The sequence below is a fragment of the Pipistrellus hanaki genome, assembly GCF_964339955.1.
Source record: "Pipistrellus hanaki genome assembly, chromosome: 19".
Taxonomy (NCBI): Eukaryota; Metazoa; Chordata; class Mammalia; order Chiroptera; family Vespertilionidae; genus Pipistrellus; species Pipistrellus hanaki.
This window is the reverse complement of record NC_140521.1, coordinates 9,629,125-9,730,512: the sequence shown is the minus strand read 5'-3', so window position 1 is coordinate 9,730,512 and position 101,388 is coordinate 9,629,125. Positions and strand designations below refer to the sequence as shown.

Sequence of the window (101,388 nt, the reverse complement as noted above, 5' to 3'; positions counted from 1 at the left end):
ACCGGTCTCGGCTAAAAGTGTAGTTTTTAAACTATCCTAAACTAACCTAGACCTAGGATTTGTTTTTGTTTTTGACCATTGACCTCTAGTCCTAGAATTTTAAGTAAGTTCTATAAAAGACCTTGGTGTCATCATTCTTCGTTTACAAAGCTCTCTCTTTGAGCTAGATCTGACTTCCTAAAACTAGTAACTTCTTTCCTAGTAAATTATTTAACACATTAGGCAATCAGGATAAGGTTGTGAATGAGCCTGAGAAGAAGACAGATCCAAAAGGAAAGATGACCAGCATCTTCAAAGGCACAGAGGCACGAAAACATGGGGGATGTTCAGTGCACCTAACGTGTTCTAGCTCCTCAATACAGTCAGTTGGTGTTTTCACCAAGAGTCTTGTGTAAACTCAGCTGCAACTCTCTCAGACTACTTACTCTCCCTAAGCCCCTTTTTAAATTTTTTATTTTATATTTATTTTATTGATTGATTTGGATAATCTTCACCCGAGGATATTTTTCCCATTTATTTTTTTTTTTTAATTTTTTGTTGTTGTTGTTGATTTCAGAAAGGAAGGGAGAGGGAGAGATAGAAACATCGATGATGAGAAAGAATCGTTGTTTGGCTGCCTCCTGCACACCCCCTACTGGGGATCGAGCCCGCAACCCAGGCATGTGCTTTTGACTGGAATTGAACCCAGGACCCTTCAGTCCACAGGCCGACGCTCTATCCACTGAACCAAACGAGTTAGGGCATTCCACTAATTTTATAGAGAATGGAAGGCAGGGGAAGAGACAGAGAGAGAAACATCAGTGTGACAGAGCCACATCGATTAGCTGCCTCCCACACATGACATGACCAGGGATCAAGCCTGCAACAGAGGTACACGCCCTTGACCAGAATCAAACCCAGGACCTTTCAGTCTGTGAGCCAATGCTGTAACCACTGAGCACAGGGAACCCTACGGGGATGAGGGGAGGGCCTTCCTGGAGCTTGGCACTGCTCCTGAACCCTGTCAGCCCAGAAAGGCAGGGTGGCCAAGCTGTGCATCTGCCTCCGTTGCAGGACAGGACGCCATGCAGCGCACTGCAGAGTCAGCACGACGATGGCTGAGAAGCTGCTGCAGGGGTTCCCGGAGGAGGGCCAGCAGGAGTGCTCCGCAGCCTCTCCCCGCACCTGCTGCAACCTGCTTCCCCGAAGGTGATGCTGGAGCTGGCCTGGAGGCACCGCCTGGTAGGCCTGGCCGTGACCTGCTTCACCCCGATGATGAGGGAGAACCTTAGCCAAGTAAGTGCCTGCCCTTCCGTGGCTCCTTGGCCCCTGGCTGTGACTGGCTCTGGTCTGCAGCGGCTGGTTCGAGGCCAGCCCAGATTGCCCAACCAGCCCAGGCTGCTGTTGGGAGAAGCCTCTTGCCTTCGCACTTGATGGTTTTTCTTCCCAGTGTTACTATTTCTAGAAAATCGCCGTGGGGCGGTGGGGAGCTGGATAGAACTGAGCACTTGCCCTCCCAGCAGTTCCACACAGTGGAGGGGAGGATCTGAGGGGGATGCAGTGGTTTCACCCACCACCAGAGGGCCCAGGGACAACCGGTGAGGGCCAGCTACCCCTCAGCACCAGCTATTGGCCGTGGGAAGGGCAGTGAATAGGCATGTTAACATGGATGTAAGCCTTTAATGAAGGAAACAGTCATCCCCTCCACAGCTGCAGACACTGGGGCTCGGGCCCAGAGCTGACAGGTGAAGGGGGTGGGGGTTTAGACACAAGTCTTCCGGCCCAGAGGCCACACTCCTGTCCTGGCACATCACTCCTGCCACTCCACGTCTCACTTGGTGTCCCTGGTGTCCCATCTGGCTTTCTTTGCAGGCTGATGAGCTGTTTAACGAGGTGACAGTGTCTAATTTCAGCTTCCTGTGAGTGGAAGCCCTAGGAGTCACTGTCTAGGGCCTAGCTGTAGCCACTCTGCAGAGACACATCATCCGGCCCGATTTGTTTCTAAGTCTGCAGAAAAGCAATCGCTCAGCAGTGCCGACTTGCCCTTCGAGCCACATTCCTAACCTTCCGCCAGCCAGACGGAGGCCCCACAGTGCCAGCAAGCCCCGGGCCGAGGCTTCCTTCAGTGTGCATGGAAGCGGGGAGCCTCCCAGGCTCAGTATGGGGTTAGGGAAAAACAGAGGGGATGGGGTCTGGTGCTCCCGGCTTCGGCCTGCAAGGGCTTCCTCTGGGCCGTCCCAGGGCCACTCAAGGCCATGGCCCTGCTGCAGGAGGAGGGACCCATGAAGTGTGCCTTCTCCCCGGAAGGACCCTGGTCCCTGGCCCAGGGTCCCCAGGCACCTTTCCTAGTCCTGGAAGGCAGGAGCTGCCGTGGTGCCTGCCCTCAGTCCTGCCCCACATGCCTCTGCTAGCCCCCAGCCAGATGGCTTGTCACCTGGTGGGGAGTGGAGGGTGCTCACGAGGGATTCCGCTGGCAGCGGGAGAGTTTAGCTGGTTTCTGGGGGCTGGGGCCCAGCAGACTGGACACTGTTGTGAGGCAGGTAAGAATGCCACAGCCCCTTCCTGACTAGAGATCCTGGTCCCAGGCCTCTTGACTCACCTGAGAAGCTCAATGGCCATCCCTCGCTAAGAACCGTCTGCTCCCCAGCGCGCTCCCAGTACAGCCAGCTGAAGGCAGAGGGGACAGGTTGAGAGGGGACAGTTTTCTTGCTCCTTCCTTAGCGCAGGTCCCATGGAGGGAAGAGGAGAGGGAGTGCACAGGGCTGGCATCAGAGCTGTCTCTGCTGGGTGTCCGGTGCCTTGCCTGAGCTCTCCCAGACCTGAGTGCACCCAGGGCACGTACTGTTGCTTCTTTCTTACCCATGTGCTTGTTTGGGGGGGCCCCAGACACACAGTTGCTGTCACTCCTTCTAGCACAGTACATTTCCCATGGCACCACCTCATTCTATTCCCTCTCCGTCTGTCTGTCTGTCCCAGCCTCAGAGAAAGGCAAAGTGCAGTTGGTCTGCAGATGGCCGTCACAGCCCCTGCCTCTGAGGGAGCATCCTCCTTGCCAGGTGGAGGGTCCCAGGTGTAAGGTGACCAGTATTCTTAGAAGGGGTGAGCAGCCTGCACTCTAGAAGCAGGAGCTACTGCGTTGTCTCAGCAGCGTCCCTGTGTCCAGAGGAGGGCCAGCCCTGAGTCACAGCCCACTCACAGCTCACTGCCCCAGTGCACGTGGTGGTCACGTGGCCACTTGGGAAGCACAGGGATGGAAGAGCACCTGGGGCTCATCGGGGCCCGGTGGGCACTCAGCTCCACCTGGTTAGAGAGGCTTCGCTTTGAGGAATGAAGTGAAGGTCACTGTCACTGCAGCAGGGTTCTGGGTGCCTGTCCTCAGCTCCAGCTCCTGGAGGCTATGTGCTTGCCTCCCAAGTTCACCTCCAGGCCAGGACTGCATGTGGATGTACGGCAGGCACACATGCTCTTGCCTCTTGCTCTGCTTAGCAGGGACAGACCAGACACCTCAGAGAGTCTGCACACGTGAAAGAAGCATGTGGTAGAGCCCGCCCCCTCCTGTTTAGCAGGTGGCATCCCACAGCTCCAGCCCCCTGTCCCTGGCGGGGATTCCCATTGGGGTGAGAGTGGACAGGGCGGGGGATGAGGACCACAATGGCTGCCAGATGTAGAAAAGGCAGAAGGTCAGCGATCCAGGAATGTCAAAGAGGCACCACCACTGTCCTGCCTTCTCTGAGGACAAATACCTTCTGGTGGTGGTGCCCTTGCCTATTCCTTGTGCCTGGCAGTTGTGTCCACCTGTCTGGCCCCTGACACTTAACAACCTGCCTGGATGGCCTGGCCATTCAGCAGACAGTTATTCGGTAGCCACTGCACAGAGAGGCTGTGGTTCCTAGAATGCATTGCTGGACTAACATAGACCTGAGGGTGTAATGCGAACACGCAGCACATGAGTCTTCCACCAACTGTGTGCTCTTGGGGGGTCATGGTGCCCACCTACCATTAATGTCAAAATGTTTTGTTTTGTTTAATCTGTTTTTATTAAATATATTTTATTGATTTTTTTACAGAGAGGAAGAGAGAGGGATAGAGAGCTAGAAACATCGATGAGAGAGGATGATATTTGGCTCTTTTTACTAATGAGTTTCCTGACCATTGCCCTAGCCGATTCGGCTTAGTGGATAAAGCGTCAGCCTGTGTGTGGACTGAAAAGTCCCAGGTTTGATTCCAGTCAAGGGCACATGCCCTGGTTGTGGGCTCCGATCCCCAGTGAGGGGGCATGCAGAAGGCAGCCTATCAATGATTATCTCTCATCATTGATGTTTTTCTCTCTCTCTCTCTCTCCCTCTCCCTCCCTCTCTGAAATCAATAAAAATATATTAAAAAGCAAAAGGTTTCTTACCGTTATATTGGCTGGGCCCAAAAAATATTCGTTGTGGACCTTGAGTTTGACATGCTTGCTCTGGATGCTTAAGACTAGGCTGCAACCCTGCTCCTTGAGGCCCTGGCCACTTGGGGGCAGCAGGAGCCCCGCTCATCTTTAGCTTCTCCCTCTGCAAGCTTGCAGCAAATGCCGACAGCAGGCCCTCCTACTGGAACAGCCCCAGTGGCTCCCCCTCTGGCTGTTCCTGCCATAGCCCAGCCTCCTGTGTATGGCTGCATGGACACTCAGTGGCAACAGTCCCTCTACCAATTTATTAACCTCAAGGAGCACAGAGGACCTGGATACAAGATGGAGACACCTGGATATTATTTATTTTTTAAAAATATTTTATTGCCGAAACCGGTTTGGCTCAGTGGTAGAGCGTCGGTCTGTGGACTGGAGGGTCCCAGGTTCGATTCCGGTCAAGGGCATGTACCTGGGCTGCGGGCACATCCCAGTAGGGGATGTGCAAGAGGCAGCTGGTTGATGTTTCTCTCTCATCGACTTTTCTGGCTCTCTATATCTCTCCCTTCCTCTCTTAAAAAACCAATAAAATATATTTTTAAAAAAAATAAATAAAAATAAAAATAAAAATATTTTATTGATTTTTTACAGAGAGGAAGGGAGAAGGATAGAGATTTAGAAACATATATTATCTGCCTCCTGCACACCTCCTACTGGGTATGAGCCCAAAACTAAGGTACATGCCCTTAACCAGAATCAAACCTGGGACTTTTCAGTCCAAAGGCCAATGCTCTATTCATTGAGCCAAACCGGATAGGGCTGGATGCTATTTATTTTTGCTGAGACCCACTGATGGTAGCCCCTGAGCCATCCCAGAACCTGGGAGTGTGAAGGTAACCCTTGACTACCCAAGAAGACCAGCTCCCGGTGCCAGGCAGGGAGGCCAGCATCCTGAGGAGTTCTTGTCTGCAATGAGGCCCCAGCACTGGGGGAGGGGCGCCTTCTCTTCACTGGCGCTGGCACTGCGAGCTGCCCGCTCCTGGTCACTTTGCAGACACAGCTGATGCAAACCCAGTCCACCCGTCTGATCTGGCCTTGAGCTCCTGCTGATCATGAATATTGAAGTCGGTTTGTCAAGGCAAAGCTTCCCTGCTTGGTGCTGGTGTAGGAAGGAGAGGGCAAGCAATCTGCCGGGCCCTCTGGGGTTGGGGGACCTGCATCCACACAGGGAAGCTGCCCCGGGGGATACAGCCAGGCGTATTTGGGGTCTTTTATGGACCGTGTGCGCTGCTTGGAGTTCTAAATTCCGGAAGGGGAGTGGTAACCGCCGAGCCCGCGGCTGTGGGAAAGCCAGACCCTCAAACTGCAAGGGTGGGGCCGGCCCACGTGTCTCCACCTCCATCCCCGGGGTCCCGGGGGTCCTGCCGCACGCCTCGGGAATGCAGACCCCGAGCCGCTCCTCTGGGCGCCTCGCTGTGCCCAGGGCCCGGCCCGGCTAGGAGGCTGCACTCTGACCCCCCAGCTGCGGTCCGGCAGCGCCTCCCGCCGAGGACCCCGGCCGCCGAGCGGGTGGTCCAGGGGCCGGGCTCGCCCATTGGCTGGTTCCCGTCCCGCCCCGCCCCGGCCTCAGTTTCCCGGCCCACGCGGGGCGGGGCGGGGGCGGGGCCCGGCTCGAACCACGCGGGGCGGAGCCCTGAGCTGACGCGGCCGCCCCGCCCCCGGACATAACCAGCCGCCGCCACCTCCGCAGGCTGGCTCCGCGGAGCACCGGAGGCTCGGACCCGCGGCCAGCGCCGGGCGCCCCGCCTCTCGCCTGCTGCTCCCCGCAATGGCGGCGCCTCGCGACCTGGCGGCCGCCGCGCCCGCGCCCGGAAAGGCCAAACTGACGCACCCGGGGAAGGCCATCCTGGCAGGTGGGCTCCTCGGGGGCGCGAACCCCTGGTCCACCGGCCCCGCCGGCTTCCGGGCGGCCGGGCCGCCGAGGCCCCTCCCCACTTCCGGGTTTGGCGGGGGGCGCGGCGCCGGTCCCCAGCTCACCCTGGTGTCACCCCTGGAGCCTCCTGGGGGGACGGGGGTGGGGCTGGGACCAGCCGGACAAAGTCCGGGGTGGCGGGGGGGGGGGGGGGGCGGCGGGGGCGGGGCGCCCGGGGGGTGGTCTCAGACCACGAGTCCGTTCCTGCAGGCGGCTTGGCCGGAGGCATCGAGATTTGCATCACCTTCCCCACCGAGTACGTGAAGACGCAGCTGCAGCTGGACGAGCGCGCACACCCGCCGCGCTACCGGGGCATCGGTGAGCGGGGGCAGCAGCGGGAGCCCCGAGGGGCGGGCCCCGGGGCCGGAGTCGCTGACCACCCCCTTCCCCAGGGGACTGTGTGCGGCAGACGGTGCGCAGCCATGGCGTCCTGGGCCTGTACCGAGGCCTCAGCTCCCTGGTCTACGGCTCCATCCCCAAGGCGGCCGTTAGGTGAGGCGGGCCCTGCGTGGGGGCGGTCTCTGGAAGGTGGCGAGGGTGGTGGCGGCCGCCCCTCTCACCCCACTGCCTTCCGCCCCAAGGTTCGGGATGTTTGAGTTCCTCAGCAACCACATGCGGGACGCCCAGGGACGGCTGGACAGCACACGGGGGCTGCTGTGTGGCCTGGGCGCGGGAGTGGCCGAGGCCGTGGTGGTCGTGTGTCCAATGGAGACCGTGAAGGTGGGGAGGTTCCCAGTAGGAACAAAGCAGCAGGGGGAGGAGGTGGTGCAGCCCCGGGGTGATGCCCTGGCCCTGTGTCCAATGGAGATGTTGAGGTGGGAGGGTCCAGCAGGAGGGGCAAGGGGTGAATGGGGAGCCGAGTGCAGGAGGCCTGCAGGATGGGCCTCCTGTGGAGGCTGGACTCTGTTCTGAAAGCAGGAGGAAGATGGTAAGTTTTTTTTAAAAAAAAATACTTTTATAAACAAAACAATGCATGTTTGCTGCCTGAGATACAGGCAACACCACCAACACAACTTAGCGAGGCGGGCCCTCTTGTCTCTCTGGCCTTATTGGCCCTGTTTGGATATGTATCTACAACCCTGGCCTGACTGGTGGGCTCTGGACCTGCCAGCCAAGGGGCCAAGTGTGCCTCCCATGGCACCCTGGGAGCCAGCTCCTTTGCTTCCCTCTCTCAGGTGAAGTTCATCCATGACCAGACCTCCCCCAACCCCAAGTACAGAGGATTCTTCCACGGGGTCCGGGAGATTGTGCGGGAACAAGGTGAGCCACTGGGCCTTCCTCCTCGGGTAGGATCAGGGACCTCAGCCAGAATGAAGGGCCCTTCCTCTTTCTGCCTTGGCGCTCCTGTGTGCAGCTTCCCCCGCCCTCCCGGGCCTGTGAGCCAGCGTAACCTCCCTTCCTGCCTGCCCCCAGGGCTGAAGGGGACATACCAGGGCCTCACAGCCACCGTGCTAAAGCAGGGCTCCAACCAGGCCATCCGCTTCTTCGTCATGACCTCCCTGCGCAACTGGTATCGAGGTACGTGTGCCGCCCCAGGACCCCACCTCACGAGCCCTCGTTCACACTCCTCCCAGCCATCAGAGCTGACCCCTTCGCTTCCCATCACTTTCTGATCGCAACCCCACCCACCTCCAGGGGACGACCCCAACAAGCCCATGAACCCACTGATCACCGGGGTTTTTGGAGCTATTGCGGGTGCAGCCAGTGTCTTCGGGAACACGCCTCTGGACGTGATCAAAACCCGGATGCAGGTGGGATAGAGCTGAGAAGGGGAGGGGAGTGTGGGGCAGGGGCTGGCTGCTGAGTCCCCCGGGGTTCTGGTGTCTTGCAGGGCCTGGAGGCACACAAATACCGGAACACGTGGGACTGCGGCATGCAGATTCTGAGGAATGAGGGGCTCAAGGCGTGAGTGACAGACAGGGCTGTTTTCCTCACCCCAGGCCCTCCCTGGCCTCCCTAGGCCTCACCGCAAAACCCCTGCCTGCCCCAGGCCCTCCCCTAGGAAGTCCTTACCTTTAGGTCCCTGTCCCTGCCCCTCCAATGTCCGGACCCGCCCGCCCTGTCTGGGGGCCGTGCCCTTCATCTGCCTCCTCACCGGGGTTTTCCTCCACTAACCCAGGTTCTACAAGGGCACCATTCCCCGATTGGGCCGCGTCTGTGCAGACGTGGCGATCGTGTTCATCATCTACGATGAAGTGGTGAAGCTGCTCAACAAAGTGTGGCCGACAGACTGAGCCCCGAGGGCCCGCAACGGGCTGCCCTCAGGCACCTCCAGACCAACCCCTCCACCCTCTCTCTTCTCATGATTCCAGTGCAGTCGTGCCAAAAGGCCCCCTCTCGTCCCTTGCATTCCATGGCCTGGGCCTGTTCCCCTCAGCCTTTGAGCCCACATGTCCCATAGTCCTGTGTCCCTCGTGGTCCAAATGACACCGCCCTTGTGTTCATGTGTCAGCAGAGGCCGGGTGTCCTCTGACCTGTAGATCTGTGTCCCCTGCCCATGTTCTTACTCGCGCGTCTTGTGCCTGTGTTTCATGTTTTGTGTCCTGTGACCCCGTGTCCCACTTCCCAGGGTGCCCGTGTTGCCTGGGCCCACAGCCCCGTCACCATGGCTTGGTCCCAGCCCGGTGCCTTCCACCCTGGGCAGCAGGTGCACCCACCCCTGCGTACCACAGCTGCCTCCGGGCCTAAGCCTGGCCTCACTGCATTCCAGGGGCTGCATGCCCCCCGCTTCTCCTGCCACTGGCCTTAACTGGCCCTTGGGCCCTCCCTCCGCCTGGGGCAGGGTGGCACCCGCCGCTCTCAGGACCACCCTCCCAGGGCAGAATAAACCGGATACTGTCACAGCCTCCTGTCCCTGTGTGGGCCCATTTGTGGGTGGGCAGTGATGGCCAGGCCTCTGTGAAGGTCAGCCCTTCTGAGGATATTGGCAAGGGGCCAGGGCAGCCAGGCAACTGGCAGGCAGGTGGGCAAGCCAGCTGTAGCCAATGTCAACCCTCAGACCTCACACCAGGCCAGGGAACATCTGGGCTTCATCCAGGCCTTGCCTGTGGCCTGTGGCCAAGATCCTGTGGGGTCACTCTTGCACCGGAATCATGAGTGGGCAGAATGGAGAGCTGCCCCATGCTGCTGGTTGGGCCTGGGGAGACGGTGCTCTCCTGGGCTCTTAGCCTTCAACCTGTGATTAGGCCTCTCCCTCCCTCCTGGCTTCTCTGTGAAATGGTCTGAGGTAAAGGGTTTTGTGGGGCATGTGGTCCCCTGAGGCTCTGGGCACGGGGCCTTTCTCACTCCACTGGGACTGGAGGCCTGGAGCAGGAATAGGCGGAGCTCCCTGACCAGGGCCCTAGGGGCGCCTCACCCTCGAAGGAAGGTGTGCCTCCTGCTGGAATCCCGGGCTTCAGGCACAGGCTGGGGGATACAGAGCTCTGAACTGAAGGATCCCCAGGGCTCTTCCCACCCTCCTCATATCAGGAGTTGCAACCATCACCCATTAGCCACGTGGAGACGACCCAGAGCAGAATGGGGTGAACCAGGCAGAGGTGCCTTCCACAGTGGCTCAGGCTGGGGCTGGACAGTAACTTGCCAGCAGGAGCCTCCCAGTAGGACGGTCCCCTCCCTGGAACTGCTACTGCTGGGGAGAGTGCCCGCTGTAACCTCCCACAGCACCTGCGTTTGGACATTCTGGGGTGGAATTGAGGGCCCAGTGTGGGCTTGGAGAGCAAGGAACAGAGTTTAGAAGGGTTGGGCCTTGTGCTCCTGATGCTCACAGGAGACTTGCCCATCTTTGCCACAACGGAGAAGTTCCAAGCAGCAAAGCTTGCCTACCCACAGGGGTCAAGGGCTGTCCCTCCACACATACATGCACCGGGTGCACGAACTCGGGGAGCACTAGCGCTGTGTGCGGCGCACACTCTCACTGGGACCTCACCCTCAGGCTACCGGCTCAGCCTCAGAAGCTTTACTGTGGGGATCAAAGCAGGTGATGGGCAGCACTGACCCACAGCACAGACTGCTGAGGCCAGAGGGGCACATACCCCTTTGGTATCTGCTGTTCAGGACACAGCATGTGACCCCTGAGGGGGCAGGACCCTGGCTCCTCGTCTGCTCACTGTGTGACCTTAGGCAAGTCACCTAACTTCAATTTCCTAATCTGTAACATGCGGTGACACAGGAACCCACTCCATTGGGCTATGAGAATGAAATTATATCTGTATAAGGTGCTTAGGTCAGTGCTTAATACAGTAAGCCCACACGTGGTAGCTTTTTCTTTGGGTTGCAAGAGGAAGATTGTAGTCTTTCTGGTTCTAAGTAGTTCCTATGGTTGGCAAAGCCCAGCAGCTGGACCCTAATGCCCTTGAACACTGATCTGGGATGGTAGCCACTTACTCACTGCTCACCAGCACCCCAGAGACTTCACAGGGACGAAGGGATTAAGACTGCCCATGGGGACCTGTACTCAGGAGGGACAGGAATTCTGCCATAGCTTCAGGGGCCCCTGCTGAGCCTCACAGCACAGTGTGGACAGAAAGGAGGCAGCCCAGCTAGAAAAGTTGGCTGAGCTGGGTGAGTCTCCCTGGGGCTGTGAGCAGAGTTGCCACCTGCCCTGTTGGAACTCCCTGTTGGGCATTGCCTGAAGTTAGGCAACCTCAGTTCAGGGCTGAGACCGGAGAGAAGTGGGGGTGGGGGAGGGGCAGGAGAAACTTGTGTCTGGGCTGAGGGCCATAAAGGCTGGAGGGAGAGCAGCTGGAAAGGCAGGTAAGGACCTGGAGAAAACCCCAGAGGCTGCGGAGAGGAGGCCGATGGCAGGGACCGTGTAGACATGGGACCACCGGGACTAGAATCATTGCCTGCCCCTGTGACTATAGGGGCAAAGGAGCAGAGATGTGGGCAGACCTTCAAGTTATCAGGAAGCAGAACTAGACTTGCAGTCTGATCACAGGCCAGTGTCAGGGAGGAGACGCTGTGTCTGACTCAGAGATGTGAGCTGAGTGTGAAGACCATATTCCTTCCACACCCAGACCCTCGTGCAAGCCTCAGCCAGCCTCCATCCAGCCTCGGGCAACCTTCACCATCTGGCAGAGTCTCGCCTGGGATCACAGAATGTGCCCAGGAAGGACAATGGCCTCAGAGACAGGGCAAAGGAATGGGGGGGGGGGGGGGTGGCGTCCGCTTCTGGGGCAGGGCTTGGCCAAGCTCCAGCCCTGTCCTCTCTGTGTGGCTAGCCTCTGTAGGCAAAGGCCTTCAGGCAGCTGCCCTCTAGTCCCCACCCCACCTCCCTGAACCCTTCCTTCGCTGGGTGACACTACTGCACCGGTGTGCCCTGGTTTCCCATATCCCCGTGTGGGCGATGAATGGCAATCAGAGCTTAGAATACACACAGTCACTCCTGACAAATGGCCTGTCTGCTCTCAGTCAACAGAGAAGTCTGTTTTTCAGGTTGTGCCCTCAGCCTCCAGGGCAGACACGATCTCACTTGATGCCAGAGTATTTTCTCTTGACTTTCTGTGGGTTCTCACAGATTCCCTGGTAGGGGTGGGGGTGGGGGTTAAGAAGCACAAAATGAGGGGGCCTCAGGAGTTCCTGCCTCCTCCGGATCTGGAAGGGGACTGGGCACACCCGGACAAGCATGGAGATGCAGGCACAGTGGAGAACTGGCTGCAAAGGACCATGAGGATCCATGGCGTAAATCCACTACGTGGGTGATTTTCATAGAAAACAAGGTGGTCCCTCGTGTGGCCTTGCAGCTTCCCTCTTCCCACACCCACCTGGCGAATATCCCAGAGAGCCGCCTCCCCTCTGCTCACATTGGGCCAAGTCCTGACCTCCGACCCTCCCTGATGTCACCTTCGCCTCCGTTGCCAGCCACGCCCACCGCTCACTTGACCCTCCATTGGCCCGAGCCTGACCCGCCAGGCCCCACTGGGCCACAGGAGCGCCCTCTCCTCAGGCGACCTCAGGGGATAACCATGCCACTCCGATGCCCACAGTGGCCTGCCGCCCGCCCCCGGCTGGAAAGCTCGGCCTCGGGAAGCTCCTGAGCCTGGGCACCGGCCGGGTAGGAGCCGCCGAGGCTCTCACGGGCCTGCTGCTGGCTCCCGGAGCCCGCGCCGCCGACCCCCTCCTCCGCGCGGCCGGTGACCCGGCGAGGCGCCCCTGCCCTCGGGGCCTAGGAGACCCCCTGCCCCCCCCAGGGCCGTGATGCGGGGAAGGTAAACCCACTGCCCGCGATCGCGCCCTGCGGCTTATCCCGCGGGCCGGATCAGGTGGCGGGAGAGGGGCTGTGCCCGTCGGGGCGGAGGGGAGGGTCGCCACCCCCCCGCCGGTGCGAGAGGCCACAGGCCGTCAGAGCCTCGCTCAGCCCCCGCTTTTGGGGTCCGTGGGCGCGGGCGGTACCCAGGAGGCTTCCCGGGGCCATTGCTGAGGAAGGAGCCGGGTTTCCATGGCCTTTTCCCCGGGCCGGTGGCGCTCGGGAGGAGCCTGGGGAGCCTCCGCTCGCCCGGAAGTCAGCGCGGCGCGCGCTGATGACGTCACGTAACGGGCGCGCGCTCGGACCCTGGGCTGGGTGGCCGGGTGACGGGCACTGCCTCCAGCCCTGGTCCTCGTTTTTTCACCAACAGAGCCCCCCGCCTCGCCTGCAACCCCCCTACACCCAGCCGTTCTCCGAATCACTGAGGGCGTCTGCCCCGACGACCTACTGCCGGCGCCGGTCTGGCCCCTCTTCTCCGCCAGCCCGAAGGGACCCCTCCGCCCCCGGCCCACCCAGAGGTGCCGGTGTCCCAAGGCCGGCCTTCCCGCTCTTCCCTAGGCCGTTACCCACCGCCGTTGCCCTCCCTCACCATTTCCCTCACCCACCGTCCCTTTACCTGTAATTAATGCCCTCAGGCCCCGCCCCGCCCCCTGTGTCCTCAGACCTGTTCCCAGAGGGCAGAGCCTGCCTGTGGCTCACCTTGTTCCTCCACCTAGTCCTTCCCGGGCTCAGTGTGGGAAGGAAGGACTTCCAGCTGTGTCTTTTCCGCCCCCTGTAGCTTCTGCTCCAGGGTCCCCAGCCTCAGCCATGGGAAAGGAGATGGCGCCAGGGGCCAAGAGGGCCCCCCTCGCCTTCTCTCCGCTGCTGACCCCTCCCCACGCTGCCTGCCTGGCCAGCTCCAGTCCAGACACCCGTTGCCATCCATGGGCTTATGTAGGGCACAGTGACCTTGCCACACCCCCATGGAGGAGGAGGTGCAGGGTCACCCCGTTGAGTCCCCCACTGTGGGAGTCTGTCATTTCCACCCAAGAGGAGTGGGGGCTGGGTGGGGTCCCTACAGGAGGCAACAGTGAGCACAGGCTGCACAACTGGACATGGGACCGCCTGGACAGACCTTGCCTCCTCTCTGCCAGCCCCATTTCTCAGATGGGCAAACCCAGGCACACACAAAGCACCCACCTGGGAGCCCTGGGAGCCCAGGCTTGCACAGGCCCACCCAGTCCCACCTGCTGAGAGGCGGATGGAGGTAAGGGGGGTGCAGGAGAGCAGGAAGCATTCATCAGCTGTCAGCTAGTGGATCAAAGAATGTGCCCCTTCAGGGTCCTCAACAAACATGCCCCTTAGGGAAAGATGGAGAGTCTGCAGGCAGGCGGTGGCTCTGTGCTGGTGTCGGTCATCTTCCCGCACTCACAGTCTCAGACCTGCTTCCTGGCCATGTGTGACGGGGAGGGGAGGGGTGTATGCCTTGCCGAGAAGCCACGCTCCGGGGGTAGGCTGACACCGAGTCACAACGGTGGAGTGGGGAGAGGGTGTCCTTCCTCCTGTGGCCGGGAGAAGGGAGGGGTGCCTGGGCAGAGGGGCAGAGGTACCCCTGATTTCCCGGGACGGCTGGCAGGGTTTGCCAAGGAACCAAGAGCCAGGATTCACTCCCGCCTGCTGGGCTGGGCCCACATATCAGCGCTGGCCTGACCGACCATGGCGTTCATGCCTCCCTCCGGTCCTCAGGACGGCGCTTAGCCTGGTGACAGTGGGGGAAACCGAGGCCAGCCCCAGGGCCTGGACTGCAGAGGCCCGGTGGCTGCTCCGCTGAGGTGTCTACCTCCCATCCCCTGCGGACAATTGAGCGGCCAAAGTAGATTAACCCGGGCGCTAATCCCCTCTAATGGCTTCAGAATCCCCAGCGCCCGGCGGCTAAGCCGGCCTTTCTCAGGCCTTTCTCCCAGGCCTCGGCGGGCCTCCCGGGCGGCTCCAGCCCCGGGCTGAGCGATGCTATCTCGCCCTGAGGGCCTGGCCGCTGGTCCGCGCTAATCTCCAGCGCCCGCTCGCTTTCTTCCCAGTCCCGCTGGAGATCCGGCTGATTGGCGTTTGATTAGGGCCGCCATCGAGGGCCTCTTTGTGAAATAGGTCCTAAATCCCCTAATTCCGTGATAAAGGAGGCATTAGCGGGCGGCCGATGGCTGCAGAGAAAGGCACCGGGATGAAAGAAAGCAATCGGGGATCCTGATGGCATCGCCGGCGGCAGGCCGCAGGGGAAGGTGGGAGAGCCGGCCCCGGTGGGGGTGGGAGAAGGAGAGAGGATGTCTCCGAGCACAGAGGGCATCCCTAGCTCCCCACCTCCATCCCATGTCCTCCTTCCACAGCCCTGAGCTGCACCCAGGACCCCTTCCCCTCCTCCATCCTGGCTGCCATCTCAGCTGGGTGCTGAGGGACCACATGCACCCCACTCTCCTCTAGCATCACTCCTGCATTTGCTGGGACTGAACCCCAAACCCACCTTGGACCTTGCTGGGCCTGCCTTTCTGTCCAAAGCCGGTGATCTTTCAGGACTAATCTGCACACCCATTCCTCCATGGCCCCTGAGGGTCCCCCACCCCACCCCTCACAGGCCCCGCCCCTCCCTTTTGGCACTGACCCGCTCTGACCAGTCCGGGAAGCAGCTGGGCCTGCTCTTCAGTGTGGGAGACAGAAGTGATGGCAGCTAGCGTTGTCGGTGAGGGTGTGCGGGTGGAGGAAGCCTGGGGTTTCCGGTGGAAGGCAGGTGGAGTAAGATGGGGGGGGGGCCTCTCTGGAGGCCACACTGAGCCCCACGGCGGTTGAGAGGACCCAAGCTGGCTGCCAGCTGTGCAGGTTGGAGAAGCTGACTTGGAGCCTGGACAGCTGGGGAGAGGAGGCGGAGGCCCAATGGGGCAGATGGACAGAGGTGGCAGAGTGCTAGCACTGAGGGGCCACGGGGATGGACGGCTGATCCTCTTAGCCTGAGAGTTTGAAGCAGGGAAGCATCCTGATTGGATGTGTCTGCAGAGACCACTGCCTCTGTGGCAGGCTCCCTTGGAAGAGAGTGTCGGGAGGGGAAAGTGGCCAGGAGTGGGTCGGACAGGCCATGGTGGGGGCACAGGTGGCGGGCCTCAGTGGCTGGCACAGAGAAGGGGTCCAGATGTGGACAAGAGAACCAGTGAGACTTGGGGGTGGGACGCAAGGGAAATAGACAGCACTGTTGGAGGGCTGGAGGCTGAAGCAGCTCTGGGGCAGGCGAAGGCTTACCAAGGTGCGCGGGTGAGTGGGCGGACCACTTTCCTGGGTGGACAGCTATGTGTTCACCCAGGTGAACGGGAGTCTGGGTGTGCGTTTACCCAGGCTGGTAGGCGGGAAGGCGGGCCTTCCATGGAAGGGGAGAAGTAGACACTGGTGGGTGTTGCTTGGGGACTTCGTCCAGACCCCTTCAGTGCTCAGTGCATCCGTCTGCTCCTCTGAGTGTTGGCAGCTACTGGCACAGGGCAGCTTCCGTCTTGGAGCACTGTCCTGGGTGATGGAGCCGCTCACACAGGGACCCTCCAAAGCTGGAGGCAGAGCTCAGACAAGGACAGCGGAGCATGGGGCATAAAAGGCTGGTTCCACTCTAGCCGGTTTGGCTCAGTGGATAGAGCATTGGCCCAAGGTTCCAGGTTCAATTCCCGGTCAGAGCACATGCCCAGGTTGAGGGCTTGATCCCCATTTGGGGTTGTGCAAGAGGCAGCTTATTAACAGTTCTCATCATTGATGTTTCTATCTCTCCCTCTCCCTTTCTCTCTGAAATCAATAAACATATACTTAAAAATTCATATGGAAATTCAAGAGAACAAGAACAGTAAAACCAATGTTGAAAAGTAACAAAGTTGGGGAGTGCACACTTCCCTGTCTCCAAACTGACTGCAAGGCTACAGTGATCAAAACTGTAACACTGCCCTGACCGGTTTGGCTCAGTGGATAGAGCGTAGGCCTATGGACTCAAGGGTCCTGGGTTTGATTCCGGTCAAGGGCATGTACCTTGGTTGCAGGCACATCCCCAGTGGGGAGTGTGCAAGAGGGAGCTGATCAATGTTTCTAACTCTCTATCCCTCTCCCTTGCTCTCTGTAAAATATATTTTTTTAAAAAACAAAAAAACTGTAGCACTGCCATAGGGGAGGCATATAGATCAATAATTAAGAATAAAGAAGTCCCTCTCATTTATGGTCAATTGACTTGCAATTCATTTATGGAGTGCAAAAACAATACAACAGGGAAAAGAATAATCTTTTTTTTTTAAATATATTTTATTGATATTTTACAGAGAGGAAGAGAGAGAGAGAGAGCTAGAAATGTCGATGAGAGAGAAACATCAACCAGCTGCCTCTTGCACACCCCCACAACCAATGTACATGCCCTGGACCGGAATCAAACCTGGGACCCTTCAGTCCACAAGCAGACCAACGCTCTATCCACTGAGCCAAACCGGTTTTGCCTCTTTTTTCAGTTGAGTCCCTTGGCCAGGCCTGCGGGATCGGGCTGAAACCAGTTCTCAGGCATCCCCCGAGGGGTCTTGTATTGCTAAAGGGCACAGGCCAGGCTGAGGGACCCCACCAATGCATGAATCAGGGCTGGGGAGGAACACGGGAGGTTGGCCAGCCTGGGAGGGACCGTGGGAGGGCTCCAGGGCGTGTCCAGCCCATCTAGCTCAGTCCTGATCAGTGGACAGATCCCAGCAGCAAGTTCACCTCCTGGTCGGAGCATCTTCCCCCTGGTGGTCAGTGCACAACATAGCAAGCAGTAGAGCAACCTTAGCATATCATTAGCATATTGAGCTTTGATTGGTTGAACAGCCAACTGGACGACCAGACACTTAGCATATTAGGCTTTCATTATATAGGATATATTTTATTGATTTTACAGAGAGGAGAGAGGGATAAAGTTAGAAACATTGATGCGAGAAAAACATCGATCAGCTGCCTCCTGCAAGCCCTCTACTGGGGATTGAGCCCGCAACCAAGGTACATGCCCTTAACCAGAATTGAACCTGGGACCTTTCAATCTGAAGCTCTATCCACTGAGCCAAACCGGCCAGGGGCAAGAATAATACATACATATATATATATATATATATATATATATATATATATATATATATATATATATAAAATTTTTTAAAATATATTTTATTGATTTTTTACAGAGAGGAAGGGAGAGAGATAGAGAGTTAGAAACATTGATAAGAGAGAAACATCCATCAGCTGCCTCCTGCACACCCCCCACTGGGGATGTGCCCGCAACCAAGGCACATGCCCTTGATGGGAATCAAACCTGGGACCCTTCAGTCCACAAGCTGATTGATGCTCTATCACTGAGCCAAACCGGTTAGGGCCATTAATTTTCTATTTCCTGCTCTCCTGCAGGTCACAAGGTTGCTCAATTCTTTTTTTAAAAATATATTTTATTGATTTCTTACAGAGAGGAAGGGAGAGAGATAGAGAGCTAGAAACGTCAATGAGAGAGAAACATCGACCAGCTGCCTCTTGCACACCCCCTACCGGGGATGTGCCCGCAACCAACGTACATGCCCTTGACCAGAATTGAACCTGGGACCTTTCGGTCCGCAGGCTGACGCTCTACCGCTGAGGTTGCTCAATTCTTGCCGCTCTGACAAGGGTCTCCTTCCCTCCATGTTCCAATGGCATTTTCCTCACTTTCCTCTAGGACAGACACACTGTCAGCCTCAGCAGGTTCTCCCAACTCCCACTCACTGCCCAGCCCCCAAACCAACGCCATGTGGTTCAGGGCTTGTATAGGTTCCTCTGACCCAGGAAATTTGGGGACATAGCTAGCTCCTGCCCTCCCCCCCATTTCCTCCGGGAGGCTAAGACTGGGCTCTGAAGCGGGTAGGAAGGTGGGGCCCAAGACTGTGGTTGGGATCTTGGCTTTGCCCATGGTGCCAGGCCCCATTTGAGGTGGAGGCCCAGTAGCGATGGGGCTAGGAGGCTGTGCAGGTGGGGTGGGAACCCCAGCCTCCTTAGCTACAGGAGGAGGGGACCCAGCCCCGCTGGCGTGACTCCAGGGTTGAGCGTAGACCTATGAACCAGGAGGTCCCGGGTTTGATTCCTGGTCAGGGCACATGCCTGGGTTGCAGCTCGATTCCCAGTGGGAGGTGTGCAGGAAGCAGCCCATTAATGATTCTCTCGTGGTGGGTGTTTCTGTCTCTCTCTTCCCCTGCCTTCCTCTCTGAAAACAATAAAAATAAAAATTTTAAAAATAAAATAAAGCCGAAACCGGTTTGGCTCAGTGGATAGAGCGTCAGCTGCAAACTGAAGGGTTCCCGGTTCGATTCTGGTCAAGGGCATGTACCTGGGTTGCGGGCACATACCCAGTAGGAGGTGTGCAGGAGGCGGCTGGTCGATGTTTCTCTCTCATCGATGTTTCTAGCTCTCTATCCCTCTCCCTTCCTCTCTGTAAAAAATTAATAAAATATATATTAAAAAAATAAAATAAAACAAAACCGGTTTGGCTCAGTGGATAGAGCATCGGCCTGCGAACTCAAGGGTCCCGGGTTCGATTCTGGTCAAGGGCATGTACATTGGTTGCAGGCACATCCCCGGTAGAGGGTGTGCAGGAGGTGGCTGGTCGATGTTTCTCTCTCATCGATGTTTCTAGCTCTCTATCCCTCTCCCTTCCTCGGGGATGTAAAATAAAATAAAATAAAAAAGGAAGAGGGGACCCAGCGCCAGACGCCGGGGCGGCGGGAGGCAGAGGCTGCCTGCGGGTCCCATCCCCGAGGCTCGGCGGGCCCCCGCGCGCCGTGGTGGCTGGACAGCATCTCCCGCCGCCGCTGTCGGGGATTAGCGAGCTCCGGCCACGCGGCGGGATTAGCCCGCGTGGACGCGGCGCCCGGCCCGGGGATTACCGCGCTCCCCCCCGCCCCCCGACGGATATATACCCCGAGGCGGCGGCGGCGGGCCGGCGAGATGGCGGCGGCGGGGGGCGCGGCGAGCCGCGGGGGCCCCGGGCGGCCCTGCCCCTTCTCCATCGAGCACATCCTCTCCAGTCTGCCCGAGCGAAGCCCCCCGGCCCGGGCCGCCCGCCCGCCGCCGCCCGCCGGCCGCCCGAGCCCCGCGGAGCCCGGGGAGCCCGGGGCGCCCGAGGCCGCGCCCTGCGCCTGCTGCTGCTGCTGCGGCGCCCGGCGGCCCCCGGAGCCGGCCGCGCGGCTGGGTGAGTGGCCGCGGGGCGCGGGCGCGGGGGGCCGGGGTGACGGCGAGGTCGGTGCAGAGCGCGACGGACCCCGCCTCGGCCCCGCGCCTCACCTCGCCCTCGCCCCGCAGGCGCGCGGCTGCCGTGGCCGCTGAGGCTGGGGCCCCCGGCGCCCTCGCCCTTGGCCGCGCCGCCGGGGAGCTCGGGGGCCCTGCCGGGCGCGGGCGGCCCCGGCCCGCAGCGGCGCACGCGGCGCCACCGCACCATCTTCAGCGAGGAGCAGCTGCAGGCGCTGGAGGCGCTCTTCCTGCGGAACCAGTACCCCGACGTGGGCACGCGGGAGCGCCTGGCCGGCCGCATCCGCCTGCGCGAGGAGCGCGTGGAGGTGGGCCCCCTGCGGGCCGCGGGCGGGTCCCTCCTCCTCCTGGTCCCCGAGAGTCCGCCCGGGTGCAGGGGGCGGGGGCGGGAGGAGGGGCGGGGGCCCGGGACAGCCAGGGATGGGGCAGGGGACGGGGGGAGGAGGGGGGACAGGCTCGGGTGGGGAAATAGTCCGGGAACTAGTTTTCCTTTTCTTTGTTTTAAACTTCGTGTTCCCCTGATGGTGAGTGAGGCGCGCCTTCCAGGTCCAGATTTTGGGAAGCTCGGAAGACCCCCGAGCGGCCAGAGGGGCGCCCTGGGCGCCGCGGGGCGGAGGTGGGGGTGGGAAGGGATTGGGGAGGGATGGCTGGTCCGAGTGGGAAAGGGGCTCGGACCCGGACCGTGTCCGCAGCGGCTACCCCACGCCGGCTCCGCAGCGCTGGTCCGCCCACACGCCCGGCGTGACCCCCACCTGTGGGCTCCTCCTCCCCAGGTTTGGTTCAAGAACCGCCGCGCCAAATGGCGACACCAGAAGCGGGCGTCCGCGGCTGCGAGGCTCCTGCCCGGAGCCAAGAAGCCACCCAAGGAGAGGTGCTGATGCGCCGCGAGCTGCTCCTCGGCTTGGCCTCGGGGCGGCCCGGAGAGACGGCAGTCAGCCCTGCCCGGGGGAGGACCCCTGCCTCTTGCCGCCGGCACAGCGTCCTGCGTCCTGGAGGTAGTGCTCCAGGCGGGAGGATCGAGCCGCCTGGAGAGGACGCCGAGGACCCAGGTGCGATCTGCTGCCCCCTGGCCCGCGGGCTAGAGGCCTGGGGGGCAGGGGCACAGCAGGTCGGCTTCCTCACCCCTCCTCCCAGGTACGAACCCCCCCCTGTGGATAGAGGACCTAAAATCCTCTCTTTCCTGGGCATGCTGGCCCCCCTCCTCTCTGCACCCTGGAGGTGACCCCGAACCTGGAGACAGGGTGGGTGGTGTCTGTGCATCCTGGGGTTGCTGCCAGTTAGCTGGAAGATACTGCACTGGGTTCCATGTTCAGACCTTTCCTGTGAGCCTATTGCAACAACGAAAAACAAACAAGCAACTACAACTCCACAAAACACCCTGGCCAGTTTGGCTCAGTAGCTAGAGCGTTAGCCCTTGGACTGCAGAGGTTCGATGCCGGTGGAGGGCGGTAACCTGGGTTGCAGGCTCCAGACCTGGCCCTGGTCAGGAGGCAACCAGTTGGTGTGTCTCTCTCACACCGATATTTCCCTCTCTCTCTCTCTCTCTCTCTCTCTCTCTCTCTCTCTGTCTGTCTTTCCCCCTCCCTTCCACTCTCTAAAAATCCTCCGGTGAGGATAACCAAACAAACAAACAAACAAAAAGCAGTTGAGTCCAAAGTCTGCTCTGGCTCCACTCCCACACCCGCCGGAACCTGTCCCTTCTCTCTCCTTCCCAGGGAGGGGGTGCCATCTTGTCTTGGGGAGCACAGTGAGTACTCAATCCCTGCACCAGGGTGCCCCTCAGCAGAGCACACTGCCCTAGCAGCACTGGTCTGTCACGCCTCTCCTGCTGCTTCATGGGGAAGGGGCGGCGGGAGGGGGGGGGGTGTCCTTCGCTTCCTCTCTGGGGGGCAGATTTCCATGTTGGGTGTCTGCCTCCCTCGCAGCAATCTCTGCCACCCTGGAGGACAAGAGGAGGCTCAGTGGGGGAGACCTACCACACACACATTGCCTTGAAAACACCTGCTTTCCCTTCCATCATCCTGCCCCTCGCCGAAGGATAGTGTGGAAATGTGACTTCAGCTCCCACATAGACCCAAACAGTGGGCCCAAGGATCCTAACACCCACTCCTCTGGCTTGAGGACCTTGCTCTGCCCCCTCACAGGTCCTGCGGGGAGTTTGGGAGGAATATCTGGCAGGAGACACGGTTTACTTTCCATAAAAGTCACAGAAGGTTTGGCTCAGTGGATAGAGCGTCAGCCTGCGGACTGAAGGGTCCTGAGTTTGATTCCAGTCAAGGGCATGTGCCTTGGTAGCGGGCACATCCCCAGTGGGGGAGGTGAGAGTGTGGGAGGCAGCTGATCGGCGTTTCTCTCGTCATTGATGTTTCTGGCTCTCTATCCCTCTCCCTTCCTCTCTGTAAAAAATCAATAAAAATTTTATTTAAAAAAAAAAAAGTCACAGAAGTCAGGGCTGCAGCTCTTGGGACTGTCCAAGGCTGGCCAGCTCAGACGGCACCCAGCAGGCATGGTGTTCCCAGCCAGGGCTGCCCTCAAACTGCCGGTGCCGCCAAGACAGCAGCTGCTGCCTCACCCCCCAGGATGCACACTCTGGCTGTCACTGGGCTCTTTTCCCTGAGTCCTGGCCTTATGCTTGGCCACTGCACCGTCGGCCCGTGGAGCTCCCCTGCAGGCCGGGACACGCGCATCTCGCTGGGTTCCTGGACCTTTGCCCTCCTTGGCTGCGTGGTTATTTGTCTTTGTGCGGGGCAGCCAGGATGAGAGTTCCAGCTGCAAGGGACGGTGGCTGTGTTGCCCTTTCGGTTTTTCTCCTTTCTCTCTAGTGGCTCTCGGGCAGGCTCACCTCCACAGCTGGCTGTTAACATAGTAGGTATCCTTGAGCTACGTCTCAGGCACCCTCCTCTCATCTCCATTCTCACCCTGGTCTATCTCTCCCATTCTCAGCTGCCCCGTTTACATACCCAGCCCAGGCCTCTTCCCAGAACTAGATATTGATGGCCAAGTGTCCCTTTGACTCCTTTACCGGGAAGCCCACAGGCCCACCTTGTCCTCCGGAGGCGAACTCCGCCCCCCGTACACACCAGGTGCATGAACCAAAGGGCAGGCGATTACCCTGCTCCCGCCTCTGCCTCTCCCTCGCCAACCAGACACAAGCCAACAGCAAGTCAGCATCTCAACTTCCAAAAACAACCCCAGAACCTACCTACCTTCTCCTCAGCATCAGTTGCACCAACCTGATGAAAACCTCCAGCATCTCTCACCTTGACCGATGCAGTCACCTTCAGTCTTGTCACCTCTATCCACGCTGGTTCCTTTTTAATTGATTCTGCATAAATCTGCAAGTCTGAACCTGCCTCTCCCCTGACTACAGCGCTCCAAGGGCTTCCCATTGCCCCATGACCCACAAGGTTCCATCGATTGCAGCCTGGCCTGCCTCTCTGGCATCGGCTCACACCTCACTGCTCCTTGTACTCGGCATGTCCAAAGGTCTTCTCCCTCCTGCTGCTCTCTGCCCAGGCTTTCCCCTCTCCGCCTGATTAAAGCCTGTTCGTCATTTGGATCAACCCCTTCCCCGGGAAAACTTCCCCTGACTTGGAGATTCCTCAACTACAAACTCTTTCCTTGCTCCTTCCTGTCAACTGCAGTTCTAAACTTGTTTGTGGGGTGACCTAACCAGAGTCTGTCTTCTTCATTGGACTGTTAGCTCTGTGAGGGCAGGAACCATCAACATGGAATCCCCAGTGAATGAAGGAATGACTGCTTATTGTACTAAATCATTTTGGGATAACACTTTCTTGACATTAATTCTCAACCTCCTTTTGAGAAGAAGTGATCAGGTCTGCAAAATGCTTAGGCAATTTTCTGGTCCACTTCAGTGAGAATTAACCCTCTTCTGGGGGCCCACTCTGGCATTTAGGGACCTGATATTTTTTTTAAAAATTTCTTTTTTTCTTCCCCCATTGCCCTCTCCCCCCACCACCAAGGACCTGAACACTTTTAACCAGATATTTCTATATTGAACTATCATATTTTGCTTTCTTTTTTCTTTTGTTAGATAGCTATCAGGAAAGAATTGTCTTAGACAAAACCGGTTTGACTCAGAGGATAGAGCGTTAGACTCGGACTGAAAGGTCCCAGGTTCAATTCCGGTCAGGGGCATGTGCCTTGGTTGCGGGTGCATCCCCTGTGGGGGGTGTGCAGGAGGCAGCTGACGGATGATTCTCTCTCATCGATGTTTCTAATTCTCTGTCCCTCTCTCTTCCTCTCTGTAAAAAAATCAATAAAATATATTACAAAAAAGAAAGAATGTCTTGAATAAAAATTTTAATAAAAGCTTTGAAACGTGTATATAATCAAAATTCTTGAAGTATGTATTTTTGTTGATGATATGGAAGCATATGCAGTGATTATTTGCCAAAAATTGGGAAGCCCAAGGCCTTACTTAAATGCAGGAACGTCTCACGATTAGAGTGAATGACACACAAAAAAATAAAAATTAAAAAAAAAAAAGTGACACACCCCTTAACTCCACCACTACCACAGCGCCGCCTAGTGCCCACCGCTCGGGTACATAATATAGCGAGGGGTAAGGAGAAGACTACAATTCCCATAAGGGCGAGGGCTTGTAGTGACGTCATAGCAGAGCGCGGTCGGCCTCCGAAACGCACAGCTCTCCCATTGGCCAACTCTGCAGCCAGTACAGCCCCGCCCCTCTGACGCGGTGACGCGCCTTCTGAGCAGCCCTGGGATAGCGATGGAGACGCCCAGCGCGTCTCCCCGGGCCCTGCTGCTTTCCACCGCGTCGGGGCCCGGGAGAAAGCGGGCGGCTGGGGGGGCCGGGGCTGTGGCGAGGAAGCAGAAGGTCTTGGACGAGGAGGAGTACATCGAGGTAAGACCTCGGTGCGGACGCCAGCGACTTCTGGGTCCTCCCCTGCCACCCCCGCCCCCCTCGCGCGCCTCTGGGGTCCCTCCTCACTGGCTGAGGCACTCTCCTCCCCTCCCAGAGGCGAAGCAGCCCGAGTCCCCTGGCCTTGGGGTTTGGACGGCACGGGAGCCAAATAAACACAGTGCAGAAGGGGCTGGGTGTCCTTGATGGAGGAAGCAGAGTTGTAGGTGAGAGAGGAGGCAGTTCTGCCCGTATGTGTGGCGGATTCGGAAAACAAGGTTTTCTGTTAAAGCACGAGTGAGAGTTTGGAAGGCTAGTGGCAAAGAGGACTTTTTAGAGAGCGGTAATGGCAAGTGCAAAGGCCGGGAGTCCTGCGATTGAGGAGGCAGCATCTTGAAATCCTGCCGCAAACAGGCAGGAGGAGGAGATTGGCGGGTGCCGGTTTGGTGTGGGGTCGGTTCAGTTTGGGAGGCTTCTAGGCTGTACAGACAGGGGGCGTCAGTGGACAGCTGGGTGCACAAATGTGCAGCCGAGGAGCAAGGTCTGGCTGGAGGTGCAGAGTTGGGGGATCACAATTCGTGCTGGTGGTGGTGGGTGAGAGGCTGAAGTCATCCAGGGAAAGGAAGACCCAGAAGCCACTGGCGTCTGCACCGGGGTCTTACATTGGAAATAGGAGTGAAGGTGGCAATCTGCCTTCTCCCCAGCTTCAACTGCACCAACCTGATGAAAACCTCGGTCCAGCAGGTGTGGAAGTGGGGCCAGCAAATGAGAATGAGAAGGACCAGTTAGTAAGGGAGGGAGAGAACGGCTTCATGAAAATCAGAGGAGCGTTTAGTAATGTTAGATGTTACAGCAAGGCCCCATGAGATGTTGTTTAAAATGCTTTTTATATATTATTGGTTTTTTACAAAGAGGAAAGGAGAGGGATAGAGAGTTAGAAATATCCATCAGCTGCCTCCTGCACACCCCCCACTGGGGATGTGCCTGCAACCAAGGTACATGCCCTTGACCGGAATTGAACCTGGGTCCTTTCAGTCCGCAGGCCGATGCTCTATCCGCTGAGCCAAACCGGTTTTGGCTTAAAATGCTTTTTTAAAAAAAAAACTTATTTATTGAGACAGAGATAAGAAAACATGGACTTATTTTTTTTTTTTAATATTTTATTGATATTAAATCAACAAGTAGACTGTCAAATTACAGCGGGGAGGGGAGGAAGATCTGGGGGAGATAATAGATCAACCGAAGGACTTTTATACATGCATATAAGTATAACCAATGGACACAAAACTCTGGGGAGGGAGGGGATGTGTGGGAGGGAGGGTGGGGGGCAAAAAAAAAAAAAAAATCAATAAAATATATTAAAAAAAAAAAAAAAAAAAAAAATAAAGATACCAATGGTTCTGAGTTAAGACCCACTCCAAAAAAAAAAAAAAAAAAAAAAAAAAAAAAAAAAAATATTTTATTGATATTTTACAGAGAAGAAAGGAGAAGGATAGAGAGTTAGAAATATCCATCAGCTGCCTCTTGCACACCCCCTACTGGGGATGTGCCCGCAACCAAGGTATATGCCTTTGACCGGAATCGAACCTGGGACCTTTCAGTCCGCAAGCCGACACTCTATCCACTGAGCCAAACCGATTTCGGCAAAACTTGGACTTATTGTCCCACCCATTTATATATTCATTGGTTGACTCCCTAACTGGGAATCAAACCCACAACCCTGGCACATTGAGAGGATGCGCCAACCAACTGAGCTACCCAACCGTGGCAGGGATGTTGTCCTCATCAGAAAATGCCCCTTGCCGAAACCGGTTTGGCTCAGTGGATAGAGCATCGGCCTGCGGACTGAAGGGTCCCAGGTTCGATTTTGGTCAAGGACATGTACCTTGGTTGTGGGCACATCCCCGATAGGTAGGGAGTGTGCAGGAGACAGCTGATCGATGTTTCTCTATCATCAATGTTTCTAACTTTCTATCCCTCTCTCTTCCTCTTTGTAAAAAGTCAATAAAATATAAAAATAAAAAAATAAAAAGAAAATGCCCCTAAACTCGGGAGCATTGGGCTGGACAGAGGTTGGGGCGGATGGTCAGCAGTGGCCTTAGCATGTGCGGCAGGTGACAGAGGCAGGTGACAGAGGCAGGGGAGCCTGGATGGCAGCTCTGACTCTTGTTTTGATCTCTCCTGACAGGGTCTCCAGACAGTCATCCAGAGGGACTTCTTTCCTGACGTGGAGAAGCTGCAGGCACAGAAGGAATACCTGGAGGCCGAGGAGAATGGGGACCTGGAACGCATGCGCCAGATTGCCATCAAGTTTGGCTCTGCCCTGGGCAAGATGTCCCGAGAGCCCCCGCCGCCCTGTAAGAGGACTCCTGTGGGTGGCGCCGACGGGAACAATCTCTGAATGGTTGCCTCAGGTCCACGCTGATCCCCATTTCCTCCCTTTCCCCAGATGTGACTCCGGCCACATTTGAAACCCCTGAGGTGCACACGGGGACGGGCGTGGTGGGCCACAAGCCCCAGGGCCGGGGCCAGGGCCTGGAGGATGGTGATGGTGAGTGCCCTCTGTCTGTCACATGGTCAGTGACTCCCTGGGAGACTACCCTGGCTCCGCGCTAGGAAGGGGACCTCGCTGACGCAGCCTGGCTCCTCTAGGGGGCGCCCCTCCTCCAAGCTGAGCCGCATGGCTATAGAAGCCTGTGGCTACCTTGGGTGCAGACTGGCCTCATTTCCCTCCCAGAGGTCAGATTCCAGGGTTCCAGAATCCTGGGGAAGGATGGAGGGCCAGCTGCCAGCCTTGGTGCTGGAATGGACACTGGTTTGGAGGGATGGCTGCGGTGGGGGGGAGGGCCTGGGCTCACCTCCACCAGGGTCACTGATGGCACCCCACCCCGAGGGAAGGGACACTCGGGGGCTTCCAGAGCTGCCGTATCTCCCAGGACCCTAGGCAAACCTGTTCTTTCTCTAACATGTGGGTGCTTGCCTTCCGGTCCGAGTCAGATTGCACACTGCACTTGGCATCCAGCCGATGAGGGGAGCCCCTGAAGGCTGCCTGGGCACTGGGGGTGGTTGGTTCTGCCCCCGGGTGGGGAGTTGTCCAGCAGGGTGGGCTCTCACAACCAGGCCCAGGACCAGGTGTGAGCGTTCTAGCCCTGCTTGTCGGTAAGTGCGGTCCGCAGGACCCACAGACTGCAAAGTGGTGTTGGTGCCGTTTATGGTTCTGCGTCACCCCCGCCCCTTACCCTGAGCAGGAGAGGCTGGAGAGGAGGAGGAGGAGAAGGAGCCCCTGCCCAGCCTGGATGTCTTCCTGAGCCGGTACACAAGCGAGGACAATGCCTCCTTCCAGGAGATCATGGAGGTGGCCAAGGAGAAGAGCCGGGCACGCCATGCCTGGCTCTACCAGGCCGAGGAGGAGTTTGAGAAGGTGTGCGTGGGCACAGGGGCAGGAGCGCCCTCTGTGGGGCCAGGGCACGGTGCCCAGGGCGCTCTGACCCTCCCTTTTCCTTGTGTGACGCAGCGGCAGAAAGATAATCTTGCGCTCCCGTCGGCAGAGCACCAAGCCATCGAGAGCAGCCAGGCCGGCGTGGAGACCTGGAAGTACAAGGCCAAGAACTCCCTCATGTACTACCCAGAGGGTGAGCCGGCGGCGTGGGCGGGGCCGGCTGTTTGGATCTGGCCTTCAAAGCGTGTGTCTCTGTCCCCTAGCCTTCCGGGCCTCCGAGGGTCCCGGTCTGCTCGGGGCCGGTGGGCCTGTGCGGGAAGTCAGTGAGGGAGTGAGGCTCTCCCCGCTTCGTTCGGGTTTTGTGACGTGGGGGCTGTGTCTGTTCAGCGGGGAATGACTGGCCTCTCGGGGCCCCGAGCGCCCCTCTGACACCTGCCGCCGCCGTCTCTCCTCGGCCCGCCAGGCGTCCCGGATGAGGAGCAGCTGTTTAAGAAGCCCCGGCAGGTGGTGCATAGGAACACGCGCTTCCTCAGGGACCCCTTCAGCCAGGCCCTGAGCAGGTCGCAGCTGCAGCAGGCCGCTGCCCTCAACGCCCAGGTGAGTGGCGGGAGCCGGCGGCTGCGGGCGGACAGGGCTTCCTTGATCTTGTCTCTTCCTCTTAAATGAGTTCTCGGGCTCGGCAGGGCGCAGCCGTGCAGAAGTGTTTGGGGCCCCTGTGTGGCAGGGTCCTGGGTGTTCTCGACCCACGTGGTCTCCCATGGGGGCTCTGTTTTGTCAGACACGTTCTGTGGGTCCAGATCGGTGCCAGCTCCCATGGGGGGGGGGGGGGCAAGGGCATGAGACAGAGTCAGCTGCTGAGAGCAAGGCCAGTCTGGCCAGACCTGCTTCCCTGCTCCAGGCAGGGCTGGGGCGTGGCAGGGGGGCAGGAGGGGGTGGGTAGGCTGCAGTGGGGGGCTTGGTGGGGCAAACAGCACAGATTTCCAAGCGTGGGAGTCCCGTGTGACGGCGGTTCTGGTGGTGATGGGGCTGAAGGGTGGGAGACAGGAGGTGGGGAGAGTGCTCTGGAGGCTCTTCAGGCACCCAGAGTTAGGGTAGCCCCTGGAAGTATCCCGGGTGGGTGGGGTGTGGCCAAGCCCCCCGCCCCCCTGCATGGAGGGGGAGACTGAGGGAGCGTCCTTCATTGGTGCCTGCTCTGACAGGTCTTCAAGGCCTTTGCAGGGGCCCGGGGCCTCCCCACTTTCCCCCCATGGGGCTGCCAGCCACAGGGACTTGGCTCCGCTCTTCGGGGGGTCGGGAAGGGTTTCCGCTGTGTCCTGTGCACCCGCCCCTCTGCCAGTGGGAGAGAGTGGCTTTGGGCCCCCTGACGCCGGTCTCTCCGCTTGTTCCAGCACAAACAGGGCAAGGTGGGCCCCGACGGCAAGGAGCTGATCCCCCAGGAATCCCCTCGAGTGGGCGGATTTGGATTTGTGGCCACCCCTTCTCCTGCGCCTGGTGAGAAACGCGCCTGCCTCCGAGCCGGCCCACCCGTGGGCGGCCTGGGCAGGGGGAGGTGGGCCGCTCGGTTGGTCCTGGCCACTCGGTGCTCCCCTCGGGTCTGCCCCTCACCCAGTGTGTGAATCAGGGACCCAGTGTCCTGTCCACAAGGACAGGGCTGGACTGCAAGGCAGACCCAACCTGAGATGTGTGGGACCCGGTTTCTTTAGCCGGGTGGTCTGTCCCTCCCCCAAAGCTGGGCAGGACAGACGGAGTTTGTCAGAACCAGGGGTGTTGGGGCTCTGCTGGACAGACAGGTGCGGTGAGCATGCTGAGGGGTGCAGGGGATGCCTGGGGCCTGGCTTGCAGTGAGGGCAGTGCAGTCCAGTGGGCTGCCAGGCAGACATCTTTCTATGTAGATGTGCATGGAAGGCAAGTTATTGTCTGCAAGAGGCTGGTTACACCTGGGGCCTGAGGGGGCCGTGCCTGGCCTGTGGGGGTGGGCAAGATAGGTCTTGGGGAGCTGCAGGAGCCTGTGTCCCTCTCTCAGGCCGCCTACCTCCTGCCACTGGCCTGGGCTGGGGCTGGCTGTCCCCTCCGTCCTGGGGTGACGTTTCTGGGTCCCTCGTTAGCACTGTAAGGAGGGGTCTCTGGGCCCCAGCCCTGCATCTCCTCACACAGAGGCTGTGTGAGCCGTGGGGACGGTCTCGCAGTACACACCCCGTCCCTCTGCCCTCCCACGCACTGGCCCCTGTGCTCTGGGGAGCTGGTGGCCATGACATAGGCACGGGCATGTGGGGGTTTGCCCAGGTTCCTGGGAGAAACGGCACCTCTGGAAGCCCCTGAGTGTGTCTTCCGCTGGGGTGGCCCTGTGCTAGGAAGGGGACCTCACTGACCCAGCCCAGCTTCTCTGGGGAGCGCCCCTCCTCCAAGCTAAGCCCCATGCCTTTAGGGGCTTGAGTCTGCCTTGGGCCCACAGTGGCCTTGTGTCCCTCAGAGGGCAGAGAGGCCAGGGTTCCAGAATCCTGGGGAAGGATAGAGGGTCAGCTGCCAGCCTTGGTGTTTGTTCGCTGGAATGTACGCTGACGGTGGATGGGGGGACTGTATTGGGGGAGGAGGGCCTGGGCTGTGCTCCCACCTGGGCCCCCTAGTCTGAAGTGCCTGTGGGTTCTCCACCTGCAGGTGTGAGCGAGTCTCCGCTGATGACCTGGGGAGAGGTGGAGAACACGCCAGTGAGAGTTGAAGGATCAGAAACCCCCTACGTGGACAGGACACCAGGGCCAGCCTTCAAGGTGAGCTGTGGTGAGGGGAGCGCAGGTGGGACCCCAGGTGGATGTGTGCTCTTCTGAGCACCCACAGCTCAGTGCACAGAGGACGGCCCGGCTGCCGCTGTCAAAGCAGAACTGACCATGGGCCAGGCCACACACCCGCTCAGGCGCTGCCCTTCTCAATGGTGCCGGGGCAGGGAAGACAGGTGTGGCTGGACCGATGGTTTTGCCAAGGAGGAACTGGTGGGTGGGGCCGAGGCATCGAGGCAGGGAACGGCTGTGGCTCCTCTGAGCCTGCGGTCCCAGAGGATGGGGCTGCCCAGAGACGCCTGGGGGTCTCAGAGACAGACCCGGAGCTCAGGCGGTGCTGCAAGCCTTTTGTGGGGTGGGGTGGGTTGTATGTCCTCTGAAGGGCTGTGCGCTTCCACAGAGAGGCCTCTTGCAGAGATGGGGTGGCCCAGGATGATGTGGGCAAATGGGCAGGCAGGTGGGGTCCCAGAGAGGTATTGGGAAGATGAAGTTCTCTGGTCTACACGCAGTTTGGTGGGGAAACTGAGGGACTGGCATTGTGTGAAAGGAGGAAGCGTGCAGCTCTGCTGTCTGGGTGGGGGGCTGCTGCCTGTACCAGCTGTGGGGTGTTGGGAGGTGGAGGGGGACAGAGGCTGGTGTCACAGAGACCAAGAGGGCAGGATTACCCCATCTGCTCTGACACCCCAAAGAGATGGGCTTGGAGTCTGGGATTGATGCAGAAGGCCTACCAAAAGGCTGGGTCAGGCATCTGGAACCAGTCCCTTATGATCAGTTTGAAGTGCAATAAAAAAAAAAAAAATTTGATATCACTCACTGTAGCGGCAGAAATTTAGAATAACCAGGAGAACTTAGCTTCCAAAGAAACCACAGGAGAATACCACTAACTTCCCCCTCCCCAAGAGTGTGGGCTCCCCAGGGTAGTAGCATATGGTAGTTCAGAGAGGTGGTATATCTTTCCTAAAAGATTCTGAGGTTCCTACCCAGCAGTGCTGGCTTTGAGAGCACCGTGCTGGCCGGTGGGCAGCTCGGCCTGGCCGGTTGGAGGCCTTCGGGGGCTCTTAGGAGAGGTGGTGTCGGGTTGTTGAGATCGTGGGGGCCATAGGCAGAGTCCGCCCTTCCAGCCGGGAGGGACTGTCCAGCTCAGTGGGCACCCACACACCCACTTTGTAGATCTTGGAGCCGGGCCGCAGGGAGCGGCTGGGGCTGAAGATGGCCAACGAGGCTGCTGCCAAGAACCGGGCCAAGAAGCAGGAGGCCTTGCGGAGAGTGACGGAGAACCTGGCCAGGTGAGGGCTGTCTGACCCGGAGGGGTTTCTCCCTGTTCCCCCGCGGCCCCACGCCCAACAGTGTGGACATTCGGTCTTCAGGGCAGTCCCAGCTGTCCTCCGATGGGTCCCGTGGCAGCTCCCTGGTCCACAGTGAGGCCCTGTAGGAACCAGGATGTGGGGGCCCCTTCGTTTTCTTCTTCAGCCTCTTAGGCACACCCCCAAAAGGTAGCTTAAGGCCTGTTGTCCCACTGTGAGCCCTTGTCAGACCTGTGACCATGGATGTCATTCCCCTTAAAGAAGAGTGGGGTCCACCCAGCCCCATGGCCAAGGGCAGCACCCGCATTCCACCTCAAGTTCGGCCACACAGCCGCATGCCAGGCCACTGGTGTCCTCGGCCCAGAGTGACCATGAGTCTCCCGTGTGTCTTCCTATGGAGCTGCGGCAAGCCCTACTGCTGGCGGTGCCCCATTCAGCCTCATCTGCCCCCTCTATTCCAGCCTCACTCACCCCCTCTATTCCAGCCTCACCCCCAAAGGCCTGAGTCCCGCCATGTCCCCAGCCCTGCAGCGCCTCGTGAGCAGGACGGCCAGCAAGTACACAGACCGGGCCCTGCGGGCCAGCTACACGCCGTCCCCAGCACGCTCAGCCCACCTCAAGACCCCGGCCGGCGGGCCCCAGACCCCGACGAGCACCCCAGCTCCCGGCTCGGCCACACGCACCCCCCTCAGCCAGGACCCGGCCTCCATCACAGACAACCTGCTGCAGCTCCCCGCCCGGCGCAAAGCCTCGGACTTCTTCTAGGGCCGGGCCCGGGCCGGGCTCGCGGGATATTTGTGGAGCCTGCGGGGCAGCTGTCCGTTCAGCAGAGGACTCCGGCCTTTTGGGGACCCAGGCCCGGGCCAAAAGCAGTGACTGTCCCAGGAGCCACCGAAGAAAGGTGCCTTGTCACGGCCAGGCTGGCACCGGACCCACCCCATGGCCCTTTGGGTGCATCCCAGGGCTTTGCTGGTACTTTTTTCTATGGAACCCCTGCCCGTTTCTATTTAACAGGAATTAAACAACACCTAGCACAGTCTGCAGGGCCGTCCCTTTGCTTGCATGGAGATCTCAGGATTATGGGCGAAATTGCTGTGAGGGGTGATCCTCGGAGGGCTAGGTGTCTTACCTTTCCTGTCGCCGCCGGCATTGCTTCCTGTGGCGCTCCCGGGCTTACAGCCTGAGCTGAGCTCACAGCATATTGGTCCCCTAGGACCCCACCCCAAATTCTGTTCTCTGAGGGAGGGACGCAGCCCTTGGGAATTGAGCCTCTAGGGTTCACCTGGGGCTCTGGCCATACTCCTGTGTGGGGTCCTTCCCAGTGGCCTTACCATGACTTCTAAGCCCCTGGTTTCTAGCTCAGGTGGGGCAGAGCGTCTCTATCTTCCTGTTCCCCCTCCCCCACCTCTTGTGCTCCAGGCACTGCCAGTCTTAGGATGCCGAGTCACCAATCTCACCTCTCACTGCCACCAGTAGTGGCCCCAGGTAACAGTAACCTGGGCCAGTGTCAAGCAATGGGGCCTGGCTCACGCAGCACCATTCATACCACCAGCCAGCGCTTGCTTGCCAGCCTGAGTGTGTTGGTGCCCAAACCCCCAGAAGGCCTAGGGCCAGCTGCTTCACATGGAGTTGGGGGGTCCAAGACCATGGCTGCTTGCCAGATGGGTTCTTCTGCCTCAAGTGGGATCAGATTGTGCCCTTGGGGGCTTGCTGCTCAGGGAGGCAACCTGGAACCCCTCAGACCGGAGTCCTGCTTCGAGCACCCCCAGCCCTCGCACTAGGCCATCATCCCCAGGACTCCTGCACTCATCCTCTTCTGCCCTCCTGAGTGCCAACATCCTCCGGAGGCTGGTGCGGGGCCTGCTGCCTTCTGGACACCACCAGCCTGCACTCCTCAACGGTGAGTTCCTGCAAACTCCAGGGGCCAAGTCCTGGCTGTGCCCTGTGCCCCACCAAAAGGGCTGGGTGGGCTTAGCAGGTGAGCTTGGACCACGGTCTGGGACGCAGAGTGTGGGTTTTGATACTTTTCCCGCATGGGGAAGCGTGGCCTTGGGCTTGAGGGTGCCCCAGGAAATGGGAAAGCAGAGGTCTGAGTGGGCGTGAGTGAGATGCAAAGAGAGATGGTCCAGTCAAGGCCACCTAAGGCCAGGTGCTGACCCCTTCCGGTACGTGGCTGGCCTGCTGGGAGTGTGCCCTGGGTGACAAAATAGGGCTGCTGAGTGGGGTGACCAGGAATGCAGGGAAGAGGGTGCAGGGGATGAAGGGGATCCTCCAAGGGCTGAGGGGAGGGAGCGGGAGGAGAACTCTGAGGAAGAGCTGTCTGAGCAAGTGGGATGGGGTGAGAGCAGCTGTGCTGCACCTGAGGTAGGAGACGCACCCGCCTGGCAGTCCTGGAGGCTCTGGGCACTGGCAAGTCGGGGAGACCGGTGGGAGCCTGGCAGGGTGGTCCATGGCTGAGACCGCCTTGTCCACACCCTCTCATGCCTGAGCCCCGGTCCCTGGATCCCTGTGCTGGAGACGCTGAGTCCTGGAGAGAAAGACTCCTCAGGGGCCACTCTTGACGCTTGTTTACACGTGGTGGTTTATTTGCTGGTTAGTAATGAGCGCCTTTGCTACCAAGTAGAAGAAAGCTAATAGAACGTAATCAAAATAGCGGTTTAATTGACAGATTTTACTTGTTTCTTGCACCTGTGCCTTCTTCAGCTCCTACCTGCCTACTTCGTTTACGTGGGCTCCCCCCCCAGCCGCCCGCCCCCCTAGGCACTTGCCTTCCCCACCTCGGCTCCGGGGACGTGGTGCTCTTTGGCCTTGGAGGTCTCTGCCAGCCTGTCCTCCATCTTGTCCTCGTTCTCGGGCACCACGTGCAGCCGGTGCTGGGTTTTGGCGCCCAGCTTGTGGTCGGGCCGGTGCTCGGGCCGGTGCTCGGGGCACGAGCCCGGCCGCGTGTCCAGTTTGCAGTCCGCCCGGTACTTGCCCTCGCCGTCCTTCTTGAAGGAGGCGGAGGACATGGCTTTGGGCTTGGGGGGCTGCAGCCACGAGTGGCTGAGGATCTCGTCGATGTGCAGCCGCCGGTTGACGTCGGGCTGCAGGATGCGGTAGATGAGGTCCTTGCACTCCCCCGTCAGGTTCTTGGAGCGCGGGAAGTCCACGCGGTGCTCCTTCTGGATGCGCAGCATCTTCTTGATGTCGGAGTCGTCGTAGGGCATGGAGCCGCAGACCATGATGTAGAGGATCACGCCCAGGCTCCAGATGTCGTAGACCTTGGGCTGGTAGGGGATGCCCTGCAGGACCTCGGGGGCCGCGTACGCCGCCGACCCGCAGAAGGTCTTGCTCAGGATGATGCGCCCGCTGCAGTCCCGCAGGCAGCGCTTGGAGAAGCCAAAGTCGGACAGCTTGATGTTGAAGTCCTTGTCGAGGAGAAGGTTCTCGCACTTGAGGTCGCGGTGGACAACGTCCAGGTCGTGGCAGTACTTGACAGCGGAGGAGAGCTGGCGGAACATCTTGCGAGCCACATCCTCATGCAGGGCCCCCCGGCACTTGATGAACTCGAGGAGGTCGCCCTGGACCCCGAGCTCCATGACAATGTAGATCCGCCCATCCGAGGTCTCGAAGATCTCGTAGGTCTTGATGATGGAGCGGTGGTTGACGGTGGCCAGGATGTCCATCTCCCGAGGAAGGAATCTCTCCACAAAGTCGGAGGGCGTTTTCTTGCGGTCAATGATCTTGACCGCCACGTTGAACTTGAGGCGCTCGGAGTAGGCCGATTTGACTTTGGCGTACGAGCCCTTGCCAAGGTTGATGCCCACGATGTAACCCTTTTTCCTTAGGACCGCGGCATCATCCATGGTGCCAGGAGTGGCTGGCGCCGCTGCCCTCTACATCCCCTCCCCACGTGGGCCAGCAGGCCTTGTCCTCATTTACAGCGTGGGGCACCGTCTGGCTGGGCCTCCCCGGACGGGTGGAATGCTCAGCATTATCTCCACGTGACTTCAGCATGTGAAGTCATAAAGCCAGGCGCCCGGGAGTGGGACCTGGGCTGGGGGGGGGGAACTGGGCCCCTGGAACCTTGGAAGCCAGGCTGGCGTGGCAGCAGTGCCTGTTCCCGCCCACGGTCAGGCAGCCGGCACCCAGGACTGCGGTAACCGTCCCTGCCCCTCCTCGCCACAGCTTCCCCGTCACGAGTCAGGCCTAAGGTGGGGCTACCCAGGAGTGCCAGTCCCATGCTAGTTTTCCTTTCCTGGCCGTGGGGACTGACCCTGGGTTAGTTCCTGTCTCATGAGGGTTAGTTTCCTGCAGCTTCTCAGACATGTGGAGGAAACGGCGGGAAACTAACCCTGGCTCCGTCCACGGCTTGTGTCCTCGGAACTGGAGCGACTGCTCTGGTCTGGCCAGGCTGGCAGTGGTTCCAAGCTTCTCGTGGACAAGAGCAGCTTCTGTGTGGGGGAGAGGGCTGGGAGATGAGCGCTGTAGTGAGCAGGACGTGTGGGGGTGGAAGGTCAGGCAGGCTCCGGGGTGCTGCAGGCCCCAGATGCGCTCTGAGGACGGGCAGGCCTGGAGGCTGGGGAGAGAGTCAGATAGAAGGAGGTGACAGGCATCCAGGTAGGGAAGAGTCAGAGAGAGGAAGGGGCTTGTTCTGAGAATGGCTGAGTCCCCCAGACAGGAGGGAGGTGGGGGGAAAACTAAGTGGGGGCTCTTCCCTGAGGGATGGGCAGCCGCTGCAGGGCGCAGGGAAGGAGAGCTGTGGCCCAAGTCCCGTTGTGCGATGGCAGCGTCGAGAATGGGCTTTGAGGCGAGTGGAGGCCGGTACCTTTGACCAGGCAACAGGAGGCCGGACTAGGGTGGGCCTGGGGGTTCTGGGCGACGGAGGGAGACCACGGGCTAGTGTGCTGCTCGGTGATTGGGCAGGGCCCGGGCGGAGCCTGGGAGCTGGCGGTCCTGGGGGTGCTGAGGGCCAGCGTCCTGTTAGGAGCGAGCACCTGGGTGGATTGTGTCAGTGTGGGCCTCTGTGAGGAGTGGCACGTCGAGCTGTTGGGACCCTGGAGAAGCATCCTTTGCGTCACTGAAACCGTCTTTTGCGCCTGGAAGCAATGTGAAAACCTTCCTTCGGGGCCGGTGTGGAGTGCTGCTTTGGAAAACACGGCCTCCTGTATGCACCTTGGGTAGTTCGGAAGCCCCGCTGTTGGTTTGTTTTCTGTCACCGGCATCCCATGCCCACACGTAGCGAGTGGCCAGGACAGGTGTGCCATGTGCTCTGCGTTCCGGGGAGACAAGGAAGGCCTGCTGCGGTGTGGGTGGCCAGCGGCTGGCGTGGCGCTGGCATGCAGAGGCGACACCGCTCCATCCACCAGGTGACAAGGGCAGGGCATGGCAGGCGGAGGTAACACGCTGCCCAGAGCACAGCTCTATGGAGGCACGTGGAGCGTGTGTCTGGAGGTCCGTGTTGAAGATGACAGTGGCCGGACAGCCAGAGCCCAGGTGCCAGGCGGGAGTGACCGGTCCCAGCGGGGTGAGCCCACAGTGGGCGACTGCCCTCCAGCAGCCAGTCCTCCCTGGGGCCTGCTTACCCTCTGAGGCCCGCTCTCTCCTGGGGAGTCTTTTAGGCTTAACGGACCAGTACTCCTTTGTGTCCCAGAAGGGGCTGGTTGTGAGGACCCAGGTTCTATTCCGGTCAAGGGCATGTACCTTGTTTGCGGGCACATCCCCAGTAAGGGGTGTGTGAGAGGCAGCTGATCGATGATTCTCTCTCATCGATGTTTCTAACTCTCTGTAAAAAATCAGTAAAATATATTTAAAAAAAAAAAAAAAAAAGAATTGGGTCCTCCTTGAGGACCCCAGCAGGCTGCAGGGATGGCAGAGAGGTGGGTGCTCAGGAGCCTCTCCTCGGATGTCCCTGTCTCAGTGCCACTCAGTTACTCTGAGATTCCACCCCACCATCAGCCGCGCTGCGTGACTGGGCCCCTGGAGCCTTTAGTCTTCACTCAAAAATTGGGGGACAGCTCCAGTGTTACTCTAGGCCAGTGGTTGGCAAACTCATGATTCAGCAGAGCCAAATATCAACAGGCTAACGATTGAAATTTCTTTTGAGAGTCAGATTTTTAAAAATATATATATTTTATTGCTTTTTTTTACAGAGAGGAAGGGAGAGAGAGAGAGAGCTAGAAACATCGATGAGAGAGAAACATTGACCAGCTGCCTCTTGCACACCCCCTACCGGGGATGTGCCCGCAACCAATGTACATGGCCCTTGACCGGAATCGAACCTGGGACCTTTCAGTCTGCAGACCGACGCTCTACCACTGAGCCAAACCGGCTTCGGCGAGAGCCACATTTTTTTAACTTAAACTTCTTCTAACGCCACTTCTTCCAAATAGACTCGCCCAATGCCCTGGGTGTGTGGCTCAGCTGGGTGGAACATCGTCCCATATACCAAATAGACTGGCCCAGGCCGTGGCATTTTGTGGAAGAGCCACACTCAAGGGGCCAAAAAGAGCCACAGTTTGCCGACCGCGGCTTCAGCCCTGTTCTGTGCCTGGACCGTGGGCACTCACTGGCCTGCTTGGTGGAGCTCACTGGCTGGCTGCTGAGTGCTGTAGGGGCCCCCACGAGGCCATGTGGAGGCCATGCCCCCTCATGAGCCTGGAGACAGAGGCCAGATCTGAAGGGATGATTATAACATGTATGTGGGGGGTGGGTGGCCAGGAAGAGGTCAGACCTGGGAGGACCTCAAAGGTCAAAGGCTAGACACTGGGATCCTTCCCCTCAGCAGAGGGAGCCAGACTGGGTGCTGTGTGAGGCAATAGCAGGGCATATGAGGACACCGTGGGGAAATGTTGGGGAGGGCGGAGCCAGGCAGAGCAGTGGACTAACTGTGGGGAGGGTTGCAGAGGGCAGGTCTGGGACACTCACTGGGTCTCACTTCTCCCAGTGGGCTGGGGTTCAGATTTTCCTAAAATGTAGGTGTTGGGACGGGGTGAGTCTAAAGGCTCTTGCCCTCTCGGTGTGTTAACCCTGCAGGTGCACAAGAAGCTGTCAGTGAGTGCAGAGCGGGAAGAGAGAGGGCCACCACGGCAGAGGTGAGGACTGCATAGACAAGGCCGAGCAGGGCCCTGCAGAGCACGTGGTTGGTGATATTAACATGCAAGCTTGCTCCCGCACCGCAGTGGTCAGGCATGCATTGTGAGGACACCTGTCCTGTCTCTGACCACTATCAGCTTATCTACTCTGGTGGGGAGCATCGTCCCTGGGGACAGACGGGGACCTGAGGGGAACAGGGTGAGGTCAAGGCCACACAGCTGTGGGACATGTGGGCAGGAGTGTGGCTGGGCTGTCCAGCAGAGCCTCCTGCCTCACCTGAGCCGGGCGGATGACCACAGAGTGGGGTGACTCGGCACCATGGAGAACTGGGAGCCTGCTGGACATAAGAGAACCCCTGGCGGACCAAGCAGGAAAACTAAGTTGCCCTTTAAGGAGGGGAGCTCAAGAGAGTCTGAGAAGCCGGTGCATCTGCCCTCAGCAGATCCCTCCTCACCAGTAGGCGTGTAGATCCTCCTCTCCACCCCTCCGTTACAGGCAGCCCTCCTTGGTCCTGTCCCCTCCGTGTCCCGTCTCCCCCAGCACCACACTCATAGCCTCCCTCTTGAAGCAGCATCTTCCTCCCTCAGCGCTCTGCTGTGGTCATGGTCATGGCTGGGTACACTGGGATGTGTTTTCCAAACTTGGGGTGTGGTGGGGTGGATGCTCTCCTTAGACGACCAGCTGGGGCAAAGACATTCACCTTACAATCTGCACTAATATAGTTATTTATTGCTTTTTTTTTTTTTTTTTACCAAGTTCAAAGGGAGGGAAAATAAACTGACGAAAATAATGGCTCATCCCGGATTGTCTTCCTTCAGTGGCTTGTCCCTTGGTTTCTCTGGAGCTCAGGCTCGAAGCTGTGAGCTCTGCCTCATCTCCTGCCAGCCCCTGGGCCATGTGAGAGGCTCACGAGGTGTGCGTGTCTGCAGGCTTCGGGGCTCCCCCTTCCTCTGTGTCCCTGCTTGGCCGGCCCTCCATAGGGTCTGCGTTTCTGGTATCCAACAGCCTCGGCGCCTCTTGCAGAATCTCCTCCTTGGGTTGTGACTCTGGGTTCATCTCAGGCTGGGCCTCCTGGGGCTCCAGCTTGGTGGCAGACTTCTTGTCAGAGCCAGGCTCAGGGGCCCATGGGGGTTCCTGGGCCCCCGAGGCCTCAAAAGTGGGGGTCGCTGAGGTCTCTCCATCCTTGTCGATGGCTGCAGAGAACAGGAGCCGGGCCTTGGGCTGCACCCAGCAGTGGCTGAGGATCTCGTCGATGTGCAGCCGCCGGTTGACGTCGGGCTGCAGGATGCGGTAGATGAGGTCCTTGCACTCACTGGTCAGGTTCTTGAAGCGCGGGAAGTTGACGCGGTGCTCCTTCTGGATGCGCAGCATCTTCTTGATATTGGAGTCGTCGTAGGGCATGGAGCCGCAGACCATGATGTAGAGGATCACGCCCAGGCTCCAGATGTCGTAGACCTTGGGCTGGTAGGGGATGCCCTGCAGGACCTCGGGGGCCGCGTACGCCGCTGACCCGCAGAAGGTCTTGCTCAGGATCAGTCGGCCGCCGTCATCCCGCAGGCAGCGCTTGGCGAAGCCGAAGTCGGACAGCTTGATGTTGTAGTCCTTGTCGAGGAGAAGGTTCTCGCACTTGAGGTCGCGGTGGACAATGTCCATGTCGTGGCAGTACTTGATGGCGGAGGAGAGCTGGTGGAACTTCTTGCGAGCATCATCTTCGTGCAGGGCCCCCCGGGTTTTGATGAACTCAAGGAGGTCGCCCTGGACCCCCAGCTCCATGATGATGTAGACCTTGCCGTCGGACGTCTCGAAGATCTCGTAGGTCTTGACGATGGAGCGGTGGTTCAGCATGGTTAGAATCTCGATTTCCCGGGGAAGGAATTTCTCCAAGAAGTCTGTGGGGGCTTTCTTGCGGTCGATGATCTTGACCGCCACGTTGAACTTTAGGCGCTCAGAGTAAGCGGACTTGACTTTGGCGTAGGAGCCCTCTCCCAAGTTTATCCCCATGATATAGCCTCGTCGCTTGAGGATGGCAGCATCATCCATGGTGCCAGGAGCACCCAGTGCCTCGGAGGCTGCCCTCTACATCCCTGCAAGACATGGGCCAGCCGTGTCCTCATTTACACTGTGGACGGGTAGTCCTCTAGGCTGGCCTGGCCTGCTGTCCATGCCTCCCAGAGAGGCCCAGACTCTGGGGTGGAACGTTCAGCATCGTCTCCCGGACGACTTCAGTGGGTGAAGTCACAAAGGAGGAGTATCTGGGATAATGAGGTTCTGACTGGACCCTTTGGAATCAGAATCCTGGAAGGCTGGCCAGTAGGCTGCAGAGCAAACGGCTACAGAGAGTGACCTCACTCTTGGCTGGGACTCGAGGTAGCAGGGGACTCGGAGGAGAGGGGAGAGGGACATCTTCGTCTACCCATGCCTCCAAACGTGGAACTAGGACTGCTAGGCCAGCGGTGGGGCTGATGATTGCAGTCCTGGAAATTCAGGGCGGGTGGTTGTATCAGTCCAGGCTTCAGCAGAAACCAGGACTTACTCCAGTTGGGGCAGCCTGAGGGTATAACAAGGGCATAATTTACAAAGGTGGGAGCAGAGAGCCAGAAACCCCAACCGAAGTCCCACACTCCTGGAGAAAGGGAGGGATGGTCATTGGAACCTGGGAAGGATGGTATAGAGAGGGTGACCTTGAGAGAGGCAGTGACCTTAGGTAGAGGCAAGGAGCTGGTGAGAAACATCCCTATTCCCCCCCCCCCCCCCTTCAGTCTTGGCAGTCCTTGCCTTTGTCTGTACAGGTGGCCTGCGGGCCATGCAGCCGGGTGAAGAATTGAGGTGAATCAGGTGGGGCAGAGACTCCAGGCCCAGGGTCACTGATTTTAGGAAGTCAGGACTCTGCCCTCTCCTGAATGGTTTAGCTGGGCTCTTCACCTCCCTGTGCTTCCTCATCCAAACCTTAGGCAGCCTGCTTCTCTGATGGTGGCTTTGGCGGGGACCACTGACAGAGGTTTCTGCTCTTGGCTGTGTGTTCCTTCTTGGGGGGGTCTGCCGAGACCATAGCCGGGGCTGGGCTCCTCGCGCAGATCTGGGGCTGGGACAGAAGCTGGACCTTGATCCTGCTTTGAGTGCCATCAGCTGCTCCTGGAATGCTCCCTGAGGATGGTGCAAGGGGAGAGGTCAGCATTGGACAGGGACCAATTTCTGCCTTCAGTGGGGCGTCTCTGCCGTGACAGCCCCTTAGACTCTAGCACCAGCTCGGGGCCACACCCTGAGGAGCAGGAGCAGGAGCAGGAGCAGGCAGGTCTGGCCTAGTCTTGGGTTTAACCTTGGCTACATCCACCCTGAGGAAGTGGGTGCCTCTCTCTCAGACGATCCTGAGTGTCCCAAGATTAAGGGACAGACACTCAGGAGAACCATGCCTTGAGTTAGCTTGAGAGGACTGCTCCTGGAGTGAGTCAGTGGAGCGGAGGTGGGCCAGGTCAGGATGGGTCCTCACTAGCCTTGGTCCTTCCCTCTTTCTCTGCTCTCACCTTCACCCTCTTTTTTATTTTTTATAAATATATTTTTATTGATTTCAGAAAAGAAGGGAGAGGGAGAGATAGAAACATCAAGAATGAGAGAGAATCATTGATTGGCTGCCTCCTGCATGCCCCCTACTAGGGATCGAGCCCACAACCCAGCATGTGCCCTTGACCGGAATCAAACCTTAGACCCTTCAGTCCATGGACTGATGCCCTATCCACTGAGCCAAACCGACTAGGGCCTCTTTTTTATTTTTTAAAAATGTTTTTGTTAATTTTTTATTTTTTTAGGAGAGTTAGGGAGAGGGAGAAAAACATTGATGCGAGAGAGAAACATTGATTGGTCACCTCTGGCACACACCCCAACCAGGGATCGAACCCAAAATCAGGCATGTGCCCTGACTGGGAGTCAAACCAGGGACCGTTTGTTGAAACAACCAACGCTCAGCTGAGTCACACTGGCCCTTCACCCTCTTATCCAGCCCTGACACTCTGTGCCAGGCCTTGTGTGCTTGGCTGTTGGGCCTGCCTTTGGACAGCTTGCTCCTCTCTCCTACTGAGAACACCTTATCTGCTGGGTCCCTCCCATAGTCTCCTTGCTCCAGATACGAGATATGAAGTCAGTACTTAGAGCATTGTCCCCAGTGGCTTTATTCAATGCAGATCTGGTCTTATGTGCCCAGTCTTCCTTCCCCTACTCCCCCATGGTGTAGGCAGGGCCCTTCCTCTAGAGACCAACTTTACTACAGGGTCTCTATAGAATGACTCAAAATGACTCATTTTTTTTTTTTTTTTTACTCCTTATTTTTATTTTTAAATATTACTAGAGGCCCGGTTGTGCATGGGTGGGGTCCAGTCAGCCAGGGGGAGTAGCTGCAGGCGGTTGGTGGGCTGCCTCTGGTCAGTCGAACTCCTGGTGGAGGGGACAATTTGCATATTAGCGTTTTATTATATAGGATAGGATTGATTCCAGAATGGAAGGGAGATAGAAACATTGATGATAGAGAATCATTGATTGGTCACCTCCTGCAAGCCTCCTACGGGGATCCAGCCTGCAACTGGGCGTGTGCCTGACCAGGGATCAAACCATGACCTCCTGGTTCATAGTTCAAAGCTCAATCCCAGAGCCACACCTGGGGGGGGGGAGGCGGGGGGAGCATGATACTCCTTTAGACTTCTTCCTTTTCAGTTGTGTGTGGCAGTGAAGCCACTCCAGCCTGTGCCTGGCAGCATCTTCCTTTCCTATCTTCTCAAACTTGAGTCCTTCCAGTTTTCTTTATCCCTTTTTTGCAGGGTTTTTTTTTTTTTTTTTTTTTTTAACTTTTTAAAATCTTCACTTGATATGTTTATTGATTTTAGAAAAGAAGGGGTGGGGGGAGAGAGAGAGAGAGAGAGAGAGAGAAAAGAGAGAAAGATCCCTAGGCTCTGACCAGGGATGGAAGTGCAACCTATGTGCCCTGACCTGGAATCGAACCTGCAGCCATTTTTAAAAAACAAACAAACATATTTTATTGATTTTTTGTTTTTTTTTTACAGAGAGGAAGGAAAAGGGATAGAGAGCTAGAAACATCAATCAGCTGTCTCCTGCACACCTCCTAATGGGGATGAGCCCGAAACCAAGGTACATGCCCTTGACCAGAATTAAACCTGGGACCCTTCAGTCCGATGCTCTCTATTCACTGAGACAAACCGGTTAGGGCCCTCCAGCCATTCTGATGCACGGCAAGGATGCTCCAACAAACTGAGGCCCTCAGCCAGGGCGAAACCCTTCTGAAAAAGCCACTTTACAGGCCAAGGACCGGACCTCGGCCTGGCAGATGTGCAAGGTGTGCGACCCTTTGTGTCCCAGCCCTCTTTGGCTCCTTCTCATCCTGCCCCTCTTCTTTCACTGGCTGCCCCCACCTCCCACCCCGGGGCCACTCCCCATTTCTCCGGCTTCACTGGGCCCCGCCCTTTTGGTGTCTGGTCCTCTAGATCCGATCGCCCGTCTCTCCGCTGCGCCCTGAGATCCTAGACCTAGGCCCTTCAGCTCAGGTTACACCCCCGAGCCCCACCTCTCTGTCCAGCCAATGGCGCTTCGCTCCTTAAGCCACGCCCCAGCCGGACTGGCCCCTCCCCATCCCGACCTATCGCCTCGCCCCTTCGGGCGCTGCTGCCCAGGCTCCGCCCCCGCTCGGCCGAGGGTCCGCCAGCATTGGGAAAGCGTGGGCCCCGCCCCCATCCTCGACGCTGATTGGTCGACGCCGGCGTCGGGGGCGGGAAGCAGAGGAGTCGCAGAGCCGAACAGGACGGCCGCCATCTTGCGCGGAGCCAAAGTCGGAACCCTAGGTTGCGGCTGAGTGCGCGCGCGAGCCCGCGATCGGAACCTCAGGCTGCGGTCGGAACCTTCAGGCTGCATCTGAGAGGGCGGGAGAACCCCCGGTCCCGTTCAGCCGCGGCCCAGCCGGAGGCCCCCTCCCGCCACCTCTTCACGCCCGGCCCCGGCCCGGCCCCCCGACCCTCAGCCAGGCCCGGTTCGGCCTCCCCGCGGGGTCACGCGGCCGCCCCGGGGACGATGAACGGAGGATAAATGGTGCCCAAGGCAGACAGCGGTGCCTTCCTGCTGCTCTTCCTGCTCGTGCTCACCGTCACCGAGCCGCTGCGACCAGGTGCGCGGGGCGGGGGTGGGGGGGAGGGCGGGGCAGCCGGGGGCGGGGCGCGCAGGGCCGGGGTCGCCCCGGACCTCCCTCCGCTCGGTGGGGCCGTGTCCCGGGCGGACGCCTACGGAGGCCTACCCGCGGTCCGCCGCGTCCCGCTTCCCGGGGCCACGCACCGGCGGGACCGTGCCCTGACTTTACCTGGTGGGCTCGAGCGCCTGGTACATCCAGAAACTTTGTTCTCGCCCTAACCGGTTTGGCTCAGTGGATAGAGCGTCGGCCTGCGGACTTAGGGGTCCCAGGTTCGATTCCGGTCCGGGGCATGTACCTTGGTTGCGGGCACATTCCCGGGCGGGGGGGGTGTGTGTGTGTGTGTGCAGGAGGCAGCTGATTGATGCTCTCTCATCAATGTTTCAAGCTCTCTATCCCTCTCCCTTCCTCTCTGTAAGAAAATCAATAAAATGTATTAAAAAAAGAAGAAACTCTGTGGCCTTTGGGTCCAGGTTTGTGGAGCCACTACATGCTTTGAGGGGGGTGGAAGCGAGAGTGATGGAGTTCCTTCTCTCCAAGGAGCTGCACCCTCATTTCTGGTCCAGCGGCTGGAGTTAGGCTGGGATTAGGTGCAGAGAGCAGCTCGTGGAGGCTCCTGGCTTCCATTGCTTCCTCCCAGCAGTGGGCTGATGCCAGCGTCTCAGGCCGGGAAACCCCTCGGCTGGCAAGCAGTAGCCAGTGTGGCTCCATTGCCTCTCAGTGAGGTTTTACCCTTGAGAGGGACTCAGCTCAGAGACTGGACCGGAGGAAGTGGTAGGAGGCCGCCCAGCATCCCTCGGGTCTGTCCTGGGGCAGAGGCTGACGCTCCCCTCCCCGCAGGTGTGTCCCAGTCGTGGGAGCCTGGACAGTGCTGGGTACTCAGGACTGCTCCTTGTATGTGATGATTAAATGCCTTGAGAACTCCCCTCGGAACTTGTGTTTCTATGAAAAGCCTGTGTGTGTGTGTGTGGGGGGGGGTGTGGGGGTTCCGATCATGCATGGCAGCTAGAAGGTCCCAGACAATTTTTTTTTTTTTTTTTTTAATCTCTACCTGTTTCTGGTGTACCCATCTGAACTGCAGCAAGAAATCCAAACCCCCGAATTCAGGGCTGATTTACCGAATAGGCACGGGAGAGGCAGTGCTGGGGGCCCACAGTGCTTTTAGGAGTTTGTGAAAATGTTTGATTTCTTCTCAAATCAACAGGAAAATTGAACTTTTAGATCAAAGAGAATGTAATGTATACATATAGGCATTCATTTTTTTAAATAACAATGCAGTTAAAAAGTATGATTTCCCTTTAACTATAAAATTGTGTGTGTGTGTGTGTGTGTTTAATTTTTAACCCTCACCCGAGGATATGTTTTCATTGATTTCAGAGAGAGAGAAAGAGAGAGAGAGAGAGAAACAGAAACTTTGATCGGTTGCCTCCCATCCTCACCCCCCCTGGAGATTGAAGCTGCTGTGACCCGGAATCAAACCTGCAACCTTTTGGTGTGTGGGAAGATGTTCCAACCAGCTGAGCCACCCAGCTGGGATGAAAATTATGATTCTTAATTGGGGCCAGGTAGCCAGGAGCAGGAAGGGGGGTCCCATGAAGGTGGGGGCACTTGAGGCTGTCTTCTGTGAGCTGTCAGGCCTCAGTGGGTGAAGCCAGGCTGGGGAGCACAGTGGTATGCGGCTGATCCTCCACCGTGCCCTAGCCAGGCTCCCACCCTAGACACACTGAGCCTCTTGACTATCTTGTGGCCAAGACCCTCCGCTCAGCCTGGAGGCTCTGCTGTGATACTTCTCAGCAGCAGGATGACTGGTCCTGGGACAGCCTTGGTAGGGAAGGAAGCCAGGAAAAGGGCCGCCTATCTAGGCGGGTACTGTATGGCCTCTTGGGGACCAGAGCCAATGGATTGTGGGTTGTGATGAGGTGATTTAGAAAACAAGTCTAGCCCTACCTGGTTTGGCTCAGTGGGTAGAGTGTCGGCCTGCAGACTGAAAGGTCCCGGGTTCGATTCCGATCAAGGACTCATTTCCGGGTTATAGGCTCAATCCCTAATATAGGGGGCGTGCAGGAGGTAGCCAGTCAAATGATTCTCATCATTGATATTTCTTTCTCACACTCTTTCTCTCTGAAACCAATAAAATATGTATTAAAATAACAACAACAAAACACAAGTCTACACCTGTAGAAAGGTGAGGCGTCATCCTGTTCTGGCTTGTGGCTCCCAGTTTTGCACATTAGGTCACTGGACTGAGTGAAGCCATGTACCAACATGACTTCTTCCTTGGGGTGCCTCTGGCTCCAGGTCCAGCATCTCCTACCTGGATGGTGGAGGTGACCAATGTTCCCAACTCCTTCTCTGTCTGTCCACACGTCCTAACTGGCCAGCAGTAATTCAACAAGCGTCTGAGTGTTTGATACCTGCCCGTCTTCCAGGGATGCTCAAATAGAATAAACCCCTTCCTCTGGGAGTGCCCTTTAGGTGTGGAAAGAGAGTCCAGGTGTAAACTGGTCTACTAAGTGTGTTGGCCTAGGCAGGTGTCAGGGATGGCCAACCATTTGTACCTATGAAGCAGAGGCGGGCTTCACAGAAGACATTGCTCTTAGGGCTGAGTTGGGGCAGGGAGGCACCTGTGGCAGAGGGGGCAAAGTTACCTTTTTCATTCCATGACACTCCATATTAGAGCTTTGTGGTGGCCCCCAGTGGTATCTCTACTTGCCTTACAATTGGGGGACTCCAGCTGGCTCCCTGACGGTGTTTGGGCAGCAAGGACAAGTGTCACTCTGGGTCAGATGTTCTGTGTGCTGTGCCTCCTTCCCAGGCAGGGGTCTGTGGCTGGCATGTTCGAGGGGGTTAGTCTGCATTCCTTCTATTGGAATCCTGACTTAGACTCATACTCGGGTGTGAGGAGGGCACCTGTCAGAACCTGTTTCCCAGATGGGAGGGAGGCAGGCAAGTAGGTGTCTTCCAATTTCTGCCAGGGACAGCCCCTGAGGACGGGGACCAAGCCAATATTGGCTCCTCTGATGCAGGCCAGGGCACGAGGCTTTCCACAAACTGGGGCAATGGGCCACACAGGAGTGCTGAACTTGACCTTTGGCCAAGGTTTATTTTAAATGCATGTCTGATGTGGCTTGATTGAGGATTGTGTTACATGCCAGAGGCTTTTGTAGTAAGAACATGTGTTAACTCTCAGGTGGTCCCCGTGAGCTAGATACTCTTATTAGCTCCATTTGCAGATAGGGAAATTGTAATACAGAGAGCTCATCAAGCTAAGTGGCTGAGAAGAGATTCAATCCTAGAAGTCTGGCCTGATTCCACTGTGCACCTTTCCCAGGGGCTTATGAGTGTTCTATCTTTAACCCCCACTGTGGAGCCCTGGGCCGCTTTCCTTCCGAGGACCCAGTGGCTCGCCAGGTGGGGATTCTGAAGCTTTTCCCCTCTGAATACCCTGGTTTGAGGGATAGGACCAGCCCTCCCCCTAATTCCTTCTGTGGTTAACCGTACTGACTTATGAAGATGTGTATTGTCTCCCCGAGATGTTAGAAAGTTTGGGGATCTTTCCTGAGGGGTGACATACATAAATAAAGGGGCATTTAGGGCCACTGACTGCAGTATTGTCTCCCTGACCCTTTATCTGTACAGGGAATGCAACATCAATTGCTGATTTCTAAAACTTTTTTTTTTCCCTAAGCATCAGTTATGAAAGAAAATCATGCCATGGGTTTAGCCATAGCTCCGTCCAGGGTGACTCCACCATACTTAGCTGAGAAAATGTTTACTTTTCCTGAGTGAGCATGGTCTTGGCTGAGTTCCCCGGCCCTAGAGGTGATGTAGCAGGACTGGAACTGTGTGCCTTCAGATAAAGAAAGCTGGCTGGGAGAGGCAGGTGACTTGTATAAAGTCACGTAGCTGGAGAGCAGAGCAGCTGGGATTCAGACCCACTGGAGCTGCCTCCTAGGTCAGGGTTCTTCCCCATGGCCATTAGGGACCTGCTGGATATGCTGAACTAATAAATCCTCAGTGGGCTGAGAAGTGGCCACAGCACTGGAGCAGCATACAGGTTAATGAATAGGAAACGTGGATATTTTATAAGCTGAACTGGCTGAAGCGTATAGTAGTAGCTAGAAAGTTGAGCCTGCACTTAGGCTCGCCAAATGCCTTCTGAGTTTGGAGTTCTTTCCTCCACAGCCTACCACCTTGTAACACTCTAGAACTTGCCGTACTAGCAGACTGGGCTTTGGTTTTTATAATTTAATTCTTTTTAGTTGGAAAGTAGTGTAACACTTTACCAACCTCATTAGCTAATTAATTGTTTTGTTGTTGCTTTTAAAGTAAACATTTGGTAGGAAATGTTTATATAAACTAGGAGTTCTCAGTTGGTGGTTGGCATGTGGAAGCAGCCGGTTGGTGATTCTCAAATTATTGATGTTTCTGTCTTTTTCTCCCTCTCCCTTTTTCTCTGAAATCAATAAAAAAAAATACATTAAGAAATATATACCTTAAAAAAAAAATGTCAAACTTACGGAAAAGTTGCAAGAATACAATTAGTGCAAGAACACTTGCATATCCTGTATTAGATGTACCTATTGTTAGCATTTTATTTTATTTGCCTTATCTCCCCTGGGTGTTTATACTCATGTATAGAAATGTATGCATGCACAAATTTTTTTTTCCTGAACCATTTGACAGTAAGTTGCGTATGGCATGGTCCTTTCCCCTGAACACTTTGATTGCTTCAGAGAGCAGGAGGAGGTGCCTGGTAGTTAGCTTCCTTGAAAGATGAAAAGGTGATGCTCCCCATCCCATTGCTTGCATTCACCCTGTAACCCTCACTGCCACTGCGGTGTGCCAGGCACTGTGTCATCACAGATGGCGTTGCAGGCACAGGATGTGCTGTGGTTAAAGCTCCCGTTTGCCCAGGTGGCAGCTAGGCAAGGTTAATATTTCAGTTAGTGGTTCTAGTCTTAGGAATGAAGAGTGTGCTTTTGTTGCACACTTTGGCCAATGGGTCTGTACATTCTCGCTCTTGTTAGGCTGTTTTTTTTCCTGTTCCTCTTTCTGGCCAGATTGCTCTCGCCTGCAGCCCTCTGGTCCTGCTTCCCAGACCTAGCTCCTTGGCACTGCTTTCCCCCTGCTCTCCTCTGGCAGTTCCGCAGCACTTAATGCATGCATACATCATGGGAGGTGGCCTGGTTTGTGGGCCCTCCCTGTACTGTACCCATGATATCTCACCTCTGTTCCTCTTCCTCTCGTTGGCATAGGGAAATTCGTAGTAGATTCTTGGCCCTGAGTGGAATGTGTCAATGACAACATTTAGAACCTAGTAGATACAACAGACTGATTAAATGTCTTTTCCTTGGTGTGCTGATAGATTGTTCCCTTGTCACATGTGCTTTTGTGTTTGGGTTGCTGAAGAGTTGGTGATCAGTCCTTTCTCCTTCCTGTATGCTGAGCAGGTCAGTAATCCCAAGAGCCTAGTTTTGGGCCAACATTTTGCCAGAGGGAAGGGTGGGATCACAGTGTGGTTTTTATGTAACATCAATATACTTGTTTCTGTGTGATTTACCTATTGACTTGGGATGTTTAGTAAAAGACAGTCCTGCCACTAAAGATGGAATTCCAGGGGAGGGTGAATGGTATGTGGCAGTGGGCAGAGTGCAGCTGGCTGGGGATCTGGGGCTTATGGGCAATGACCTGGGAGGAAGGAAAGCCCAGGCCTGGCATTACTTTATTATTATTTTTAATCCGTACCCAAATATATGTTTATTGATTTTATTTTACTTTTATTTTTTTATTTCAGAGAGGAAAGGAGAGAGAGAGAAATATCAATGATGATAAAATAAAAATAAAATTAAAAAAAAAGAAAAGAAAAGAAAAAAAAAAGAAAAGAAATATCAATGATGAGAGAGAATCATTGACCAGCTGCCTTCTACATGCCCCCTACTGGAGATTGAGCCTGTAACCCGGCATGTGCCCTTGACCTCAATTGAACCCAGGATCCTTCAGTCTGCAGACCATTGCTCTATTCACTGAGCCAAGCCAGCTAGAGCTATTTATTGATTTTAGAGAGGAAGGGAGGGAGGGAGGGAGAGAGAGAGAGAGAGCGAAGCATCGATGTGAGAGAGAGACACCATGTACATGCCATGACCAGAGCGGGGAGCAAACCTGCAACCCAGGTACATGCCCTTGACTGGGAATCAAACACACAACCCTTTGATGTGCGGGCCAACGCTCTAACCCTTGAGCAACAGTGGCAAGGGCATAAGGTCCAAGTTTTCACACCACAACACTGGACTCCCCTTGATCTAACTATAGCTGCTCCTCTACAGATAGCTCATTTAAAGGAATACCAGAGCCTGGCTGGTGTGGCTCAGTGGTTGAGCATCAACCTGTGAATCAGAAGGTCATAGTTCAATTCCCAGTCACAGCATATGCCTGGGATGCAGGCTCTATCCCCAGTGTGAAATGTGCAGGAGGCAGCTGATTGATGATTCAACAACAACAAAAAGGAACTTGGACCCTACAGTCCCACTGCTTAGTGTCAGATCTTGCTCTGCTACCCACTTTGTGACTTCTCTGTGCCTCAGTTTCCTTATCTGTGCCATGGACATAACAGAACTTCATAAAGATGTTGTGAGAATTAAATGGGTTAAGTGTAAAGTTCTAAGAAATGTCTGATACAAAGCAAATGCTTCATAAAGGCCAACAGCAAACGTTATCCATGAATGGACATCGGGGAGTGTAAGTAAGGACCTCACCTTAAACTGTAAGCAGGAGGCCTCACACACACACAAGGGAATATTATCTGGAGAGGGTCTGGTTCGTGTCCTCCCTCCTTCCCCCTCCACCAGGCAGCAGAGCACAGTGGCTTTCCTCAGTGGCTGATACATACAGCTGAATGAGGAGCCATTTTGGTGGTTGGGGGGTGGGGGTATAGTTTTTGAAAGCCCACCAAACAGCCCAGCACTTTGGACAGGGCTAGGATTGTTCACATTGACATGTTTTGCTCTTTGTCACGTTCATGCTGTGTCTCCTGAGTCTGGTCTGGCACAGAGTGGGCACTCAGAAATCAGTTATTGAATAAATGCACAAATGGCTATTTATATTTTGACATAAAGAGCAACAGCTCCCTTAGCCAGCAGGCTTTGCAGCTGTCCCTAGGTGGGGGTGGGGGTGAGGACAAGGACCTTGTGGCCGCCTGCCTATGGAAGACTTGTAGGGGTTGTTGCAGAGCCAGCTGGCCTTGCCTCACACTGGGGGGAGCTTGCTTCTGCAGATACTGGCTGAACTGCGAGGTGAGGGCTTCTCACCTGAAGCTCACCAGCTGGGGTTTAGAGGGGCTGAGGGCTCCTGCAGTTCGCAGCCTCAGGGCCTGGATGCCTCTCTGATGGACTTGCCTGACAGGCTTTAGAACTGGACTGCCCCTGCTGGAGGAAGTGACCTGCCCTTCCGTAGGCCATTGCACAGTACAAGCCTTTCTTGAGAGGTGGTGGTGCAGGGACTGCACACCCACCTCTGGGCCTTCTTCCTCTCCTCTCTGCCTGGTGGCAGCCGCTTCAGTGAACCTGGACTGCATCCGTGAACCTAGACTCGTAGTTATCCTTAGTCAGTGTCTGTGATCCCTTCCAGTCCCTCTCTGTAGGCTGACTTCTGGATCCCTGGCAGCCAACCATCAGTTTGCTCAGCTTCTTGTCTGTCTGGTCTCTGCTGTAGACTGCTCCATGTTGGACAGGACAGAGTGAGAGCAGAGCCCTGTGGGGTATGATGGACCAACATGGCCTCCAGGTCCACCCTCACTCCCACTTGTCTCAGAAGCCTTGTTCCCTGGGGGGCTTTCCTTTGGAGTTCATTTCTGTGAAGGAAATATGATAGCTTGGTGCTGCCCAGGGTGTTGAACAAGGGTTAGGAACCACCCCAGAGGGCAGGCATCCCAGAGGGCCAGTTGAGACGTGATCTTCCAGGACCCCTGGATTGACTTGAGGCCTCCTGTTGCAGTCCTTTTGAGCCCCCGAACCGAGGATTAGAAGTACCTGAGAGGAAGGGGGCTTGCGTGTGGCCCAGGCGGGCTGTTTAGCTCAGTGGTTTGTTGGCCAGCGGTGGGAGGGGAGAGTCTTCAGGTTCCCCTCTCCCCTGCTGGTGTGGAGGATGCAGACCGCGTGGCGACCCACAGGGAAAGCCCAGGACAGTTGGGAAAACATTCATACACAGTATTTTACATAAATGAAATTAGTGCTTTTTACACAGTTTTTTGACATTGTCATTTGACAGTGTTTGGGGATCTTTGTAAGTTGCCTCATTCTTTTTATTTTTTTCGGGGGACACTGTAAAAACTTTATTCATAGTATTTTCTCTATCTTTTCTTTAATAAGACTGAAAACTTTCCTCTGTTGTCTTTTGTTTTGTCTCTGGAGTGTGGTTCTGAGAGAGACCTCTTATGAAAATTGTTCATCCTTCTGGCAAGGTGGCGCGGAAAGGTTGCTGAGCCAGAGAATCCCAAGAACCTGAGAGGATGGGGGTGTTGGGGGGAGTCTGGAGGTGGTGCTCCATCTCATGAAAGGGCAAGTGGCATTTAGAACCCTTAGAGAAGGTGGGGAGTTTGTAATATCATCACAGTTTTTTTCTAGAATGATCTGTGAATTGTTTCAAATGCCTGGTAATGCTTTCCTGCACCTAGTTCTGCCCTCCCAAGTCCATCCTCTGTCCTGCTGCGGTGTTCTGGCGAAGCGGCATCCCTCCCGGAGCTGTAGCCAGTCCTGAAGCCATCTGGTCCTGCGGTACCTTCTGGTTTTAAATCCTGCCGGGCGCCAGCCGAGCAAAGTGCTCCTTTCCTGCTCAGTGGCACTTATCCAGGCCTAGCCCTTGGCCTGCTTATGTTTGCTAGTTCAGGTGCTGCCCATCCTACTTGAATTCAAGCCCCTTATTCTCTCCTTCTTACCTCAGGACACAGGTAACTCTCCTTGAGAAGGCCCTCTGTGGTGTGTTTTTAGTGCTCTGTGTTATCAGTGATCTCTGTTCCGACATCTAGCCCACGTTCTGTGCTGCTGTTCCCATGAGAGCTGTTCTCCTAGAATTGTCATGTCACTTGTACCAGCGGCCCAGCCCGCCTTATTTTCAGAGCCTCTCCCTCTGGTTCAGAGTGTTGTGCTGGATAGCTATCTCTGTCCCAGCACTGCCTGTGTAGTGGGCGGAAGGAGAGCCCATGGGAACATCCTGCCTGCTGGGAAGCAGCTGTTAGCGCTTTCCAAGGAAGAATGTTGCAGCAGTCTGATGGCGGCTGTACTGCCCACTGGGAAGCTGGATCCTTCTGGTCCTGGGCGGGCGCTCCAGCATGGCGCAGGGGCTGCCTTACTGGTGGAGGCCATGGAGTGGGTTGTGGGCAGTGGGAAGAGGTGGGGTAGAATTCTCCCCTGCAGATGTTGGCAGGGAATTTTTTTATTTCCTGAGCAACATGCCTAGATGCTTCTGCTATACTAAGTCTTCCTCTATTTCTTTGTGGGCAAATGTTGTGAAATCAATTCCAAACAATTTAGGCAGCATATTAAGTTTCACACAGTCATTTGAGACAGCTCAGTTTACATAATTCAAAATGAGGCCAAGGCTTGCTGACAAAGAATAAATGGAATGTAGACAAAAATTTTGTTGCAGAGACTTGTACATTTCTACAGGCATGAGTCCCTTAAACTCACACAATGCATAGTTTACAGCAATTCTTTCATTGTGGCCAGGGGTCTAGGGGAAGGGACTCAGGAGGTCAAAACTATTTTCATAATAATACCAAGGTATCGTCTGCCTCTCTTGTTCTCTCACAAATGCACTGTGGCATTTCCAAAGGCTACTTGACATGTATTGCCGGCTAATAGGATGTGTGCTTGGGATTTCTTCTCTCCTTTTTTTTAAAAATAGGATTTTTAAAAAATTGTGTTAAAATACACATAACAAAACTTACCACTCTAACCATAGTTTAGTGTACGTACATTTAAGTGGCAGTAAGTACAGTGACAGTGTTGTACAACTATCACCCAGTGTTTATTCCAGAACTTCTTCCTTTTCCCAAACTGAAACTGTACCTCAAACTGTACCTCTCCCCCAGATGTTCTACTTTCTATTTCTGTGAATTTGACTACTCCAGGGAACTCCTATAAGTGGAAGCATTTGTCCTCTGTCTAGCTTAATTCCCTACCATAATGTCCTTAGGTTCATCCATTTTGTGGCATGTGTCAATTTCCTCCCTTTAAAAATATATATTTTTATTGATTTCAGAGAGGAAGGGAAAGTGGGGGAGAGAGATAGAAACATCAGTGATAAGAGAGAATCACTATGGCTGCCTCCTGCACACCCCACACTAGGGATTGAGCCCACAACCCGGGCATGTGACTTGACAGGGAATCGAACTGGCAACTTTTCGGTGCATTGGACGACACCTAACAAAGCCACACCAGCCAGGGCAAAAAAGTTCTCAATTTTAATGAAGTCCAATTTATCAACTTCTTCTTTTAGGGATTGAACTTCTGGTATATGTATCTAAGAAATCTTTGCCAAGGTCACAAAGATTTTCTCCTTTGTTTTCTAGATATTTATAGTTGTAGATTTTCCTCTCTAAAAATCAGTTTAAAAATTTGATATCCAATTGTCCCAGTACCATTTGTTGAAAGGATGATTCTTTCTCCAGGAAATTGCCTTTGCACCTTTCTCATAAATCAGTTGCTCACATATGTGTGGGCCTATTTTTGGACACGCTGTTCTGGTTCTGTTGGTCTTTAATGTATGTCTTGATGCTTATGCCACGCTGTTTTTGTTGTTGTTTTGTTTTTTAATGCCACGCTGTCTTGATTATTGTAACTTAGTAAGTGCTTATATCCGGTGGTGTGAATCCTCAGCTTTGATCTTACTTTTCAAAGTTGTTTTGAGTATTCTAAGTCTTTTGCATTTCTGTATGAGTTTTAGAATCACTTTGTCAATTTCCACAGAAAGGCCTGCTAGAATATTGATTTGGATTGCATTGACTCTGTAATGAATTTGGGTAGAATTGTTATCTTAACAGTATTGAGCTTACTGATCTATATCACTTCATATATCCCCATAGGTTTAGATCTTTAAAAATTTTCTCTTAGCAATAGTCTGCAATTTTCAGTGTATAGAACTTGTACATCTGTCATTACATTTATCCTTAAGTGTTTCTTGGTCTTGATGCTATTGTTATGGTAATTTTAAATATTTAAATTTCTGAAAGAGTTTGTATGGAATTGGTGTTATTTCTACCTTAAATATTTAGTAGAACTTTCCAGTGAAGCCATCTAGGCCTGGAGTTTTCTTTGTGTGAATTTTTTAAACTAAAAATTCAGTTTCTTTTATAGCTACAAGGTTATTCAGGTTATTGATTCTTTTTTGAGTGAGCTTTAGTATTTGTGACTTTCAAGGAATTTTTTAAATATTTTTATTTGATCCATATTTTTTCATTGATCCATAGGCTCTTTCGAAATGTGTGAGTTATTGCCATATAGTTGGGGGGGTTTTCCAGGTATCTTTCTGCTGTTGATTTTTTTAAGAATGTATTTTTTATTGATTTTAGAAAGAAGAAGGGAGAAGGAATAGAGAGAAACACCAGTGAGAAACATCACCTCCTGCATGTCTTTTACTAGGGGGGGGGGGGGAGTGTCCCTCAGCCCTGCCTGCAATCTCTTGCAGTCCAAGAGCCCTCAGGGGATGTCCAACTGCAGGAAGCGGACCTAAGCCGTCAATCAGACAGCCTTAGTGCTGCTACCACTGCTGTGCTCCCCAGCCATGAGCCCAGTTTCTGGCTGAGTGGCACTCCCCCTGTGGGAGCATACTGACCACCTGGGGGAAGCTCCTGCATTGAGCATCATAGCAACTGGTCATTCCACCGACAGGCCGAAACTGGCTCCCGACATCCTCCAAGGGGTCATGGATTGCGAGAGGGTGCAGGCCAGGCTGAGGAATCCCACCAGTGCACAGTTGGGGCCAGGGAAGGACATGGGAGATTGGCCAGCTGGGGAGGGACCACGAGAGGGCTTCAGGGCGTGTCCAGCCTGTCTCAGTCCTGATCGGCTGGACCCCAGCAGCAAGCTAACCTACTGGTCAGAGCTTCTGTCCCCTGGTAGTCAGTGCACATTATAGCAGCTGGTCAACTGTTTTCTGGTGGTCAGTGCATGTCATAGCAAGTGGTTGAGTGGCCTTAGCATATCATTAGCATATTACACTTTGATTGGTTGAACGGCCAACCAGACGACTGGACACTTAGCATATTAGGCTTTTATTATATAGGGTGTTTATCGAGTGTATGTGTGTTTTTTTTCAGGAGGTGAGAGGTGTACCCTCTTGTTTCTGTCCCCTCTGCAGTGCACTGCATAGCCTGATACATAACAGAAATGCCACAGTGTATATTTGAATGGTTGCACATAAAGGTCAACATTCAGGGAGAGGAGGGGTGGTAGGCTGCTCTGGATATTTGTGGCGTTTTGGGCACAGCTCTTGGCTCTTCTTTGGGGTGTGCATGCAAACCTCCAAGGAGGTGGGCTATAGGCGGGCTGCTTGGCCTATGCACATGGGACCGGGTGGTGGCAGGGCCACTCCAGGTCTCCGCTGCTACTGCCACTTCCTCAATGGCCTCTTGCCCTTTGGTTTCACAGAGCTGCGGTGCAACCCTGGGCAGTTTGCCTGTCGCAGTGGCACCATCCAGTGCATCCCTCTCCCCTGGCAGTGTGACGGCTGGGTGACTTGTGAGGATGAGAGCGACGAAGCCAACTGTCCAGGTGAGTGTTGGGCAGGCAGATGCACGTGGCCCATGCTTCCCATCAGAGGAGATGGTGTCGACTGGTACCCAATGCTGTATCCATGTGCTGGAAGGTTATTTTGAGCTCCTCCTGTTTCTCCCCGCCCCCCCCCCCCCTCTTTCTAAATAGATGCCTAACACAGGTAGAGTAGATCTCAGAAGTTTTAAGAGGCAGGGTGAGCATTGTGAGGTAAGAGAGGTATCCATGATGCCACATTTTGGGAGGTGCTGCTGGACTGGAGACCAGCACCTGAGTGTGGTGGCTTCTTCCCCTCCCGCTGGCCTGGGTTTGGAAGTAGGGGTCTGTGAGACTTGGCCGGAATCCTGACAAGGGTCACCTAGACTGGCCTGGCTCTGCCTGTCTGTCCTGCTCACTCAGTCACTAGCAGTCTTTCTCCTGATGGTGTGTGTGCTCACAAACTCAGAATGCCACAAAGAGTAAATTGTTGGTCCTCCACCTGGTTTTTGCTCCAGTGCTCTCAAAGATATAACACCCCATGAGTAATGGTGTTCACCACACCCCGGGTTCTCGGCTGAGTTAGGATGGACAGTGTAGTGTCTTGCGTGTACTTCTGCATGAGTATGTGAGAGAGACACACACACATACACATGCTAATATGTTTAAGATCTGGGTGGTTTTTATAAAAGCCCTAAGAGAAAGGAATCTCAGACCTTAACTCTCGGCCTCACACTCAAATTTCTTCACAACCTGGCTTGTTTTTGTGCCAATCGTTATTTTCTTTCCTATGACTCAGCTAGGCTACTTCCTATGCCCATCCCGTTAAGAATTTTTAGCCTGGCCAGTGTGACTCAGTGGTTGACTGTCAACCTATGAACCAGAAGGTCACAGTTCAATTCCCAGTCAGGTAATATGCCCAGGTTGCAGGCTTCATCCTCAGTATAGGATATGCAGGAGGCAGTCGGTCAACTTTTCTCTCTCATCATAGATGTTTCTATCTCTCCCTCTCCCTCCTTCTCTGAAATCAATTTTTTAAAAATTAAAAAAAAAGAATTTCCTAGCCACATGCTTCATTTATGCCTTTCTTTTTTCCTGGGATCCTCTTGGTTTGTTTCAGTGTGGACAGATCCTGCCTATCCTTCAAGGCTTGGCTAGACGATACCACAACAAGAAGGCATCTGTGGGCTCCATGGCTATAGGTTGGCTTCTGCTAATACCTGCTCTGTCCCTCTGTGGCAGCACATAGAACCGCTGGTAATTCACTTGTGCCCATGCTTGATCTCTCCTTCCAGACTGAGTTCCCTGAGGGCAGGAGACCGTCTTCTTCCTCAGTGGGACGAGGTCCTTTTCAGCAGTCAGTTAATGAAAGGAGTCTTGTCACTCCTATAAGCCAGGTGTTGAAAAAAACTCCAACTAGCGCATCAGGAGGGATATCAGTTAGAATTTGACATTTGAGCTTGGGACAGTTCATTGAGGGATGGTTCCAGAACAAGAAATAAAGGTGGTCTATTTGGACTTTATTTGTCTAAAATGACCCCTGTAAAGGGACCCATTTTAAAAAATAATTCTTTTTTAAAATATATACTTTTTTTTTTTTTTTTTTGATTTCAGAGAGGAAGGGAGAGAGAGAAACACAATGAGGAGAGAGAATCATGGATCAGTTGCCTCCTGCATGCCCCCTATTGGGGATTGAACCCACATCCCAGCTATGTGCCCTTGACAGGAATCGAACCTAGGACCCTTCAGTCCACAAGTCGATGCTCTATCCACTGAGCCAAACTGGCGAGGTTGGTACTCATTTTTAAATCATCCCTTACACCTGTTCTTCCTTCATTAGGTGAGCATGTCTGTGGTTGTGCCTACCTTTCCAAATATGAGTTTGAATGGTGGTGGCTGGTTTAGGAGCCTCTGGGATAGCTCTCGTCGGGGAAGACTACCTGGTCATTCCTTGGGTCACAGCCCAGATAGTGTGAACTTCCCAGTGTTTGAGAATTTCCTATATGCTGGTTCAGCCTGGTGAGGACTGGTGATCGTGCCTGGGAGCTCCTCCTGGAGTGACTTACAGGGTGAGGCTTCACATCTAGCCTCCTAGAGAGTTTTCTGAACAAAGAACCAAATGACTCTTGGCTTGCTTTAAAATGGGGGCATGGCGGAAACTGGTTTGGCTCAGCGGTAGAGCGTCGGTCTGCGGACTGAAACGTCCCGGGTTCGATTCCGGTCAAGGGCATGTTCCTTGGTTGCGGGCACATCCCCCGTGGGGGGTGTACAGGAGGCAGCTGGTCGATGTTTCTCTCTCATCGACGTTTCTGGCTCTCTATCTCTCTCCCTTCCTCTCTGTAAAAAATCAATAAAATATATTTTAAAAAATAAAATAAAATAAAATAAAATAAAATGGGAGCATGGCGGAAACTGGTTTGGCTCAGTGGATGGAGCGTCGGCCTGTGGACTGAAAGCTCCTGGGTTCGCTTCCGGTTGCAGGCACATCCCCAACAGGGGGTGTGCAGGAGGCAGCTGATCAATGGTTCTCTCTCATCGATGTTTCTAACTATCTATCCCCCTCTCTGTAAAAAAAAATAAAATATATTTTTAAAAAATAAAATGGGAACATGGTTTATCTGCTGTTTTCAAAGCACCTTTTGGCTTAGCTTTGAACGTTATGTGTAATAACTGCCCTGTTATAGATATTGAAAACAATTATAGGCACTCAGCCAAGACCGGTTTGGCTCAATGGATAGAGCGTCGGCTTGGGGACTGAAAGGACCCGGGTTCGATTCCGGTCAAGGGCATGTACCTTGGTTGCGGGCATATCCCCAGTAGGGGGGTGTGCAAGAGGCAGCTGGTCGATGACTCTCTCTCATAGATGTTTCTAGCTTTCTATCTCTCTCCCTTCCTCTCTGTACAAAACCAATAAAAAAAGATAAATAAATAAAATAAAATAAAAAGAGGCAAAAAAAAAAAAAGAAAAGAAAAAAAAGAAAACAATTATAGGCACTCTTACGGTTCAGCTTCATCTATCGTTGCTCTGTGGACTTGCTGTAGGCAGGAACTAGATCTAATTTCTCTTTTGGGTTACTTGATTGGCACAGAGGGTTGCAAGTCCACTCAGTGTAAGTGTTGATTTGAAGCTACATAGGTTCCTGTATTTTCTCCCCAGATAGAAAAATAAAGTCTATCCTACAGATCCCAGAGTTCTGAGTTTGACATGCTTGTTCTAGGCTCAGACCATTGAGTGGGTGATGACAAGTGTGCATGCGCAAACTCACCAAGGACTAACCAGTGGACCACTCCATCCAGAGCTTAATCAGTTTGCTTTTGAACATAGACTTCAGGACTCTGGAGTGACCACACGATATTATTTCATTGCCCTGTAAAAGCCTGCTAAAATTGCAATAAGATATAAGGCCACAGGGGCAGAGAAAAGATGTAGCAATAAACCATAATTTCACTGTGGTTTTGTCAGATACAAAATGGGTAGTATGCTAGATATAGGCTGGACATATAGTATGCTAGATATAGGCTGCCTTTGGGGTTGGAACGCTCAGACCCCCTGCCAGTAGGCTTTTGGGTATCATTTGCCCATGAGGTCCTTCCCATGGAATTTGGAAAGTGGAAAAGAGGTAGAAGAATCCTTCTTCCTCTGGCCCTGATGTGGATGTGTGGTAGACAGGTGAGTGAGTGCAGTGGCTTCCACATCCCTCACGGCCGGCCGTCTGAAGGCCGCAGGGCAGCTGTGGTCTGACAGCGTTTCCTGCTGTTTCTCACCGGTGGGTGGCAGCAGCAGCTTCCTGACTCTGGGTGCAGCTACAGTGTCACATAGACAGTTAGAGGTGGCCCACTTGACGCAAACCTTTTCAGTTGTTTCCAAAGCACTGCTTCCCTGTATTAAACCCCTTTGTGTTTGAAATAGCTGGCATGGTTCCTGTTCTCCTTGCTGAACCATCTTTGATCTAAATGGGAACTAACAGAAGACGTGTAAACTTTTTAATGGAGAAAAATTTACACTTTATTAAGAGTCATTAAAGAAAACTTTTGAGGCAGGATGTTCTTGGCTAGGAAGACTTAATGTGTTAAAGTTGCCTATTCTTCTTATATTGATCTCTGGACTCAGTGCATCTCTAAAGGGTTTTTTTGAGAAATGTGGCAAATCAGTCCTAAGAGGTTTGGAAGAATGATGTCTGATATTGTTAGGGCACTCTGAAGAAGAGTAAGGAATGAGCACTTGCCATACCAGTGTCAAGGCTTACTTTACAGTTGGCTCAGGGGAGCATGAATTGGCCAGTAGAACAGGAGAGCTGCCAGAAACATGATATATGCTGGAGGTGGAATTACATATCACTGGGCAAAGGTTAGATCCTTAAGTATGTAGTGCTGTGACAGTCGGAAAAGAAGGAAATTGGATCCCTAATGTACAGCATGCAGGAAAAAAGAAAAACTTCTAGAAGATAACAGAGAACACCTAAGATCTTCCTTTATCACAGGTAGCAATAAAGAATGTGAACAGGGCCTTGGGGACTTACAGGTTCACCCAACATCAGCAGAATCACATTTTACGCTCTCTTGTGTTAGAAATCCCCGTTTGGTAAGTTAACTGTTATTTGACATACTGAGTAACGTCTGATTTTTTTTTTTTAATATATTTTATTGATTTTGTACAGAGAGGAAGGGAGAGAGATAGAGAGTTAGAAACATCGATGAGAGAGAGTCATCGATCAGCTGCCTCTTGCACACCCCCTACTGGGGATATGCCCGCAACCAAGGTATATGCCCTTGACTGGAATCGAACCCGGGACTCTTCAGTCCCCAAGCCGACGCTCTATCCATTGAGCCAAACCGGTCCCGGCTGATTTTTTTTTTTACCATGATTTTAAACCTGTTTTTGTGTAAAGTAGGAAAGTGATGTGTGTGCTGAAGAGGCTCCAGTCAGTCTTGCCCTCTCCACTTAGAGGTTATAAGCTCATCTGGACCTAATATATTTCTTCAAGTTCTAGAAACACAAATGAGAATCACTCAACCAACGTACATGCCCCTGACCGGAATCGAACCTGGGACCTTTCAGTCCACAGACCAACGCTCTACCACTGAGCCAAACCGGTTTCGGCCAGACTGCCTTTCCTTACCTATTTCACTATTGCCCCTTCACCCCATGCTGCAGATGGCCTCTCTTCTGCAAAGTCAGCACCCAGGCCACCTGGTGATAGCCCAGCAGTACAACGTTACCCTTTCTTTCTCTTCCCCCTCTGTCCTAGATCAGTGTGCTGCCAGAATTTCAAAGCATGCAATATTTAGTCAGGGGCACTGACCTCTTTACCCTTATATTGTCAAATTTAAAAATGACAGCAATCAACACAACAAGAGCTGTCCGGTGTGAATGAATCGTGGATATATATATATATATATATATATATATATATAGTTATGCCACAGAATTTCAATAATTAGTTTATGTGTGGCATGAGATGAAAAGGATTGAAAGTCTCTGTCGTGGATCCATCTGTCTGTGAGCATTGTGGCCTGTCATAGACCAGGTGCTGTTCTTGGTCTGGGGAAGAGGCCAAGACGTAAAGTGGAATCACGGGCCTTGCTCGTTTGAGCAGACAGAAGAGAGATGTGAAATTTAGGTGCGGCTTCTACCACACCCAAGCTTGTCCTGAGGCCTGTCCCAGACATGCCTGCCTTTGCCCAAGCTGTGCCCTCTGCTGGGAAGCCCTTCTGTTTGTTCCCTTCCCTCATCTCCCGATCCTAAATCCACCCTCCCTCAGGAGACACTGTGGATCTTCCCCTTAGTGTGCCAGGCACTGTCTGGAGAAGGGAGGAGGAGGGCTTTGTAGCCCTGTCCCTGTGCCAGAACTGTCAGTCTCCTCCCAGGAGCAGAGGCGCTCGGGGTGTGTGCATGGAGCACTCCCGGCCTAGAGAGATGGTGCAGGGGCCCACAGGGCGGGGTGTTGGAAGAGAGCAGCTGCAGCCTCAGGCCACCTTCCACAGGGTCAGCAGCAAACGAGGTGGTTGTGTTGGTGATGAGATCACTCCTTGAAGATGCTTTTCCTTTGAGGTCTTTGCTTTATCTCAGACACTGGTAGCACATTTTATATTTTAGAATGATTGGCAATGAAAGGACACCTGAACCCCATTATATGCCTGAGAAGGAGCTGGGAGTACTCTTCTCAGTGCTTAGTGGGGGAGAGCCGAATCGGGTGGGGCTCATAACTTCTCAGGGTCTCAGAAGAAAATAATGAGGCACAAACAGATTTATGTACAAGTCATTCAGTGCAACCCTTCTTAGAGTATTGGAAGAATGCAAACAACCTAAATTTTGCACCATAGGTCCAAAATTTGGCATAGGAGATGGTGGTAATTAAAGAAATTCATTCACAGAATACCATGCAGCCATTAAAAATGGTCTTCTTAAGTTTATTTCAGAATATGGAAAGCTGTTTATAGTCTTAAGCTTATAAAGCAAATTTTAAAATAGTTTTAAGGATTTATGTAGAAAAAAGAGACTGAAGGGTGGGCTCTCACATAGTAATGGGTTAATATGCTTTGTCTTTCCAAACATATTTTTCAAATATTTTGCCTTGAATATTTATTTTATAATGAGAAAAAATAGATTATTTACAAAATAAAAATATCAGAGTCTGTAATAATAGTAGAACCAGATGGCTAGCGACACTTTAGTCAGTGGGGCTAATTGCCAGCCAGTCTGGGAAGGTGGGTTTGTGGGACACCACCTCGCCTTCCAACTACTTGCCTACACCCACCAGGTTCCTCCACCCCCCCTGCCACGCCACGCCCTTGCCAAAGGTTACACACGGCGATTCCCCCTTCATGCTCCCAGGGGAGGCTCCCAGCAGTCCGGGGGCAGGAAGGCAGCCTGTGCTCTGGAAGAAACCCCAAGGGGCTAGAGCAAGCATGGTAAAGTGAGGCATGTGGCCCGCTGGCCGCGAGTTTGACATGCTTGGGCTAGAGCTACTGAAGGATTTGCAGCAGGAATGGCTGACTCTGTGCTGTGCCAGCAGTAGCCTGTTAGAAAATGCAATGAAGTATAGTAGAAAAATGAAGACTGCTAAGGGATAATTTTAATAAGATGTGCATATAACCCATTTGATACAAACAGAAACCTTTTATAGCGTTCTTAAGAAGACCTGAATAGCCCTGGCCGGTTTGGCTCAGTGAATAGAGTGTGGGCCTGCTGACTGAGGGATCCCAGGTTCAATTCTGGCCAAGGGCACATGCACGGGTTGTGAGCTTGATCCCCCTCAGTAGGGGGCATGCAGGAGGCAGCCAATCCATGATTCTCTGATCATTGATGTTTCTCTCTATATATCTCTCTCCCTTCCTCTCTGAAATTAATTTTTTTTAAATATATTTTTATTGATTTTTTACAGAGAGGAAGGGAGAGAGAGAGAGAGTTAGAAACATCGATGAGAGAGAGTCATCGATCAGCTGCCTCTTGCACACCCCCTACTGGGGATATGCCCGCAACCAAGGTACATGCCCTTGACCGGAATCGAACCCGGGACCTGTCAGTCCCCAAGCCGACGCTCTATCCATTGAGCCAAACCAGTTTTGGCTGAAATTAATTTTTTTTTAAAATGGGTCTTCTGTTAAGAATATTAAAAAACAAAACAAACCCTGAATAAATGGAGAGGGATAGAAAGCCAGAAACATTGATGAGAGAGAAGCATCGATCAGCTGCCTCCTGCACACCCTCCATTGGGGATGTGCCCCAACCAAGGCACATGCCCCTGACCGGAATCGAACCTGGGACCCCTCAGTCCGCAGGCCGACGCTCTATCCACTGAGACAAGCTGGTTCTGTCAAAACCCTGAATAAATGGAATATATGCTCTCACACGTCTGGTCTCCCAGCCTCAAGTAGTCTGCCCACTCTGCTGTGAGAGCAGTGCTTACAGTCCACTTTTCTTTTTGCTTTCAGAAGTGACTGGGGATTCTCGACCTTACCATGGGAAGGAAGCTGTGGATCCGAGGCAGGGGCGGGCCCGAAGTGGCGACCCCACGCATTTCCACGCAGTGAATGTGGCACAGCCTGTTCGCTTCAGCAGTAAGTTGCAGACCTGCCCTGTTTGTGATAAAGCCTCATAACTATATGTTCCCTGGCTCTCCCAGTATCATTTGGCTGTGTGAAGGGTACAATGTGACTTTTAAAACAGCCCTTCAGAGCAGTTTGGCATAATCCTTCTTTGGTAAGAGGCTGCACAGTGGCCCAGCCAAGGCCATCCAGGTTGAGAGTGGTGAATCCTTGACACCAATTCAGGCTATGGAACCAGTTGCTTACAAGATGGCTGCCTTTCAGAGCTGGGCTGCAGAAGTCTTCTCACCACACAGACACTCAGGTCCCCTCGGCTTTGAGCTCTGAACTCCAGGGATTATCACAGGGATGCAGGGCAGGAAACAGCCTCTGAGAGCTCACACAGCCAGTGGGGCAGCCCCTGGAATTGTGGCTCTCAGCTCCATGCACTGTCTTTTCATCTCTACCTCCTTTCTTTGAATCGGTAATCTACCTAGGGAATAATTCCACAAAGCTCAACAGATACAAAAAGATGTTCCCTCTCTCTGTTGCCCCCACTCACTGGCTTCTGTCCCCAGAGGGCTTCCTCATACCATTTGGTATGGAGCCCTGCCACCCTCAGGGTGGGTCCACCTGGCAAGAAGATATCTGGCCCATCTCGTCTAGCGGAACTCTGACTCCAACTGGCTACTTGGCTTTTGCCCACCGTGGGACCACCTGGGCCTCATTTCCTCATCTGCAGAAGGCAGGAGTAGCTCCCACAGCCTCAGTGGCCTTCCAGCTATGACCTCCTGAGCTTCTGTTCTAAGGCAATACTAGCCAGCACCTATATGAACAGAGAACCAAGGAGTAGGCCTAAGAAGTTGTGGGCTTGCTGGCAGGGTGAACAGAAAGCCAGCATTTGGGCAGTGAGGGCCAAGTGAGCAGGGAACCTCCTTGCTCGCTCCTACCAGGCCTTGCAGTGAGCTGGTGTGGGCAGTTCTGCCATCTTGTCAACCAGACTTATCCAGAGAATGAAATGTTTTATCCAAAGAGTCCATCAGTCAGTCTTTACTGCCAAGTAAATTAAAGACCTTATACAAATGGGAAGACTCACCACTGAATATACTTGTCCTTTAGATTGCATCTATATTGTAGAGAAACTTGAGTATGCGGTCCTTAGGGGACAGAAATTTTCCTCTTGAGCTTCAGTTTCCCCATTTCTCTAGGGTGATTTCTGAGCAACATATGTAATTTTGTTTTGGAGTGCGGATCCTAATTTGGGGGGACAACTCCCCTTCCGTCCTTCATGTTTCCTAGGGAAGTGTCCGACAGGGTGGCACCACTATGAGGGCACGGCCAGCTGCTACAAGGTCTACCTGAGTGGAGAGAACTACTGGGACGCCGCACAGACCTGCCAGCGCGTCAATGGCTCCCTTGCCACCTTCTCCACCGACCAGGAGCTGCGTTTCGTCCTGGCCCAAGAATGGGACCAGCCAGAGCGGAGTTTCGCTTGGCAGGACCAGCACAAGTGAGTCCTGGTGGGAACCCAGGGCCGGGGTTCAGGCCAGTGCCCACCAAGCACATGGCCTTTTGGGGAAGAGCAGCTCCACCCCCTGGAAATATTCAGCGGTTTAGAGTGGGCATTGAGATCGGGTGGGGGTCTTGGAAGAACAGAGATGGGGTGCCACCTTGGGTCAGTCTCTTGTTGATCGTCTGTAGGTTCAGCTGCGTGTGCTGACCTGTAAAGAGACTTGGCCTGCATCAGGAGGGGCTGCTCAGTGTGGGCTTTTCTAGGCCCAGCACAAGGGGCGCACGGGTGGCTGGTAGTTCCTTCCAAGAAAATGGGCTTTGTCAGGCCCGCTGCTCAGTGATTTCAATGGGCTCGATCACTCAGTCCCAGAAACCACAGGAGACCAGTGGGCAAGAAGACTGAGGCCCAGCGGACAAGCAGGTGGGCACAGGCACAACTGGCTGGGTGTGTCTGGGTTCCAACCCCTGCAGGCTAACTCCAGAACCGGGCTCTTGACCCCAGGCTCTCCAGCAATGAGGAGCAAGTGTGGAAACTGGCCGACTGCCAGCATCTCCCAGGCCCTGGGCTGTGGGGCAGGCATGTGCTATGGCCTGTGGTTGTCCTCATGCTGCCTCATCCACACTGCTGGGCAGGAGTGCGAATTGCAGAGCTGGCCAGACTGCCAGGGCTCCCTCCCAGCAATGGCACAGGCTGCCGTATTAGCAAGAGGACCATGTCAAGTGGACAGAGAGCCTGCATTTTAAGACCTGAGCTGGGTTTTGGGCTCTACCATCATATCCCGTGACATTGGCAAATCATGATACCGCAGCTACCAAATGAGAAGAATAATTCCTAGTTCACAGGGTGGTTGTAAGTTCATGAAAGAGCGAGAGGGCTCAGCCCCGTAGATAGGGAAACACCCTGTCCCCTTCAGGTGGGCGTGTGCATGGCAGTAGGCTGAAGGGGCAGAGTGGCACAATGCCATGGCTCCCTCGGTGGTGGTGGACTTACTGAAGGCACCTCCAGGCTGGGCTGAAAGGCTTGGATGAGGGGCAAACACTCAACAGGTGGCTGTGGCAATCGACCCGGTTCGCGTGCACTGCCCCCACAGGGCTGCGACTTGTGTTCTGGGAGCGGTTGCAGGCCTGGGCGAGCTGACTCTGAGCGTGAGCATGCTTTTACCCACCCCTGCAGTGTATACCTACAGGTGTTTGGTTTTTATTGAGATTAATTCACATGCCATAAAACTCACTCCTTTAGAGGGTGCTGTTCTGTGCCTTTAGTGCAGCGGTCGCCAACCAGTGGACCACTGGTGGTCCATGAGGTCTAAAGGTTGGTGACCGCTGCTTTAGTGTGTTCACAGGGTTCTATGTCCATCGCAGGTAAGGTTGGTCTTGCTTAGAATTTGAAAGCTTTTTTGTGTTTTTGTTTTAAGTATGTTTTTTATTGATTTCAAAGAGGAAGGGAGAGGGAGAGAGAGATAGGAGCATCAGTGATGAGAGAGAATCATTGATTGGCTACCCCCTGCACCTGCCCAACACTGGGTCATGACCCTGACCAAGAATCAAACTGTGACCACTGGTCTATAAGTCGACACTCAACCACTGAGGCACACCGGCCGGGCTGAAAGCTTTCCTGGAACAGCTAATAAGACAGTCTTGGCAGGAGTCACTAAGATAAAACTTTTTCTGACCTGTGAATTTATTCTTTAGAATTTTTATGTATTTTATTAAAAGTAAGTATTTTAAAACTTTAAAAAGTCATTAGCATTTTGGAGGCTCAGTACTTTAATGGCAGTGTAACTATTAAAATACACTCATGCACAATCAGTGGCTGCTCTCCTGCTGCCATGCTAAGGTTCTTTGCATTTCCGCCCTCTCGCAGGTTGTGGGTTGGCTACCAGTATGTCGTCACCAACCGGAACAGCTCCTTAGAAGGCCACTGGGAGGTATCATTCAAAGGTAAGCCTTTCTGGGCCCTGACCGACTAGTTCAGTTGGTTAGTGTTGTCCCGAAATGCCAAGGTTGCAGGTTTGGTCCTCAATCAAAACCTAAGTATCCACCAGTGAATTCATAAATAAGTAGAACAATTTGATGTTTCTCTTCCTCTCTATAAATTTAAAGAAAAAGAAAAAAGCGTAAACCTCTTCTGAAAAGAGTTGTTGAGTATGAAATTGAGGTTTACCATCCTGAACAGGATATATTGCTAGGGTCTCCTCTCCCCCACCCTCTCATCAGTGGGGCCTGGCCCGTTAGGGGTACCTGATGCAGGGGACGTGGGGAGGAATGGGCCCCACATCACGGGAGGGCTCTGATGACCAGCAGGCCCTCTTCCAGGCTGGGGTCTTTTCTGGAACACATGGTTGCTTCTTACTTGGCCAGATTTTTAGACTCACTATCCTCCCTTTACTGTTAAGGACTTTAGGGCATAAAAATGAGCATACAGAGTGTGCAGCTGGCATGAGCCAGGGAGGGAAGTTCAAGCTTCCTAGGACAGAGAAGTTCGGAAATCCAAAACTTGAAGGAAAGCGGTCAGGCAGAGAGAATTAAAATAGAGGAGTTTGCTGGAGTGAGAGACATAGGGATCTTCTCTGACTCCTCTCATACTTTACTCCCTTTCAAATGTGTCCAAAATCTCATCACTTGTTGCCAAATTGCAGCCGCCAAATCTGCCATTAGTCACCTAAATTACTGCAGCCACCGCTGCCAGCCTGGTCTCCTTGCTCCCATCCCCACCCAGCCCAGTCTCCTCGCATGGCTGCGCGAGAGTCCTCTACTCCTCTGCCGAGCTGTTTGTGCCTCTCCTCCCGCAAAGCCACTGTCCTCACTGAGGGTGCAGCGCCCTTCCACCGCGCTCCCGGCCCTCTTCAGCCACAGGGGTGCCTGCTCTTCTCGCCTTCTCTTCCCTTGGGTCACCTTTGTTCCCATTGAACCCTCCCTGGGCCACTGATTCCTGGCTCAGGCTCATTCCAGGGCAGTGCCGGAGAAGCAGTGGAGCCAGGCTGGCCCTGGCTAGTGTCTGGGACTGGCTTGGGGATTAAGTGGAGCCTGCTGTGCCAGGCTGCCTGGATGGCACAAACGGATTACAGTGAACACCTGCTTCCCTTGGCAAGTCTGGAATTGCGCTGGGCCGGAGGTCGGCACCAGGCTGTTGTTGGCAGAAATGTATCGCAGGGCTGCTGGCAGCGGCGCACTTCATGGCACCTCCCTGCCTGGAGGATGAGGAAGCCTGGCCTGGATTTTTCCAGACTCCACCTGAACTCCCTTTTGTTGCTGCTGGTATATCTTGCTGCATCGCTATTGTAATTCTTAGCCATGACTGTGGCTGGATGCAGGGTCCCTTGAATCCCAGCAAAACAGTGAGCCTGTGAGTGACGTGAGCCCCACCAAACCCAAGCAGTCAGGAATGGTAGTGCAGCCCTCGTCCTCCATTCTCTGTCTGAGGCTGCCTTCACCTCTGTGCTGCAGCTGTTTTTGCTATAGCAGCCATGACCTTCCACATGTATACTTACTCTGTGTTCAGAATCTGTCTTCACTCCCCCACCCTCCCTTAGATGTCAGCTCCACAAGGCAAGTTGTCCTTGTACAGTGTCCCCTGAGGGCCTGTTTACAGGATTAGGGCTTGCCAATATTTGTTATATCTGAGGGAGAATGATCAGGAGACTGTACTAGATTATGGGACTTAGGAAAGAGGCTTAGAGGTTCATGGCCCCCTCCCCCACCACCCCTGTACCCCCATCCTGGAGTTCAATGGTAGCGTGGTTTCTGATCACCTGATTTCCAACTTGGAATGCAATAGCCGAGTGGATTACAGTCTCACTGGAGCTGGGAGTGGGTCCCAAGGAGCCTTCCAGGAGTTCACCAGGCCAGCTGATGCTCCGAGTGGGTGTAGGGACCACATTTCTGTCTAAATTATGCATTCATGGCAGAAGCAATGGGCATCTTCTTGAGTTCTCTATCAGTCAATACTCTTGTAAAGGAGAACTTTCCTCTCCCTATTTATTTATTTGTTCATTTTATTCATATGAACTCACACATTTTCATTATTGTGTTATAACCTATTGCTTCACTCTTCATGTCGTTCTGCCTTTAAACAACCCGGCTAAGTATAGTCCTCCTCTGGCTTGTGTGTGTGCTTGCCTCCCCGGCCTACGGAGCATGGCCCCCATCGCCCAGTGTGAAACCTGCTCTCGGTGGAGCTAAGGGAGGCTGTGAATTAATGCCGTAACTGCAGTACAGCTCCGTTTGGTGGTCCATGAGCTCTTTGACTGATGGTCCACTTCAGGGTGGGCCTCGGACCTGTGAAGACTGCACATGGTTCAGATGTTGACATTATGCTGCAATGGCCATCCCTCCCTTTTGTCTCCCCTGTAGGTTCCTCAGAGGTTTTCCTGCCCCCAAACCCCATCTTCGCCTCCGCCATGCCTGAAAGTGAAAATGTGTTCTGCGCCCAGCTCCAGTGCTTCCACTTCCCCACCCTCCGCAACCACGACCTGCACAGCTGGCATGCGGAGAACTGCTACGAGAAGTCTTCGTTTCTTTGTAAAAGAAGTAAGCCACCTGGAACTTGACTCCTTTATGAGCTGGAAGGAATGGTGCTCTTGTGACAATGTGGCTTTCTAATTTCAGAAACTCTCAAAACTAAACTTCTGCCAAGACTGGTTTGGCTCAGTGGATAGAACGTCGGCCTGCGACTGAAAGGTCCCAGGTTCGATTCCGGCCAAGGGCATGTACCCTGGTTGAAGGCACATCCCCAGTAGGGGGTGTGCAAGAGGCGGCTGATCGATGTTTCTTTCTCATTGATGTTTCTAACTCTCTATCCCTCTCTCTTCCTTTCTGTAAAAAATGAATTAAAAAAATATTTTTTAAAAAAACCACAAAAACTAAACTGCTTAGGCATCTTTTTATTATTTATTTATTTATTTATTTCAGAGAGGGAAGGAGAGGGAAAGATAAAAACATCAATGATGAAAGAGAGTTATTGATTGGCTGCTTTCTGCACATCCCCTACTAGGAATTGATCCTGCAACCCTGCATGTGCCCTTCACCGGAATCGAACCTTGGACCCTTCAGTCCACAGGTCGATGATCTGTCCACGGAGCCAAACCAGCTAGGGCTTAAGTAGCATAAAAGCAGACACTTCTATGGGCTTTCCCCTGGAACCTGGCACTCTCTGTTCTAGCTTCTAGGTTTGCAGCTAGGTGTGCCCTGGCCAGGTGTGCATTGTCCTCACAGAGTGTGTAATGCTCTCTCTTGAACAGCACTCACAGGAGGGGGTTCTCAGGCTCATCTTGCCGGCTCCTCTGTTGTTGTTTGTGGGGAGACTCGGAGCTGGTTCTGCTGGTAACATACGTTTGTGTTTGTGTGTGTCTGTTGCAGGTCAAACATGTGTTGACATCAAGGACAATGTGGTGGATGAAGGGCTCTACTTCACCCCCAAAGGAGATGACCCGTGCCTGAGCTGCACCTGCCATGGAGGGGAGCCAGAGATGTGCGTGGCTGCCCTCTGCGAGCGGCCCCAGGGCTGCCAGCAGTACCGCAAGGACCCCAAGGAGTGCTGCAAGTTCATGTGTCTGGACCCAGGTGAGACTGATGCTGGTCACAAGTCAGCCTCCCCATTCAGGGCCATAGGCTTCATGGTTCAGTGCTTCCTCAGTGGCAGGGGCTTGTGAGAAGTGGAGTCCACAACACATGGCATAGCAGCGGTGGCAGCATTTGCCCACAGAGCTGTCTCAGGCTTTGATCAGCAAATACTCTAATGCACCGGTGTCTCTCACACAACCGGCCTCCTCTAACTGCTGTCTCTCAGGTTGGTTCATTTTAGCTGTAGGGTTGCAGATGTTCACTGATGAACTTGAACTTGAGTGTGGCTATATGTTCACAAATCAACTGTAATTGATGACTTCAGAACTATCTCCTTTCCTTTTTAAGACTAAGAGCAAGACTTCCAACTTACATACGAGTTTGAGCTCTTCCTGTTTTCTGAGTGTGGTGATGTAGTGGGTAGTGACAATTTTCATTACTTAACAGTAATCAATTTTTGCTATTAGAATCTTTAAGAAAAACATTAAATCTAAAACTCCTCACTAGGTGGCACTTTGCAGGTGGACACTGTGCAACCATGTGGTCTCTGGGTGATATTTCTTCCACTTTCAAAAAAGACCAGCAGGTGGGGCTCCTGCTCTGTAGGACACGTCACAGTTCATGTGGTGTACTGGATGGTTCACCACGCCAATGCAGTTGACATCTTTGTATGAATTCACAATCTCAGGAGAAATGTAAACAAAAAGCATAAATTTGTTTTCTCTCTTGGCTGCCACAGTACGAGAGTGACGTGGGCAGAGACTTGTGAAAAGCCCGGACTCAGGCCCTGCAGAAAAGCAGCTTGGGTGGGCGTGATAGTTCTTTCCATCCCTTGGGGCCCCATGGATGAAAGCTGGTTTGCCTAGTTAGCGGGAACTGGAGCTGGCACATGAGAGCCACAACAACAACTGTTCCAGAGAGCTGTCTTTTGCAGAGAGTTGTCACGAAGGCTGCCGGCAAGAGGGCAGATCAGTGTCAGAAGCTACTCAAGGCTCAGCAAAAGGGGTGCTGTGGCCCATATCCCATCAGAGGTGCACAGTTGGCTGTGGAGAGTGCAGAGGCCATGTATGACCAGATGTAGATACACAAGAATGACTGGTCTGTGGGCTGAGTGGCTTGTGAAGCCCGCCCAGCTCTGAGGACTTCTCAGGAGACCAGGGCCCTCAGGCCACACCTGTGTACCAGACAGCATAGCCCGGGCCTTCCCCTGCCCCTGACCTCGGCCTTGTTCTGCAGGCTCCTGACAGCCTTCCAGGTCAGGTGCCTTCTAGGAAGTGTCCCTCTAACAAGGCAAGATTGTCTGCTCTCACTAGTCTGTTCAGGGTTGTACAGGATATCAGGGCACATGCCCAGGAGGCAGCTGATCAATGATTTTCCCTCATCACTGATGTTTCTTTCTCTACCTCTCCATTCCTCTCTAAAAACAATTAAAAAAAAATATTTTTTAAATAAAATAAATACATACTTAAAATAATAATAATAATAATAATAATAATAATAATAATGATGCTAGGCTTGCCTGGGCAGTGTGGCTTGGTTGAGTGTCGTACCATGTACCCAGGGATCGCTAGCTCAATTCCCATTCAGGACATATACCTGGGTTGCTGGCTTGATCCCCAGTAAGGGCTGTGCAGGAGACAGCCAAATGATGTTTCTCTTTCATCGATGTTCCTGTCTCACTCTCACTCTCCTTCCCTCTCCCTCTGAAATCAGTAAAAACCAATTTTACAAAAAGAATGCTAGGATGGAGGGAGATGCCAGAGCCCTCCACGGAGATGCTGCCTGGGCCCTGAGACCCCACTGCCTCTGCCCAAAGATTTTGGGTGCAGTCCAGACTCCAGCTCTGTTGAAACTGTTGTGGAACACCAGGTCCTCCACCATGGAGCTGGCCAACAGCAGGGACATGACCTCAGCCTCACTTAAGCAGGGACTATGGCCCAGCGTAGAGATGAGCAGGGTGAGCAGATCAACCGCATCTCAGGTTTAGCCCTGTGTGAGGACTTGCTCCCAGTGTGTCTCTCCTCCCTGTCCTCCAGATCAGCGGTCCCCAACCAGTGGTCCGTGAGGTCCGAGAGCTTGGTGACCGCTGGTTTAAGAAAACGTTAAGAGCAGCGGTTGCCAACTGGTGGTCTACTGACCACTGGTGGTCCATGAGGTCATAAAGGTTGGTGGCTGCTGCTGTGGATCATGAGTGCCAAAATTGAGCCTTTGTCAGTGCTGAACACACTTTGATATATCCAGGGTTCCCACCAACAGAGAGGGTTAGTAGAAGTAGGGTATGGGGAGGTCCAGGATTAGAACAGCCACTGATGGACAAGAGAAGGAGAGGGGTGTAAACGGACTCTGAGGGCCCAGTAGAGGCCACATTCTCACACTCCTCCCTGATCACCGGCCTCCACGTGGAGCACTGCTGAATATTAGGGAGGAACAAAGGACTCTGGGAGCACCCTGATGGGGCTGGAGCCCAGGTCTGAACTGGGGCTAGGCACATTACCCCACTGAGCCTCAGTTCCCTCTGTATAGGGACTTTCCTCCTCCTCTGTAGGGCTGTGAGAGATCAGAGAGGTGCTGGATGCTGCAGCCCGGTGCACAGTCCCATTCTGTTTGGCACTTCCTATCAAGCTCCTGTTGTGGCTTCCAGGGGCTCACCCAGCAATAGGGATGAGTGGGCACATGGGCCTCTGAGAAAGACTGAGGGAGGGGCAAGCCACATCATCCATCTCATATTTTAAGACTTCCTGGCCATGAGCTGCTTCTCTCCTGTGGGAGTGGTATGGTACTAGTGACCCAGTGCACAGATTCATGCACATTGGAAGGATATTTATTAGAAGGTGGCTGGTGGGGCAGGACTGGGTGAGACAGACCGGACATACTCTGGAGCCAACCTCCTGTGGTCCCTCAGCCTGGATTGTGGGGATCCGGCTGAACCAGCTCTCTGACACCCCCAAGGGCTCTCTGCAAAGTTGCTGTCGTACAGGGTGTGGAACGCAAGTGTGCAGTAAACCAGATTCGGGGCGACAGTGCCCCAGCAACAACATAACCCACGGCCGAAGGTGGAATCACATGGCCCCACGAGGAATCGGGCTCCCTCCTCTCTGATTTTGGGGTGCATCACCCAAGAACCGCCGCTGCCAAGTCATTTCAGCTTAGCAGCTCCTGCGTTGAGTGTCTGCCCCCTGGTGGTCACTGAGTGTCATAGCAATCAGTTGGATGGTCAAACAGTGTATTAGCCGTGTGTGTGTGTGTGTGTGTGTGTGTGTGTGTGTGTGTTCTTTTCAGCTTTCTTGTTTCTATCATCATAAGATTGTGTCGGGAAATAAGTTGCCTTGTCCACATGGCTGTGTGTGGAGGGCCCTGGCCTTCTCATAGCACTGAGCATCTGGGATCAGGACCTCCTTTTCTGAGAGCAGCGGGTTTCCCTTCTCCTCTAACAGATGGGCATAGCCTGTTCGACTCCATGGCCAGTGGGATGCGTCTCATTGTTAGCTGCATCTCCTCCTTTCTCATCCTGTCCCTGCTGCTTTTCATGGTCCACCGGCTACGCCAGAGGCGCCGGGAACGCATTGAGTCCCTGATCGGAGCAAACCGTGAGTGCCCAGCCCCTGCCGATGACGGCTACAGTGCCGGCCTGCCCTTGGCTGTGTCTCCAGGGGAATGGGACACAGGAAGCAGGAAGGTGCAGGGAGGAAGTGGGGGACATGATGGAGGGTGTCCCACCCACCCACCCGCTCCTGGGCTGAGTGCACGCCTGGGCACTAGGGGAGCTCTCTGCAGGACCGAAATCAGTCCCCAGGCACGTGGAAGAAGGGCGTATCTCCAGTGCCCGCTGACACTGCGCTTTCCCGCCCTTGCTCTCCGAAGCAGTCTGGCCTAGACCATGAGTGCGGCCTCCTGCTAGGAGAGGGAATCAGCAAATGCCGTGGACATAAGGCAACTTAGAGAGTGCGGCTCACCCTCAGTCCAGCTTGTCTGCAGTGGCCTGTGCCCCCAGTAGAGCTGAAATCATCCCTTGAAATCATCCCAGCGAACAAGCCAGGGCTCCGCAGTCCTGTGTGGGGCAGGACAGGTACGGGCAGGCAGGAGAGGATTCAGAATCAAGGTGGCAAGAATGCTGAAGCCCCCTCTCTAGCTTCCATTAGGGGCCTTGTGTCCCTGGGGAGCCCGGGTCAGGTCTGAAGTGTGGACCAACCGGGTTTTCCACCTTCTCCAGTTCTCACGAGTTGCAGGGTGAGCAGAACTTCGAGGCAATCATGGGCTAGACACCCAGAAACATTTTAGAGCTGGAAAGGTGTGGCGGGGGCTGGAGCACAGCAGGCAAACCTCTTGCATGTGAGTGACGAGCGGAATGTACCGACCGGGGAAGGAGGCACTGGGCGAGTACCAGGACTGGTGGGCAGCTAGGCACAAAAGTGACAGAAAGTCTGGGCGAGGGTGAGGGGGCAGGGCTCAGGAGCTGAGTTGTGCGTCTTCCAGTGACATGACCCTGTTGCTTGTTTCTCACTTCCGTTGCCCAGTGCACCACTTCAACCTTGGCCGGAGGATCCCCGGCTTTGATTATGGCCCAGACGGGTTCGGCACAGGCCTCACGCCGCTACACCTCTCTGATGATGGCGAAGGCGGGACTTTCCACTTCCATGATCCTCCGCCCCCCTACACTGCGTACAAGTACCCCGACATTGACCAGCCTGATGACCCGCCGCCACCCTATGAGGCCTCCATCAACCCTGACAGCGTGTTCTACGACCCTGCAGGTGCTTCCCCCACAGGGAGAGGGAGCGGCCTGTCACCAGCCCCCGGGCCTGCAGAGCCGGAGCCTCAGGGGTCCTCCCCAGCGCACAGGGCTGTGAACTCGGCTTCCTCCAAGCCTTCTGTTGCTGTCTCTGGTTTTCCCTTGAAAGTGGAACTGCCACCTGTGAGTTGTCAGGCTCTCCCAGGGGTGCAGGTGCAAATGACTGCTGACGGCGGTCACTGATCACCCTGCCTCTTAACCTCCGCTTGGGAGCAGTCCTTAGACACCCAATCCTAGCTTTATGGAGACCTGAGAACCGGGCATTGCAGTCATGGGCATAGGGCTGGCCCAGAGCCAACTGCCGGGCTGTGAAGACACGTGCCCGTGTAAGCTGGGAGGCAGCCCTGAGGCACCGGAGGAAAGCATTGGCGCGGTGACGGGCCAGGCCCCTGAGCGTGCTCCGCCCGGGCTGTTCAGCGAAGAAGGCCTTGCAGGAGCCTTGCCCATTGCTTGGCTGGCCCCGTCCCTGGAGTGATGCAGCTGTCCCACTCTTCTCCCTGTGTACCCCCGCCGCACATTGCAGGCAGTGCCCACCCCGGGCCCCTGGCTCTGCGTACTCCACAGCACAGCAGGATGGCGTTGTGAGGCCGGCACTGCTGTGTTCTGTGTGCTGTGTGTTCATTTGGTCACTTAGTACCTCTCCTGGTCTGTGTGGGCAGAAGTTTGGATTGAACCCCAGCCCTAGGAACAGGTTGTCGCCATCTGCTGTCGGGGGGACCCGGGTAGAACAAGCTTCCCACCAGGGGTGCTGCTGGGGACCCAGCGCCTCCATGGACCAGGCTGCAGGGGAGCAAATGGTCCCAGGGCAGGGGAGCGGGACTGCTGAGCCCATGGGGAGTTGGCCAGGAGAGGGACACAGACTGGGCCCCATGCCCTGAGCTGAGAGAGAGAGCCTGTGGTGATAAGGAGCAGGCACGCCAAAACGAGGGACGGAGTGGGCTGCTGTAGAGCTGCTGTCAGACCAGCTGTCTGCAGGCCCCTGCCCAGGCCCATCTCATGCTCTTGTTCCCATATTCCACTGGCAGCTTCTGGTCTGGGGGCTGTAAGCACTGTTCCACCTGCCCACCTACAGCCCAGTAATGCCCTAATGTCACATGGGTCCTGGTTCAACCCCCACTGAATCTGAAAGGGTTTCCTCGTCCCCTGCCTTGATTCTCCTAACTCTGTCAAAGTGTGTACCAGCCACACACTGGGGCTTGGTCATAACTGTCCCCCTGCACCTTGCACCATGACAGCTGCGAACGTGGCAAGGGTGAGGGGTGAGCACAGCAGAGCCACAGCTTCAGTGGAGCATTCAGGCAAGATAAGCGTCCCCAGTTCTGTCTCCCTACCTTCTCTCATGCCAGGCCCACCCACCACCCTGCTGACACCCCTCTGTCTCCTCCTATAGATGATGATGCTTTTGAGCCAGCAGAGGCCAGCCTGCCGACCCCAGGGGATGGTGACAGTGAAGGTGTGTCACCCCAGTGCCTGGAGCAGCCTCTGCCCTCCTCAGGGGTCAACCTGGCAGACCTGGAAGACTCAGCCGACAGCAGCAGCATCCTGCTCGTGCCCCCCGACCCTGCCCAGAGTGGGACGCCCCCAGCCACAGAGGCACTGCCAGGAGTTGGCTGCCACAGCCGCAGTTCCCTCAATACCGTGGTGTAGAGGATGCCCAGCCCGTGGCCCCAAGGGGCATGGAGCACCTGTTTGCTGTCAAGGAAACTGATTCCCACGGAGACTTGAAGGGCCCTCTGTGAGCCTGGACTCAGCTGCACTGCTGCACGCCCTCCCCTTAGGTGTGCGCGTGCGTTCAGAGACTGCGCCAGCCTCCCAAGGGAGCGAGCACCTGCACCGAGTCTCCTTGAGGGCTTCAAAAACACACATAGCTTCGGGTCACTGTCTCTTTCTTTTTAAATGACAGAAGAATGACAGGTTGTTCATGCCACACGTTTCAGAAGTAGGGAACAAAGAAGGTACTGTGGGCCTGGGTGGAGGCCAAACCACACCAGCCTTCGGTGGGTTTGCTCATGGCAGCACGTTCAGAGGAGCCTGCTGCCCAGCCACCAAGCCCCAGAGCTGCCACAGTGTGCCTCGCTGGCCACTGCTCAGGAAGGCACTTCCGGGCACCAGTGTGTGTGGGCTGTCAGGATTGTCTGGGCAGTGAGTCTGCTTCAGGGCAGAAGCCTTTAGAGTTGCTCCAGTGGCTGCTCTGAGGGTGGCCCCTCACAGGTCTAACTTGAACATCGAGGGGGACCCTGCCTTAGCTCTGGTGCCCAAGGCCCTAAGAAGGGGAGCTTGGAAGGGGCTTGAACTCCACTCTATCTTTCCAGTGGGGCTCTGCAAAGCCCAGCTCCGTGCCAGAAATCCCTGTCCCTAGTCCGTTGGATTTCTCCCTAGCATTACTGTGCATGGCCCCCAGGAGGCAGCTCTGGAGCTGGGCTGAGGCCCTTAGCCTGCATGAGTGCCCTGGCCCTGGATCCTTCACTTGAAGGCTGAGCCAGCTCCTCTTTGTTACCCTCTGGAGCCCCCTCCTATTGAATTTGCCCTGGACAAGGCCTGCCCCCAACCCCCTCTTTGTGCCATAAAGGGTTAATTGTGGGGAGGGGTGGCTGAAATTAACATCCTGGGCTGTGTCCACCTCCTGAAAGTCCACTTCTTGCACATCACCACCACCACTAGAGCTGAGTGCCTGGTGGCTGCATGCCACCTTCCTGTCCTTAGCACAGGGTGCTGGGTGCCCTGCTCAGGGGCCTTTTGACTGAGGGACCCTGTTGCCTACTCCTGAGCAGCGGTCTTGTCTCCTGACACCAGGCTGTTAGTGTTTCTGAGGTTTGGAGATGAAGCGGGTTCTGTGCGATTTTTTAGCACATCCATATCTTTTCTACGTTGAATGTCTAGATCTTTTTTGCGTGTGTGCGTGTGTGTGTGTGTGTGTGTGTGTGTGTGTATACATGTGTGTACATTTATGTCCAAGTGTTTGCAGGTGGTGATGGTACACAGGAACTCAATCTTCAATTTCCTGGGCCAACATGGCCTCTTGAGGGCACGGAGGCATGGCCGGGTCTGTGACTCTTCTGAGGCAGGCTCTCTGTCATCTTCCTAACCCACCCACCCAGCTCCTGGTCCTCCTCTCAGCCTTTCTGGACCAGCATGCAGCAAGGGGAGAGCTGACTTTCGGTGGGTGCTTCCATGGTGATCTGACGACAGACCTCACAGGCACAGCCCAGTTCCAGGCACATTCTCACACTTTGGTTGGAAACCAGTTTTGTTGAGTTGTTCCACAAGGCTGACCAGAGATGTGAGTTTTGTCACTGAACTGCCTGTCCTTGGGCTTGGCCTGCAGAAGCCAGAGTGTTTGCTCCCCTTGCCAGAGGGCTGCTGCTTTGAGAAGGGCATCCTGGGCACATGTGCCCATGCTGGCTGCTGAAAACAAAGCAGGAAGTGTGTGGAGCCTCCAGCATACACTGAACACAGGGCAGCCAATTTCCAGAGCAGCAGTCACAGCCCTGGGTTAGGGTCCTGAGTGGCCTACTTTGAAATGACCACTCCAGCAGAATCCTGTAGGGTCTGCCCCCACAGCACCAGGTCCCCTTATCCCAGTGTCTCTGGCCCAGGCTTCAACTGTGTATACAGGGCAGTGGCTGGTACTAGAGGTATGGGACTGGGGGACTTTTGCGGACCTAAAGATTGCTGGGGACAGGTGTGCAGGAGGTGCTAAGGAGAGGGTGCCCCGAATCAGATCGTGGGGGCTGCAGAGGGTGGGCCCAGAGTGTTCAGCCTACTGGCATTCTTGGGCTAGGCAGAAGGCTGCCTGCTGCCCACTGAGTCTCCCAGAGCCGAGCTCTGCTTAAAGGTGGTTGAGGGCATGAGGGGGAAAGCTGTGGTTACCGGCTGACCTTGGCCTCCTGTACAGTCACCACCCTTTGTAAGGTCTGATGAGCTCCAGGTCCAATCCTGGCTGAGACTGGTGTTCCTGTGAGAGGAGGGCTCCCCACCCCATGCACACGGCCTCCGGAGGGACAGGCCAGGGTCTCGGGAGGGCCTCCTCCCCCGGGACCTGACCTGCCTGGTGGAGGTGGGAGTCGAATCTGTACATTGTCTCAATGCCTGTTTTCTATGTTTTCCTTTCACTAAGGGTTTTAGTTTGGGTTTATTTTTGGTTAGGTTGGCACTAATCCTTAAGATGCTGTGAGAACCATTTCATCCAAATGCCAAATAAATTTGAGTTCTGGAAGAGGCGTGGTCAGTCCTAGGTGTGACTCATGTTGGGAGTGGGAGGCTCTGGCCAAGATGGAGCCAAGGCACAGGGGCGGAGATGGGGGGAGTGTCAGGCTTGGGGCTCCGAGACCCTCTGTCCCTTCTTTCCTCAGTGTCCTTTCTAAGTTCCTAGTACGTGATGTGGGACAAGAGGGCACCCAGGGGACTCAGCCTTTGGCAGGGCTTCCTGCTCATCTTAACCCAGCCTCCTGGCCAGAGGGCCTCAGGCAGGGCTGGGGTTAGGGAAAGAGCCAGTGAGTCCCTGGGAGGCCCCTTTCCAGAGCACTAAGTGGGATGGCAGGCTGTCCTGGGCGCCTGGGTGCTGTCAGCACCGAGGACAGCTCCGCTGGGTACAACCAAGTGGAAGAGCCCAGCCCTTGGGGATTGGAAAGAGGCGCAGGGTGCAGACCTCTCTCCCACCTCACACACACCCAGTCATGTTCACACTTGTGGCACACCGAGCCCTTCTCTCCTGCCCACCCTGAAAGAAGTCAGCCTCACTTCCCAGGAGAGAGAACTGTGGCTCGGGCCCAGCCTGGGGTCCTCGCCACAGCTGCTGAGGAAGCCCTGCCCCCTCGTTGACCTGAGTTGGTCGATGGGGCAAGCCGAGGCTTCCTGGAGACCTGTGTTTGGGGTGGTTCTCCGAAGGAAGGAGAGTAAAGCAGAGCTCCATCACACACTGGGTCAGAGGACATCTGGTCTTGGGGTGTCCTAGGCTGCTCCAGTGTAGGAGACCCTCCTCTACCCTCCCCATTCCAGCCCTTCAAGTCAAGGCCACTAGGATCCAGGTGCCTTCTCCCTTGAGTTTCCATCTTGATGGCCTTGCCTTGTCACTCCTGGTCCCTGTAAATGGGCATCTTTAGACTCACTCCTAGGAGGGTTAATGGGGGGTGAGCTTTTAGCTCCAGGAAATGGCAATTGTTACTGGCATGTATCCCTAGTATCAGAGCCTGGTGAGCTCAGAGCTCCCTCTTCCCTGCTGTTGGCCCTGCCTGGGCACTGGCCCTCTGACCCACATGGAAAGCCTACAGGATGCAGCCATGCCCACCTGGCCGATACATATACAGCCCCCTGGCTGCAGCAGCTCCACACTCCTGTTCCTGCCAAGTCTCCGCAGCAGCCACACCGTGTTCCCTGGCTTCACGCTCACCTTCCTCACAGTGTTGGAGGTGGTGTGTGCGAACTCAGAGGGTGAGCACCAGGGACTCTCACTCCCCACTCCCCACGCCCTGACCTAGGCCACACACTGACACAGTCACCTGCAGGCAGATGGCCCTACAGGGAAAGAGGACGGAAGGGTCTCCTGGCACATGGCCACATACCTACAGTGGGGACTCCCACCACCGGCTCACACGTGCGCTGGCCATTCCTTCACGCTATGCATATGAGAGAGAGACCCCTAAGCATATGAGAGAGAGAGCCCTAAGCGACCCTCCACTACCCCTCCACAGCCAGTGTCAGAGCCCCATCCAGAAACCCCAGGTCTCAGAGGAAGAAGCATCCCACACGCAACCTACACACTGAGTCAGATGAAAGGAGAAACGTTAGCAGGTTCCAAACATACCACCTGCCCTGGCCAGGTGGCTCGGCTGGTTGGAGCATCATCCTGTGCGCCATAAGGTTCTGGGTTCAATTCCCTGCCAGGGCACATACTTAGGTTCTGGGTTCTATCCCCAGTTGGTTGGGGCACATTCAGAAAGCAACCAGATCAATGTTTCTGTCTCACGTCGATATTTCTCCCTCTCTAAAAATCAATAAAAACATATCTTTAGGTAAGGAATGAATGAATAAAATAGATTAAAACACCACCACCTGCTAAAGCCTAAGATTACACGTTTTATTTCAAAAATGAGCGGGCACTGACCCCAGGTCAGGACGACTCCGGGTACCGTTCCCTGGAGGCCAGGAGGGGAGAAGCACTGGTTCCAGGTTCTGGGGGCTGCCCTGGGTGGGTGGGTCCTGGCGACAGGGACAACTGCACCAGGTGACACTCCGGGAGCTTAGCCCGTGGAGTCTGAGTGTACATGACACTTTCTGAAGAGACACCGGCGCCAGGTCACTTCCTGTGGGAGGCCAAATGAGGGGGTAAGTGTCCAGGTGTCACTGTCCGAAGCAAAGCTGAGAGTGCAGGTGTGGCCGCTGACCGGGGCCTCTGTGCCGCCTCGCTGTCCTGCGGGAGGCCGGGTTTGGTGGGCAGTGGAGTGAGGGCCAGTCAGGCTGCTGTGCAGGTGGTGCCCGTGATGTGGTTGTATATCTAGGTGACACTGATCTGCGTGGTACTGTATCAGGTGACTGTTCCAGCAGCCCATGCGTCCCAGGTGTCTGCTGCGTGGTGTGTGCTCACACTCCATATCCCAGTGCACGCAGGCACGGCCTTTCTCCCAAACCCTTAAAGAAAAGGAAAGGAAAGAAAAAAAAACAAAAAACACCTGCAACCCCCTCCTAGCCGGAGGGGTCCACTTGCTGCAAGCCTTTGGCTCTCCCTGGAGGCTGACACCCCAGGACCAAACATCGCCCAGCACAAAGGCCAAAGGGGCTCCGGACCTCGTCCAGCCCCGACTCAGTCTCCAGAAGTTGTCGCCGGCTGCACTGAGCCAGGCCCACCAGGGGCAGATCTGCCCATTCACCCCTCCTGCACTGCACCCAGCTCACCCTCCTCAGTCCCCACCCCCCTGCGGGCCCCGGGAGGCCCCGGCGTCTTCTTCAGGTTCTTTCGGGCAGCGGCCTGGTTCGCGGGGCCGTTCGCAGGGCCGTTCACGGTTCCGTCGGAGGCGGCGTCCGCGGGCCTGGTGATGGCGGCCAGGGCGTTCACGGTGCCGAGCGCCCGCAGCAGGGCCGGGCCGCGGGGCGCGGCGCGGGGCTCGCGGCGGCCGGGCGGCGGCGGCGGCGGCGGCGGCAGCAGCGCGCGCAGGGCCTCCAGCTCGGCCCGCAGCTCCGCGCGCAGCGCCTCGAGCCCCGCGCCCAGCTCGGCGCGCACGGCCGCCAGGCCCTCCTGCAGCCGCCGCTCGCTCACCTCCAGGACGCCCGCCGGGTAGGTGGCCCCGCCGCGCGGCTCCCCGCACACCGAGCACACGGAGCCCCGGCTGCGCGCGTCCTCCCGCGCCCCGGCCCCGGCCCCCTGGTCTCCGGCCCCGGCCGCCTCCCCCGCGCGCTCCACCAGCCGCAGCAGCCGCGGAGCGCCGGCCCGCGCCTCCACCTTCGCCTCCGCCCGCAGCTGGCCGCGCAGGCGGGCCAGGCGCCCGGGGGCGCGGGCTTCTTCGGGGCCCGGCCCGTTGGGCTGGGGCCCGGGGTCCCGCCGGCGGTCCGCGCCGCGCCACAGGGCCTGGCTGGCACCGTACGCCCTGCGAGCCTGTGCCCACGGGCGCCCCGACTCTGCCGCCATCCGCGCTGTAGCCGCCAGCGCCAGTGGCACCGGCGCCCGGCTTCCCGGAGCCCCAGGGCGCAGCCTAGCAACCGTGGGGCCCGAGCCGCACTCGGCGGAGAGGGCCCCCGGGACCGCGGTGGGGACATCCGAGGCCTCCAGGGATCCTGCCCGGGGCGGGAGATCCCCGGCAAGGCTGGGACCCGCGGGGTGTGGCAGAGCCCCCGGGGGGCCTTGGGGGAAGGGCACAGCGCAGGCTTTGTGTGTGTGTGTTTTGTTTTGTTTTGTTTTAAATATATTTTATTGATTTTTTTTTTTTACAGAGAGGAAGAGAGAGGGGTAGAGAGTTAGAAACATAAATGAAAGAGAATCATCGCTCAGCTGCCTCTTACACACCCCCTACTGGGGATGTGCCCGAAACCAAGGTACATGCCCTTGACCGGAATCGAACCTGGGACCTTTCAGTCCGCAGGCTGACGCTCTATCCACTGAGCCAAACCGGTTTCGGCAGGCTTTGTGTTTTGGTCCCTCCCCATCCCAGGACCTTGGCTCCCAACAAAGGGCGTGGGCCAGCCTCTGGGCAGAAGGGATAGGGCTTGGAGCAAGAGTTGCAGAACCCAGGCCTTGACCAGAGTCAGGATTCTATCTCACAACCTCTACTTCACAGTCAAGGGAAAGCAGGTGTGCTCATGGACCCAGCAGCCCTTCCACTGGCTAGAGCCACCTCCTTCCATAGCTTAGTCCACTATTATCTCCCTACTCTGTCCCCACAGCCCACACACAGCTGCAGGAATCTCCTTGTCATGGAAGCTTCCATTCAAACTCTTTTAAAATTTTTTAAAATATATTTTATTAATTTTAGAGAGGAAGGGAACGGGAGAGAGAGAAAGAAACATCAATGATGAGAGAGAATCATTGCTTGACTGCCTCCTGCAATGCCCTTCACTGCAACCCAGGCATGTGCCCTTGGCCAGAATCGAACTTGGGACCCCTCAGTCTGCAGGCTGATGCTCTATCCATTGAGCCATACCAGCTAGGGCCCATTTAAACTCTTTAGGGGTCCCCTTGCTCTGGGGTGTGTCCTACCCTCCGGAGGCGCTGGAGGTCCCAGCCCATCTCACACTGTTTATGTTCAGCCACACTTTGTAAAATATATATTTTATTGATTTTTTACAGAGAGAAAGGGAGAGAAATAGAGTTAGAAACATCCATGAGAGAGTCATTGATCAGCTGCCTCTTGCACGCCCCCTACTGGGGATGTGCCCACAACCAAGGTACATACCCTTGACTGGAATCAAAACCAACCGGGACCCTTCAGTCTGCAGGCTGACGCTCTATCCACTGAGCCAAACCGGTTTCGGCCCAGCCACACTTTTTTTTTTTTTTTAAATATATTTTATTGATTTTACACAGAGAGAAATTGAGAGGGACAGAGAGTTAGAAACATCGATGAGAGAGAAACATCGACCAGCTGCCTCTTGCACAACCCCCACTGGGGATGTGCCTGCAACCAAGGTACATGCCCTTGACCGGAATCGAACCCGGGACCTTTCGGTCCACAGGCCGACACTCTATCCACTGAGCCAAACCAGTCCCGGCCCAGCCACACTTTTTAAACCTCCTCTAACCCACTAACGTTCACCCCTCTGGGCCTTTGCTTAGTCCAGTTCTCCTGGCAGGAATGTCCTCCCCACCCCCAGGTGCCTGGCCAATCTCACTCATCTCCCTTCTGCCTGGCAGCCTTCCCTGGCGACCTCACACCAACCAGGTAATGCAGGCCCCTTTCCCACAGCATCTCTCCCGTCAGTGTAACTGGCTTTCTGTTCTCTGTCCACCTGGGTCCACAGAAGGGTCCCTGAGCACAGGTCTGGGTCACGTGGTACTCAGTGATGCTAATGGAGGATGGAGGAGTAGCTGGATGAGGGAGCCTAGGGCTGAGGGTCCTCTAGGGGGTGGACCTCCTCCCCCTTCCCTCACCCATGCAGGGCAGCCAGTGCACCTCCTCTACCTGGCATTCGAGGCCCTTATGGCCATCCCTGCTGCCTTTCCTGTCCCTGCCATCTCCTATGGGAGCCCTTCACCACTGCCCTGCACCACTTCCTCACCCGCTGCCTGGTGCCTTCACACGTGCAATGCTGCCCAGTGCAGGGCCATGGACAGTGCACTGTGGGCCCCCCTGGGGGGCAGTGTCCCCACCCAGTATGTTGTTCTCACTGCACCCTAGGGGCTAGTTAGGACTTTGGGTGCCATGAGGCTCCCCAGCAAATTGTGGAGAGGGAGGGCCTGGCATGGATCCAGGCTGGACTGGGATCTCAGGGCCTGCAGGGGCCTAGCTCTGTGCAGCTCCGTGGGGGGGGGGGGGGGGGGGAGATGAGGGTAGAGGAGGAGGGGGTGCTATGGACCCTGTTCATTGGCAGACCTGGCCCCGCCCACTGTAAAGAGGCCTGGGTCCCCTCAGTGTATTAGTTCACTCATTCACTCATCTGTTCATTGCAGCCTGTCTCTGGAGGGTGCAGAGGAGGTGAGAACTTGGCCCTCTGTCAACCAACCCCTCCGGTGGCCCCATTCCTCCTGAGTCCCCTGGCCTGCTGGGCCCTCCGGCATCTGGCTCAGCTGCTCCCCTGAGCCTCATTAACCATCCCCTGCCCTCTGCCCCAGTAATTAAAATCCTGCCAACAAAAGAGTCCCGGGTTCCCTCCTGAGCCCCTGAGCCCCTGTAGGCTCTGCCCTCCCTGAGCTCAAATTAAGTTCTGTTCTGTGAAATGAAGGCGACCCCTAAGATCCCCAGGAGGGATTGGCAAGGAGGCGAGGGGTGTGGGGAGAGGGCTAGGGAGAGACTCCAGATTTGCTGACAGCAGATGTGGCTGTGGGAGACAACAGGCGTGGCTCTGAGAGCCAGGAGAGGCAAGGGTGGACATGGATGGGACCTTGGAAGGGAGCCCCTTTACTTTTGCATCATCAATAAAGCTTTCCACAAGCCGAAACTCGTTTGGCTCAATGGATAGAGCTTCGGCCTGCGGACTGAAAGGTCGCAGGTTGGATTCCGGTCGGGGGCATGTACATTGGTTGTGGGCACATTCCCAGTGGTGGGGGGGGGAGGGTGCAGGAGGCAGCTGGTCGATGTTTCTCTCTCATCGATGTTTCTAACTATCCTTCTCCCTTCCTCTCTGTAAAAAAAATAAATAAAATATATCTTAAAAAAATAAAAAAGTAAGTGAGTGCAGAAGCCTTCTAGAATAGCAGGGTTAAAATTCAAAAGCTGTTTTTACCTAAGTGTGGTTGCTACCATACTTCAGAGTGTGTGACGGGTTGCGTGGGGCGTGGCGGTGGGATGTGAGCACAGTCAGGGGTGCGAGGCTCTGTGCGACCCTGCGGGCCTTCCCGGCAGGACCCGCCCCTCTGCGTCTGGCCTGGGGCCCAGGTGGTTGCAGATATGCCCGTTGCCCAGGTGAACACCACAGCAATGGAGGGCGGTGAGTGGGGCGGGGCCAGGGCGTATGGTTTAATGCCCCAGAACTACATTTCCCAGAAGGCCATGCTATACACTCGTAGGGAGTCCGGACGTCAGGGCTATCCTCTGGTGCCCCAAGGCCCTCTGGGAAATGGAGTGCGCTGTCTCCGTGGTACAGCGGTTCCGGGGAACTGTAGTTCGCGTCCGGTCCGCGCAGGCGCACTCACCCACAGCGGACGCCGGGCTGCTCCTTTGTGGTGGTCGTTGTCCTTTTGTGGGCGGCAGGTTGGCGCTCTCGCGTGGCCGTCCGTCTGCCGGTCTGACTGTCCGTCTGCCCCGGGGTCCGTCTGCCGGCCCGCTCCGCGCCCACTGTCTCCGGGTGGCCGAGCCCCAGGCCTGCCTGGCCCCGCGCGCGGTCCCCGGAGGAGCGAGGCGCGGCGATGGGGAGTGAGCGCAGCCCGGGCTGCGGGGCCCCCGCTAAACCTGCCAGGCCGCGACCTGTGTGACCGTGCGGCCGTGTGACCGTGCGGCCAGGAGTGCGTGCGCGGCCCCCCGAGGCCCTCTCCAGGCCGCTGTCCCCGAGCCCCCGGAGCAGGACCCGCTCCCCTGGGCCTGGCCTGGGGCCCAGGTGGCTGCAGAGCTGCCCACGCCTCCGGGGGACGCTACCAAGGGCCGCTATGGAGACCCCTGGCCCGAAGCCCCCGGAGACAGGTACAAGAGGCTCTTGGAGGCAGTGGGTCTGTGGGTTTGCAGCGGAAGAGACTGACAGAGAAGCCAGGCCGGTTTCCCGGAGCACCAGCAAAGTCAAGCTGCTGCCTCTACCGTGCCCAGCCATTTGTTCCCACCGTCCGGAGCGTGCTGATGACTGGGAGGAAATGGCAGTGTTTTCCTTCTTAACATTTTATTGATTTTTTACAGAGAGGAAGGGAGAGAGATAGAAACATCCATGAGAGAGAGACATCGATCAGCCGCCTCCTGCACACCCCCCACTGGGGTTGTGCCCGCAACCAAGGTACATGCCCTTGACCAGAATCAAACCTGGGACCTTTCAGTCCGCAGACCGACGCTCTATCCACTGAGCCAAGCCGGTCTTGGCAATGTTTTCTTTCTTAATGGGAGCGTCTGACACTGAGTGGCAGGATTAACCCCTGATGCTGTGTCAGATTGCGCCGCATACTGGGGCTCCATCCCCACCCCTCCTGCGGGGGTGGTTCCTGGCTCCTCTGATTGCCCTGGTGCCAGGTGTGAGTGGTGTTTAGCTCGCTCAGTGCACTTGGGGGCTGTGGCTGAACAGCCCGTTGCTCATTTCTCCTCCCCAGCTCTGTCCTCTCCGGACCTTGCTCTTCTGAAAGATAATCCAGAGGATAAACGGGGTCAGGGTCCCCTGGAAACCAGGTCCGAGGTGAGTGGCCGTCTTTTCTTACTTCTGAACATTCTTGTGTTGTTGTTTTTTGTTTGTTTGTTTGTTTGTTTAAATATGTTTTTATTGATCTCAGAAAGGAAGAGAGCGGGAGAGAGAAACATTAATAATGAGAAGCATTGATTGCTGCCTCCTGCATGCCCCACACCCCACACTGGGGATTGAGCCCACAACCCAGGCATGTGCCCTGGAGCCGGACCCTTCAGTCCGCAGGCCCACAATCTGTCCATTGAGCTGGTAGTCTTTTTTTTTTTTTTTTTTTTTTTTTTTTACATCTTGTTTTGTATGAAGAGGGTTGGCAGCTTCCTTCAGGAAGCTCTGGGCTTGGGAACAGTTCTGGGTGATGCCCAGGGGTGCCCTCAAGATGAGTGTCCCTTCCAGCCCAGTCCAGTCCAGTGGGTGGGTCAGTGCTCAGGACCTGAGTGGTTTTGGCAGAGCTCCAGCAAGTAGGTCACACGAGGTCACTTGGCTCATCTCTGCGGGAAGACCCAGGCGGGGTCGGTGATGGTGGGGCCTGTTTGGGGGGGGTTGCTGGTGTGAAATCGGTGTGGGACAGCTGAAGGAAGGGCTGTGAGGCAGTGGTGGGGTAAGAGTGATGATGGGGGGGTCTGTCCCTGTGTGCTTCTCCTCTACACGGGGCCCTTGATAGGGGGCCTTCGTGTAGAACGTGGGGTTTCAGAGGATCTGGGGGCTCAGCACGGAATTGGCTCTGGGGCCACTTCTGCAGCTAAGCAGGACCCGAGTCTTTCTTTAGAGGCTTAGGGTTTTGTTCTGCCACCTACACTACCCCTACCCATCATAGTGTTTAGAAGGTTACAGTTGATAGAGTATGGGGTAGTGAAAAGGCTAGAGGATTGACTTTTTTAGGATTTTGTGGTTCTGTTAACCCCACTTGAAAGATTACAGACAGCTAGGAATAGCTATCAGCCCTGGCCGGTTTGGCTCAGCGGATAGAGCGTCGGCCTATGGACTGAGGGGTCCTGGGTTCTATTCTGGTCAAGGGCACATACCTGGGTCGCGGGCTCAATTCCCAGTGGGGGGCATGCAGGAGGCAGCCAATCGATGATTCTCTCTCATCATTGATGTTTCTATCTCTTCCTCTTCCTTCCTCTCTGAAATATTTATATGTTAAAAAAGAAAAAAAAATAGCTGACAAACTGAGATGTGCCCAGCTTCTGTAATGTGCTAGAATGTTCTGTAATTCAGTAAAATACTCAGGAGACATGACAATCAAAGGCAATACATGATTCACAATGCCTCACAGATCCAAAAATTCCGTCAAAGGCAGTTTGGGACAGTTGAGGAAATTTGAAAATGGATTGTATCTTAGGTCATATTGTATCAATATTAAATTTTCGGGGTGTGATGATGGCACTGTGGTTGTGTAAAAGAATATCCTTAGGAGATGCCAGGCTGATGTGGCTCTGTGGCTAAGCGTTAACCCATGTACCAAGAGGTCACTGGTTCAGTTTCCGGTCAGGGCACATGCCTGGGTTGTAGGCTCAGTCCCAGTAGGGGTGTGTACTGGAGGTAGTGAACTGATGATGTTTCTCTCTCATTGATGTTTCTCTCTATATATCCCTCTCTTTTCCTCTCAAAAATCAATAAAGGGATTTTTTTTTTTTTTTTAAGAGAAGTTCCTTGGGAGATATAAGCTGAAAAATGTAGGCTGAGATGTCATGGTATCCGCATCTTACCTTCAGATGATTTAGCAAAGTGTAACATGTGCGTGTGCGTGTGCGTGTGTGTGCGCGTGACTACCTCGAGGTAATGCCCTTCTTGTGTATAGGAGTGATTCTTTTTTTAAAAATATATTTTATTGATTTTACACAGAGAGGAATTGAGAGGGACAGAGAGTTAGAAACTTCAATGAGAGAGAAACATCGACCAGCTGCCTCGTGCACCCCCCCAACTGGGGATGTGCCCGCAACCAAGGTACATGCCCCTGACCAGAATCGAACCTGGGACCTTTCAGTCCGCAGGCTGACGCTCTATCCTGAGCCAAACCGGTTAGGGCAGCACTACATTCTGAGGTCTCTGGAGCTGTGTTTCTGCCCGTTTTCTCCTTCCTCCGCTGATGCCACCACCACTGTGCTTCATCCTCCCGTGCCTCAGTGATGGATGTGTTCTCAGCGTCTGTCCTCACACCCACCTTCTCAGTGGGATTTTTTGCATCAGGTTTATCGAGCTATAATTTATATACAATAAGTTCGTCAATTTTAAGTGGAGGATTTGATGAGTTTGGGCAAGTATATACAGTTGTGTAACCAGCCCACATCATGACATAGAACATTTCCATCAAATAGTAAATATATGTATCATTATCAATGTTAATGATTTTTTCAAAAACCTATCTTTTGGCCCTCACTGGTTTGGCTCAGCAGATGAAGTGTCGGCCTGTGGACTGAAAGGTCCCCGGTTTAATTCCAGTCAAGGGCATGTACCTTGGTTGTGGGCACATCCCCAGTGAGAGGTGTGCTGATCGATGTTTCTCTCTCATCGATGTTTCTAACTCTCTATTCCTCTCCCTTCCTCTCTGTAAAAAAATCAATAAAATATATTTTAAAAAAACACACACAAAAAAATCTGTTTTTTGCCGAGACCGGTTTAGCTCAATGGATAGAGCGTCGGCTTGGGGACTGGGGGGTCCCGGGTTCGGTTCCGGTCAAGGGCATGTATCTTGGTTGCGGGCATATCCCCAGTAGGGGGTGTGCAAGAGGCAGCTGATCGATGACTCTCTCTCATCGATGTTTCTTTTTTTTTTTTTTTTTTTTTTTTTAAATATATTTTATTGATTTTGTACAGAGAGGAAGGGAGAGCGATAGAGAGCCAGAAACATCAATGAAAGAGAGTCATCGACCAGCTGCCTCCCGCACACCCCCCACAGGGGACATGCCCGCAACCAAGGTACATGCCCTTGACCGGAATCGAACCCGGGACCCTTCAGTCCCCAAGCCGACGCTCTATCCATTGAGCCAAACCGGTCTCGGCTCATCGATGTTTCTAACTCTGTATCTCTCTCCCTTCCTCTGTACAAAATCAATAAAATATATTTAAAAAAAAAAAAAATCTGTTTTTTGTCTGGCTGGTGTGGCTCAATGATTGAGTGTCAATCCATGCACCAAGAGGTTGACAGTTCGATTCCCGGTCAGGGCTCATGCCTGGGGTTGTGGGCTCTTGCCCCAATAGGGGCATGCAGGAAGCAGCCGATCCATGTTTCTCTCTCATCTATGTTTCATCTCTCTCTCCGTCTGCCTTCCTGTCCCTCTAAAATCAATAAAAACGTTTTTTTAAAAAAAAATCTAACATTTTTTAAAAAGCTATCTTTGGGAAAAAAAGCTATCTTGATTTCTTTCTTTTAATCTTTATTGCTGTAGTGTTACAAGTGTCCTCCCCCGAGACACACACACACACACACACACACACACACACACTCACACACACACTCACACACTCACACACTCACACACTCACACTCACACTCCCCCTTCTACCCGGTTCCCACCCCACCCCAGGCCTTCACCCCTTACTGTGTCCATAGATAAAATCTTTGGCTAATCTCTTTCCACTCCCCTTCTCTCTGAGTTTCGTCAATCTGTTACATGATTCCATGCCTCTGATTCCCTTCTATTCACCAATTTATTTTGTTCATTAGATTTCTTGTTCGTTTATTTTGATTTTTAGATTAGATTGTTGATAGATATGTTTGTTCCACTTTATTGTTCATATTTTTATCCCTCTTCTTCCTCTATCTCCTCCTCCTCTTCCTCTCTCCTTCAATAATACCCTTCAGCATTTCCTATAATACTGGTTTGGTGGTGATGAACTCCTTTGGCTTTTTGGCTCAGCCTCTCATCTCCTGAGCTGGGCACTCTAGGTGTGTCCCTGTGTGAGCCGTGTGCACTGTCTTATAGTTGAGCCTTGATTGCTGTTGGTGTCTCTGGGAGAAGTTGACCTCCAGGCCAATTGGCTGGAGGACCAGCTGCAAAGACAGTGGGAGAGCTGCTATGCAGGAGGCAAGGCCCGGCTGTGAAGCAAGGCAGGGTGGTGCTAGTCTGGTCATGGGCCTTTTATTGATGGGTTTGGGGGCACACTGTCACCAGCTGCAGCTCGTTTGAGAGATTTTAGCAAAATCTGAAGCCTGAGCCAGGACAGGCCATTCTTATGGAAAAGCTGCTACGGACAGCCCTGGGTGGGGCTGCACATTGGATGGGGCAGGATTCAGGAATCCCCAGGGCGGAGCAAACCGTGTGCTCCAGGCTGGTTGAGACTCAGATGTGGCTGCCGGTCAGCCCTGGGACAGGGAGGTCCCAGCACAGGAACAGTGACCCCTGTGAGCACCCCTGTCTGGGTGAGAGCCACCCCTGAGTCCCTGCCCTGATGCCAGACAGTCCAGTTCCTCTCTGTATGTATCCGGGTCCCGGTGCTGGAGCTCGGAAGAAGTGGGGCTGGGTAAGTTTGTGTGCCGTCCCTTTAAGAGGGACACCTGGGATTGTAGCCGCCTCATGTCACTCAGGCATATCCCTGCTGGTTTTCACTGCCCGAAGTTACAGGGATTCTTTTCCCAGCTGGGACCCTGGCCTGGGGGTCTGGGCCCCCCTGCTCCTCTCGGGCGGCCTCCGCAGATCCCATCTCCCTCCTGATTAAAACACCACACGTGGTGCCATTCCAGCTCATTCTGGCCTCAGCCTGCCCCCCAGCCTGTGTGCTGCTGCTTTCCTTCTCTGGCTGTAGGCCCTCCACTCAGCCAGCTCTCAGGCGGTTCTGAGTGATGGTGGTTCTGTATTTTATAAGTGTCATTTTTTAAAAATATATATATTTTTTTATTGATTTTTTACAGAGAGGAAGAGAGAGGGATAGAGAGTTAGAAACATTGATGAAAGAGAGTCATCGATCAGCTGCCTCCTGCACACCCCCCACTGGGGATGTGCCCGCAACCAAGGTACATGCCCTCGACCGGAATCGAACCTGGGACCTTTCAGTCCACAGGCCGACGCACTATCCACTGAGCCAAACCGGTTAGGGGTATATAAGCCCCTTTTAGAACTAAAGGCCAAACTCCTGTGATCCCAGAGGGGGTCCCCACTTTTGCTGACTACCTGGTAAGCACCTGGTAGGTGTGAGGCCTCTTCTCAAGGCTGACAGGCGGCGCCCCTCACCTGGCTTTGGGTGCTGATGTGGGTCCAGAGCTTCTCGAGGAGTCTGGTGGCCCCACACCAGACACTCCCCAGCACAGGCTTACCGTGGGAACCAGACTTCCCTCCTTGGCTTATTCTTCGCTCTTACATTGGACGTGACTACATCCCAGCTGCAGCCAAGCCAGGCGGCCTTGGCAACAGCATCTTGAAAAAGAGCAGTTAGTCAGCGGCTGCTTTTTCCCAACCTGCTGCCGAGGGCAGAGCTCTGGCGGCCTGAGAGCTTACTGTCAGGGGGTGGGGGTGGAGGGGTAGGTGGGGCATGAGCGTGGAGACTGTTAGGGCCACAGCCCGGAGGCTCAGGGGTGAGGAGCCCTGGGTGGTAGGAGAGCCGAGGATTTGAGGGCATGAGTGCTGTAGAGTTGTTAGGGGCATTTGTGACCCTGGGAACCGGAGTGACCACCTTGGGGGGGGGTTACCCTGCATTCATGGCGGCTCTGGAGGAGGGACAGGCAGGAGTCAGCCTGGAGGGGCAGGGAGCAGAGCTCAGTAGGAAGGAGGGAGGGGCAGGCAGGAAGGACGTGGAATGGCCCCTTTGGTCTCTCAGGCTCAGAACTTGCTGGTAAGCTCAGGGTTTGCTTCCTGAGGGCCCGGGCCTTTGGCAGCGGTGAGATTTGCACAGGGTTTCTGGGCTCTTTGTGTTTTTCTCTCCAGTTCTCTAAGGTTGACATTCTTACCCAGAACTTCAGCGTGGCAGGCACAGGGGCCGCCCAGTTAGCCGGGCCCTTCGGGTCCAGAAAGCCAGGCCAGATGGGGATTCCTGGCCCAGCCGTGGTGTGTGCTGGGCTGTATGACAGACGACGTCTGAGCACAGCCTTCCACGTTGGGAGCAGGTCACCGAGGTTAACCCTGATTCCCTCGGAAGCGTGAACCCAATGGGAGTGACTGAGAATGTGTCATCCCAGGAATCGGTGACTTTCAAGGATGTGGCCGTGGACTTCACCCAGGAGGAGTGGGGCCAGCTGGACTCGCCCCAGAGGGCCCTGTACCGGGATGTGATGCTGGAGAACTACCAGAACCTTCTGGCCCTGGGTAAGAGGCTCCCGGGGCTCCGAGTCTGTGGTCTGGGCATTGAGCCATGTGACAGGTGTGACCGAGTCCCCTCAGCACCAGCCTGGTGAGGGGGTGTGGTCTCTGTGGTGCTGCTGGCATCCTTGCCTGGAGGTGTGGCTGACACAAGGCGAGCCAGAGGGAGAGGGAGGAGACGTCCTGGAAGCCCGACCTGCCCTGGAGCCTTCCAGGGAGATGGGGAGGGGGGGCGGGTACCCCTGGGCTCCTCAGAACGCATGCCTCATTTGGATTCCCATCTGGGACCCCATCCTCGGGGACGGCACACAGTGCCAGCTTGTGCTGTCCCGGGGCTCTCCTGCCCATCGCTGGTTCTGGAGAGGGACTCAGCACAGCCCTGCCGCTTCCTCCCCCGAGCAGGGCCTCCGGTCCGTAAGCCAGACGTGATCTGCCATCTGGAACGAGGCGAAGAGCCGTGGCAGGTGCCCGGAGAAGCCCCGGGGGGGGCTCGTCCAGGTGAGAGGGGCTGCGAGGGGAGGATCGGAGCCCCCGCCCCCAGCGCCCCTCCTGCCACCCCATGTGGCCCTCCATCACAGCCCTTTTCCTTCACAGCCCACTGCCCCAGCTCCATCTGCACCTGCTCAGGCCCCTTCTAGAACCCTCCCTCCTCCCTTCCCAGACACAGTGCTGGGAACATAGCAAGAAAACAGGCAAAGGCATCTGCCTTCTGTTGGCAGGAGACAGTAGTAATTTTTTAAAAAACGTCTTTATTGATTTCAGAGAGGGAGGGGTGGGGGAGTTCTTTTTCCTCTCTGGAACAAGGGACATTTAAATTTTTTATAGGGTATAAAGTAAATGAGTCTCTTTTCTTAATTTGTTAACTTGAGAGAAAAACATCAATTCATTGTTCCACTAATTTTTTTAATATATGTATTTTTACTGATTTCAGAGAGGAAGGGAGGGAGATGGAAACATCAATGATGAGAGAGAAATTATTGATCGGCTGCCTCCTGTACGCCCCCTACTGGGGATTGAGCCCGCAACCTGGGCATGTGCCCTGACCAGGAATCGAACCATGACCCCCTGGTTCAAAGGTCAACACTCAACCACTGAGCCACACCAGCCGGGCTGTGGTTCCACTTACTGATGCCTTCATTGGTTGCTTCTTGTATGTGCCTGACGAGAGATCAAACCCACAGCCTTGGCATGTTGGGATGAGACTAACCAGCCAGCCTGGACGGGACATTTTAAATTTATGGTTTTTGGACTTCAGTTTATCCCAGCCAGCACTGACCTAGTTCTGACACACAACAGTCTCTCAGTAGATGTTTCAATAAGTGAATCGTAGCTCTAGCTGGTTGGCTCAGTGGATGGAGCATCAGCCTGTGGACAAAAGGGTCCCCAGTTCGATTCCGGTCAAGGGCACGTGCCCGGGTTTTGGGGGGCGTACAGGAGGCAGCCGACCAATGATTCTCATCATTGATGTTTCTCTCTCTCCCTCTCCCTTCCTCTCTGAAATCAACAAAAATATATATTTTTTAAAAAGTGAATCTCATCCATGACCCCTGACCCCCCGGCTCTTTTTGGAATTCCCTTCGGGGGCTCCTTCCCTTGTCTTTCTCTGTCCTTACCAGCTTGCTTGCCTGTGTCACCCCGCATGTGCCCCTCCCGCCTCTGCTCCTGAGCGCCCTCTGCCGGCCTCTGCCCCCTTTTCCATGCTCACCTGCACCTGCAGGCCAGACCTCAGGTCTGAGTGCCTGTCCACGCCTCGCCCGCGCACAGAAAACTGCATTTCCTTCCGTTTCCGCTTCTCACAGAGCGGGAGCCCCGGCCGGAGGTGAAGGCGCCGTGTCAGCAGCAGGGTATCCACGGGGCAGAGACGGCACCGGAGTCGGCGGTGGAGGGGCCGGTGAGGCCCTGTCTCCACGGTAGCGGGGCCTGGGGGGGCCCGGGGGCTGCTCTGTCCGGAGGGGAGGCTGTGCTCCGGAGGAGCGCGCCCCCTGGCGGCGGGGAGGTCTCCGTGGAGGAGCGCCGGTGGGGACATGAGGCGTCTGCGGGGGCACTGCCCCTCCGGTGCCCCCTCCCCGCCCAGCAGAGCACGGGAACTCTCAGAACTCCTCACGGGCACCTCGAGAAGTGCCGGCCCCCTGAGGCTGTCCCCCAGCACCAGGGGCCGCCCCCCAGCCCGGGGAGAGGCGGCTGCACGGCCAGCGAGCGCGGGCCGCCCCCCGCCCGCAGGCCCCCGGGGCCCGGGGAGGGCCTCTTCGCGTGCGGCCAGTGCGGCAAGGCCTTCGGCCAGCGCTCCGCCCTCGCGCTGCACCAGCGCTGGCACGGCCGGGAGAAGGCCTACCGCTGCGGCGAGTGCGGCAAGGCCTTCACCTGGAGGACCAACCTGGCCGAGCACCAGCGCATCCACACGGGCGAGAAGCCCTTCCTCTGCGGCGAGTGCGGCAAGGCCTTCAGCTGCCACTCGTCGCTGAACGTGCACCTGCGCACGCACACGGGCGAGCGGCCCTACCAGTGCCCGGGCTGCGACAAGGCCTTCAGCTGCAGCTCGCTGCTCAGCATGCACCGCCGCGTGCACACGGGCGAGAAGCCCTACCGCTGCGGCGAGTGCGGCAAGGCCTTCAACCAGCGGACGCACCTCACCCGCCACCTCCGCATCCACACGGGCGAGAAGCCCTACAAGTGCGGCGCCTGCGGCAGGGCCTTCGCCTGCCACTCGTCCCTGACGGTGCACGAGAGGACCCACAGCGGCGACAGGCCCTTCAAGTGCGGCGACTGTGCCAAGGCCTTCAACTGCCGCTCGCGCCTCGCGCTGCACCAGCGCGTCCACACCGGCGAGAAGCCCTTCAAGTGCGGCGACTGCGGCAAGGCCTTCATCTGCCACTCGTACCTGGCGGTGCACCAGCGCGTGCACAGCGGTGAGAGGCCCTTCAAGTGCAACGAGTGCGGCAAGGCCTTCGGCTCCCACTCCTACCTCATCGTGCACCGGCGCGTGCACACGGGCGAGAAGCCCTTCGACTGCAGCCGCTGCTGGAAGGCCTTCAGCTGCCAGTCGTCCCTCATCGTGCACCAGCGCGTGCACACCGGGGAGAAGCCCTACAAGTGCGGCCAGTGCGGCCGGGCCTTCAGCCAGAACCACTGCCTCGTCAAGCACCAGAAGACGCACGCCGCGGACAGGCCGGAGTTCAAGTGCGCCGAGTGCGGCCAGGCGTTCGGCTGGAGCAGCCACCTGGCCGCGCACCAGCGGGCGCACCGCGCGGGGCAGCCCTTTGCCGGCCCGTTCGACCAGCGTCTGCTGGGCACCTACGGCGTGGGCGTGAGCGGCCCGGACCCCATAAACCCGCTGGCCGTGGCCGAGCTGCTGCGTGTGGTGCAGCCCTCGGCCGGCAGGAGCCTCCCGCTGGGCAGCAAACCCGGAGATTAGCACGGCTGGTTGTCGTCCGGCGGCTCCCCCGGGCGTTGTTGTCCCGGGGTCTCCGCTGATGGGTGTCCACCTGGCCAGGGGTCCATCTTTCCTGCAGACAAAAGGTCTGTCAATCATGTCCTCCTGGCATGACTTAGAGCAAGAATTTCATCTGTGAACTATAATATTTAGAATAATATGAAGACTTGTTTAAAACCAGAATTATGAACAGTTTTGCCTCCAAGCAAACCTTATGGTATTGGTGGCAAGAATGATCTCGGAGGCGGGAGTTTGGGGAAAAGCGGATTTGCTGGACTCACCTCCTGAGTGGCTCCACCGCCGAGTCCGCTGCCTGAGGCCGCACCCCTGTCCCAGCTGCACAGTCACCACCGGACGTGCGGCCTCACCCCGGCCGCCGGGCCCTGGCGGCGCCGGTGTGTCCGGGAGGGTGGTGAGGATGTGCCTAGAAGTGCACCTTCCGCCGAGGCTGGGGCTGCCTGTGGGGCCTCCCCTCACCCTGGAGCCCAGCTGGTCCGTGCAGCCCTGAGGGAGGAGCCCGCCCAGACCATCCCTGTGCTCCCTGCAGGGACAGGACACGGCTCACCTGGAATTAACGTTCTTCCTGCTCAGTCTAAGCAAGTTCAAGATGCCTTCTCAGTGGTAATACCTGACTTTTGTATAGAGCACTATAGTTTATGAAATGCTTTTTCTTAGACTTTCTAAATTACGGAGGCAAGATAACCACATTTCAGAGAATATGGAATAAATGAGAGAAAACCCCCATAATTCTTAATAAAGCTGCCTTTCGCACTTTGATACATTATTTCTGTCTTCATATTGCATTTTTACATCCCTTTAAACATAATGGATCTGTCATTTTCATCTTCTTTCCCCACTTAGCTGCATAAACTTTCTCCCAAGCCACTGCACTGTCTGTGGAGTCATCATGCTAAGGGGAAGCATAGTATTCTGTTAGATATTCTCTTGTTGGCTGTTGAGATTATTTGTTTTTTCTCACTATTATAAATCATTCTTCATGGAGCATTTTTGGGTTATACTTCTTTAGCATTTTCATAGATTTCTAGAAGTGCAATATTTGTGAAAAAGGAAACGAATAACTTAAGGCAATGGTCGGCAAACCACGGCTCGCGAGCCAAATGCGGCTCTTTGGC

The 101,388-nt window shown here is 55.2% G+C and overlaps 8 protein-coding genes across 9 annotated transcripts; 5 read left to right on the top strand and 3 right to left on the bottom strand.

The window, feature by feature from the left end:
* Positions 1–6,064: 6,064 nt before the first annotated feature.
* On the top strand, positions 6,065–9,185 carry SLC25A1 (solute carrier family 25 member 1). The gene is made up of 9 exons (XM_084867953.1): positions 6,065–6,276; positions 6,546–6,653; positions 6,728–6,827; positions 6,917–7,055; positions 7,511–7,595; positions 7,749–7,853; positions 7,971–8,086; positions 8,167–8,240; positions 8,455–9,185. Exons 1-9 carry the CDS (start codon positions 6,192–6,194, stop codon positions 8,567–8,569), a joined length of 927 nt encoding a protein of 308 aa, XP_084724079.1. The 5' UTR covers positions 6,065–6,191; the 3' UTR covers positions 8,570–9,185.
* A 10,160-nt stretch (positions 9,186–19,345) lies between these two features.
* Positions 19,346–24,093, top strand: GSC2 (goosecoid homeobox 2). The gene is made up of 4 exons (XM_084867304.1): positions 19,346–19,792; positions 19,903–20,156; positions 20,622–20,982; positions 23,907–24,093. Exons 1-3 carry the CDS (start codon positions 19,549–19,551, stop codon positions 20,724–20,726), a joined length of 603 nt encoding a protein of 200 aa, XP_084723430.1. The 5' UTR covers positions 19,346–19,548; the 3' UTR covers positions 20,727–20,982; positions 23,907–24,093.
* A 480-nt stretch (positions 24,094–24,573) lies between these two features.
* ESS2 (ess-2 splicing factor homolog) lies at positions 24,574–33,286 on the top strand. Its single transcript, XM_084867935.1, has 10 exons — positions 24,574–24,736; positions 26,922–27,090; positions 27,183–27,284; positions 27,982–28,154; positions 28,248–28,365; positions 28,636–28,769; positions 29,561–29,663; positions 30,828–30,937; positions 32,114–32,229; positions 32,733–33,286. The coding sequence occupies exons 1-10, from the start codon at positions 24,602–24,604 to the stop codon at positions 33,010–33,012; spliced, it is 1,440 nt and encodes a 479-aa protein (XP_084724061.1). The 5' UTR covers positions 24,574–24,601; the 3' UTR covers positions 33,013–33,286.
* Positions 33,287–35,003: 1,717 nt separating this feature from the next.
* On the bottom strand, positions 35,004–37,998 carry LOC311613958 (testis-specific serine/threonine-protein kinase 2; the record flags this gene model as incomplete). Its single annotated transcript, XM_084868451.1, has 1 exon — positions 35,004–37,998. The coding sequence occupies exon 1, from the start codon at positions 36,090–36,092 to the stop codon at positions 35,004–35,006; it is 1,089 nt and encodes a 362-aa protein (XP_084724577.1). The 5' UTR covers positions 36,093–37,998.
* Positions 37,999–38,420: 422 nt separating this feature from the next.
* LOC311613710 (testis-specific serine/threonine-protein kinase 1-like) lies at positions 38,421–43,574 on the bottom strand. The gene has a single exon (XM_084867942.1). It carries the CDS (start codon positions 41,359–41,361, stop codon positions 40,228–40,230), a length of 1,134 nt encoding a protein of 377 aa, XP_084724068.1. The 5' UTR covers positions 41,362–43,574; the 3' UTR covers positions 38,421–40,227.
* A 1,509-nt stretch (positions 43,575–45,083) lies between these two features.
* Positions 45,084–82,353, top strand: DGCR2 (DiGeorge syndrome critical region gene 2). Of its 2 annotated transcripts, XM_084867925.1 has the most exons (10): positions 45,085–45,481; positions 58,144–58,266; positions 66,178–66,303; positions 67,570–67,780; positions 69,647–69,723; positions 72,136–72,312; positions 73,141–73,344; positions 76,779–76,931; positions 77,859–78,095; positions 79,524–82,353. In XM_084867925.1, exons 1-10 carry the CDS (start codon positions 45,403–45,405, stop codon positions 79,778–79,780), a joined length of 1,644 nt encoding a protein of 547 aa, XP_084724051.1. In that variant the 5' UTR covers positions 45,085–45,402; the 3' UTR covers positions 79,781–82,353. The 2 variants fall into 2 exon arrangements, with proteins under 2 accessions (XP_084724052.1, XP_084724051.1); XM_084867926.1 differs by lacking the exon at positions 58,144–58,266 and having other exon boundaries at positions 45,084–45,481.
* A 1,819-nt stretch (positions 82,354–84,172) lies between these two features.
* On the bottom strand, positions 84,173–86,201 carry FAM246C (family with sequence similarity 246 member C). The gene is given in 2 exon segments (XM_084867959.1): positions 84,173–85,052; positions 85,055–86,201. Coding segments are annotated over 2 exon segments (723 nt in total). The 5' UTR covers positions 85,755–86,201; the 3' UTR covers positions 84,173–85,029.
* Positions 86,202–89,592: 3,391 nt separating this feature from the next.
* ZNF74 (zinc finger protein 74) lies at positions 89,593–101,039 on the top strand. The gene is made up of 5 exons (XM_084867900.1): positions 89,593–89,895; positions 90,504–90,586; positions 96,705–96,831; positions 97,138–97,323; positions 98,625–101,039. Exons 1-5 carry the CDS (start codon positions 89,862–89,864, stop codon positions 100,235–100,237), a joined length of 2,043 nt encoding a protein of 680 aa, XP_084724026.1. The 5' UTR covers positions 89,593–89,861; the 3' UTR covers positions 100,238–101,039.
* The last annotated feature ends 349 nt before the right edge of the window (positions 101,040–101,388 follow it).

Excerpts from the sequence above, each read along its gene's own strand:
- ZNF74 (XM_084867900.1), top strand. The coding sequence starts at position 89,862 with ATGGAGACCCCTGGCCCGAAGCCCCCGGAGACAG. Across the intron at positions 89,896-90,503 it reads CCCGAAGCCCCCGGAGACAG|CTCTGTCCTCTCCGGACCTT; the intron begins GTACAAGAGGCT and ends TCTCCTCCCCAG. Across the intron at positions 90,587-96,704 it reads CCCTGGAAACCAGGTCCGAG|GAATCGGTGACTTTCAAGGA; the intron begins GTGAGTGGCCGT and ends GTGTCATCCCAG.
- GSC2 (XM_084867304.1), top strand. The coding sequence starts at position 19,549 with ATGGCGGCGGCGGGGGGCGCGGCGAGCCGCGGGGGCCCCGGGCGGCCC. Across the intron at positions 19,793-19,902 it reads GGAGCCGGCCGCGCGGCTGG|GCGCGCGGCTGCCGTGGCCG; the intron begins GTGAGTGGCCGC and ends CTCGCCCCGCAG. Across the intron at positions 20,157-20,621 it reads TGCGCGAGGAGCGCGTGGAG|GTTTGGTTCAAGAACCGCCG; the intron begins GTGGGCCCCCTG and ends CCTCCTCCCCAG.
- DGCR2 (XM_084867925.1), top strand. The coding sequence starts at position 45,403 with ATGGTGCCCAAGGCAGACAGCGGTGCCTTCCTGCTGCTCTTCCTGCTC. Across the intron at positions 67,781-69,646 it reads GCTTGGCAGGACCAGCACAA|GTTGTGGGTTGGCTACCAGT; the intron begins GTGAGTCCTGGT and ends GCCCTCTCGCAG. Across the intron at positions 78,096-79,523 it reads CGTGTTCTACGACCCTGCAG|ATGATGATGCTTTTGAGCCA; the intron begins GTGCTTCCCCCA and ends CTCCTCCTATAG.
- LOC311613710 (XM_084867942.1), bottom strand. The coding sequence starts at position 41,361 with ATGGATGATGCTGCCATCCTCAAGCGACGAGGCTATATCATGGGGATA.
- ESS2 (XM_084867935.1), top strand. The coding sequence starts at position 24,602 with ATGGAGACGCCCAGCGCGTCTCCCCGGGCCCTGCTGCTTTCCACCGCG. Across the intron at positions 28,155-28,247 it reads CCGAGGAGGAGTTTGAGAAG|CGGCAGAAAGATAATCTTGC; the intron begins GTGTGCGTGGGC and ends TGTGTGACGCAG. Across the intron at positions 28,366-28,635 it reads CCTCATGTACTACCCAGAGG|GCGTCCCGGATGAGGAGCAG; the intron begins GTGAGCCGGCGG and ends TCGGCCCGCCAG.
- SLC25A1 (XM_084867953.1), top strand. The coding sequence starts at position 6,192 with ATGGCGGCGCCTCGCGACCTGGCGGCCGCCGCGCCCGCGCCCGGAAAG. Across the intron at positions 7,596-7,748 it reads GGAGATTGTGCGGGAACAAG|GGCTGAAGGGGACATACCAG; the intron begins GTGAGCCACTGG and ends GCCTGCCCCCAG. Across the intron at positions 7,854-7,970 it reads CCTGCGCAACTGGTATCGAG|GGGACGACCCCAACAAGCCC; the intron begins GTACGTGTGCCG and ends ACCCACCTCCAG.